Raw genomic sequence first — 144,179 nt, 5'->3', positions numbered from 1 at the left:
GCATTCCAAATCCTAACAATTCTCTGCATAAAGATGTTTCTCCTCATCTCAGTCCTCGCTCTCTTGCTGACAATCTTGAATATATGACTTCTAATTACTGACATACCAACTAGTGGAAACAGAATACCCTTCTTTGCCCTGTCAAAATTGTTCATAATTTTGAATACCTCAATAAGGCCGCCTCTTAATCTTCTCTAGTCCAGGGAGAATAAGTTAATCTCTCTAACCTTTCTGCGTATCTAAAATCCTTCATTCGTGGCTTCATTCTAATAGATCTCCATTGAATTCTCTCCAGGGCTTTAACCTCTTTACTTAGTAAGATGGCCAGAAATGAACACATTAGTCAAAATGTGATTTGACCAAAAATTTGTTGAGTAATAATTTGTGTACCCCTATTTTTAAACATAAGTATCCTCTCAACTTTCTTAATAACTATTTAAACTTGCCTGGTCCTAGATCATGCACATGAATTCTGAGATCCTTCTGCTCCTGTAATCCTCTCAAAGTTCTAGTACTGAGGCTGTATTGTCTCTCCATGTTTTTTCTACCAAAGTACATTACTTCACATTACCTTGCATTAAAATTTATTTGCCAGGTCTATGCCATTTGGCCAATTTGCCAATGTCTCTTTTACTCGCTCAGCATCAACCTCACAATTCACTGTTCTCGCTCACATAGTATCATTTGAAAATTTAGAGATTTTGTCCCCAACACCCATCTCAAAATCATTTATATACGTCAGAAAAAGCAAGTATCCCAACATTGCTCCTTGTGGAACGCCATTTTCAACGTGTCTCCAATTGAGAAATACCCATCAATACTGATTCTTTGTTTCCTATCTTTTAGCCAACTTCTAATCCATGCTGCCAAGAACTCTTCAAACCCAAACATATCTCATTTGCTGACCAACCTGCCTTGTGGTACCATATCAAATACGTTCTGAAATCCAAATTAACAACATCCACAGAACTACCTTCATCCACTGCATGTGTTACCTCATCAAAGAACTCAATTAAATTTGTCAGACACGACATACCCTTGAAAAAGCCATGTTGACTGTGGTATTAACTTATTTTTCTCTGAGTGTATATTTACCTTGATATTATGGCCTCCATCAATTTTCATACTATTGATGCCTTGCTGACAGATCCAAAAGTTTCCTGGCTTATTGTTTGCTCCTTTCTTAAAGAATGGTGTTCATTTGTGATCCTCCAGTCCCACTGGACTTAATCTTGCTTTCAGAGAGGCCTGGAGAGTTTCTGTCAATGACTCCACAATTTACTCCCTTAACCCTCTCAATGGTCTAGGATGAATCCCGTCCAGGCCTGGCAACTTCTTTCTCTGGAGCCCTGCCAGCCTTTTTAGCATCTCTTCTTTATATATAACTGTATTGTTCAGTTGTTTAACATCCATGTTTTCAACTAGGCAAACTTTTGTCTGTCTATGGGTCAGGCGCGACGACTGTGTCATTTCCAAACAGCAAGAGATGCGTTTAGAATAATTGTGAACCGACTATTTTCTCTGAACTTGTTTATCCATGGAAAAGGACTACAATGTTTAATTGATCATACTTGGCTAGATTTTGTATGAATTACACTAAGGAATATTGCTTTCAGTCAGGAAATTGTTTGATGTGGCTCTGATATGTTTGAAATGAATCACTATAATGGGGGTGGAAATGGAGCAACCTGGCTTCAATCAGAAAAATTGTCAGGGCACTTCAGACTGACTCAGACCTATAGTCAACACCAGATGGACCAACTATGTTAGGAATTGGAGCGGTTCCAGTCAAACTGTAATGACCTTTATCTGGAGGGTTTTGCATTTAGAAAGAAGATCATCAGCATGTGTTGTGGACCTACAGTTCTCACTCGAAGGTTCAACCACATAGAACATTATAAGTTACCAGCCAAATCCAATGTGTACAACAGTTGACAGTTTGAGGATCAGGATAACAACCATTTGCAGGGGGATTGGGTCTGAATTAATGAAGTTTTGACAAAAAGTTAAGGTTTTGCCAGTCATTTTTTTGGAGAAGGTTTTTATTTAATAAGTCATCATGAGTTTGTGTGTTTTGGATAGGGTTAAATTGTAAAGGTATTTACAATGGACAAGCCAATCAAAGTGTTATTCTTTTAAACAGGATTAGATGTTTTATATCAGGGCATTAGGAGGCTTTTTTTAAATAAACAAGTTTATGGTTGAACCAAGGCCTATGTCTATGTGATTTTACTCTTTATAAATCAGAAGAACAAGAAACACTATAAAGTGAGGGGGTGGGGGGTGGTGGAGTAGGGAAGGGGGAGGGGTTTGAGGGAATGTGAATCATTTACAAGCCCGCTGGCACTTGAAAGACTAGCAGAGACAAGGCGATTGCTCAACCCCAGGCAGGAGAGTGATGTTGGCAGTCAAGGACTTCATCCACATATACACGAAGGAACAGGAACAGCAAAGACATGTGGGACAATCCTCATTGCCCAGAAATGCACAGTGGTGAGGCACAGGTCACTGTCTGGCTGCCTTCATGGACAGATTGGCAGCCTCCCATGGAGATCTAGGTCCAATACAGCAGGGCTGAAAACAACAAATGCTGGAGATTACTGCGTTTCAAGCATTTGGTGGGGGGTGGTGGGGGGGGGGGGGGGGGGGGTGGTGACTCACCTATCCTGCCCATCTCCCAAAACCACATAAACAAGTGTGATGTTACCTATTTTGGTTTGAGAAAGGATAGGCCAGGGCACCTTCTAATATGGTATTAAGTTAAATATAGTGAATATCTAAAAACGATTCGGGGTTCAGGTGCATAAATCTTTAAAATATCGCAAACAGCTGCAGAAAATAATGAAGAAGGCCAGCAGAATACTAGCCTTTATATCTAGAACTATCCATCAGAGTCATTATGGTTTTATGAAGGGTATGAATGATTAATTTGCTAGAGTTCTTCAAAGATGTTACAAGCATAGTCAATAATGGAGATCCTATGGATGTAATATATCTGGACTTTCCGTAGGCATTTAATAAGGTGCTGCACAAAAAGTTAATTCACAAGGTTGGATCCTGTGGGATTAGGGTAGTTTATTAACTTGGGTAGGTAACTGGCTAATGGACAGAAGGCAGAGAGTTGGGGTAAATGAGTTTTTTTCTAGATGTTGGTGTCCTTGTTCATGAGTCACAGAAAACCAGCATGCAGGTACAGCAGATAACAAAGGAAGTGAATGGAATGTTGGCTTTTATAGCTAAAGGAATAGGACAGTTGGGCTTTTTAATTAGCAAATGATTTAGGAACTAGCCAGATTTGTGTGAATTAGCACCTAAGTGCAACTCAGAATAGAGTGGTGGAAATTGCTGTTAATTAGAAATTAGGGAAGTTGGGACAGAAAGGGAAAAATATGCTCCTTTGTTTTTTATCTTGCTTCATCTAACATCTTCAGCCTCTGGGAATTAGTGCTTACTCTGCTACTGGAAAAGAAGCTGATTATTTAATGAGGATCTGATAAGGTTTATTCTTCCTCTTAGGTTCAAAATTGTATCACAAATTGTGGTAAGGTTGTTAAAATGTATAAGAAGACATAAATATATAATAGAAAGTAAGTAAGCAGTTAATAAAAGCACAATTAGGGCAGGTGATGCATCTCAACTGTAGCATGTGGCAACTCATGGATGCAAGTATAAACCGGGACGTAAATATCTGTTCTAAGTGTTTGAGGCTCAAGCTCCTTCAGCCCAGAGCTTATGAGCTGAAGTTTGAATTCAAGACACTGTTATATACCAGGAGGGCAAAAAGCAGGATTATTTATACAACGAAGCAGTCACTTCTGTAAGGATTGGGTCTTCTTATTCAGTCAATGATCAGGGAACTTCAAACGTCATAATCTCTGGATTATTACCTGTGTCATGTACAGATTGGCATAGGGTAAATGAGAAGAGTGAGATGAATGCTTGATTCAGAGACTGATGTGGAAGGAATTGGTTCAGGTGTGTGGGGCAGTTGCACCAGTACTGAGGAAAGTGGAACCTGTACTGTTGGATCATCTCCACCTCAGCTGTGCTGGGGCTGGTGTTCCTGCTAATTGCTACAAAGTTCATAATGTCTGTTCTAATATAAAGTTAGTTATACATATAAGTGGTTACACCAAATATTAAAATCCTTTAGCCAATGAGTACTTCATTCTCACTTGACCTTATGTCAAACAAACACTACCCTCCATCTTGTAGCTGCAATTATAATTCCTTCTATTCACATGATGACTGTAAGTGTGTTTTAAACAGGATATTGCTTCTAAGATGGAATTTTCCGTCCTCTAAATATTTCTACAGTAACTATTTTACTTAAGACAATATTTACTCAAATTCCATTAATAAGACTGAAACTCAATTGCTTTCCTGGGTCAAGAATCTTGTCTGAATTCCAAAGGTTTTACAAAATATCTCTTACCTTCCCCTCCTTGATCCTTTGATGTAAGAATTCATTTGAGCTGTCTTAATCATTTACATAGGTTTGCTTATTTAAATTGTGAAGCTGCCATTGTTTATATTCTTGATTTCAAACTGGCACTCTTTCAGGGTCATCTGCTTGCCCATTTACCATTCAGTCCCCTCACCAGTGGGATAGGGGCTCCTGTCCACTATTAAAGTGCCTTGTCATAAAGGGATTCAATCAAGTCTCTTAACGTTAGTTGGAGATTGCATTTCTTAATTTCTTGATTTTCAATTATCTAATCTCCACTATTGTGGGATCATCCAATCTTACAATATTCTGATGTCTTTTCCTCAGTATCCTAATCCAATCCATGGTAACATCTGGGAACGCATCAAGATTGCAATTGAGAAGGATGCTCTAACAGAAGCTCCTCCACTCCTTCTGTTTTCTTCTTAATTTTTTTCCCTTTTTTATCTTTTTGTCTCCCATATTCTTGTGGCAGGTGTCAGCCTGGAATCTTGGTCGTTCATGGATGGTTCTGGGCTGGTCTCTCAACAGCTCGTGGTTGATCTAGACATGGTCGTCAGCGGCTTGTAGTGAATTCTGGCCTGGTCATTTAGCGTCTTGTAGTGGGCCCAGGCCTGGCCTCTTGGCAGCACATTTTGGCTCTCAGCCTGGTATGTTGGTGGCTCATGGTGGGTCTCAGACTTGTCTCTTGGAGGCTCATGGCGGTTCTCGGCCTGGTCTCTCGGCGGCTCATGGTGGTTCTTGGCCTGGTCTCTTGGCAGCTTGTGGTGAGTCCTGGCCTGGTCTCTCAGCGGCTTGTAGTGGATGCTGGCAGTGTAGTGGCTTTCGGACTGACCTCTTGACAGCTTGTAGCGGCTTCTGGCCTTGACTCTAAGCAACTCTCAGCCTAGTTTCTCAGCGTCTTGTGCCAGCTCCAGGCTTCATCTCTTCATGGCTGTGGCAGGTTCCAGCCTGGCCTCTTGGCAGCTCATAGCAGGTCCCAGCCCCATCTCTCAGCGGCTCTCAGCCTGGCCTCTCGACGATATATCAGCCGATCTCTTCGTGGCTCATGATGGTGTATCATCTCAGTATGCCAGTGGATCCTTCCCAGGCATGTTCCCAAGGCACAGAGGGAGAATGGATAGGTGGCAGTTTCAGCAACAGTGGCAGTATCTACAGTTGTGGCAGTGGTGTCAAGAACATACAGCAGAGCGAGATAAGGAGAGGAGTCATCAAATGCTGTTGAGCTTTTAACTTATTCTTTTATTTTCCTTGTTTAATCTACAAAAAAATTTAATGAAAACCATTACCTATTGCTTTGTTTTTATACTATTCTATGAATTAAAGCTAAACTTAACTATCATTTCTTTTACTACCTTGTACCTAAGCATTTTTGTACCTAGGTACCTTGGTACCTAAAATGAAGCCATGTGTGGCAACATTATACATTTTTCACTGTACTCCTGTACTTCTATACTTGAGTACATGACAATAAAATCTAAAAACTAAACATTTAAATGTAATATCTAATTCTTGCTAAACTGCAAACTTCGGGCTGTTCCCAAACATCTCTTATCCGACTGCATCTTACAGGTATGAGTTTATTCTGCAGTGAGTTTATTCAAAGCTTCCTGTATTTCAATTTGTAAGATTCTTTGTTCTATCTGTTACCTTGGGTTTATCTTATACTCAGTGTTACTATTATTCTAATTTGTGATCTTATGGTATTGCAACTAAAATCTTCTCCACCATTTTTATGCCAACTAAAGAAATCTACAGGCTGCCATCTTGTGTCACCTCTCGCCATGGGCTGTCCACAAAGCCTATTTATATATTATTTCCAAAAACTGCCCTGGACATACCTAAAACATTCCCTCCCTATCCAAGCTCCAGGCACTAAGCCAGCCCTAGTCAGTGTAAAGGAAGTTACAATCATCCAACATAACAACCTTGTTGTTTTAACATTTTTCCCATAATCTGTCCACATATCACTTTCTCTGTCACCTGCTGGTAGTTGGGAGGACTGTATTATAACCCCATCAAAGTAATTGCACCCTTCCAATTCCTGAGCTCTACCCATATGGCCTCACTGGATGCACACTCCAAGGTGTGCTCTCTCAGTACAGCTGTAATATTCTCCCTTTTCAGTGAGGCCACTTCACCACTTCTTTTACATCTTTGTCTCGACTTAAAATTTTGTAAAAATTCATTTGTGTGATGTGAATGTTGCTGGCTGGCCAGCATTTATTGGCCATCCCTAGTTGCCCTTGAGAAAGTGGTGGCGAGGCGAGCTGCTTTCTTGAACTGCAGTTGTCCACCTGCAGTGGATAGACCCATTACACCATTAGGGGGACAATTCCAGGACTCTGACTCAGTGACTGTGGAGGATTGGTGATCTGGCTGAAGGTTGATGCAAAAGCTTCAGCCTTATCTTTTGCACTGATGTGCTGGGCTCTTCCATCATTGAGGATGGGGATATTTGTGGAGCCGCCTCCTCCGGTGAGTTGTTTAATAGTCCACACATTCATGACTGGGCGTGGCAGGACTATGGAGTTTAGAATCAATCCATTGGTTGTGGGATTGCCTAGCTCTGTCTGTCACTTGCTGCTTATGCTGTTTGGCTTCCAAGTAGTTTTGTTTAGTGGCTTCACCAGGTTGACACTTCATCTTCATGCCCACCTGGTGCTGCGCTTGGCATGGCCTCCTGTATTCTCCATTGAACCAGGGTTGTTCCCTTGGTTTGAAGGTAACTATGGAGGGGGGGATATGCTGGGCCTTGAGGTTATAGATTGTGATGGAATACAATTCTGCTGCTGCTGATGGCCCCTAGTACTTCATCAATGCCTAGTCTTGAGTTGCCAGATCGGTTCCATTTAGCATGGTGATAGTGCCACGCAATATGATGGAGGTTATTTTCAATGTGAAGACGACACTCCTATTTTATTGAAGGAACTCCTGAGCACTCACATTCATCATAGTGAAGTGTCATGTCCTCACACAGTGTGACACTAAAGCTTTCCAAGGAGATTATTCTGAAGGAACAAAGAAAATTACAGCACAGGAACATGCCCTTCAGCTCTCCAAGCCTGCGCCGATCCAGATCCTCTATCTAAGCCTGTCTCCTATTTTCCAAGGATCTGTTTCCCTCTGCTCCCTGCCCATTCATGTATCTGTCTAGATACATCTTAAATGACGCTATCATGCCCGCCTCTCCCGCATCCACTGGCAACGCGTTCCAGGCAGCCACCACTCTCTGCGTAAAGAACTTTCCATGCATATCTCCCTTAAACATTTCCCCTCTCACCTTGAAATCGTGACCCCTACTCATTGAGTCCCCCACTCTGGGAAAAAGCTTATTGCTATCCACACTGTCTATACCTCTCATGATTTTGTAGACCTCAATCAGGTCCCCGCTCAACCTCCGTCTTTCTAATGTAAATAATCCTAATCTACTCAACCTCTCTTCATAGCTAGCACCCTCCATACCAGGCAACATCCTGGTGAACCTCCTCTGCACCCCCTCCAAAGCATCCACATCCTTTTGGTAAGGTGGCAGATAGAACTGTACGCAGTATTCCAAATGTGGTCGAACCAAAGTCCTATAAGGAGCTCTGAGACTTAACAGTAATCACTTTGGAACATTTTCGTGTCACACTGTTTGAGGACATGAGAACTCATTGTGCTGGATATAAAGGCTCAGGAGTTCCTTCAATAAAATAGAAGTCCCTCCTCAATATTGCCCAAATGTACATTGTGCAGCTGAAGTTTTCATGCTACATTGTGGAAAGTAGATTCTGCCAGTAAGTGACTGTGTGATTGTGCAAGGGAAATCGCGTCTCACAAAATTGATTGAGGTTTTTGAGGAAGTAACCAAAAAGATTGATGCAAGCAGAATGGGAGCCCTTGTTTACATGCACTTTAGTAAAGCCTTTGGCAAGGTTCCACATATTAATCTAATTAACAAAGTTCAATCATATGGGATTCAGGGAAAGCTTGCCAATTGGAATCAAACTTGAAAGTAGGAGTCAGAGGCTGGTGGTGGAGGGCTCTCTTTCAGTTTGGAGGCTTGTGACCAGCGGTTTACTATGGAGATGGGTACCAGGTCCAATTTTGTTTGTCATTTATAGAAGTGATTTAAATGAGAATATAGAAAATGCGGATATTAAATTTGCAGATTAAACTCAGTTTGGTGGTACGGTGGGCAATGAAGAAGGTTGTCTAAGATTACAAAGAGATCTTGACCTTAGCGGGTGGAGTTTAATTTGAATAAATGTGAGGTATTGCATTTTGGTAAATGTGGTTAATTCTTTGAAATTTCCGTCACAGGTAGACATGGTGGTGAAGAAGACATTTAGTATGCTTGACTTCATTGCTCAGACCTCATAGATCATAGAATTCCTTCAGTTTGGAAACAGGCCTTTTGACTCATCAAGTCCACACTGACCCTCAGACCATCCCAGACCCACCTAACCAACATATCCCTGAACACTATGGACAATTTAGCATGGCCAATCTATCTAGCCTGCACATCTTAGGACTGTGGGAGGAAACCAGAGGACCCAGACGAAACCCACGCAGAAACGGGGAGAATGTGCAAACTCCGCAAAGACTGTTGCCTGAGGGTGGAATTGAACCTGGGTTCCTACTGCTGTGAAGCAGCAGTGCTAACCACTGAGCCACCATGCTGCCCACCTTTGATTATATGAGTTGGAATGTCATGTTAAGGTTGCACAGGGTGTTGATGAGACCTCTTCTGGAGTACTATGTCCAGTTCTGGTCATGGGAAGGATATTATTAAAATGGAGAGGATTCAGAAAAGAATAACCAGGATGTTGGTGGGAATGGAGGGTTCGAGTTATAAAGATTGGCTGGATAAGGTGGGACTTCTATCACCTGAGAATTGGAGGTTGACGGGTGACATTATAGAGGTTTATAAAGTCATGAGGGACATAGGTACGGTGAATATCAAGTGTCTTTTCTGTAGAGTGGGGAGTTCAAAATTATGGGGCATTTTTTAAGGTAATTAGAGAAAGATTTAAAAAGGACATGAGGGTAAACCTTTTTACAGACAATGATTCATATATGAAATGAACTGCCAGAGGAAATGGTGGATGCAGGTACAGTGACAATATTTAAAGGGCATTTGGATAAGTACATGAATAGGAAAGGTTTGGAAAGATACGGGCCAAACGCAGGCAAGTGGGAGTAGTTTGGTTTGGGAATATGGTCGGTGCAGACTAGTTGGACCAAAGGGTCTGTTTCCATACTGTATGATTCTGTGACTGTAAGTGGAGGAGCAGCCGTAATGGCCTTTTTCTGCGTCTTGTTTGTATATTTGTATGCTGGTTCTAGAGAACTCATAATTCAGGAAGTTAGGGCTCCTATATGAAAGGGCACAATCAGCAGTGGAAAAAGATGGCAAGGATGGAGCTCAAAAATGAAAACACTTGAGAAAATACATCATCAATTAAAATTGTGTGGAAGTTCTTTTTGCCAAAAAATTAACAGGCTGATATATTTGATCCATTTGGTACTATGTCTGGTTTATCTGTGAATTGCAAAGTGTAACTTTTTTATAGATCAGTGGATTATGAAGCCTAGTTACCAAAAGGCGATGGGTCAAAGTGCCTTACTCTAACTGAAGAATATTATCAGCACAACATCGAGGGCCAAAGGGCCTGTACTGTGCTGTAATGTTCTATGTTCTTAGTAATATTAATAAGTTAAAACTGAAACAGCCTCATTCTAAGAACCTGCTAGACCATGATTACATGGCAGTTTATTGGAGAATCACTGAAGAGTAAACTATAAATCCATGAGATGTATTCACAAATTGGCAGTTCAGTTGTAAACTGTTGAAATGAATTTCATTTGATTGTCTTTCTTGTCCTAAGGTGAAAGTATGAAATGCAGTAAATAATAGATCTTTCTGTGGAGTAGTCTGGGTAGCTTTATGAACTGATTGTTTAGCGGGAAGATGTTTGATAATCATTGTTAAATGTGCAGCAAGTATTATTGGTTTAAAAATAACACGAAGAAATTTGCACCTGACTTTTTTTAAAGCAGGTAAAATGATACCTTCGAAAGTTACGATCTTTAAATTAGAAATCAGTGTTCCATTGTTGCCTTTTCATAAAGGTTTGTACTTAAATTCATCTTAAATGACCTCTGTAAGCTAAAAGAACCCCTGGTTTGATCTGTGCTACTAATTAGTCAGTATTAGCCAAATCTTGTGTTTGGTCTCAGAATCTCTAGGATGCAGGGTAGAAAACAGACAGGCTTTCCATTCTTTGTAATCTGCCAAAGCCACTAGTTGAGAGGTTAGACTTGGCTGTGATGAATCCATGGTTTAATAAACAGCCAGAATCACCAACTGTTCACATTTCAGAAAGAAGAATGAAGAATGGTTACTTGGAAGATATACTGGAGACAATGCAGAGCCAATCAAAGCATAACGTGCCAGCTTCAGGGTAAGTAAGGAGGAAATTGAAGAAGAAAAATGAACAAAAAGGATTTTTTGTTGACCACTGTTAAATAGTGAAAAATCATTCGGAAGATAAAATCATCCGAACATTTATTTCCATACTGTTATCCTCTTCAAATACATCAAGGAAATACCTATAGCCTAACTTTTTCTTATTTGTAGACCTGCGTAAGGTAATTGTTCCAGGTGAATTTGATTAGTTATACTACTTGGCTTTAAACAAAGGACACTTTATTCTTACTCTACAGCTAAAACACAAACAAAAAAAAAGAATTGGTCTAAGTTAACAGAAGAATAGATTATTTAACTATTAAACAATAACTGTTCCAATATAGTAACATCTCCTAAACACCCTTTCAGCAAAGGCAAATTCAATTAAAGTAGATTGATTCACATGTGGTATTTCTCCAGTCAAGGAAGAAATAACATCAAGAGAAAATACTGGCAGTGATAGAGAAATTTAACATTTTGTTGTAGAAGGGAGAGAAGTATAGCAGTGTCAAAACTCCAACTCTGAAAGCTGAATTAAAACCCTGATTCTGTAGCAGACTGACACCGCCACTGACACATGCTGTTTCTGGTGTGCCACACTTTATAAAAAACCCAAGGCCTCACAAGCTGTTTACTTTCTTAGCTTGGAACAGATTACTCACCACCTCTGTGTCAACCTCTCTTCATGAAAAATAGGACAAAGTACACCTTTTAAAGCCATAGTATCGTCACAATGCCTAATAATTATGTTATTTAAATTTTTGTTAAGCATGTGCTTAGATAATAACTTAGGTAATATTACATTATTTTACAAATAGATCACATCATAGAATCATAGTCATTCATAGGATGCCATTTAATCCACCATGCCTGTGCCAGGATTTTAAAAAATGCCTATAGTTTCCCATCACTTTCTCATGAAACTGCTTCAGGCAACAAGAATTGATTTGCCAAACAACCAGCACCCTTTATTCCTGCAGTTTAACGTTGCTGTGATCATTTGACACTTGGAAGTTGTGCACTTGTCATGATGAGTAGAAAAGAAAATGCCTTGGCAACATGTCTCACTAAAAAGGAAAAAGTATCCTAGTAGCCCCACTCCACTGGTAGATTCTTTTATTTGTATTTACTCTTTTACAAGTACCTAGTCAATTTGTGATTTATTTCAGCTCTTTCACACAATCCTAGCTCTATACTTGGCAAGCCTCAGCCTTTGTCCAAAGGAAGCCCAGTGCGTCTCCAAACATCTGGACATCCCTGAATGAAAGTCCAACCGGACAGCCGTCTTATGCCTTAATTTACTGCACTGATTAAAGCATGTTTCATTTAAAATTAGCTCACGTTGACAAGTTCATTTTCGGACTTGATGCAATAACAAGACACTGACCTGTTTAGAAAAACACAAATCCTTTTATTACCAAGCAAGTACAAGCTGTGGAGAATCATTGTACTTAGATGGGCTGTACAGAGATGGGCTGAGAGGTGGCAGATGGAGTTCAACCTGGATAAATGCGAGGTGATGCATTTTGGAAGGTCGAATTTGAAAGCTGAGTACAGGATTAAGGATAGGATTCTTGGCAGCGTGGAGGAACAGAGGGATCTTGGTGTGCAGATACATAGATCCCTTAAAATGGCCACCCAAGTGGACAGGGTTGTTAAGAAAGCATATGGTGTTTTGGCTTTCATTAACAGGGGGATTGAGTTTAAGCGTCGTGAGATCTTGTTGCAGCTCTATAAAACTTTGGTTAGACCGCACTTGGAATACTGCGTCCAGTTCTGGTCGCCGTATTATAGGAAAGATGTGGATGCTTTGGAGAGGGTTCAGAGGAGGTTTACCAGGATGCTGCCTGGACTGGAGGGCTTATCTTATGAAGAGAGGTTGACTGAGCTCGGTCTCTTTTCATTGGAGAAAAGGAGGAGGAGAGGGGACCTAATTGAGGTATACAAGATAATGAGAGGCATAGATAGAGTTGATAGCCAGAGACTATTTCCCAGGGCAGAAATGGCTAGCACGAGGGGTCATAGTTTTAAGCTGGTTGGTGGAAAGTATAGAGGGGATGTCAGAGGCATGTTCTTTACGCAGAGAGTTGTGAGAGCATGGAATGCGTTGCCAGCAGCAGTTGTGGAAGCAAGGTCATTGGGGTCATTTAAGAGACTGCTTGACATGTATATGGTCACAGAAATTTGAGGGTGCATACATGAGGATCAATGGTCGGCACAACATTGTGGGCTGAAGGGCCTGTTCTGTGCTGTACTGTTCTATGTTCTATGTTCTATGTTAACCCAGCACAGAGTGCAGAGCCTCGCAAGTAATTCTCCCCGAGCAGCGGACAGGCCCTGCTTTTTATACTTTACAAAAGTCATGGTACATAAAACAGCTTCACATTTTACAATGACATGATACATGAAACAATTACTACAACAGACAAAGATAGGATACCAAACAATTATTGCATCAAGAACAGAAAAGACCAGGATATAGTATCGATTTGTAGTGAAGTGGCTGCTAATGGCAGGAGGCGATTTCAAGTTGTTATCGGGACAGATTGTGATTTCAAGTTACCGGTGTGCCTGGCCCCATTGTCAGTGACAGAAGTCACATGCTTTAGAAGTCTCACCTTTACAAATGTTCCTCACTTAACCTTATTTGAAACAGTTTAATTCTAATTTTATTCAGTCAGGAAACTTAAGACAGTGTCTGCATACCGATGTGTGGGAAGATAAGGAGTTACAAAAGTTTTACACTGAATTTCTAGCTGGGCAGGAAGCTTCAAGGCAGTGCCTGCAAACCTATGTGTAGGCAGATAAAAGACTTTAATTTAAAGAAGTACAGAAATCAAAGGTAGATAAAATACTTTAATTTATAGGAGTATAGAAATCAATGGGATGTTATCCCATTAACACCTCAATGTGTTACTCAGGAAAAAAACGCCCAAAGAACGTTTACTTCTGAAACTTAAATATATTTATTTAATTCATCATGTTATTAGAAAAGAACATTGTCCAACCATTTCAAAATTTATACAACATCCCAGTTGGATCATCTTAACCAATAGCAACATGAGCATAAAAAGCATCATAGCTTTCTTATCTCCTTTCCTTTAAATTTATTTCACTGACAGCATTTTGTGATTTCTGGGATAAAGGGAGTGTCTGACTAAATATTCTGTCCTCCTGTTGAAAGGAGATGTTGATACTGCCTTTTGCACAACATGCACTACTCTTTCAATTTGATGTTGTGAAAACCTCAAAATAAAAGACTGTGGAAGGAAAAGAATCATATTTATAAATGTTCTCTAGTAGACAAGAGCTATAAGTTGAACATACCAGAAACCAAGACCATTGTGTGAACACAGAATGAGTTAGACCTATTTGAAATTAGCAATAGTAAACTAAAACCAATTAAATATTCTGGGCAATGGGTGCTCAGCAAACATAAATAGTACAGACAGGTGGAACATAGATATCAAAATATAATTAGATCAATGATGTTCAAATAAGCATTCGAACATGGAGATTCAAAACCAAAGGAATTGCCTAGTCTGCTGATGCAAGTTCACTTACCTGAAGTGCTGACCTTCTCATGCTCTCTCCACAGGTGCTGCTGATCTGAACTTTCTCAAACCTTTTCTGTTTTCATCTTAAAGTAAACAACACAGTAAGGGAGAATACATTTAACATTACAAATAATAAAATGGTATTTTTGGAACAGTTACGGGAAGGAAGCGGATTTAGAGTAGATTCCCTACAGTATGGAAACAGGCCCTTCGGCCGAACAAGTCCACACTGCCCCTTGGAGCATCCCACCCAGACCCATTCCCCTGTAAGCCACACACTCCTGAACACTATGGTCAATTTAGCATGGCCGATCCACCTAACCTGCACATCTTTTGACTGTGGGAGGAAACCCACACAGACATGGAGAGAATGTGCATACTCCGCACAGACAGTTGCCCAAGGCTGGAATCAAACCCAGGTACCTGGCGCTGTGAGGTTGCAGTGAACCACTGAGCCACTGTGCCACCCCAAGTCGTTATGGTTAAGGGAAATCAATACTCATAATGAAATGGATAAGTGGAATCTTTCAAATGTAATAATAACTAACTTGTGTGGAGTGTACAATGGGGCTTCAGTAGTTGTTGCAAAGTTGAATAGAGTATGTGATGTTTGTAAAATGATAAGGGGAGGAGTGTGTGGTCCCTTTAAAAGAAAATGTGTCATTTTCTCGGCTTGGAGAAAGGCATTTCTGACTGAAGATCAGCAGAAAGGGTACAGCGCTTCTTGGAAGACATATCCTGGCTGTAATTCTGAGAGATTAAGTTCTAATTTATTTTATTATTATTTTAGTTCATATAAGTGTGAGTTATATTTATTAGAACAGCATACCATTAGAATTTTGTTTTATTTGGGATAAGTTAGTAGTTAATGGAGAATTGTTTTGCTTGTTATTAGTTCTGTTAATTTGTTCGATGTTTGAGTTAGATGAGTAAATTGCTACTTGTAGAGTGAGTGAAAGGATTTCATTTTATTTAACTACTTCTCTATGACAGATTGGAAGATGAGAGGCAGGTTACACCACTTTTCATACTTCTTAACAGATTATGAGGTGAAGGGAGCCTCTCTAGATGTTTAGGTTTTAGTTATCATGGTGGGGGGGGGGGGGGGGTTGACCTCCGCTTCATTTACTTACTGTAATAGAACTATAATGTTCGCAGACAACGTGAAAAAAATATAAAAATGAAGTAGATAGATATTTGAGGAACTGAGGAGAAAGCGGTATCATTCTTAAACATCATTAGGAGATTTTCTAGTCATATGTTTCCAAGGGTTCATCACCTCTTACCTTGTATGATGTAAGGAAATGATAGAAGCACAGAAGATAATTATCAGAGTTAACAGTGATGATTCATAATGAATGCAATATTGTGAATATTGATGATTATGGACTAGCCAAATTCTGCCATATTGTTACATTAGTGGAACAGAAGCAACTTATACAGTGTATTTTAATTTTGCTAAGATTTTCTCAAAAATATGTCTGAAGGCAGCATTTTCTGAAGGTCACCACTTCCTTTAACTACCATTTTATGGAATTTTCTAGGTTTCCTGTGGAGTTTGTAAAATGATAAAGGGAGGAGTGTGTGGTCCCTTTAAAAGAAAATGTGTCATTTTCTCGGCTTGGAGAAAGGCATTTCTGACTGAAGATCAGCAGAAAGGGTACAGCGCTTCTCGGAAGACATATCCTGGCTGTAATTCTATAAAGAGAGGCTTCACCAGGCGAGTTAGAGGATAATTTATGTGCAGATTAGCAGCAACAAGAAATGTATGCCTTTTTATTACATTTAAGCACTTAGAAAGTCCAGCACAGAAATGGGTCATTCAGCTCAAAAGACACTTTAATTCTTCCTATGATCTCACTCCATAAGATATCATTCAATGTTTTCTAAATCATGTACTTAACCCACTTCCCCTTAAGCGCTATTCATCTCAAACATTCCAGATGAAGTTCCATATTTTCACTACATCTGAGCAACAAACTTACTTCTGAGTTTCTCAATGGATTTATTTTGTATCTATGATTCTTGGGGGGAGGTGAGATGTAGGGTGATAGGGTGCAGTTAGTTCTTGTGGAATGATGGCTGGTACAGATTGAATTGGTGTTTTCAGCATGAGGTTTGTTCCTCATTCTGGATGAGGTGGATTTTGGATCTTCATCTTTCCTTATCCCTAGTGGAAATGATGGTGAAGAACTGAAGAGGAAGAATTCTTAGATCCCTCAGAAGGCTATCTCTTGGGGATTTTGGTTTATTTTCCAATTAGTAGAGATTTCCTTATTCCTCCCGTGAAAATATACCTCCTGCCACATAACCATGTTAAAGTTAATTTGGCATTTCCACACCTTTTCTTTATGTTTGTTAACATGCTTTAGCACTTCCCCACAATAATCATTGAACTAAGCAGGCCATTAGACTTTTTGTATGTTTTTGAATCTGAAATAAAGTGAAATGTATTTGATTCACAAATATAATGTAAATTGATAAAGGCTTGATTTGCAAAATTTAGATAATTTCAAGGTTCGAATTTTATTTATCTAATGAATGGGAAATTTATCATTGTTGCATCTGCTCCAATAGTGTTGCTTCCCTGAATTGGAAACAACGTTTGCAAAATTGTTTTACACAGAGAACTTGCAAACATGAGAAATAGGAGCCTTCAGATCCTATTCAACACAATTACGACTGATTTTGTGTCTCTACCTTCCCCCAGTATTGTCATATCTTTTAATTCCCTTAGTACATAAACATTCTGTAGATCTCTATATTAAAGCCACAGCTCTCTGGGTTAGAGAATTCTCAATATTTTCAAGTTTTGAATGAATGACTTTTTTCCTTATCTCTGTCCTAAACAGGTGGCCGACACTGTGGTGGCACATTCTCAATTTTCTGGTCAAAAGAAATATTTTCTCATAATTTATCATGGCAGGTCGCTTAAGATATCTGTATTTTAGTAAGGTAACCTTTCATTCATCTAAAGACTAGAGATTAAGGACAATTCTATGCAGTCTCTCCACACAGAATAGTACCTTCATCCCAGGAATTGATCTATTGCACTCCCTGTATGATAAATATTTCATTCCTTACATAAAGAGACCCAAATGCATGTTGAACTTTGGTGGGGCCTTATATGAGCAAATGAGTTGGGAGCATGAGTTAAACTATTCAACTCCTTGAGTCTGCTCCACTATTAATTCTCAATTCTGCATTTATCCCTGCAATGATGTCCTTTCACCTCTTGCTTAACAAGAATCTATTTACCTCTGCTTTAAAAATATTCAACTACTTTCCTGCTAACACCAGGAAGGGAGTTCCAAAGATTCAACTCTGAGGAAAGAAAAGCTCATCTCTGCTGTAAATAGGCAAATCCTGACGTTTAAATAGCGAGCCTTAATTCTAGATTCTCACACATGCTCCAGATGTGAACTCACCAGTAACTTATAGACACGAAGCACAACCTCACTACTTTTGTTTTCAATTCCCTGTGATAAGGGATAACAATCTATATGCTTTCCAATGAATTGCTATACCTATGTACTAACATTTGAGATTCATATTCTATGACACCCAGATCTTGTGGCATCTGAGTTCTGCACTGTCACACTATTTAGATGAGAGGTATCTAGTTTATGTTCCTTGCCAAATGGACAATTCCACACTTTCCTACATTATACTCCATTTTCCAGAAACTTGCCCACTCATTTAACCTGTATATGTCCTTATGTCCTCTTTATAATTTACTTTCCCAGCTATCTTTTTGGCTTTAGCAAATTTGGCAATGATACATTTGGTTCTTTCAGGTTATTTTTATAAATTGTAAATAGTTCAGCTCCCACCACCAATCCTTGCAGCACACCACTCATTACATATTGACAATTTCAAAATGATCTGGACTGTTAATCCAGAAACATGGATAACATTCTGGGGACCTGAGTTCGAATCCTGCGATGGCAAATGGTGGGATTTGAATTCAATAAAAATACCTGGAATTAAGAATCTAATGATGACCATGAATCCGTTGCCAATTGTCAGGAAAAACACATCTGGTTCAATAATATCCTTTAGGGAAGAAAACTGCCATCCTCACCTGGTCTGTCCTATGTATGATTCCAGACCCACAGCAATGTGGATGACTCTTAAACAGCCCAATGGGCAATAAGGGATGAACAGTAAATGCTGCCTAGCCAGCAATACCCTCATCCCATTAATGAATATAGAATAAAAAATGTATTCATGCCTATCCTCTGCTTCCTGTTAGCCAGCTAATATTGTATCAATGTTCATATGCTAACCCCTACACAATGAACTGTTATTTTCAATAAAAGCCTTTGTGACGCCTTAGCAGATCCCTTCTGGAAATCTAACTACAGCACGTCCACTTTTATTCACAGCTCATGTTACCTCCGCAAACAACTCCAACAGGTTGTTCAAACATGATTTGCCAAATGATATTGACTCTCTTCAACTTATCCAAATGTCCTGATGCAACTTATTTAGTAATACCATCTAACATTTTCGCTATGGCAGATATTAAGCTAACTAACGTACAGTTTCTTGCTTTCTGTCTTCCTCCCTTTTTGAATACAGCAGTTACGTTTATCATCCTCTAATCTAATTTGACTGGTACAGGAAAAAAAGAGAGTTTTGAAAAACCAAAACCAATCCATCAACTGTCTATGTTGGCGCTGTTTTTAAGTCCTAAGATGAAATCCATCAGGATGTGAATATTGTCAGACTGCAGCTCAAACAATTTAGTCTGTGTCACTTTGCTGGTTATTATGATTTTCCTGTAATCCTCCCTTCCTTCCATTTCCTGATTTATTGATGCTTCTGGAAATACCTGTTGAGTCCACTTGCTTTTTCCTTATTTTCTACTTATAATTCTCCTGTCTTAATTTCTATAGGACCAACGTTAACAGTGCATTCTTTTCTAAATTTCTATAGAAACTCTTTTTTTAATATTTCTGAATGGCTTTCTCTTGTATTTAAATATTGCCCCCTTATTCTTTTTGTTCATTCTTTGCTATCTATTCTATTCTTTCCAATCTTGTTAATTCCCATTTATACTGTACCAATCTTTTTAAACTGCTACCTGTTGTCACACGATTCTTTTTTCTTTTAGTTCAATTCTACTTTTAATATCCACACACTGGCTCAGTGGTTAGCACTGCTGCCTCACAGTGCCAGGTACCCAGGTTCAATTCCACCCTTAGGTAACTGTCTGCGTGGAGTTTGCACATTCTCCCTTGTCTGTATGCGTTTCCTCCAGGTGCTCTGGTTTCGTCCGACAGTCCAAAGATGTGCAGGTCAGGTGGATTGGGCATACTAAATTGCCCATTGTGTCCAAGGATGTTTAGGTTGGTGGGTTCGATGTGGGAAATGCGGGTGAATGGGTCTGGGTGGGATGCTCTTCAGAGGGGCGATGTGGACTTGTTGAGCTGAATGGTCTGTTTCCACACTGTAGGGATTCTATGATGATGATTCTATGATCTCTAGTTAAACATGGATATTTCCCTGGTCACGTCTTAAGAAAATTCAGACAATGTGAATTAAATGTAATAAAATAGATTCACAAGATTCATATAGTCATACGACACAGGAAAGGCTCTTCAGCCTATCGAAAATGTGCAAATCCTAATTTCCTGTACTTGTCCCATATCCTTGAATGTTAAGATATTTGAAGTACTCATTCAAATATTTTTTAAAAGTGGTAAGGGTTCCAGCCTCCACTACTCTCCCGGGCAGTGCATTCCAGATTCCCACCATCTGCTGAGTGAAAATGTTTTTTCCCTAATCCCCTCCGAATCTTCTGCCCCTTACTCTAAAACTATGCACTTTCTTGATTGACCCCTCAACCACAGGGAACAGCTGTTCTCTATTCACCCTGTCCATACCACTCACAATCTTATATACCTCAATCATGTCACCCCTCAGTCTTCTCTTCTCTAAAGAGAACAAATCAAGCCTGTCTAATCTTGCTTATAGTTCAATTTCTTCGTCCCAGGCAACATCCTGGTGAACCTCCTCTGTACCTTCTGTAATGCTATCACACCTTTCTTGTAGTGAGGTTTCCTAAACTGCACGTAGTGTGCCAGCGTGGCCTCACCAGCCCTCTGTGCAACTCTAACATTACCTCCTTGTTCTTATACTCTCTGCCGTGACTGATGAAAGCAAGTGTCCCCCATGCCTTTTTAACTATCCTATTCACCTGTTCTGTTGACTTCAGTGATCTTTGAAGTATTCCAAGACCCCTCCGTTCCTCTGAGCTTCCCAGTGTCCTACCATTCATTAAATACTCCCTCATATTGTTTTTCATTCCATAGTGTATCACCATGCATTTATCAGGGTTAAATACCATTCCCCACTGGTCTTGCCATATGACCAATCCATTTACATTCCCCTGTAACCTACAACTATCTTCTTCGCTATTAACCACACTATCAATTTTGGTTTCATCTTCAAATTTGTTTAACATTCCCCCAATATTTTCCTCTATATCATTTATTTTTACAACAACCAATAAGGGTCTCAGTACTGATCCTTGTGGTTCAACACTGGACACTGGCCTCCAGTCACTCAAACAGCCTTTGTGTCCCATTACTAAACCAGTTTCTGATCCATCTCACCATGTTTCCCTCAATTTCATGTGCTTTAACCTTTTCTATCAGTCTCCCATGTGGGATCTTGTCTGTGTTTTTCATGTTTAGTGTGGCTTAACTGCTAAAACTGCAACCAAGGAATTTTAGATGTCAAAATGTTTACAACTCCAGCGTACATACTATCCTTCATAATCACGTCTTATATAAAACATAGGGTGGTGTCTATCACATGTATAAAATTTAGGACAGTCAAAAAATAACTATATTTGTTCACATTGCCTTTGTACTGACATACCAAGCCATTGGTGGGACATTGACAATTAATTCATAATTCATATCCAAATGATGAAAGGAAATTCTGCACTAACTTTGAAAGTAGGAATGTTATGGATAGCCGGCTATTCTTCAGATCTGTATTCATTGTTTTGGCTTCCATGTTTTATGTTTTCACAGTGCAGGGCACAGATTTAAAGTGATTGCTAATGTGATGTGAGAAAGCCTTTTTTCAGAATTAGTGGTTTGAGAAGGGAATGCACTGACAGGAAGAGTGGTGGAGGCAGGTTACTTTGACACATCAGAGAATGCGTTGGATTATTATTTGAATAGAAACAATATGCAAATATGTGGGGAAATGCCATGGGATGGTGCTAAGTCATTCTGGTCCTTTCGCCAGCTGATGGCTAAGCCTGCGTCAAATTTCCAGTAGTAAGAGCAAGAGTAGGGCATTTAACCCTTCAAGCCTGCTCTGCGTGGAATATAATCATTGCTGATCATCTAACTCAGTGTCCCGTTCCCGCTTTCACCCAATGCCTTTTTATCCCTTTAGCTCGAGGAATTATATCTTTTTCTTGAAAACACTTAATGTTTTGACCTCAACTGCTTTCTGTGGCACAGAATTCTATAAGCTCATCACTCTGTGGGTGAAAAAGAAATTCCTCTCTCATTCCTAAATGGTCTAAAAATCCATGGTTCTGAACTCCTTGGTCAGTACAAATCTTCTTCTTACATTTACCCTGTCTAGTTCTGTTAAAATTTTATAGGTTTTCAATAAATTCCTCTTCATTCTTCTCAAGTCCAGTGAACACAGTCATAACTGATGCTGTCTCTCCTCATACTTCACTCCTGCCATTGTGAAATCAGTCTGTTTGCACTCCCTCCATAACCAGAATATACTTCCTTAGAAAAGGAGGCCAAAACTGCACACAATACTCCAGGTGTGGACTCACCAATGCCCTGTACCATTGCAGTAAGACATTTCTGTTCCTACACTTCTATGAAGACTAACATACCATTTCAATTCTTCCCTCTTACCACACATCACTAACCCTTTCTAGCATAGAAAACAACTTTCCACCAATTTTGAGCTTTTGAGGACTCTCCATCATTCTGATTGACTGTCGACTACTGACGCCAACACATTTGCAACTTGGAGCTTCTTTGCTCTGATTCTAAATACATGATTGACCAGCATCCTGAAGGTGGCAACATCCTGGTTTGACTTCCTCTGACTAACATGGAGCCACCTTCTGTGACCCACTTTCTCACTGACTGAAATTGACAATTTCCCTTGAACTACTGTTTGCTGATCTTTGAATGGATCTGGCTGACTAATCAAAACTGTCCAAGCGGGTCCAGCCTTGACACTTGCATGTTGTCAAAAATTTAGCTCTTCTTCCAACGTAACATGTTTGTAGAAAATTATGTTCTTTTGTTCTCTACTAACATTGAGCCAACATTGAGGAAAGGAAAGCTATGAAGTAACAAAAGTGAAAGCTGTATGCAACTGTGAGGGAAATTATACTGGCATGTGGATAGAAGTTTCATAAAAAAATTCATTGCACATTTCAAGCGTAAAATACTAATGTGAGAAAGTGACATGGAGATTTCACATTAACCATGTGATAATTTCTGAATTTATCTGCCACTTTCATAAAATGTGTAAATTGACAAGTTTGCTAAATCAAAATGTGTTGATCAAACCAGCCTCAGAATAAATTTATCAGGCCAATTTCTGATGGAAATGTAAGCATTCCAATTGGCTGCCTAAAGTCACGTAGACCTTCAAAGATGACCTTGTTGTCAGCTAATATTTTGCATTTATTTGTTGATTTAATTATATGACATGTTGAGAATCTCAAATGTGATGCAGATCCACGAGCACTTAAGAAGGTACTAAAATAACTGTTGCAGACGACCTGCATTGTCTCTTAGCTAATGCTAATTCTCTATGATGATTGAATATAGCAAAAGGACATAAATAGAATGTTGAATGTTAGATCCCAATGAATGATCCTAGTCTAGATGGTGAGAAATGCGCATCACTGAATTCTCTCTGATCATATTTTTTGGCAACAAACATCAACCAAACTATTGCTGTAGACTCCAGGCATCTGCTTTCACAGGCAGATTTGAATATTTGCAACCTACAGAAGAGTTCAGCTGAAAACCAGAGATTCAAACCATTAAAACTAAGGACATAAAACTATGAACTGAGTATTTCATGACTGGAGATAAAGAAGAGAAAATAGAGATGAAGGGCTCAGTGGTTAGCATTGCTGCCTTACAGTAGTGTTTGAATCCAACCTCCACTGACTGTCTGTGTAGAGCTTACACACTCTTCTCCATGTCTGTGTTGTTTTCCACCAGGTGCTCCACCTTCCTCATACAATCCAAAGATGTGCAGGTAAGGTAGATTGGATGGGGTTGCAGGGATGGAGTGGGTCTTGGTGGGATGCTCTTTGGAGTGTCACTGTGGACTCATTGGGCTGAATGGCTTATTTCCACACTGTAGAGATTCTAAGAAGAGGAAAAATTTAGCTGGGCAGGAGTTCACCATGTAGGTCTGAGGGATAGAGTTTCCCCAACTGACACTGACACAACACAGGATGGCGCGGCAGCACAGTGGTTAGCACTGATGCCTCATAGCACCAGGGACCTGGGTTTGATCCCAACCTGGGGTGACTGTCTGTGTGGAGTTTGCACATTCTCCCCATGTCTGTGTGGGTTTCCTCTGGGTGCTCTGGTTTCCTCCCACAATCCAAAGATGTGCAGATTAGGTTAATTAGCCATGCTAAATTGCCAGTAGTGTTCTGGAAGCTGTAGGTTAGGTGGGTTATAAGGATATGAGTCTGAGTGGGATGCTCTGAGGTTCAGTGTGGACTTGTTGGGCCAAAAGGGCCTGTTTCCACACTGTAGGGATTCTATGGTAACAGATCATATGGCATCCTGCAGCACGGTAAATACTCTAACTTCCTATTTTTGTGGATCTGTATTATGCTGCATTTTCTTCAGATTGAAGCTGTTGCGGGAAAGAAGAAAGCATCTCCACATCATTTATGACTGCCACAAGCCCTAGCAGAATGGTAGCAAGTTTCAATGGTGCCAGTGAGAGAGGGGGAGAGAGAGAGAGAGAGAGAGAGAGAGAGAGAGAGAGAGAGAGAGACCTTTATAGAAGAATCCACTTCACTTACTAAATTAGGGCCTCCCCCTTCCCACAGAAAATGTGGTTAGGTTTGGTGAGATTATGTGAACAGGTGGAAGTCCCATTTCATTGAAAATCTAAGGAAAATATAGAGGTAGGTGTCTGACACCCATGACAGCTCATAATTGTTAAGGGGAAAATTAGGAATTGCCTGCTGGTTGCTATTGTATATGTGAGACCTGTGGAGCGCATAACAATAATGATGATGACAAAAAGTAAACCATTCAGCAAAAAGGGTTTTTCTTACCTCTTGTAAATAAAGTGCCTATGATTGTTGAGGTAGTTGTAAGAAATGTTAATCTGGACCCAAATTGGTGGCATGCAACCAGCCAAGCATGGCTGTTGAACTCCACCATGTGACACAGGTTGTTTTGCAGTACTAGACTGGCAGCAGGACTAAATATAAATAGCTAGGTATATGAATATAGTGCCTCTGCGGAGTGAAGCAGTTGAAGATGGTTGGGCCTAGGATGCTGCAGAGATGTCCTAGAGCTGAGATGACTGACTTCCCACAGCCACAATCACCTTCCTATGTGCCAGCTGTGACTCCAACCAGCAGACAGTGTGCTGCTGATACCCATTAATTCCAGTTTTGCTAGGGCTCCTTGTTGCCACTCTTGGTCGAATGCAGCTTTGATATCAAGGGATGTCGCTCTCACCTCACATCTGGAATTCTGGTCTTTTTTTTCCATTTTTGAACCATGGTTGTAATGCAGTCAGGAGCTGAGTGGCCCTAGAAGAACCTAAACAGGACATCGCTGACTTGGTCATTGTGAAGCAAATGCTGTTTGATAGCACTGTTGGTGACAACTTTCATCACTTCAGTGACGATCCAGAGTAGGCTGATGGAGCTGTAATTGGCCACATACGAATTGTCCTCCTTTTTGTGTACAGGACATACCTGGGCAATTTTCCAAATTGTCAGCTCGGTGCCAGTGTTGTACTGTTCTAGAAGAGCTTGTCTAGGGGAGTGGCAAGATCTGGAGCACAAGCCTTCAGCGCTATTGCCGAGTGCTGTTGGGGCCCAAACTATATGCAATACCCAATGTCTCCTATTGTTTCTTGATTTCACAGGAGTGAGTCAAATTGGCTGAAGTCTGGTATCTGTAATACTGGGGACCAATGGAGGAGGCTGAGATGAATCATCCACTCAGCATTTTTGACTGAAAATTGCTCCAAAAGCTTCAGCCATATCTTTTGTACTGATATGCTGGGCTCTTTCACATTGAGGATGGGAATATTAATGGATCCTCCTCCTTCACTGAGTTGTTTAATTGTTCACCACTATTCAAGAGTAGATATGAATGAATTGCAGAACTTAGATCCAATTCATTGGTTGTAGGATTGCTTAGCACTGCCCGTCACTTGCTGCTTATACTGTCTGGCACATGAGTTGTCCTGTTTGGTAGCTGCACCAGGTTGACACCTCAATTTCAGGAATGCCTGTTGCTGCTCCGGGCCAGCCACTTGCATTCTCCATGGAACCAGGGTTGATTCCTGGCTTGATGGTAATGGCTAAGTCAGCGGTATGCCAGGCCACAACGTTGCAGATTATGCTGGAGTATTGTTCTGCTGCTGTTAATGGCCCACAGCGCCTCATGAATGCCCAGTCTTGAGTTGCTAGGTCTGCTCAAAGTCTTTTCCATTTAGCATGGTGATAGTGCCACACAACACAATGGAAGTTATTCTCAATGTGAAGGCAGAACTTCATCTCCACAAGGACTGGTCACTCTTACTGATACTATCGTGGACAGATACATCTGTAACTGGCAAGTTAGTAAGGATGAGGTCAAGTATGTTGTTCCCTTTTGTTGGCTCCCTCACCACCTGCTGCAGACCCAGTCTAGCAGCTATGTCCTTTAGGACCCGAACAGCTTGATCAGTAGTATTGCTGCTGAGATGCTCTTGGTGGTAGACATTGAAATCCCCTACCCAGAGTACATTTTGTGCCCTTGACATCCTCAGTATTTCCTCATGTTCAACATGGAGAAGTGCTGATTCGTCAGTGAGGGAGGGCAGTATATGGTATTCAGCAGGAAAATTCACAGGATCCAGTTAAGAATTTTGAGGACAATTCCCTCCCTGTTGTATGCCACTTCTGCTGGGCCTATCCACAGATGGTAATGGCGGTGTCTGGGATATTATCCATGAGGTATGATTCTGTGAGTATGACTATGTCAACTATTAGACTAGCCTATGATACAGATCTCCTAATTTTGGCACTATTCCCCAGGTGTCATAAAGGAGGACTTTGCAGGGTCAAATGGGCAACCTATTCACACAGATATTGATTTGTATGTGGAATGAACTGCCAGAGGAAGTGGTAGATGCAGGAGCATTTACAATATTTAAAAGACATTTGGACAGATATATATGAATATGAATGGTTTGAAGAGGGATATGGATGTAATGCAAACAAATAGGACTAGTTTAGTTTTGGAAAACTTGGTCAGCATGCATGAGTTGAACCAAAGGCTCTGTTTTTATGCTATGTGACTCTACAACTCTATGACTAACTTAGTAGCCTTATTTTAGCTTAAGCAAATGTTTAATTATCTAGAAACAGAGGCATAAATTGAGGCAGAAAAGTCATCAATAAGTGAAAGCACTCACACTATTGTTTGGAAGTGAGGAAGAAATTTGTTTTTATTTAGTGCATGGAAAGGTTAGCATAAATTTCCTTCAGAACTGTTGTCCCTTCTGAATATGAGAATTCAACTTAGACTACTGTCTTTCACTATACCAGGTTTATTTCCAAATATTTAAGCCAAAAAACGAAAGAAAATTCCTATTGCTTGCTCTGTAAACCCTATTGCAGTATTTGATTTGAAAGAATAAATAACATTGCCAGCCAGGAGATGGCAAGACTGATGCAAAATTCAACATGACCCTGATTTAAATTTTTTTCGAACTTTAATGAGGGACGCATTGTCTGTTGGTACAGCCTCAAAAGTTCAATGGTTTGTCTTTGATATTGACAGCAGTGCCTTGCGAATAAAATGACTTAGTCTTAAAGAGACTCCAGCCACCAGGGAAACATTGAAGAACTGATTCATAGCTGTATAGCTGGGCACTTGCTTACAAGACATTTTTAAAATGAATTTATGACTCTATGTGACATGGGTGTCACTGTCTAGCCAGCATTCATTGCCTGTTCCTAGTTGCCTTGAAAAGGTGACGGTGAGCTACCTTCTTGAACTGTTTCAGTCCATGTGCTGTAAATTGTCCTTAGGGAGAGAATTACAGGATTTTGGCCCAGCAACAGAGAAGGAACAGTGATATATTTCCAAGCCAGGATAGTGAGTGGCTTGGAGAGTAACTTGTAGGTGGTGTTGTTCCCATGGGAATAATGACCTTTTATACATTTGAGTGGGGCATCAGAAAATGAGTAAAACAACAGATAAATAAAATGTCAATGCTTTTTTGAAGGAGGGAGTGGAAAGAGATGAGGAGATAAAATTGACACACTGATGATCCCCCAGTTCAGATTTGTCACTTTCATTAGAGATTGGATTCCAAGGAGAATAAGCAGTAAGATTGGAGTTATTAAGATTTGTTAACCACCTGAGCATACTCTGAGCAGTGGAAGCAATCATACTCTGAGCAGTGGAAGCAATTTGGGCTGAGATTTTCAGATATTTTATGTCATTATACTGCGACTACTAGTTACATGTGGGATATTATAAAATTATACCATTACTATGAGTTGAAAACAGCCAGTGAGTTGTTGGATTATTGTTTTCTGTGAGTAGAATATTAGCGCTAACACTTTGCAGTAATTGCCAGTACAAATTTAGAAAATTACTTTAAGTTATTAGTAGAATCAAACTTTGTTTACTTCTTTTTTCCACTTTGTAAATGATTTCCCTACCTCTGCATTGGCTGTTGTCTGGCCTTCTTTGTTCAATGATGGTTTTTCCATGATGCTGTTTTGGCTGTCTTTGCATGGCCCGGTTTTGGCCTTCTTTACCCTGTCCAGGCTTAGCCTTCAGCCTGGCACCAGTTTGGCCCTCTTTGCCCTGCTCTAGTTTGGTTTTCATTTGGCCCAATTTTGGCCCTTGTTACTTTCCCCTGCTTGGTCATCTACATCGGTCCCTGGTTTGGGACTTTTCGCCCTTCGCTTTGATTGAATTTCTTCACCCAATCTTAGTTTGACTGTCTTCTCCTGACCCCAAATTATTTCTAAATTCTTGGAACTTCTTAAGATTGAGTGGGTAATAGAAAAGTTAGTGGAATCTTGACCTTTATTTCAAAGGAAATGAAACATAAAAATAGGGAGGTTTTGCTAAAACTGTACAAGGCATGAGGCAGACTACAGCTGGAATACTGTGAACAGACTTTGTCCCCTTATTGAAGCAAATAGGCAAGAGAAGGTTGGCCACATTGATATCAACTATGGACAGACTGTCATTTGGGGAGAGTTTGAGTAGTTTAGGCCAGTAAGAGTTTGATAAGGCTTACCATGGTAGGCTGATGGAGAAAGTGAAGTCGCATGGGGTTCAGGGTATACAACCTAGATGGATAGAAAACTGGCTGGGTAACAGGAGACAGGGAGTTGTAGTGGAAGGGAGTTTCTCCAAATGGAGAACTGTGACCAGTGGTGCTCCACAGGGATCCGTGTTGGGATCACTGTTGGTTGTGATTATAATTAAATGGTCTGGAGGAAGGTATGGATGGTCTGATTAGCAAGTTTGCAGATGACACTAAGATTGGTGGAGTAGCAGATAGTGAAGGGGACTGTTGGAGAATGCAGCAGAATATAGGTAGATTGGAGAGTTGGGTAGCGAAATGGCAGATGGAGTTCAATCCAGGCAAAATGGAATCAAGGCTTATGGGGATAAGGCAGGAACAGGATACTGATTGTGGATGAGCAGCCATGATCATAATGAATGGTGGTGCTGGCTCGAAGGGCCGAATGGCCTACTCCAGCACCTATTGTCTATTGTCTATTGTCTAAAGGCGAGGTGATACATTTTGGAAGATCCAATTCAAGAGCGAACTATACGGTAGATGGAAATGCCCTGGGGAGAATTGATGCACAGAGAGACCTGGGTGTTCAGGTCCATTGAAGGTGGCAACGCAGGTCGATGGAGTGGTCAAAAAGGCATACAGCATGTTTTCATTCATCGGACAAGATATTGAGTACAAGAGTTGGCAGGTCATGTTATAGTTTTATAGGACTTAGGTTCGACCACATTTGGAATACTGCGTATAGTTCCGGTCGCCACATTTCCAAAAGGTTGTGGATGCTTTGGAGAGGGTACAAAGGAGGTTCACCAGGATGTTGCCTGGTATGGAGGGTGCTAGCTATGAAGAGAGGTTGAGTAGATTAGGATTATTTACATTAGAAAGACAGAGGTTGAGGGGGGCCTGATTGAGGTCTACAAAATCATGAGAGGTATAGACAGGATGGATAGCAATAAGCTGTTTCCCAGAGTGGGAGACTCAATGAGTAGGGGTCACGATTTCAAGGTGAGAGGGGAAAAGTTTAAGGGAGATATGCATGGAAAGTTCTTTACGCAGAGGGTGATGGCTGCCTGGAACGCGTTGCCAGCAGAGCGGGAAGAGGCTGGAGTGGTAACTTCATTTAAGATGTATCTAGACAGATACATGAATGGGCAGGGAGCAAAGGGATACAGAAACTTGGAAAATAGGTGACAGGTTTAGATAGAGGATCTTGATCGTCGCAGGCTCGGAGGGCTGAAGGGCCTGTTCCTGTGCTGTAATTTTCTTTGTTCTTTGTTCTTTGTTCTTCATACTTATTGGGATTTAGACACAATTGTATTTAAGTATACAAGTTTCTTAAGGAACTTGGCAAGGTAGATGTGGAAAGACTCTCCTTGTGGGAGAGTGTAGACCCACAGGGCATAATCTCAAAATAAAGGGGCGCTATTTAAGACAGAGATGGGGAGGAATTTCTTCTCATAGAGGGTAGTGAATCTGTGGAATTCTTTACCACAGAAAGCTGTAAAGACTGAGGTTTTAGGTATATTCAAGGCTGAGACAGACAGTTTTTTTCAGTAAGGGAGTCAAGTGTTTCAGGGAAAAGGCAGGAACGTGAAACATCAGATTTGCCATGATCTCATTAAATGGCAAAGAAGATTTGATGGGATGAATGGCCTACCCCTGTTCCTTTGTTTTGTGGTCTTAAAATTGCTGGCTTGAAAACATAAGTAGAAGTATATGGTTTTGAACTTTATCATGCAAATAGGATTACATTTATTCTGTTTGTATTAGTAAATCAGACCAACAATATTCAACTGCTAACATCTGATTAATATAACTTAGGTTTTCATAGTCTAAGGTTTTAAAATTGGCAGATACTGACCTAAAATGACATCTGTGATCACTCAATCACAGATTTCGACAAGTCCAGGAATCCATATGGAATAAATGAAACTGACTGCACTGAGCTTACTTGTCTTCTGAGAATGAAACCAACCTACTGAGAAAGTGTCAAGACATTTGCTTACTTCACAGTTGCATAATAAATTTATATACTAAGAAATAAAAAGTTATCTGTGGAGGATTTAGTTTCGAAGGACAATGGAGCAGACTCAGGATTGTGCTCTACAGCAAGAGTTGCTTGTGACCACAAAGCAGAGAAGGAGAAAAATATGAACTGTTAAACAGCAAAGTCACTGTGAGCTTCTCTGTATATGTTTCTCTCAATCTTGAAGTCATTCCCTCATGAGAAAAATGACTCGGGATCACAACTATTCATAAAGAACTGGTTTCAGCTTCAAAATCTATTACCTCAAAATTTTTAATGTCTTTTTCTTTAAAATAAAGGACTATGTGTTATATTCAGATATTTTCTCCCTTTAGCTTGTATGTCTGTTTAATATCATGTTTTTATTAGTTTTCGAAGGTTAGTAGATAATAAAATACCATTTTTTCAGTTTTAAAAACCTTTAAATTTGCCAATTTCATTTTAATCTATTCAATTACATTTTGATTCATGTTGGTATTTGTTGCGAATTGCCGAGAAGCCTTAAAAAAGAAGGAAGCATCCTCATCACCTGTGGTAAAAGGTTGATATATATAGTCAGAATGACACGTGAACAGGAAGCTTCAAAATGTCTCCAACCAGAGTACACAATAAGTAATAATTGAGAACTGCTGTTGCATTTTTAGTTTATGGTGCAAAATAAATACTGGAAAATGATCTATTTATATGATAACATATTGAACAGAGAACTACTGCTGCTGTGGCTTATGTTTACCTAACACAAATTTTTAGAAAATCTGAAAAGACTTTGCAATGAATCAAGAGTGATCAATCATTGCAGAGAATTTAAATAAACAGACCCACATTGCTGAATCTTTAGTAATATTTTATTTTGCACAGATAGCAAGCATACTGTGCCCTTTTGATAGAATATTATACTTTTGCTCCTTCACATATTCTAAAGATATGGAGTGAATACTTATCCAAAGACACTTGTATTATTTTGAGACAGGTAAACGGTTCTTAAATAGTTCTTAGCCATAAATGCATGAATTAAAAAAAGGGATTGCTGTTGCAATCTAAATCTGGGAAAACATTTTCATCTTCTAGAGCCTTGTAAGTTACATTGTTAGTGAGGCAAATAACTTGTAGCCAATAGTGCAGCCTTGATATATGCCAAACATGTGTAAAGACAATATTCATGGATGGTGTTGTCAGTGGCAAGGCCAGTATTCATTGCCTATCCTAACTGTGTTTGAGAATGCGCTGGTAGCAGTGTTTGGACCAAGATCAACCAGGTGGATCTCATACAATATGTGTTCCCTGATTTGACCTGTTAATCAGGTCAATCAGGGAGTTCTGGTTGACAGGTATAAACAGGAGTGTCAGGTGCTCTCTTGGAGACAGCTCTATGCTAGCTGAGTCAATGTTATGTATGATGCACATGTAAATAAAGGGTGACTTGGTGATGGGTTACCGGTCTTCATGGAGTTATTTCACTGGCAAGCCACCTTCTTGAATTGATATCATCTGTGGTGTGTAAATAGTCCTACACCACTAATAGGGAAGGAGTTCCAGCAATTTGATCTAGCAATGATGAAGGAATTACTGTTTATCTACAAATCAGAATATTGTCCAACTTATTTGGGAGCTTGCAAAGAGGTTGATTCTGTTTCCTGGTGCCTGTTAATCTTGTCCTTTTGTAGAATGAAAATTTGGGAGGTCCTGTTAAAGAAGTTTTGGCAACTTGCTCTATTGGATCTTATCAATGATCAATCTGTGCCAGAACACAGTCGCAGTATATAAGTGTTGGAAGGCATTGATATTTAAGATGGTTCCTGGGTAACAAACAGGCTTCCTTCTCCTGGATGTTTTGAACTTTGAGTGCTATTGAAGCTGCAATGTTACAGGCAAGTGGAGACTATTCGATCAAACTCCTGACTTGTTCCTGTAGACAATGGAAAGGAATTTGGGAATCAGGAAGTGAGTGAAGCAAATATTAACTAGTCCCTCCTGAGCTTGTTACACATCAAATATGTGCCTTAACAACCCACACTAAAAGCCATTGTGTTTGCTGAAATAATTACGGACCACAGAATAAGAAAGAAAAGCTTGCACTAAATAATGCCTTTCGTAAGCTCAGGGGGTTTCACAACACCTCACAGCTAACCAACTTGTGGGGAGTCTGTGGCGTAGTAGTAATGTCAATAATAAATGAGAACCTCAGATTCATGTTCTAGAAACATGGGTTCAAATTTCACCATAGCAGGTGGTGAAATTTGAATTCAATGAAAAATCTGGAACTAAAAGCTACTTGAGTGTTTATTTTAAAGATTTCTGCCATCCTTACTTGGTCTGACCTAAATGTGACTTCAGAAGTGATATGGTTGACTATTAACTGCCCATGGCCTAGCCTTGTCAACAACATTCCATGAGTGAATAATTATTATTTTTTATTTTAAATTGTTTTGAAGTACATTCATTGCCAGGATGTAGCAGTAGAGTTGACAATTTGCACACAGCAAGGCCTCACAAGAAACAAAGTAAAAATGGCCAGTAAAAATGCTTTAATGATGACAGTTGAGGAATAAATATTGGCAAGAACATCATTGGGAACTTCCATGCTCTTCTTCAAAATATTTTATCTTTTATACCCAATTGAGAGTGAGATGGAGTTTTGATTTAACTCCTCAATTTAATTCAGTACCTCTGTTCAGCACTTCTTCAGCACTGTATTGCAGTGTCTACATATATTATTTGCCTGGATGGCAGTTATGTGAACACAGAAAATGCTCTTTACTGAGTGCTGAATCTCAGTTTGTGCATAAAGTACTGGCTCATAAACAACAATTATACAAGTGGGTGAGTTATACAACCACTACTGCCTGCCAACTTTGTGTGTAGGAGGAGGTGAAGTGTGTCAAAGTGGTGTCTGAAATTAGGAGCAACTGCAAAAAAAACGATTAATTTTGGCAAGTTCCCAAGGTAAGTGTTTGCAATGGGGAGTTTACTCTGCACAGCATTGTATTTTGTTGAATAAATTTAGTGAGAAGGGTCTTATTGCCATAGGCACAGTTCAATTTGCTGATTTTGGCAGGGAAAATAGAAAAGCAGCATGTTTACGTGGAGAGAAAAATTTTAGAACTTTGTGCTGCAGAAAGATTTGCATGAATTGGTACATGAATCACCATAAGTTTATATACGAGCACAACAATGCATGGAAGGGAAGTTGAAATGTTGTCATTGAATGCAAAGGGAGTGGAGTAAATAACTAAGGAAGATTGCTACAGTTGTAAGCGAAATTAGTGATGTTACATCTGCAGTACAGTTTTGGAATTATCTACATAGTGATCTAATTGCATTAGAAACAGTGCTGAGAATGTTCTGAGGAAGGGTCACTGGACCTGAAATGTTAACTCAGTTTTTTCCTTCACAGGTGCTGCCAAACCTGCTGAGCTTTTCCAGCAACTTAGTTTTTGTTCCTGAGAATGTTTAGTCAGCTGGGGTAAAGAGGTTGTCAAATGTGGAAAGGTTGGATAAGTTTTGCAGGTATTAATTGGCATTTAGGAATATAGAGGCTGAGCGGCAAGAGTGGCCATTCAGCTCCTTGACCCTGCTTCACTATTCTAGATCTTGAATGATCATCAACTTCAACTCAATTTTTCTGAAATATCTCCATATTCCTTGATGTCACCTGTAACTAGAAATCAAGAATAACTTTAGAAAAACGAGAAATTATGTTATTGAAACAGATAAAATCTTGACAGGTGGATCCTGAAAGAATGGTTTCCCTTGTGGGAGAGAATAGAACTACGAAACACAGTTTGAAAGTAAGATGTTCCCACTTAATATGTGGATGAGGAGAATTTCTTTTTCTCATAGGGTTGTTAGTCTGTGGAAATCTATTGAGTAATGGAGATCTTTGACTATTTTTAAGGTGAAGTTAGATAGATTCTTGACTGACAAGGAGGTGAGTATCAATATGACTTGTGAAGAGATGATGGTATAGGGTTTTGTTGCTGCACCAGAAAACTAGGGACCTAGGTAAAAACTCAGGTACTCCAAGTTCAAATCCCTCAATGAAAGAAATGGAGTTTGAACTCAATATGTGGTGGGTAATTGTGGGAGTCGATAATCAAGGATGAGGTAACTGAACACTTTGAAAATTTTTAGTTAATCAGAGACAGCCAGCATGAACTAATACCAAACTGGTCATGCCTAACAAACCTCACTGAAATTTTTGAAGAAATGACAAAGGTAGTGGACAAGGGAATGCCTTTGGGTTTTGTTTATATGGACTTTAAGAAGGCATTTGATGAAGTCCCGCATAAGACAATGTTAACTAAGGTAGAAATCCATAGAATTGAGGGCAAATTACTAACATGCCTGGAATTTGGTTGGATGGTAGGTGAGAGAAAGTACGATGAGTGATGTCTTGCAAGGAACTGTGTCGTATATCCAAATTTGCTAATGACGCAAAATTAGGTGATATTGTATGTGGCGAAGTTGATAACATAAAATTAAAAATGGATATTGACAGACTAAGTGAATTGGTAAAACTGTGGCAGATGGAATTCAGTGAAAGCAAGTGAGAGGTTATCCATTTTGGATAGAACATGGATAGATTAGATCACTTGCAGGTTGATATAAAACTAAGTACATTGGATGTTCAAGAAACTTGCAGTTCAGGTGCACAGATCTTTAAAATGTCGCAAACAGATACTAAACAAGTATTTTGCATTGGTGTTTACTGTGCAGAAGGATGTGGTAGGTAGAGAACATGGGGAAATAAATAGTGACAGCTTGAAAAACGTCCATATAACAGAAGGAGGTGTTGAATGTCCCAAAACTTATGAAGGTGGATTAATCCCCAGGTCCTGATCAAGTGTACCTGAGAATTCTTGTGGGAAGTGAGGGAAGAGGTTGCTGCAATCCTTGCCAAGATATTTGTATCGTCAATAGCCACAGGTGAGGTGCCAGAAGACTGTAGGTTGGAGGGACAGGATTTACATGTATTTGGAAAGGCAAGGACTGATTAGGGACAGACAACTTGGCTTTGTGTGTGGGAAACTAAGTCTCTAACTTTTTCTGATGAAGGGTTTAGGCCCGAAACATCAGCTTTTGTACTCCTAAGATGCTGCTTGGCCTGTTGTGTTCATCCAGCTCCACACTTCGTTATCTAAGGTCCTGGGTAATGTTGTTGAACAAAGATACCTTGGAATGCAGGTTCATAGTGCCTTGAAAGCGGAGCCCCAGGTCAACAGGAGAATGAAGAAGACATCTGGTATGCTTGCCTTTATTGGTCAATGCATTGATATAGGAGATGGGAGGTCATGTTGCAGCTGTACAGGACATTAGTTCAGCCACTTTTGGAGTTGCATTCAATTCTGATTTCCCTCCTACAGGAAGGATGTTGCAAAACTTGAAAGGGTTCAGAAAAAATTTACATGGATGTTGCCAGGGTTGGAGGGTTTGAGCTATAAGGAGAGGCTAAAGAGACCTGGCTATTTTCCCTGGAGCATTGGAGGCTGCAAGGTGGCCATATGGAGGTTTATAAAATCATGAGGGGCATGCCTGGATAAATAGGCAAGGTCTTTTCCCCAGGGAGTGGGAGTCCAAAATTAGAGGGTATAGGTCTAAGGTGAGAGGGGAAAGATTTAAAACAGACTTAAGGGACAACGGTTTTGTGCAGACGGTGGTGTGTACATGGAATGAGTTGCCAGAAGAAGTGGTAGAGGCTGGTATGATTACAACATTTAAAAGGCATCTGGGTGGGCAAAAGAATAGGAAGGATTTAGAGAGATATGGGCCAAATTCTGGCAAATGGGACTAGATTTATATAGGATTCTAATCAGCATGGATGAGCTGGAACGACGCATCTTGCTGTATATCACTCTATGACCCTAGGTGCAATAATCAAGAAAGCTAATGGGATGCTGGCCTTTATTTCTAGAACCAACTGCACGCTATCCTCTTCGATCCAACCCTGCCTTTGTAATCGAGTCTGCCGACAAGGACAATACTGTTGTTGTCTGGCATTTTGATTTCTTCATTGCAGAGACAGACAACTGTTCTGAGGAAGGGTCACCGGACCCGAAATGTTAACTCTGTTTTCTTCTCCACTGATGCTGCCAGACCTGTTGAGCTTTTCCGGCAACTTTGTTTTTGTTCCTGGTTTACAGCAGCTCTTTTGGTTTTTATCTACATACTGTGTCAGGAATCCTTCCTTAACGCACTGGACAAAATCTGTTCCATCTAAGCTATTACAACTAAAAAGTTTCCAATCAATATTTTGGAAAAGTGAAGTCATTCATGACTTCAACCCTGTGACTTCTGCACCCTTCCAGTATCTGCCTCCCAATCCACTTCTCCACTTCTCTGCAACTATTACAGGGTCTGTAAAAAAACCCCAACAAAATGACTGCTTCTTTCTTGTTCCTGATCTCAACCCAAACTGACTCTGCAGACATATCATTCTCGAACTGCCTTTCATGTAGCTGTTATACTAGCCCTGACTAGCAATGCCACTCCGCTGCCTCTTTTTCCACCCTCCCTATTTCTTTTAAAACATCTAAATCCCGGAACTTCCCACAACCATTCCTGTCCCTGAGTTACCCAAGTTTCTGTAATGGCCACAACATCGTAGTTCCAAGTACTGAACCATGCTCTAAGTTCATCCGCCTTATTTCTGATACTTCTAACATTGAAATATACATGCTCCAAACCATCCCTGAGTCCGTAATTTCGCTCCATCGACCACATTTCTTTATTAACAACCTCACTCCCAGTTGCTTCTGTTGAAAGGCTGAATATCTCATCTTCTGAATTACAAATCTGGTTCCCCAACCCCTGACAATCTAGTTTAAACCATCCCGTATATCTTGAGCAAACCTCCCTCCCAGGATATCTGTGCCCTTCCAGTTCAGGTGCAACCTGAAGACCTCCCTCTGACACCAGCCCTGTAGCCACATGTTTAGCTATGCTCCCTCCCTATTTCTTAAGTTGTTATCACGTGGCACTGGTAGTAACCCAGAGATAACTACCCTGTTTGCCCTGGACTTCAGCTTCCAACCTAACTCCCTATGCTCATTTTCCACATTCTCAATCCTTTTTCTACCTATGTCATTGGTACTGATGTGTACCATGACTGCTGGTTGCTGATCCTCCCGCTTAAGGATCTTGAAGATATGATTCAAGACACCACAGACACTGGCACCCGATAGGTAACATACCATCTGTTCATCTCGTTCATGTCCACAGAACTGCCTGTCTGCACCTCTTACTATTGAATCCCCCACAGTAAATTGCTCTCCTAGTCTCCCCCTTGCCTTCTGTGCCACAGGCCAGAGACCAGTCCACTATGACCTTCCCCTGGTAGGTCATCCCCCACAACAGTATCCAAAATGGTACACTATCGAGGGGAAAGGCCACGGTCTGCCTGTTCCCTTTCCCTCTCCTGACAGTCACCCAGTTAACTTTTTCCTGTGCCTTGGGTGTGACCACCTCCTTATAACCCCTCTATATTACCCCCTCAGCCTCCTAAATGATCCAAAGTTCATCCAGCTCCAGTTCCCTAATGCAGTTTTTGAGGAGCTGGAGTTGGGTGCATTTCTCGCGGGTGAAGTCAGAGGGACACCAGCAGTGACCCTTACCTCCCATATCCTGCAAGAGGAGCATGCAACTGCCCTAGCTTCCATTCCCTCTACTCTAGGTTTCCACAAGATTAAAAAGAAAAGCCTTACCTTACCAACCCTGCACACAGTCTTATTTTGGTTAGAGGAGGAGGATGGGTGGGAGACACTACACATATAGTGTGAGTGATAATGGGAACTGCAGATGCTGGAGAATCCAAGATAATGAAACGTGAGGCTGGATGAACACAGCAGGCCCAGCAGCATCTCAGGAGCACAAAAGCTGACGTTTTGGGCCGAGACCCTTCAGCAGAGAGGGGGATGGGGTGAGAGTTCTGGAATAAATAGGGAGGGGGGGAGGCGGACTGAAGATGGAGAGAAAAGAAGATAGGTGGAGAGGAGAAGATAGGTGGGGAGGTAGGGGTGGGATAGGTCAGTCCAGGGAAGATGGACAGGTCAAGGATATGGGATGTTTCAGGTTTAGCCAATGCCTGAATATATTAGCTCACTTCTTGGCTTGCGTTCTCTCCATTCCCACTGCTGAAAGCAAGAAGACTGCTGCTGCATGAGGTAAGTTTTTATAAGGAAAAAGCTTTACCTTCCCAGTAGCATTCTGGCTCGCAGTACAGGGAACCATTCAAAAGGGGGGAAAAGCTGAAATGTAGTTGAAATTGGCAATAGTCAGGGGAATAAACCCTGTTCTCTGTGGCCAGGATCAGGAGTACTGAACGTTATGTTGCCTGCCTGGTGGCTGAGTTCAGGAATTTTCATCTGGGATGCAGAGGAAGTTGGTGTGGAAGGGACAAGATCCATTTGTCATCCAATAATGTAAGTAGGAAGAAGAAAGGGGTTCTGCTGAGGGAGTATGAGCATCTCCCAGACTAAATTTTTAAAAAAGAACCAAAAAGATAATAATTTCTGGACTACTAATTGGCACAGTGTCAACAAGATTTAAAAGACAAGCATGTGACTCAGAGATTGACGTGCCAGAAAATAGTTTAAAGTTAGGGAACATTGCTGCCACTGCTCGGGAAAAAGAGGGCTGTTCCAATGTGACAGACTCCCAACTGAATAATGCTGGGACCAATGTCATAGCGAATCACATAACGAGAGCTGTGGTCAGAGATTTAAGCTAAAAAGTAGATGGGTGGGTTTAGTTTCAAGGAAAATTATGGAAAATGTTAGAGGTGGGGGCGTTGGGCAGAGCAGAATTTATTAAAGGAGAGACTGGATAGGCTGGGACTTTTTCACTCGAGCGTAGGAGATTAAAAGGTGACCTTATGAAGGTTTATAAAATTATAAGGGGTTAGATAAGGTGAATGACAGGTGTCTTTTCCTTGTGGCGTGGAATTCAACACTAGCGGGGTATATATTTCAGTTGGAGGAGAACTTACAGATGAAGTGGTGAATGTGGGTACAGTAACAACATTTAAAAGACATTTAGGTCCGTACACAAATAAGAAATGTTTAAAGGGATATGGGTCAAATGCAGGCAGGTGGGACTAGTATAGTTTGGGATTACGGTCGACATGGACTGGTTGGACTAAAATGTCTGTTTTCCCTACTGTATGACTCTTTGACTATGATTGTAAAGAACATGTAATTGGACGAAGAGTGTAGAAATGCTCAGGAATCTAACTTCAGACTCAGCAGACTGGGGCAACTATGAGAAGAGAGGCAGCCATTGCAGGACTGAGGGCGCTGTCCTTAAATACACACAGTATGTGAAACATGGTAAATGAGTTGTAGGGATTGAATTGTTGGGTATGCTGTTATAGGTATTGCAAAGACTGCAAGGGGATCAGGACTAGGGATTAAATATCCAAAATACGAGTCTTATCGATGGGCAGAGTGTGTGGAGTTGTCTTGTTAGTTAAAAATGTAAATAATTCGATAGCAAGAAGTGATATAGAGTCAGAAAGCAAAGAATATGTGTGGGTATAATCGAGGAAATGTAAATGGAGAAAGAGCTTGATGGGAGTCATGTACAGTCCTCCAAGCAGAAACCAAAATTTGGGACAAATTAAATAAGGAGATAGAAATGGAATGTAAGAAAGGCACTATTACAATAATTATGGGGGATCTCAGTATGCAGGTAGACTGGGATAACAGGGTAGACAGGGTGATAACAGATCCCCAGAAATGGATTTTGTGAAATGTCTTGCAAAAGAAATCTTAGGATCAACTTGTGGTAGAGCCCATGAGGGAACAGGCAATTCTGGATTTGGTGTTTTATAATGAGGCAGACTTGATTAAAGAACTTAAGGTGAAGAAAGCCCCGGAGCAGCGAATGCAGTATGTAGAATTCACCTTGCAGTTTGTGAGGGAGAAGCTGGAATCAGATGTAATGGTGTTGATGTAAAGTAATGAGTAAAGAGGTGAGGGAGGAGCTAGCCAGAGTTGATTGGAAGAGGAGCCTAGTAGGGAAGATAATAGAACTGCAATGGCAGGAGTTCCACATGGATTCGCGCTGGGACGACATCATGACCTGGATGAAGGAACTGATGGTTTAATTTGCCAGTGACCTTGGAGCATGCAGCAAGATGACGGGGAATGCTGACTGAGATAAATGCCTAGGAAAGATGCTACAGATCTAAAGATAGTCATTCTGATTTTCATGTCAAGAATGCTTGCCATCTAGTTTCTCTCCACAGCCATGAAAAATAACTGATGTGTGATTAGGTAATAATGAGACTTCAATACACACAGGTGGATCTCTAGCTACTCACTAAAAAGATTCTTGTCTCACTGGCAAAACCTTGAGTTTTGGTAAAATCAGGCTTTTTGTTTCTTGACATTGAGAACATCACTTTCCTATTCTGACCATATTTTCCCTACCAACTCAACATTTCCATTATTATTCAAGGACTGAACAAAATCTGTCCACAAAATCTATAAACTGTGGAAACCTGGCAAATAAACATTGTGATTAAAAATAATGGTAAAACTAGGTAAGTGTTTATATTTCCGTTTGGCTTTTGTAAGATTCCAAAACTACAATTGTAACTTAGAGAGGGAATTGTACGTGTATGTGGGGAAGAGATGGCAGGACTTGCCACCCTCCTGACATTTTTGGCATGGACTTCAGGTGATTTTAACTGCTCATTTTAATTGATAGACAGACTGTGCATCAGCAAAGAGTTGTATCCACTCAACCACCCTTCTCAGCCCCATCTGGAGATGTTCTTAAACATGAACATGAATAATTCATTTTTAACTGAATGTTTTTAGAATATGTTTTGACTGACAAAGATGATAAAGCTTCTCTTTACAAGTAGAAACAGATAAGCATACAAATTAGGAGGAACAGTAACCTACAAGCAGGAGCTGTCTCCCCTTTAAATAAAATCATTGCTGCTCTGATCATTCCACTTCACACCTTCCCAAAAACATTCAGAATCCAAAATCTATTGACTGCTGCCTTAAGATTCAAAGTCTCTGTTTCCATTGCCCTTTGAAGGAGAAAAATCTAAAGAATTTCAAGTTTTCCTGATCCCTTATTTTTAAACAGTGACCTTAGTTCTAGTTTAACTGCATAGTTATTGTCACTTCACCTCTGAAATTCAATTATTTTGTCCGTGTTTGAATGAGGCTATATATACCCTCTGAAAAAGTTATATTAAATATCTCCCAGTCCAGTTACAAGGAGATTATAATGGATGAGCACAGGGACAGGAGGAGAATCTGTCCCTTAGAAGTGATAATGTTCTTTAGACAACATCTCTGAACCTATGACCTCCAACATCCAAAAAGACAAGAGCAGTATATACATAAGAACACCAATATCAGAAATTTCTCTCTAAGCCACTCACCATCCTGACTTGGAAATTGGTCAATGTTCCATCAATGTTGCTGGGTCAAAATCCTCAAACTCAATCTCTAACAGCATTGTGGATATCCCTAAACCAAAGCCACCCAGTTCCTGTACTGTGACAACATTGACAGCTCCCAACAATGTGGAAAGTTTTTCAAGTATGTCCTACACCCAAAAAGTAAAACAAATTTACCCTAGTCAATTACTGCTACAATGGTCTAGTCTCAATCATCGGTTAAGTGATAACGGGAAGTGTCAACAACAATGTTATCGAGCAATGCCTGTTCACTACTGCCCAGTTCAGATTCTGCCAGGGCCACTCAGCCTCTCATCTCAGTACAGCTGCCTTAGTTAAAACATGGATAAAAGTGCTGAATTCCAGAGGTGAGGTGAAAATGACAGCTCTTGACAACAAGGCTGCATTTAATCGAATATGGCATTGAGGAACCTTAGCAAAACTGAATTCAATGGGAATTGGGGAAAACTCTTGCTGGTAGGAGTCATACCTGACATAAAGGATGTTGATTATTGTTGTCTGTGGTTATGCATATTAGCTCCAGGATATTTCTGTAAGAGTGCTTCAGGGTAGTGTCCTTGGTCCAACCAACTTCAGTTGATTCATTCTCAGCTTTCCCTTCATCATAAGGTCAGAAGTGGAGGTGTTCACTGATGATTGCACAATGTTCAGCACCACTTACTTCTCCACAGATGCAAGTGAGAATCTAACCATTATCCCTTGACATTCAATGGCATTAACATCACTGAATACTCCAGTATCAACGTCCCAGGAGTTACCATTAAGTAGAAACTAAACTGGATAAATAGAATGGTTACAAGAGTAGGTCAAGGTCTAGGAATTCTAAGAATATTCATTTCTTGAGTCCCTGAAGTCTATCCACTAATGTGCATGCAGAAGCCAGGAGAGTGAAGGAATACTCCCTACTTGCTTGGATGATTGCAGCTCTGACAATACTCATAAAGCTTGACTAGCACCACATCCACAAATATTCACTCTCCCCAGCACAAATGCTCAGTGAGAACTGTTCACAATATCTACAAGATGCATTGTAAACATTCACCAAAGATCCTTAGACAGCACTTTCCAAGCCCACAATCACTTCCATGTGGAAGGACAAGTGAAATGGATACTTGGAAGCGCCACCACCTGCAGGTTTTCCTCCAATCACTCACCTTCCTGACTTGAAAGTATATCACCTTTGTTCACTGTTACAGGGTGAAAATCCCAGACCTCTCTCCTTAACTGCATAATGTGTGTACCTACAACACATGGACTGAAGAAGTTCAAGGAGGCTGCCTTTACAAGGTCAACTAGGGATGGGCAATAAATGATAGATAACAAAGTGTGGAGCTGGTTGAACACAGCAGGCCAAGCAGCATCTCAGGAGCACAAAAGCTGACGTTTCGGGCCTAGACCCTTCATCAGAGAGGGGGATGGGGAGAGGGAACTGGAATAAATAGGGAGAGAGGGGGAGGGGGGGTCAAGGCCCAAAACGTCAGCTTTTGTGCTCCTGAGATGCTGCTTGGCCTGCTGTGTTCATCCAGCTCCACACTTTGTTATCTTGGATTCACCAGTATCTGCAGTTCCCATTATCACATGGGCAATAAATGTTGGCTAAATCAGCGATGCCTACATCTGATGAATGAATAAAAAGAACTTATTGAAATATATAAGATTCTTAAGCTTTTTTTGGGTAGATATGGTGACATTGTTTCCCCTTTTAGGTCAGTAAGGAGTGACCAATTTAACATATAGGTACAGAGGCAGTTTATTTTTTCTCTTAGAAGAAAGTGAATGTCAGCCATGATCACGATGAATGACGAAGTGGACTTGATGGGCTGAATAGCCTACTTCTCCTTTTGTACCTTTCTGGTCTTATAGTACATTGACAACATTTTCTTTATCTATGATCACTGATTCTCAAAAAGATCAGTTATTAGTCAATTTTTTAAAAGAAATCCATCCTGACTTTTTGACTAGTTCATGTGTTTCTAAAATGTCCTATCAACTTAATCTGAATGAGGGAAAATATTCAATGCATTAGAGAGGGTGCAGAGGAGATTTACCTGATGAATGAGGAGCTGAGTAACCTTGGCAGGACAAGAATTGTGTGGAGACTACAGAACCTGTGATTGTTCTCAATAAAGAAGGAAATGAGATTTTTTTACATCGCAAGTAGTGATTTGCAATGCACTGCCTGAAAAAGCGGTGTAAACAGACATTCAAAAATATGTCAGGGGAATAAATAATAGGGCAATCAGGGCATGACATGCAGTGGGACTAGTTGAATTGCTCTGTCAGAGAAACAGCACTAGCATCATGAATGAGAAGCCTGTTTCTGTGTTGTAAGAGTCAATGATTTTGTGTTTTACGTACCCTGGGGTTTGTCATTATTTTTGGCTGATTGAAACTTTGGGATACTAATCTCCTTTACATCAGATCAATAAATTGGCAGCTATTGACTGGATTTCCAACTACAGGTCGTTGAATTAAAATCCACCAATATTTAGCTGCCCTAGTTACAGTCAAGTTAAGTGGTGAGTGTGGGTTATAAGTGTGATGCTGTGTTATCAAGTAGCACTTGTAAGCAAATAATCTGTTCACTGATGCCTAATTAGGGTTTTGCCAGGATTACTTACAGCTTTACTTCAAACATGGTCCAAAGAGCTGAATTCTGGAGGCTAGCTGAGAGTGACATCAAGATTGCATTTAATCAAATGTGGCATCAAAGAGCCTTAGCAAAACTGTAGTGAAAGGGAATCAGGGATAGGTTATGGTGCAGATTGTGGAGGTCACAATGTGGCAATAACCAAGTTTATTTCTATGGGGTCCATAAAACCATCTATATTTGTAATTCCAAACTACTTTGCCCAGTGCTCTTTAGCTCCATCACCACTGGCACTGTTCAGAATGTGCACAAATGACAATTTGAACTTTATTGGCAGTGGGGTATTATGATTCTAATCTCTGTATTAATTGGGCCTATTGTCTGAAATACAAAACACATAGAGACAAGCTCCTTTCAAAATGTCATTATCAGTCAATGGATTAGTCAGGATGCTATTGTAGCATTGGGCTGAATTTTGACAGAAACCAACTACCAAGTTTGGAGAGTTTCATGGAGGGTTTCTCTCTGTGGCCCGAGTAACATTTCCCATCCTATTCTCATAAATGCAGTTTATTACTTATGCCCATGCCTCAATGCATCCCACCCATCATAGCTTTGCACTTGCCAGAGGCAGAAGTACTCGCCATTGCTGGGATCCCCTGGGATACCTGGCATTGGTATCATTTTAAAAGTCCAGCCATGCATCTAGTCAAGTGCTGTCGGCCAAGAATTGCTCAGATGTTGTTTTAGCAGCCATGTGGCTAGGATGGCTACCTCCTCATCAGGTCGCTGGTCCCATTCCAAAAGTTGGTACAGTTTAGTGGCAGTGCCCTGTGGCATCCTCAGTCTACACTTGTACTGAACTTTACTCAATTGAATGAAATGGCATCAAGGACAAAAGACTCTGGGTCTCCTTTACTTCCTGTGCATCCTGAGAAGTCCTTCAGCTGTGAAGTCTCCATGTGGAAGGTATTTGGTAGACCCTGGAGACTGCTGGCTATCCTGGGCTTGCTGGTTCAAATTGTCCTCCACTATTTCTTCGCATGACAATAACTTCTGCTATAGCTGGATCCATTGGTCACGATTCTAATGAACCTGTGCGGGCAATAGAAGAAGCAGAACAGGTCCTTAGTAATGTGAGTGGTCAACGTTCATATCACACACAAATGACGGTTTAACATACCGTAAGACATGGAGGAGTTAACAATGAATTCTAATGAATTCAGCACTAGCCGTACCATCCAAATACAGTAGCAGATTGAAAGTGCTGTGTGATTCCTTAACCCTGTTGCTGTGCTCTCCCCTCCCAAATAAAAAAGACAGAATTGTATCTAAGACCATGTTCAAGGTGAAAGAAAATCAGTTTTGCATCTTTGTGGAGGCGATGAATTGCCTTGTGAACTAAGGCCCACTGTTGCAACCTTTAAGGTTGTTGTGATCAGTTTTGCTTTACAGAAATGGACTTCTTTGATCTTGTGATGATCCCAGCTGATATTAGTTGGACAAGTCAAATCCTAGATTGAAATCTGGCTTGACAGATAATATTTTATTTCACTTTTGGTTTTAACAAAATTGAATGTTTGTGTCTTAGTGAAAGACAATGTTACAAATGTACATAAAACAATCTAATTCTAAGGAAATCTCAATAAAGTAGAATAAACTAAACTGTTTATACATAACATAAATTTAATTATTTTGAAACTTCAAAGATATCTCATAGATTCCCTACAGTGTGGAAATAGGCCTTTTGGCCCGACAAATCCCCACCAACCTTCAGACATCCTACCCAGATCCACCCCTCAATAACCCGCCAAATCTACACATCCCTGAACATTATGGGCAATTTAGCATGGCCAATCTACCTAGCCTGCACATCTTCGGACTGTCGGAGGAAACCAGAACACCCAGAGAAAACCTACGCAGAGAGAATGGTAAGATAACAGTGCCATTAACCCCAACAACATTCCTTTACAATACTCACACCTGAGATAATTTTCTTCTCTTTCACACCTTTAGGGTTGAGTATAACTGTGGCTTCAATTGCTTATTTTGAGAATCTGATCACCTTTTCTGAAGCATCCATTCAACTGACTTTCTTAGCTTCAACTATCCTCTCCAGGGTTTTAATTAAAAAATTCTGATCTCGAAATTTTAAAATAAACTCTTTACGTTGACATAATGTCTTTCTTAATAGACCTAAAACACCTAGCATTTTCAAGCGCAATAGTATACACATGCAGCTTCAGCTAAAGCACCTGCTAAACAGCCCCAAACTGAAACTAAAAAGCTTTTCCAAACTATAGTTGTTTCCCCTAAGCACCTTGCAAACATTTCCAACATATTCTATAGTATAATCCATTACATTATTTACTTTGTACACTTATAACTTCTCCCAATGTAAAACTTCCCATACTCTCCAAGTCTCTCTCTAATGATATGTTTTAGGATAAATCACAATGGCTACAAAAATGCTTATGTATTAATTATTAAACTGTTCCAGACACAGAAAATTGCATGTAGCAGTAGTTCATATCTGAAGAATTATTGATCTGATAAAAATGAGACATCTTACATCACAAACTGTAATGACCAATGGCATGGCCAAAATTGCCTATGGCCAGGTTTTGTAACGCACAGGTAGACACTGCAAGAATTTCAAATGTAGTATACGATAATTACAAATGACTTTAAACTGTACTGTGAAACTACCTAACTAATTCAACCAACCCTTGAAATAACCTTCACATTGCTCTTAAATAGGACCCATGTGCCCAATCTGGGTGTGGTCACAACAATTTTCTGTTTCCACTGCACAATTATGACATGCATTTGCATGTAAGCTTATACAGGTGTACCCTTTAATCAAGCCTATAGTCAAGACCACAACTCCACCTAGAAAAAGAAACAGAGCTCCAAGTTCCTTTCTTCTTAGATCGCCTTACCAAGCCCATCAGAACTGAACTTCCACACATCCCCACATGTCTCTTTGAATTCTGGATTCATCTCCCAGCATTACCCTGAAATGCCCTTGTAAGGGGAAATAAACAAATCCATGAATTCACTGAGGTTAAGTAAAAGGATTTTATTCTTTCATGAGATTTGGGCATCATTGGCCAGGCCAATATTCATGGCCCCCTAATTGGCAATAAACTGTGGATCTGGAAGCACTTGCAGACTGGACCAGGTATAGATGGAAGATTTCATATCCGAATGAATGCTAGTGAACCAACATGTTTTCTATGACAATCAACGATAATTTTATGATCACCACTCTGGGACTAGCTTCCAATTTTAATTATTTTTTAAAGTTACTTGGCTCCCATATATCTCTTAACCAACATCACTGAAATTGAAAAAAAAGGGATGAGTGCTCTTACTGCTGTTGGGCATGTTGCCAAATGTAGATTTACTGCTGTGTTATTCCCACATTTTAGCATTGGCTCCGCTTTGTAATTGATACATTCGCTGTGAAGCACTTTGGCAGTCCTGAGATCATGATAGGTGCTATACCACAAGCAATTTTTTTTCTTTGAATGTTAGGTTCAGGGAGCCATTGAATTAAATTCTCTAACAGCAAACATTTTCTTCTTTTATTTATCAGCAAAAAGACACCTCCCTATTGATGCGGTCATGTAAATTGTAAATAAATTAATTAACATTTTACAAATCAGCAATGATCCAGCTCTAGGCACTGCATGGATGAATGGTGTGCAGTTTGTTAATTAACTAAGAATACATTAAGAATCAAGAGTCAGCACATCATTTTTAAAAAAGGACCAACATTGTTCTGGGGCTAAAGTCTTGGCCTGAGATTAATCTGACTGTATTTTTCCAGAATTCCTTTTTAGATATAATAAATTCGTGAAGTGATGATTTAACAATTCGTACAATTTCATGCAATTGCTTTTTGTAGCTGGTACACACTACTATCACTACATGTAACAGTGATAGTGGAAAGGATTGTTGAAGATGGTGGGTGTGGTGCCAGTGAAGAGTATTGCATTGTTCTGGGTGTTGTGGAGTTTCTTGACAGTTGATTTAAGCTGCACCCATTCAGGCAAGTGGAAGGTATTCCATCGCTGTTCAAATGTGTCAGTGATAGGTAGGCTTTGAGAGGTGAGAACTGAGTTACTCACTGCAGAACTCTTGTAATTTCTGGTCAATGGTATTGTCTTAAGATATTGATTGTAGGGAATTCAGGCATGGTAATTCCATTGAATGTCAAGGGGAGATGATTAAATTCTCTCTGATGGAGAAGATCATTCCCTGACACTGAATGATGTGAAAGTTGTTTGTACAAGCCTGAAAGTTGTTCTAGTCTTGCTACAGATAACCGTTAATGAAGGCTCCAACTGTCACAAGTTTATCAAATGCCTGATCCATATAAAAATTGTTTCAAATTGATAAATCACTCATGAACTGTTTATGTTACTGACCGTATATTGTTTCGTTGCCTGGTTTGTGAACAGACATTGGTTCAAAACTCAATCAGTAATAAGAATGCTGGGACAGCATTCAGTTGTGACTGAAGAGGGACTTGGCCTCACTCAGAATTGCTGGGCGCCTCTATCGCTTCCATCAAAGAGACCCAATGATGATTATTGACCCCGTTGATTAGGCAGGCACTGACTGTTTGATACCAGGAAACACTGCTCCCACCCCTTCAATCCAGGAGTCGAATGGTTACTCAGTGGACAACAAAGTGTGAAGCTGGATGAACACAGCAGGCCAAGCAGCATCTCAGGAGCACAAAAGCTGACATTTTGGGCCTACACTCTTCATCAGAGAGGGTTGCCATTCTCACGGTTACTCAGTGGAGTTTGGTTTGAGGCCTTCAGGAGGAAGCTTGGTAGGAAGGCCGGGTAGCTCCGATTTAACTCTTAAGTGACTACTGTATTATGCAACTATCAGGAATGGTAGGTGTCAATTGCCTCAGTAATCAGCCGACTTGTCAACTTGCCACTAGCAGCTAGGAATTCCATGTTAGCCCCTTCCTCCATCAGACTTGATTGGGGAAGGTTTTGCTCCGGCTCAGAGACTGCAGTGGAGCCTCGCCCATGATTATGTACATCCAGTCGCTTTCGTTCCCACAATGACAGGATGCTTTAACTCTTGAAAGAATTCCTCCCCAGGAAGCAAAACAACTGTAAAGGACAAGGTAGCAACAGTACGATGAGCATCGTGAAGCAGTGGCAGATATTCTATTGACAACACCACAAAACTCCACTTTCCCAGCCCCAGCCTCCACCTATGTCCCCAGCCCCCTCATCCCTATCCTCATAATGCCTGGGCAAACTGACCTGTCAATTATCTATTCTGAAGGCTAAAATAAAACACAATATCCAGCGTCACTTAATAATTCAGTTCTATATTTATAAGTTACACTTGCGTATTATTAATTCATAGATTCACAGATTCATACAGTGCAAAAAAGACCCTTCAGCCCATTGTGTCTGCAGTGATGTAACTACCACTAAATTGTGCTAATCCCAATTTCCTGCACTTCTCCCATATCCTTGAATGTCATGATAAGTTGAAGTCAATATAAGGCAGCACAGCGGCCCAGTGGTTAGCACTGCTGCCTCACAGTGCCAGGAACCTGGGTTCGATTCCACCCTTGGGCAACCATCTGTGTGGAGTTTGCACATTCTCCCTGTATTTGCGTAGGTTTCCTCCCACATTCCAAAGATGTGCAGGGTAGATGGATTGGCCATGTTAAATTGCCCAAAGTGTCTAGGGATATGTGGGTTAGACATGGGAAAATGCTGGTGCAGGATAGGAGAATGAGTCAGGGTGGGATGCTCTTCGGAGGGATGGTGTGTACTTTTTGGGCTGAATGGTGTGTTTCCACACAGTAGGAGTTCTTTCATGGGCGGCACGGTGGCTCAGTGGTTAGCACTGCAGTCTCATAGCACCAGGGACCCGGGTTCAATTCCACCCTCGGGTAACTGAAGGTGTGGAGTTTGCACATTCTCCCCGAGTCTGTGTGGGTTTCCTCCAGATGCTCCGGTTTCCTCCCACAGTCCAAAGATGTGCAGGCTAGGTGGATTGGCCATGCTAAGTTGCCTGTAGTGTTCAGGGGTATGTAGGCTATAGGGGGATGGGGTTGGATCTGGGTGGGATGCTCCAAGGGGCAGTGTGGACTTGTTGGGCCGAAGGGCCTGTTTCCACACTGTAGGGAATCTAATCTAGAATTTCAAATATTTTTTAAAGATTATAAGTTTTCTGGCCTTCACCTCATACCCAGGCAGTGCTTTCCAGATTCCCACTGCCTGCTGAGTGGAAAGGTTTGTTTTCCAAATCCCCACCGAGTGTTCTGCCCCTTATCCTAAAACTATGCCCTCTCGTGCTTGACCCTTAAACCAAAGGAAATCTCCTCTGTACCCCTCTAGTGCTATCACATCTTTCCTGTGGTGAGGTGACCAGAAGTGGCAGATATTCCATCAGCACCACCATAAAGAGGAAGACCTACTTCCCAGCCCCAGCCTCCACCTATGTCCCTGGCCCCCTCATACCTATCCTTGCTGCAGAATTTGCAATCTCTGACCTGCTTTTGTAACTGTGATATTGAATTAATGGGGCTAATTGAATTAAAAAGTTAATGTCATTAAATGATAAGGGACAATGGTTAAACTTTCTCTTGTTAGAAATAGTTATTGCCTGGCACAGGTGTGGCATGTATCTTTCTTTCACTTGTCAGGTCAGACCTGAATATTTTCCAAGCAGTAGGGGATAACCCACTGGTGATCCTTATTGTGAAGAGTTACTTGTCTTAACAATGTTGAGTTTATTGCATGATACCAACACTCCCAAGAAATGGTATATTAATTTTTATTTACAATTTTCTTTTGTAAGTTTCTTTAGACCTTTTGGTCGTGCTGATGTGTCATCCTGTGTCTCACACAAACTACCAAAGCAAGCAGATCCTGCTTTCAGCCCATTGGTGCAATCTCCAACATAAGTATAACACTTGTTTAGTGGCAAAAACAAAATTATCTTGTCATCTACTTCCAATTCTCACTCTTAGAACTGCAGTAGCTAAAAACTAAAGAATTTCTTGGAGGGCACTAATTTTCCACCGCATGTCATTCCAATAATGACCAACAATGAGGAAATTAATGTGAGCAAATTTGGATTGTAGACAGATGGAAACCTGATCAACATAGATATGTCTTGTTTCCATTCTGTATGACTCTATGAATTAAGTTGTTTAATCTTGCACAAAGTGTGCCACTTTCTATGAAATTAATGCTTCTGATGGGTATGCCCAAGTCACTGGTGCAACAGGATCTATTGGCAAAAATAATCCAGGTAGCAAATGTCTCTTTTCAGAAAATTAGCACGCATTTTAATTCAAATTGAGCAACTTGATTGCCAGATCAAGATAAGCTGACAGTTTGCGATGACCTAGTACTGTATTTATGGAAATTGCTGTTCAGCTATTCAGACACAATAAGTGTGGGTATTAAATTGCATTTGATGATTATATAGAGTGAACATCTCCGGCATGAGTTAAATTGAGAGATAGAGATGGAGGCAAGACTGATTTACAATCACTCCCTTCCATTGTTTTTCCATAAACTTTGTGTTTATTAAACGGATATTACATCAGCAAAAACCTCCATCATCTAAAATCCAGTACAAGACCCTGGACTTGTATAATATTTAAAACACTGGACAGACCCCTGGAATCATGCTGCAGTAAAATTCACCACACAGCCAGCAGAATAGGGATCTCTGTCTGGGACTACTTTTCAGCCTGGAATTCCAATTTACACCTCCAATCTAAAAGAACAATCAACCAAACTTAACAGCTCTAGCCCAAGACGGGTTTTACACATCAAGCTACCCAGCACAGATAGTATGGGGCCTACAGAGATACCAGCTACTCAATTACTCAATGCTTGGGAAACCAATTAACTTCAGGACAAACACCAGAAACACAATGGAAAGCACAGATTTGGTGCAAAGATAACTGCACCCAGAATCAATATAATTCTAAGCCAATTTCACCTGAGGGATCTATCTCCAGAAGGAAGCAACTCTAGGACAATTCCAACAGCTTATTCCAGCAGCTATTTCCAAGGGCAATCTGAAAGAACAATTCGAGTTCAATCACAGAATGAGAGTTTCCAAGCAAGGCCTACCAGACACAATCTTGTTCTGAACCAGGGAAACCAACGGCAACTGACCACAACCAGTAGACCCAAGATCTGACAAACTTTGAAAACCAAACAACCAACCAACAGCACAAGATCTCAGATACATCCAGAGGTGAAAGCCAGGCCTGCAGAACCAGCAGAAAGTAAAGAAAACCAAGTGCTTACCCAATAGGTCCAATATGCAACTTACCGCATCAGCGGACTCAACTCAAACTAAAAAACCCACTCATTCTGAAATTCAGGCTCTGGGTATGGCAATAGGAACAACCAGGCATATTGCAAAATTCGCATTTTCCTCAGTGGTGAGCTGGAATTCCTGAGACCCTAAAGTTCTAGATAGTAGGGAGGGGAAGGTGGGTGGTGACAGTGCATTGGGACCCCAAGGTTAAGAAGCATGATTAAAGATTTAGTGATTAAAATGATTGTCTTTAGGTTCTAATACTGCTTATTCTAGCTATAATGTTCTTTGTATAGCTGATTGTGTCAATTTCCCTGTTTATTGCATACCTATATTTCCTGTATTATATATACCTTTTGTATTTCAAATAAACATGGAAATTCTTTTGTCCTGAAACACCTGTCTACTGCCTTCTTCATTTCACATTCACTAACGAAGTCCAGTGCCTAGAACCAGAGATCTGGGGTTGATTTGAACCACTTAAAAGTCAGAAAATAATCGATTGCAAAACAGAATCCAACAATACCACAGTCTAACAGGAAGTGGTGGAATAATAGGGCTGTGTTTAATGGTAGTTAGCCAACTGCCAGCCCCCTTGTCCTTTATAATCTGATCTTCAAGCAGTGAACATTCTGCTTATCTTCTGACCATTTAGAATTGCTGTTGTGCAGAGTGGATATCAATTAATTCTTGATGCAAAAGCAGAGGGTTTGCTTTCAGAAAGTTCGCCACCTGTTCTGAATGCCAGGTTCTTCAATCAGACACTGAGTGCCTCTGATGCTGGACTCCCAACCTGCCCGTGCCAGGAGCCTGTAAGCAAACATTACACGGTCTGCTTGTCTCTTGCATGGCAAGTCCTCCTGCCTGTGCTGGGTTATTACCAGTGGTAGTGGAATGATGCCCTTCAGTGGGCATTTAATTGTCAACTTAATTACTTTACTTGGCAGTGGAGTGGGATGGACATCCATGGGTCTTCCCACCCTGGAGCTGATGTGAGTGAAGGAAGGAAGGTGGAGAAATCATCATTCACCACTTTTCTGCTGATTTAAGTGTCTCCCTCTAAAAGCTTGCCATGGTGTAGGGCATAAAATTCCACCCAACAAAATTACTTAGGAAATTATTTATGAATTTACTTAAGATTCTGCAATATGTTCATTAAATCAATGACACTATTGTATTACACTATTAAGGAATGTCATCCTCATAGTAAGTGGATTTTCATCCAAAGTCATTAATGGAAAAAAAATTCGTAAGCTAAACTTAATAGAATCTTTGTTTTTAAGATTAGATTACCTACGGTGTGGAAACAGGCCCTTGGGCCCAACAAGTCCCCACCACCCCTTGAAGCATGCCACCCAGAGCCATCCCCCTATAATCCACACACCCCTGAACACTACAGACAATTTAGCATGGCTGATCCACCTAGCCTGCACATCTTTGGACTGTGGGAGGAAACCAGAGCACCTGGAGGAAACCCATGCAGACACAGGGAGAATGTGCAAACTCCACACAGTCAGTTACCCGAGGGTGGAATCGAACCCAGGTCCCTGGTGCTATGAGGCTGCAGTGCTAACCACTGAGCCACTGAGCCACCATGCTGCCTGTAGAGCTGATTAAAATTTTCAAACAGAATCATGGAGAAGTTGTTAATAAGCCATGTTATGAAAGAGAAAGAGACTGCCAACATATAGACCATATAAATATTTTGGGCGAAGATTTCCACTCTTTGCTGTATTATTCTTGATTCTATTAATCTAATGCAGAATGTATGTAGATGATTAGGCAAAAGAAGAACTTTACTGAACACGTCTTACTCTGGCAAGATCTTGCCATGAAATTATACAAAAGGGAGGAATATCATTCCTGGGAAGACGTATACAATATCTGATTAGAGTACTACTCACTTCAAAATAGCTTCTTACACAGCATGTACTATTTGTTTATAATAACATGAAAAATATATTCCCTCTTTGATTTGTGTTTGCTTTTGAGAGAAAATTACTTGAAATGAGGATACAGTACTGGACATCTTTTACATCAGAGGAAAATTACACATATCTATGTAAGTTGGTGAAAAAAAGCTGCAGAGAATAGACATAGGTCTTCTTAAGCCTGCTCGCTTATTCAGTAAGATCCTGGCTGATCTTTACATTTCAAAAACCTATTGGTCTCAGTCTTGACCACACACTATATGAGCATCCTCAATTTGCTGCATGACAGAATTCAAAGATTCACAACGCTGAGTTGAGAAATTTCCGCTCAGTCAAAGATGCCTGATTTCTTACATAGAGACCATTCCTTGTAGCCCAGGATTCTCGTAGAATCGCTATGGTGCTGAAAGAGTCCATTGGAGGGAAACCAATTGTGAGAGGATTTGTGTTGCAACTGATGCAGAGAAGAACAGTATATACCAGGGAGTGGAATGAGAGTGGCAGTTGTGAGGAGACACGGGCTGCAAACATAGCTGAAGAAGGGAGTGCTCACCCAGGAGCGGATCGAATTTGTCACAGATAGCAGTCATGCAGGGACGTGGGGCTGCAGTTGATGGCAGGAAAGAGCAGTACGCAAACATAGTTGATGAGGGAGCAGCTGACGCAGAGAATATCGTCACTATTGGGACTCGGGTGAATAACTACTAGACTTGAGTGGCAGGAAAAATCCCCTTGGTGTGGAAGCAAAATGGAGGGCCAATTTAGAGTGATGGGACCATTTCAAAAGATAGAATTTTGGATGCTCTACACCGAATATTTTGATGCCTATTTAAAGGCGGGTAAATTAGCTGAGATATGATGATTCACGAAGGTCTTGCTCCCAGTGGCACCAAGAAAACTGGAATCCTTATGGCCTTATGGATTCCAGTTTTCTTGGTACCACTGGGAGCAAGACCTACATGATTCCAACCAGAGAAACTTGCGGAGAAGACATACCAAGAACTGTTCAAAGTGTTGCTAAGAAGGGCCCATTGCTCAATTTCTTGGGTTAAAGAAGTTAGCAGAACTTTGCAAATTCAGACAGCTCCTCCAGGATGCCTTGTGGGACCATTTGGTGTTTTGCCTTTGATATAAAGCCACCCAATGGAAGCTATAACAATAAGAGACCTGGATTTCAAGATAGCTTTCTAAATTGCTACATCAATGGAGTTGGCCACCAGAGAAGCAACACAGTTGAGTGACAACATCCCAAATGCATTGACTAGCGGAAATTCAGCAGAGGGTGGCAATAATCGTTGGTTGCCATCGATGTAGCAAGAATGGCCATGAGGAGACAAAGTGTTGGATTCCAGAAGCCCAGTGCCACAGGTGTAAGTGAATGGGCCATGATGCCCAAATTTGTTGGGTACAAGTGACAATTCAAAAGACAAGATGACATGCATGCCGCCAGCCAGGGAGTAGATTATTAATCAGCTGGGTCTGCACTGAAAGCGGTAGGCCAAGAGTCAGCAGAGTTTTGGATAAACAACCTATTGGTATTAGATGAGGCTAATTATTTCTGGGTTCTTCCCAAATTAGAGCTAAGGCAGTAAAAATGGAATTGGATATGGGTGCAGTGGTCTCTCTGATTCCTAAATCAATCTATGGGGGGAAATTAAGGCACTGGCATTAAAGCTTACCAAGATTACACCATAGACATGGAGCCCTTGAAGGGCTATGTACTGGTGAAAGTACAGTTGAAGGACCAGTGTGCCGAGCTGCCTCTGTACACAGTAGAAATGACTATGTTGCATTATTCACACAGAAATTAAAGTTAAAGTGGGGCGTGGTCAACAGGTTAGTGGACTCAAAATCGAGTTTGCAAGAGACTTTGGATTGGTGTAAGGGTGTCTTCAAAGGAATTCTGAGGTAAATTAAAGGAGCAGAAATTAATACAAAAACAGAAATTGCTGGAAAAACGCAATGTGTCTGGCAGCATCTTTGGAGAGAAACCAGAGTTAACATTTCAGGTCCTTGGCCCACTTCAAGCGTCCCTGTTTCAAAGACAGATGACACAGTGAAGATTTGTGATCACAGTCAACTCCAGCTCTGTGTGCAGATCTATGCCCATGTCCACTCGTTGAGGCTGTCTTCAATGAACTGGCTGGAGGAAAGAAATTCTCAAAAATGGATCTGTCACAGACCTACTTGCAGATGGGGTCCACAAAGGAATTGCAGCAACTTGTGGATTATGACACAAAGGGGACTGTTCTGATAAAAATTACTGTCTTTTGACATCAGCACCAGCTCTATTCCAGAGGACTATGGACCAAATTTTGAGTGAATTGCCAGGCGTTCACTTTTATTTCGACAATATTGTAGTTTCTGGATTCTCCAAAGAGTAACATTTGAAAAACCTAAGAGAAATCCTAAAAAGGTCACAAGAACATGGCCTACAAGTAAAAAGAGAGAAATATTAGTTTCTTAAAGAGTAATTCACAAAGTACCTGGGACATGCAAACACAGAATCCCTATAGTGTGGAAATGGCCCTTTGGCCCACAAGTCCACACTGACCCTCAGAGCACCCCACCCATCTAATCTATACATCCTTGTACACTATGGGCAATTTAGAATGACCAATTCACCTAGCCTGCACATCTTTGGACTGCAGTAGGAAACTGTAGCATCTGGATGAAACCCACACAGACACAGGGAGAAGTTGCAAACCTCACACAGTCACCCGCGAGTGGAATTGAACCCAGGTGGCGGCACTGTGAGGCAGCAGTGCTAACCACTGAGCCACCGTGCTGCTGGTGAAGGACTATTCAAGACACCCAAGAAGATGGAGGCTATCATGAAGGCCTCTAGACCAGAGAATATGTCTCAACTGAGATATTGTTGGGACTTGTAAGTAACTATTATAAGTTTGCGTCTAATCTGGCAACTGTGCTAAAACCCCTGCATCAGTTGCCAGGAAACGGGCCATTGTGGAAATGGACCCAGGATTATGAGGTGGCTTAACTGGACGTGAATTAAGCCCTAAAAAGGTTAGAAGTCAAAAGGTCAAATGCTCCAAAGGTCTGACTCATTTCTACCCAAAGTTACCACTGCAGTTGGTCTGCGACACCTTGACTTATGGGGTTGGTGCTGCACTGTCATGCATCTTATCAAATGGAAATGGAAAGTCCATTGCGTTTCAAGGTCACTAACGAAAATGGAGGAGAAGTATGCCCAATTCGAAAAGGAGGAATTGGGTATTGTGTTTGGTGGTAAGAGGTTCACCCATTTCCTTTACACCAAGCACTTTGTGCTGCTACCGCAGTCTGCTAACCTCAGTACCGTCAACGACGGCAGCGCGCCTGCAGAAATGGGCATTGGATTTATCAGCCTACTCATGTAAAGTCAGATACAAATAGTGGGAGAAGCATAGCAATGCAGTTGTTTTGTCAAGCTTACTGCTTCTAGGAAATAGGGAAGTTTGCAATTAGAAGCTGAAAATAATGTACTTTTCCCAGGAAGACAAGGTATCAATGAATGGTATCCAGAGTGACCTGGTCTTGAGCCTAGAGGTGGACTTAGTCCTAAGAGAAAAGACTTGAAATAGAAACTACCCAGAATTATGCACTTACCTATCTAGGAGGTGGGGTTGTCCATATCATTTGGATGATTTTGTGGGGAATGAGAGTTATTATTCCTCTCCTATTACGAGGAAAGGTGCTGGAACAAATGCAACAGGATCACCCTGGTGTGGTCCAAATGAAGGTAATAGCCAGGTGCTACTTTTGGCAGTTGAACGTCGACTCTCAGATTGAGGAGAAAGCAGAATCATGTGAATTCTATGCGTAAGTAACAAAAGTGCTGCTGTTGTCACCAGTTCGTCCATGGGAGTTGCCTCTGAAACTGTGGATTGAGAATTCATGCCAATTTAAGGAGCCAGTAAAGAACAGATGTTACTAGCGGTCATGGGTGCCCACTCAAAATGGCCCACGTTGGCAGTCATGAAGTCAGTATCAGCAGAAGCAATAATAAATTGACTGGATGAAATATTTGCCAGGTTTGGGAACTCCAAACAAGTAGTGAGTGACAATGGTCCGCAGTTGGTAGTGCAAGAGTTTTGAGGAGTTCCCAGAAAAATCATGAAATCAGATATGTGAGATCAGCTCTGTATCACCCTGCAACAAGTGGCCATTTGTACAAACCTTGAAGCAGGCCTTTAAGGCCTCTTATGGGGGAGGGGTTGCTAAGACAGTGACACAACAAGTCCCTCAGCAGGAAACAAACATGATTACCCAGTGTTTACTGGCATTCTTGATGGTCAACTGTCAGCTGAGGACCATATTTAACTTACTGAGGCCAGAAGAGACCAGAGAGGTGCTACAGCAAAATCAAGAAGGATTTATTGCCAAAAGGGTTGGAATCTCAAGATTCCAGGGAAAAATGGATCCAAGTGATGATGGCAGCTCAAATAGGACCATTGTCTTATGTGGCACAGACTAGGGATGAACAGGTCTGGACGTAACATGCCAACCAGCTGGCCACCTCACATCATGTCTGTCAGAATAACTGAGCTAGTCCAGACGTGGCCAGTGGGTGTCAACCGAGTCAGAGTTGAAGACACCCAGGATGGGGTCAAAAACCAGCATCACAGAATAACTGCCAATCAGAGAAGGACGTACATGCGGAGCTCCAACAGGAATCTTCATGTCACTGTGGGGTTGATGATGTCAATGTGAACCAGTGCTGGTTCATTTTGTTCTTCCTTTTCTGTAAATAGTCCTGACAAGTATATGTGCTATCTGCAATGCTTGTATAATAGTTCTAATTGTTAGATGTATATATATATTGATACGGGGAGTATGACAATACAGGGGATGGGTTGTTTTGTATGTGGTTAGGTTCAAGTGTTGTGTTCAATTTAAGCGAATAAGTCAGGTGACCAAGCACAGGAACTGGGGGAGGCAGGTGCAGACCAACTGTGGAGCTGAGAGAATGCACAATAAAGTATTCTCTGTTCTGGTTTACCCTCTGTCTACTTGGTGTTCTATTTATTATTCTGTGAACCAAAACCTTAACTTTCCAAATTAAGGCGTTTTTTCAACTTCTTTGTAAATCCCAGACATTCAATTTTTAGAGACAGCAGTGTAATTCCATTTTGAATGATTCAGTTGAACCTGCTTCCACCTCACTATCAAATAGTACATGCCTAATTTGTAATCAATTGCTCAATGAAAACATTTTTACTTGTATTGCTTTTGCTTATTTGCTAATTATATTAAATTTGTGCCTTTTTGTTTTCATTCCATTCATGAGTGGGAACGGTTTCTTTCTATTTATTCTGTAAAATCTCCTCTCAACTGTCTTATCTCCAAAAGAAAACAATCGTAACTAAAATAACTGCACAGAGGCGGTTCCCCTCAGCAAATCACCCTTTATTTACCTGTGTGCTGTTCACTGGCTGGCATCAGCCAGCCAGCCAGCTTGGCCAGGTTAACAAACTCAATCAAGAACCTTGTAGTTAATGAGGTCCATTTGATTCCAATCACCACATCCCTCCCCATTAAGTCCAGGGATGGAGATCTGGTCTTTCTCTTGGAGATTTTCCTGCAATGTTTTCGCTACAAATCTGGTTCCTCTAGCGCAGGTGGCATGTACCAGACTATAGCCCATCTCTCACATCCGGAGCATCCTGGGAGAATTTTGCCCTCTTCTGCCAGTGGTAGTGGTATTGAGGCTGCACCCATCTCTGACTCTGAGGTTTCCTTGTAACTAGACGGAGGGGGAGAAACCTAATGGCTCTGATGAGCATTGCCTGTTCTGAGGGGCCAGGTATTTTTAGCTATGATAACAAAGTGTGAAGCTGGATGAACACAGCAGGCCAAGCAGCATCTCAGGAGCGCAAAAGGGTCTAGGCCCGAAACGTCAGCTTTTGTGCTCCTGAGATGCTGCTTGGCCTGCTGTATTCATCCAGCTTCACACATTGTTATCTCGGATTCTCCAGCATTTGCAGTTCCCATTATCTCTGATCGCAGGCATTTTTAGTTTCTGCCGCGTTTGCAAGGTAACTGCTTTCAGGTGATCCATGTGTTTGGTCAAGATTTTATCACCTACCCAAACTCTGTAAGTCACAGGGTCTGACCTCGTGTCAACCTTGCCTCATATCTATACAGGGTGATTTCCATGGTTCCAGCACCAAACTTTTTCTGCTGCATTAAATTGTCTCCCTCGCTTAGAGAGGCAAGTGACCGGCATTGACGTTCCTGCCGCCAATTTGCCCTTAGCCTCCAGAAATGGAAATATCAAGTTTAACCTGGTGCAGAGTCTTCTTCCTATCAGCAACTCTGCTGGAGTTATCCTTGTTGTTGCATGTGGGCTAAAATATGTCTTGTTCAAGACAAGAGTTCCTTCTCATTAGCCTGTGAGGTGAAGTTTCATCAACCATATTAGAACAAGAAGTCCCTATAAATTTACACTAGAAGAAAGATAGTGACAGCAAATTTACCACAGGGGTCTTACACCATGATGAGCTATGGTGAGAGTCATTATTCACAGGCCCATTGCAAGTAGCAGCTTAGAGATTGGCTTTTTATGTGCCTTCAGGGTGAGGTAGCAACGTCGAGACAAGTGGTCATTTAAGGGGTGATTGAAATCTATAATGAATAGATAGTAGAAAATTATGTCCACTGGTGTAGAGATGGAGAAGTAAGAACAGGAAACAAGGATTTTCACTGTAAAAAACAACAAAGTGGGAGGATGAAAAGTTCTTGAACAAATTGTTACTATAGTTTGAAATATTTCACCACTTGCTGTTAATGTAAAGACTAAAACATCATTCAAAAGAATGGGAAACTAAGCAAAAAAATGCTCATCTATAGTCTACTCAATCTTTATGAGGTAAACATAAGTGTCACATATGCACCCATCATGCCATCAGAGTTTCATAAGGTTAAGCCTCTGGAAATGCTCAAACTGGAGTTGGTAGCCTCAGATCAACATGAACAATGTGAATTCACAGAAAGGACTGGGCCTGATATTGCTATCCTTGCTGATCTTACTCACTTTTTTTTACCTGAACTTTTCTCCACTACTGAAAACTTTTGGGAAATACAGTCTTGCTCTCACTGTGCTTTTATTGCAGAGAGTTTGAGAGATGTTACCTGCTTGATAACTGCTTGTTATTAAGTTTTATATTTCATCTCAGTATTTGGTAACACTAGAATTTTTTATAATCAGAAGTGTCATCACTTGGAATTACTAACTTCGTCCCTTCATTACATTTATATAGAATAAGCTTTATTGTTAATGAAATGCTTTAAATCAAAAGTTTTTCTTTGGACACGTGAATTTACATTAATTATAGACACAACTTTGATAAGAGATCACAAATCTATAGCTTCATGCATATTCACTGCAGAATTCCAAAGTAAAATTGCAGCTTTAAATTAAAGATAATCGAAGATAATGAGCAATTGAAGTTTAGACTGCCTAGTACTTACTTTGCACAGACTTCTTTAGAAATTATTTGATTTGTAGCTCCTTTAAAGTGAAAAAATAATCTGCATTTCAATCACAATCTTTCAGTTTCCTATACTAAATAAAGACTGAAAGCAATCACCTAATTAATTGTAAGCGTACTAGAACATTTGTATGAAGTGAAATCTGGGCATTCTTCAAAGTTCATTTTCTCTCGGGGTGTTTATTTTCATTTCTTTTATCAAAATTTGATCAGACTTCTTTGAAGTAGTTCATTGTTTCATAGATCGCAAAATGAAAGTGATACCTCTCTCAGTTCAATTGGCCCAGGTATACCTTTATATTGAAGGACCCATAACCACATTTTGTTCTCTCTTAAGTACTGTGGATTTGCTTTAGCACAGGCAAGTATGAATTTACATACATTTAGCAAAGCAGCGATTGTAGGAAAGTCAAAAAATCAGTTAGAAAAATGTTGTGTTGTTGAAAAGTGACTAATTTATCCATACAAATCTGTGTAACTGGGTAATTTGTTTACATCAGTGGGAATGGCATGAACTTGACACCGGAAATGATCCATGTGCTAGAATTGCAAAAGCGTGAGATGCACACAGTATTGGGCCTTGGCCTCATTTAAATGCAATTGTAGCGCTACAAGCACTTTGAGAATCCCCAGGCAGCTCACTAATGATAACGAAGTGTGAAGCTGGATGAACACAGAAGGCCAAGCAGCATCTCAGGAGCACAAAAGCTGACGTTTTGGGCCGAGACCCTTCATCAGAGAGGGGGATGGGGAGGGGGTTCTGGAATAAATAGGGAGAGAGGGGGAGGCGGACCGAAGATGGAGAGAAAAGAAGATAGGTGGAGAGGAGAGTATAGGTGGGGAGGTAGGGAGGGGATAGGTCAGTCCAGGGAAGAATGACAGGTCAAGGAGGTGGGATGAGGTTAGCAGGTAGGAAATGGAGGTGCGGCTTGAGGTAGGAGGAAGAGAGGTTGAGAGGAAGAACAGGTTAGGGAGGCAGAGACAGGCTGGGCTGGTTTGGGGATGCAGTGGGGGAGGGGATTAGCTGGGCTGGTTGTGTGATGCAGTGGGGGGAGGGGACGAACTGGGCTGGTTTTGAGTTGCAGTGGGGGAAGGAGAGATTTTGAAGCTGGTGAAGTCCACATTGATACCATTGGGCTGCAGGGTTCCCAAGCGGAATATGAGTTGCTGTTCCTGCAACCTTCGGGTGGCATCATTGTGGCACTGCCGGAGGCCCTTGATGGACATGTCATCTAAAGAATGGGAGGGGGAGTGGAAATGGTTTGCGACTGGGAGGTGCAGTTGTTTATTGCAAACCGAGCGGAGGTGTTCTGCAAAGTGGTCCCCAAGCCTCCACTTGGTTTCCCCAATGTAGAGGAAGCCACACCGTGTACAATGGTTACTGTATCCATTCTACCCGGTGTGGCTTCGTCTACACTGGGGAGACCAAGTGGAGGCTTGGGGGCCGCTTTGCAGAACACCTCCGCTTGGTTCGCAATAAACAACTGCACCTCCCAGTCGCGAGCCATTTCCACTCCCCCTCCCATTCTTTAGATGACATGTCCATCATGGGCCTCCTGCAGTGCCACCAATGATGCCACCCGAAGGTTGCAGGAACAGCAACTCATATTCCGCTTGGGAACCCTGCAGCCCAATGGTATCAATGTGGACTTCACCAGCTTCAAAATCTCCCCTTCCCCACCGCATCTCAAAACCAGCCCAGTTCGTCCCCTCCCCCCACTGCATCACACAACCAGCCCAGCTCATCCCCTCCCCCCACTGCATCCCCAAACCAGCCCAGCCTGTCTCTGCCTCCCTAACCTGTTCTCCCTCTCACCCATCCCTTCCTCCCACCTCAAGCTGCACCTCCATTTCCTACTGACTAACCTCATCCCACCTCCTTGACCTGTCTGACTTCCCTGGACTGACCTATCCCCTCCCCACCTCTAGTCTCGTCTCCACCTATCTTCTTTTCTCTCCATCTTCGGTCCGCCTCCCCCTCTCTCCCTATTTATTCCAGAACCCTCTCCCCATCCCCCCCTCTGATGAAGGGCCTAGGCCCGAAACGTCAGCTTTTGTGCTCCTGAGATGCTGCTTGGCCCGCTGTGTTCATCCAGCTTCACACTTTATTATCTTGGATTCTCCAGCATCTGTGGTTCCCATTATCCCAGCTCACTAATGAGTTGGCTTTCAGGCCTCTACATCACCAGCAGCATTCATAAAGTCATATTAAGAGAGCCATACAGCACAGAGACAGGCCCTTTGACCCAAATGGGTCCATACTGACCAAAATGTTCATCCATGCTGACCCCATTTCCCTGCACTTGGCCAATATCCTTCTAAACCTTTCCTCTCCATGTATGCATCCAAAAGCCTTTTAAATGTTGTTAATGTACCTGCCTCAACTACTTATGCTTTCAGGTCATTCCATATGCGTACCAGCCTCTGTGTTAAAAGTTGCCCCTCAGGTTCCCATGTATTCTTTCCCCTCTTATCCTAACCTAATGCCCCCGATCGTCAATTCTCCAACCCTGGGAAAAATACAGAGTGCATTCACCCTATCCATGCTTCTCATATTCTCATACACTTCTATGTGATCCTGTTGAGTTTCCTACGCTGTTACAAAGAAGTCCTAGCTTGCCGAACCTCGCCCTGGAACTCAGTACCTTGAGTCCTGGCAATATCCTTGTAAATTTCTTCTGAACTCTTTCCACTTTATTAACATCCTTCCTGTAACAAGTTGACCAAAACTGAACACAATATTCCAAGTGTGGCCTAACCAACATCCTGTACAACTGCAACATAACTTCCTTACTTCTATATTCAATGCCCTAATTGATGAAGGCCATTGTGCCAAAAGTCTGCTTCCATGTCCTGTCTACCTGTGGCTCCACTTTCAGAGAACCATACACCTGAACTCCAAGGTCTCTCTATTGCACTACGTTCCTTCAGGCCCTACCATTCATGATGAAACTCCTATCTTGATTTGACTTTCCAAAATGCAACACCTCACACTTGTCTATATCAAATTCCTCCAGTAATTCTTAGGGAGATAGGCAGAGCACCAGTTAAATAAAGAATCAAAATGGGACAGAGGTTAGAGTTAAAAATTGCTGAATCCAAAAAGTTGTAAAGTGTCCAGTAAATAGATGAAATGCTATTCCTTGAGCTTGCTTTGAAATCTATTGGGACGCTGCTGGAAATCAAGGACTGAAAGCTCAGAATAGGACCAAGATGGAGAACTACACACAGGCAGCCAGAAGCTCAGAAATTGCTTGTAGACCAAGTGGAGGTATTCTGCAAAGCTGCCATCCGTTCATGATTTAATCTCCACAGTGGGGAAAGGATGGTTTTACGAGCCATGAATATTGTATAGTAATTTGACAGAAATACAACGAAATAATTGCTTCACCTGCTATTTGTGTGTAGGGTCTTGCATGGATGTAAAAGGACAGGTGTTATATCTCCTGTGCTGCATGGAAATGCACTGTAGAAAGGGGAGGAGGTGTTGGGGATGTGTGAAGAATGGATTAAGGTATTGATGAAGGTTTGATTCATACACCAATCTCAAAGGGGGAGGGAGATGAAGATGTGTTCAGTGTTGGTATGATGCAGGAAGTGACAGGAAAAGCTGAGGATGATCTTTTGAATACAGAGGCTGGTGGTAGAATGATGAGGAGTTGTGAACCCTATTGTGGATCAGTGAGGGAAGAAAATGTTAGAACTAAGAAAGCCGAAATAGAATGAAAGCAGTTAAGTTATGGAGAATCTTTGGTTGTGAAAAAAGAAGTCATGTAGGGAACAAATACAGAAAAAGCTGGTAAAAGAGAGGTAGAGATGGAAAATGAATGTGAATTAATGCTTGGACATGTGAAAATAGATCCTATCAGCTAACATTTGCTGACTGGACTGGCCTATTTGATTAGATTCCCTACAGTGTGGAAACGGCACTTTTGCCCAACAAGTCCACACCACCTCTTGGAGCATCCCAACCAGACCCATCCTCCTATAACCCATACACCCCTGAACACTACGGACAATTTAGCATCCACCTAGCCTGCACATCTTTGGACTGTGGGAGGAAACTGGAGCACCCAGAGAAAAACCCCATACAAACACAGGGGGAACGTGCAAACACCACACGGACAGTTGACCAAGGCTGGAATCGAACTTGAGGTCCCTGGCTCTGTGAAGCTGCAGTGCTAACCACTGAGCCACCGTGCCTGAATCTTTTTTAGGGATACATAGTATTCTTGCTTTGGCAAGTAACTTGAAATTTGCCTTTTCTTATGGAATACAAAACACTTGGCATTGGTGGCTAGGCAGGGCTGATGCTAATGTGAAGCTTCTGAAACACCATGCAGTCATGAAGCAATATGGGAGCAGCCCTGTTCTCCCAGTTTGGCTGCTATCTTACTGATGTATTGGCAGTCCTCTCATTAAAACATTAGATTAAATCAGTAGATAACAAGGTGTAGAGCTGGCTGAACACAGCAGGCCAAGCACCATCAGAGGAGCAGGAAAGGTGATGTTTTGGGTCTGGACCCTTCTTCAGAAATGGTGGGGTGGGGAAGTGGATTCTGAAATAAGTAGAAAGAGGGTGGAGGCGGATTGAATATGGATAAAGGAGAAGATATGTGGAGAGGAGACAGACAGGTCAAGGAGGCGGAAATAGAGCCAGTAAACATGAGTGTAGGTGGGAAGTTAGGATGAGGGTTGGTCAGTCAAGGGAAGATGGACAGGTCAAGGAGGCGGGGATGAGGCTGGTAGGTAGGAGGTGGGTTGGAAGTTGAGGAGGGAGGAGTGGATAGGTGGGAGAAAGGATGGACAGGTTAGTGAGGCGGAGACGAGCTGGGCTGATTTTGGGATGTGTTTGGGGGCAGGGGGATTTTGAAGCTTGTGAAGTCCACATTGATACCATTGGGCTGCAGGGTTCCCAAGCGAAATATGAGGTGCTGTTCTTGCGACCTTCGGCCGGCATTGTTGTGGCACTGGAGGAAGCCCAGGATGGACATGTTGTCCACGGAGTGGGAGGTGAGTTGAAGTGGTTCATGGCTGGGAGGTGCAGTCTTTTGTCATGAACCGAGCATAGGTGTTCCCCAAAGCGGCTTCCACGCCTCCGTTTGGTTTCCCTGATGTAGAGGAGGACGCATCAGGAACAGCGGATAGAATATACCACATTAGCAGATGGGCAGGTGAACATCTGTTTGATGTGGAAGGTTTTCTTGAGGCCTGGCATGGGGGTGAGGTGTAGGGGCAGGTGCAACACTTTGTGTGGTTGCAGGGAAAAGTGCTGGGTGTGGTGGGGCTGGAGGGGAGTGGGGAGCAGACAAGAGAGTCATGGAGAGAGTGGTCACTCCAGAAGTTAGATAAGGGTGGAGAGGGAAAAATGTCCTTGGCAGTGGGATCAGATTGCAGGTGGCGGAAGTGGTGGCCGATGATGTATTGGATCCAGAGTTTGGTGGGGTGGCACGTGAGGACAAGGGAGATTCTGTTTTTGTTGTTATTGTGGGGAGGGGGTGTGAGGGATGAGTTGTGGGAAATGCGAGAGATGCGGTTGAGGGCATTTTTGACTACTGTGGAGGGGAAGTTGCGGTCCTTGAAAAACAAGGACATCTGGGACGTCCAGGAATGGAATGCCTCATCTTGAGAGCAGATGCAGCGGAGGTGAAGGAATTGGGAATGGGAAATGAAATTTTTGCAGGGAGGTGGGTGAAAGGAGGTATATTCTAGGCTGCTGTTGGAGTCGGTAGGCTTGAAATAGATATTGGTTTCCAGGTGGTTGCCCGAGATGGAAACAGAGAGGTCCAGGAAGGAGACAGAGATATTGGAGATGGTCCAGGTGAACTTAAGATTGGGGTGCAAGGTGTTAAGGAAGTGGATGAACTGTTTGAGCTCCTCGTGGGAGCGCAAAGCAGCGCCAATACAGTCATCGATATAATGGAGGAAGAGGTGGGAGATAGGGCCAGTGTAACTTCTGAAGCGGGATTCTTCCACATATCCTAGAAAGAGGCAGGCATAGCCTGGGACCATGCAGGAACCCATGGGCACTCCCTTTGTCAGTAAGAAGTGGGAGGAATTGAAGGAGAATTGTTAAAAGTGAGGACGATTTCAGCTAAGCGTGCAATGGTGTAGGTGGAGGGGGGCTGGTTGGGCCTGCGGGACAGGAAAAGGTGAAGGGCCTTTAGGCCATCTGCATGGGGAATGCAAGTATATAGGTACTGGATGGTAACTGTGGTTTGGCTGCAGGAAAATTCTCCATCCTGAGAATAATGAGTCTATTTTGTTTGCCAGTTCAAACTGTCTGGCTTTTTTCTGATAATGTAAGATCTTCTTTAATCTGTGAAGAGTTCTTTAGAGTTCCATTCCGCACCCCACTACAAGCTGTCCCAAATGAGCTTAGCTCTCAAATTTCCTTGCTGACGATTCTCAGTGAGGTGGTATAAATTGTTTATAAGCAATACGCTTCCTTTGTTCTTGGTTGTGCTGACTTAAACTTTGTCTTGTCTATAATGTGATTGAAACCTTCTCATATTTAGCAATGTCTTTTTTTATGCCTTGTCTGACAAGACTGGTTTTAGCACTGTTACCAGTCTGACACCAATGATACTGACCTCGTCTTTGACTGACATTTTAGCAAGACCTGAAGCACTGGTGTTCTGCTAAACTGCTTGTGCTAATTCATTCAATACACAGTCTAGTCAGGGCCCTTTTATGTGGTTCAGAGAGTTTGATAAAGTCAAGGTTTTATTTTAATCATTGGGTATATGTGCTATGAGGGCTACCACTTTGGAATTTTCTTGATCGTTTTTCAGTGCTGCACAAGTTTCCTCTTTTATGAGATTTTAAACTTGCTGAATTTTCTGCTGTGGGATTTTCTCAACGTTTGTCAACATTATGTGTACTTATTGCTCTATGCACTGGTGCCCAAGTGGGCCATGCTTCCTTTGCCTACAGCACCAAATTGCCAAAGCCTTACCCTTCAGGTTTTTCCCATACCTTATCCATTACCTGCAGGACTGCATTGCTGCTGGGCTTCTCTTCAGGTACACCATGAAGCTTGCCTCTGGTTCAATGGGTCCAGCAACAATTTCCACCATGTAGCAAAATCAGGTTTACTCACAGAGAAGTGAACAAAGCAATGAAATGGTGAAAAAAGACATCTCTGAAACCTTTCCAGAGATAGTAGGAACTGCAGATGCTGGAGAATCTGAGATAACAAGGTGTAGAGCTGGATGAACACAGCAGGCCAAGCAGCATCAGAGGAGCAGGAAAGCTGACATTTCGGGCCTAGACCCCTCTGGAGCTGAAACTCTGCAGCTTTGGGTCGCAGTTCTATGTGATCTGCTATCACAGTGACAAAGTGCTTTATGTATATGCACTGTAGCTGCTCTTAAAGCAAAGGCTTAGTTCATTCTTTAACTCCAAACTGCAGTCCCAAACATTTTTAGCTGCTTCCTCGATGATTTTCCCTGTATTATAAGATCAGAAGTGGAGATGTTTGCTGGTAATTGCAAATTGTACAGCACCTTGTCCCCAGATACTGAAGCAGTCTGTGTTCAAATGCAGCTAAAATGATAATACTCAGGCTTAGGATGGTAAGTGATTAGTAACATGCATGCAACACATCGGCCAAGCAGTAAACAGCTGCAAACAGAGGGAATTTAACCGTTTTCCTATAAAACGTAATCGTATTATTTTCATTGAAATCCCCTCTACCAATGCAAGTGGTTAAAACTGACCATAAAATGAACTGGAACAAACATCATGATTACAAGGTAAGGTCAGAGACTTTGAATTCTGGAGCAATTCTGAAGCCCCTCCTGTTCCTATAAAGTCTGTCCATTATCTACAGGGGGTGCAATAAATTCCTATTATCTTATCTGAATGTGTGCAGCTCTAGTGACACTTAAGAAGCTCAACACCATCCAAGACAAAACAGTTCACTTGATCGGCACTTCACCCATTCTTTAAATTTTCACTCCCTTGACTACAATCATACAGTAGCTGTAGTATGTACCATGTACAAGCTGCACTGCAAAAATGTACCAAAACACCTTTGTTGACACCTTCCAACTGCCTATCATTTAAAGGGAGCAGGCGCATGGGATCACCTCAACACGCAAATTTCCCTCCAAACTGCACACCATTTTGTTTTGGAGCTGGATAACCATTTGCTCACTTCCTTCGGGTGAAACTCCTACAATTCATTTCCTGACAGCAATGTGGATATTCCCACACCTTGTGAATTGCAGTGGTTCAAAAAGGCAGCTCATTGAGAACCTGCTCAAGGACAATATAGGATGAGCGATGTGTGCTGCCTGCCAATGATGCACAAATCCCATGACCAAAACCAGGGCAGCACAGTGACTCAGTGTTGAGCACAGCTGCCTCACAGCGCCAGGCGTCTGGGTTCAATTCCACCCTCAGGTGACTGTCTGTGTGGAGTTTGCACTGTTTGCCTGGCTTTCCTCTAGGTGTTCTGGCTTCCTCCCACAGCCCAAAGCTGTGCAGGTTTGGTGGATTGGCCATCTACGTTCGGTTCGCAATAAACAACTGCACCTCCCAGTTGCGAACCATTTCAACTCCCTCTCCCATTCCTTTGACAATGTATCCATCCTGGGCTCCTGCAGTGCCACAATGATGCCACCCGTAGGCTTCAGGAACAGCAACTCATATTCCGCTTGGGAACCCTGCAGCCCAATGATATCAATGTGGATTTCACCAGCTTCAAAATCTCTCCTCTCCCCACTGCATCCCAAAACCAGCCCAGCTCACCCCCCGCCTCCATAACCTGTTCTTCCTCTCACCTATCCCCTCCTCCCACCTCAAGCTGCAGCTCCATTTCCTACCTACTAACCTCATCCCACCCCCTGGTCCGTCCTCCCCAGACTGACCTATCCCCTCCCTACCTCCCCAAATATACTCTCCTCTCCGCCGATCTTCTCCTTTACCTGTCTTTGGTCCACCTTCCCCGCTCTCCATATTTATTTCGGATTTCCCTCCCCATCCCCCTCTTCTGATGAAGGGTCTAGGCCCAAAACGTCAGCTTTTGTGCTCCTCAGATGCTGCTTGGCCTGTTCTTTCCCCAGTGGTGTTTGGTGAAGTCCACATAGCAATAACCCACAGCAAATTCTTTAGGGTTAAAAACAAAATTGGGTTTATTAGTGCATTCAAAACTTGGAGGAACGGTTTGCAATGCACATTCACAAGCACACTTCTATCAAAGGATGAGAATGATAAAGGAAAGACATTCTAAATTAAGCAAAGTAATGATATTGGCATGAGCTTATGGAACTTAGAGACTCCAGCAAGTCAATGCCTAGTAGAAATTCTTTCAGGTGGCTGTGCACAGATGTTCCTTTTGTAGGATTTTAAATGTTGTTGGATTTCTGCATGTATAAATAAGCAGTTCAGTTTGTAGGTGACATATAAGATTCTTTCTAAAACCTCAGACTTTTGAGAAATTATAAACAGTGTACAATGTATTTTAGAATAGCAATTGCCCGTAAAAACATTGTTAAAAGCTTTTAAATGGCTCTGAGTCTGTGCTTATTGTTTCTAGGCCCTGTTCTGGCTCGCACTGTTTCTCTTTGATCTGCTTCACTGGGAACTGAGCATGCTTATGGCCACCACTCTCCTAACCTTTCTCACCTGCTTCCTCAGCCTCCGGTGGCTGCTCTTTTCGTATCTTACCCAACTCCCTGGACCTGCTGTGTTCCTGGGGCTCGTTTCCCCACTTTCGCCAGCCTCACCCACCAGCTTCCTTGCTGAACCTCTACCATCAGCTCACTACTTCCAAGTTGGTCCATTACACCACTAAGTCAGCCCATTGCTTCCCCAGGTCAGTCCACTGACACTGCTGAATCCACCTTCTCTCCCTTCTCTTGAGTCAGCCCATTTACATGAGGCCGAGTGAACAAGGGTGAGAGAATGTGAGTGACTGAGTACACAACTGGAGAGTGGCTGGGTCAGATTGAAGGTGCGCTATACAGTCAGTCCATATTTTTCAGATTTTCTGATACTGGAGATTCACAACTACCCACTGCAAAGTCTGTTGATACGTTCAGGTGCAAAATTATTTCTGGTTAGATTCACTGGTTCTTCTGGTTGCTCACAGTAAAAACCAATCTGTCCCAAAGAAGGTTCACTAGAACTGAAACATTAATTCTGATTTCTCTCCACAGAGAGAACAGGATTGACAGGCATCTCCACAGAGAGAACAGATTGACAGGCATCTTATGGTATTTTAGCTATATGCTGCTTAAATGCAATTATTTTAAGGGGAGCTATAGTAAAAACAGAAAGTGCTGAAGAAACTCAGCATGTCTGACAAGATCTTTGGTGAAAGAAAAGCCAAGCTAACCTTTTGAATCTGACATGAATTTTCTTCAGTGCTTCTGTCTGTAGAGATGCTGCCAGACCTGCTGAGTTTCTCCAACCCACTCTTGTTTTTATTTCAGATTCATGCAGTAATTTGCTTTTATTTAGGGTGAATTATCTCTGGCTACAGCCAACTGTGAAAATCTACAGTGTTAGAGAAAATAACTGGAATAGTCCTGATAGGGAACTATTTAACGATATGGTGGAGGCCTTGGTTCAGGAGGATGATCCAGTTTCCCTAAGTGAAGAGAAAACCCCTGGCAACACTTTTATTACATAGAGCAAGAGGTTGCAGAGGGAGTCACTAACAAGGGTTTAACTCTGATATTTGGCTGCAATATCAAAAAATATCTGAATGAACTTTTACCTCACTTATCAATGATTACTGCACCACGCTTCATTTAACCTCCTTTCCTTCATAGTCACACTCATTGCAAACTTCCCCTTCCCACATCTCACATTTTACATACTTTATGCCAATAATTCCATCAACTCAGGCACATTCTTTAAACATTTCTGAAATTGTCACTGGAGACCTAAGTTTCTTTCTCAGGAAAAGACGTTACGCAAGGAGATTGCCACTGAAGATCTAGTATGGGTTAGTCTTCACAGTTTCTGGGGATTTCTGTTTTATAATCCAGGTTAATAGTGGTTGCATATTGGCTGAGTGAGTCCATGAGAATGTACTGACTTCCATAATAGTGCCCTTTGATCCCATCAATATGGCTGAGACAAATGATTGAGATTCTAAAAACGCCAAATTAAAAAAAAATTACTGCATCAACTTCTATTAAAAAAAATGAGCTGTTATGAAGAACAAAGCTCAGCCTTGAAAAGATGTTAAGTCACAGAATGACATAAGGATGGAATTGTACAGAAAATTGCAAATCCAGCTCTGACATTAAACTTTCCTTTGGTCAAAATTTGAGCAGCTAAAGAATAGTATTCCAGTGGGTCAGTTGAGGTTAAAACAAAAATAACTTTCTGAAGCACAGAGACAATGGGAACTGCAGACGTTGGAGAATCCGAGATAACAAAGTGTGGAGCTGGATGAACACAGCAGGTCAAGCAACATCTCAGGAGCACAAAAGCTAACCTTTCGGGCTGAGACCCTTCATCAGAGCGGGGGATGGGGTGAGGGTTCTGGAATAAATAGGGAGAGAGGTGGAGGTGGACTGAAGATGGAGAGAAAAGAAGATAGGTGGAGAGGAGAATATAGATGGGGAGGTAGGGAGGGGATAGGTCAGTCTGGGGAGGATGGACAGGCCAAGGGGGCGGGATGAGGTTAGTAGGAAGGAAATGGGGGTGTGGCTTGAGGTGGGAGGAGGGGATAGGTGAGATGCTTTGGGATGCAGTGGGGTGATGGGAGATTTTGAAGCTTGTGAAATCCACATTGATAACATTGATCTTCAGAGTTCCCAAGCGGAATATGAGTTGCTGTTCCTGCAACATTTGGGTGGCATCATTGTGGCACTGCAGGAGGCCCAAGATGGACATGTCGTCTAAGAAATGTGAGGGGGAGTTGGGACGGTTCGCAACTGAGAGGTGCAGTTGGTTATTGCGAACCAAGTGTAGGATTCTGCAAAGCGGTCCCCAAGCCTTGGCTTGGTTTCCCCAATGTAGAGGAAGCCACAACAGGTACAGCGGATGCAGTATACCACTTTGGCAGATGTGCAGATGAACATCTGCTTGATGTGGAATGCCATCCTGGGGCCTGGGATATGGGTGAGGGAGGTGGTGTGGGGGCAAATGTAGCACTTCCTGCGGTTGCAGGGGAAAGTGCCGGGTGTGGTGGGGTTGGAGGGACGTATGGAGTGATCAAGGGAATCACGGAGAGAATGGTCTTTCCGGAAGGCAGACAAGGGTGGTGTTGGAAAAATGTCTTTGGTAGTGGGATTGGATTGTAGATGGTGGAAGTGTCGGAGGATGATGCGCTGTATGCGGAGGTTGATGGGGTGGTATGTGAGGACTAGGGGGATTCTCTTTTGGTGGTTATTGTGGGGATGGAGTGTGAGGGATGAGTTGTGGGAAATGCGGGAGACATGTTTGAGGGCGTTATCGACCACTGAGGGGGAGAAGTTGCGGTCCTTGAAGAACGAGGACATCTGGGATGTTTGGGAGTGGAATGCCTCATCCGTGGAGCTGATGCGGCAGAGGTAAAGGAATTGGGAACAGGGGATGGAATTTTTGCAGGAGGATGGATGGGAGGAGGTGTATTCTAGGTAGCTGTGAGAGTTGGTGCGCTTGAAATGGATATTGGTTGCTAAGTGGTTGCCTGAGATGGAGGCAGAGAGGTCCAGGAAGGTGATGGATGTGTTGGAGTTGGTCCAGGTGAACTTGAGGTTGGGGTGGAAGGTGTTGGTGCAGTGGCTGAACTGTTCGAGCTCCTCTTGGGAGCACGAAGCAGCGCTGATACATGCATCAATGTAATGGAGAAAGAGGCGGGGTTTAGGGCCAGTGTAGGCACGGAAGAGGGACTGTTCCACGTAACCTACAAAGAGGCAGGCATAGCTTGGGACCATGCGAGAACCCAGGGTCACCCCCTTTGTCCGTAGGAAGTGGGAGGAATCGAAAGAGAAGTTGTTGAGGGTGAAGACGAGTTCGGCCAGGTGGATGAGGGTGTCGGTGGAGGGGGACTGGTTGGGTCTGCAGGACAGGAAGAAGCAGAGGGCCTTGAGGTCATCTGCATGGGGAATGCAGGTGTATAGGGACTGGACGTCCATGGTGAAAATGTAATGTTGGGGACTGGGAAATTGGAAGTTCTGGAGGAGGTGGAGGGCGTTGGTGGTGTCAAAGATGTAGGTAGGGAGTTCCTGGACCAAGGGGGAGAAAATGGAGTCCAGATAGTGAAGATGAGTTCGGTGGGCTAGGAGCAGGCGAAGGCAATAGGTCGGCCAGGGCAGGCGGGTTTGTGGATTTTAGGAAAGAGATAGAAGCGGGCAGTGCGGGTTTGGAGAACAATGAGATTGGAGGCTGTGGGTGGGAGGTCACCTGAGGTGATGAGGTTGTGGATGGTTTGGGAAATGATGGTTTGGTGCTCGGGGGTGGGGTCATGATCCGGGGGCGGTAGGAGGAGGTGTTGGAGAGTTGGTGTCTGGCCTCAGCAATGTAGAGGTCAGTGCGCCATACCACAACTGAGCCTCCCTTGTCTGCGGGTTTTATGGTGAGTTTGGGATTGGAGTGGAGAGAGCGGACTGCTGCACGTTCTGCAGGAGAGAGGTTGGATTGGGTGAGAGGGGTGGAGATGTTGACACGATTGTTATCTCAACGGCAGTTGGAGATGAAGAGGTTGAGGGAGGGTAGGAGGCCTGGGGATGGTGTCCAGGAGGAGGACTTGTGTCGGAGGCGGGTGAAGGGGTCAGTGGAGGGAGGGTTAGGCTCCCGGTGAGCAAAGTAAGTGTGGAGGCGAAGGCGGCGGAAAAATTCCTCGATGTCCAAACATGACTGTATTCTTTGATGTGAGGGTGGAGAGGGATTGAGGTAAGCCCCTTGCTGAGGACTGACCGTTCATCCTCAGTCAGGGAATGGTCTGGAGGGATGGTGAAAATTCGGCAGGGCTCAGCATGGCTGTCTTCTCTGGGGTTGTTGTCCGTGGAAGCTATGGGCGGAGCAATGTCAGTGCTGGCTGTGGGTGTGGTTCTGTCAACGTCGGGTGTGGGCGGGGTACTGTCAGGGCTGGGTGGTGTTCTGTCGGCGTCGGCAGTGGGCGGATTTTTATTGGTAGTGGGTGGAGTTCTGTCGGTGTGAAGCTGTTTGGACATGCATGACATACCTTCTGGGCAGGTAGCACTAGGTAAATAGATCTAATTAGGAGACAATTGGATGTTATGTGGAGGGGTATAATAGTTTATTTTTGGATGAATGAACTAAGATCTGCTGAAGTACTTCTCCTTTCTTCTGAAATGAATATTCATACTGCTATTTCAGCTAATAGGCTGGGGGTGCTGTGATATTTATGTTCAGGGTGTAGTTACAGAGAACATTCTTTCTGACAACAACAACAAGACTCTTGAATGGTATGTTGCTTCCCTGGTGCCAAGGTCGGAGATGTCTCAGAGCAGTTGCAGGGCATTCTGAAGTGGATCACTTTAACATCTAGCAGTCAAAGCACATGGTGGAACAGAGTTATGGTCACCATTCCAAAAATGCTCGCCCACTGAAACTTCAACGACTTGACCGGTTGTATTACTAAGGATGAGGTCTAGCACTACCTCATCTCTAATAGGACAAACTACATATTAGCACAAAGCTTTTCTGGATGTACTTTAAAATTCTACCCCCACCCCCACCAATCCTTTCACACTACAGTGTTCCCTGCATGATTAACTTAATTTCCCTGTCTGGCTAATTTAATTGAATTTATTTTTTGAAAAGATGATCACATACATTGATGAGGGTAATGCTGATGTGATTTACATGGACCTCAGTAAGCCCCATGACAAGATTCCAAGTAGAAGGCTGATCCAGAAGGTGAGGTCCTCTGGGATCTAAGGCAAATTGACTAAATGGATCAAAGTTAGGCTATAGGAGGCAAAGAGTGATGGAGCATTGCTTTCGGAATTGGAAATCTGAGATCAGTGGAGTACCACAGGGTTCGGTGTTATGACCCTTGGTGTTTGTTATTTATATTAATGACTTGGATGTGAATATAAAAGTTATAATTAGTAAGTTTTCAGATAGAACATAGAACAAAGAACATAGAACATTACAGCACAGTACAGGACCTTCGGCCCTCGATGTTGTGCCGACCTGTCATACCGATATCAAGCCCATCTAACCTACACTATTCCATGTACGTCCATATGCTTATCAAATGACGACTTAAATGTACCTAAAGTTGGCAAATCTACTACCGTTGCAGGCAAAGCATTCCATTCCCTTACTACTCTCTGAGTAAAGAAACTACCTCTGACATCTGTCCAACATCTTTCGCCCCTCAATTTAAAGCTATGCCCCCTCATGTTCGCCGTCACCATCCTAGGAAAAAGGCTTTCCCCATCCACCCTATCTAACCCTCTGATTGTTTTATATGTTTCAATTAAGTCACCTCTCAACTTTCTTCTCTCCAATGAAAACAGCCTCAAGTCCCTCAGCCTTTCCTTGTAAGACCTTCCTTCCATACCAGGCAACATCCTAGTAAATCTCCTCTGTACCCTTTCCAAAGCTTCCACATCCTTCTTATAATGTGGTGACCAGAACTGTACACAATACTCCAAGTGCGGCCGCACCAGAGTTTTGTACAGCTTCACCATAACCTCTTGGTTCCAGAACTCGATCCCTCTATTAATAAAAGCTAAAACACTGTATGCCTTCTTAACAGCCCTGTCAACCTGGGTGGCAACTTTCAAGGATGTGTGTACATGGACACTGAGATCTCTCTGCTCATCTACACTACTAAGAATCTTACTATTAGCCCAGTGCTTTGCCTTCTGGTTACTCCTACCAAAGTGCATCACCTCACACTTGTCTGCATTAAACTCCATTTGCCACCTCTCAGCCCAGCTCTGCAGCTTATCTATGTCTCTCTGCAACCTACAGCATCTTTCGTCACAATCCACAACTCCACCGACCTTAGGGTCATCTGCAAATTTACTAGCCCAACCTTCTACGCCCTCATCCAGGTCATTTATAAAAATGACAAATAACAGTGGACCCAACACCGGACCTTGCGGTACACCACTAGTAACTGGTCTCCAGGATGAACATTTCCCATCAACTACCACCCTCTGTCTTCTTTCAGCAAGCCAATTTCCGATCCAAACTGCTATATCTCCACAATTCCATTCCTCCGCATTTTGTACAATAGCCTACTGTGGGGAACCTTATCGAATGCCTTGCTGAAATCCATATACACCACATCAACTGGTTTGCTCTCATCTACCTGTTTGGTCACCTTCTCAAAGAACTCGATAAGGTTTGTGAGGCACGATCTTCCCTTCACAAAACCGTGCTGACTACCCCTAATCAAATTATTAAATTCTGGATGATTATAAATCCTATCCCTTATAACCTTTTCCAACACTTTACCAACAACTGAGCTAAGGCTCACCGGTCTATAATTACCAGGGTTGTCTCTACTCCCCTTCTTGAACAGGGGAACTACATTTGCTATCCTCCAGTCATCTGGCACTATTCCTGTAGACAATGACGAGTTAAAGATCAACGCCAAAGGCTTGGCAATCTCCTCCCTGGCTTCCCAGAGGATCCGAGGATAAATCCCATCCGGCCCAGGGAACTTATTTACCTTCACCCTCTGAAGGATTTCTAATACCTCTTCCTTGTGAACTTCAATCCCACCTAGTCTAGTAGCCTGTATCTCAGTATTCTCCTCGACAACATTGTCGTTTTCTAGAGTGAATACTGTTGAAAAATATTCATTTAGCGCTTCCTCTATTTCATGTGACTCCACACACGACTTACCACTACTATCCTTGATTGGGCCTAATCTTACTTTCGTCATTCTTTTATTCCTTAAATACCTATAGATGTTGCTGACAGTGAGAAGAATGGTCTCAGGCTACAGTATGATACTGATCAACTAGTTAATTGGGCAGAAAAATGGCAGATGGAGTTGAATTCAGATAACTGTGAGGTTGATACGCATTGGAAAGCCTAATAACAGAAGGATATACACAATGAATGGTATGTCCTTAGGGAGTACTGAGGAACAAAGAGACTTTGGTGTACAAGTCTGCAGATCCCTTAATTTGTCAGCACAAGTAGACAGAGTGGTGGCAAAAGTATACAGGGGCAAAAGTATATAGGACGCTGGCCTTCTTTAGCTAGGGCTTGGAATTTAGGTGCAAGGAAATCTTGGTCCAACTTTAAAAACATTGGTCAGGCCACAGATGAAATACCGCATGCAGATCTGGTTGTCACACTTTCAGAAGGACGTGATTGTTGGGTGACACAGACATGGTGGGCTGAAGGGTTTGTTTTTATACTGAATGTTATGATTCTATAACAAAAGTCTGCAATGGGCAAACTAGTATGATTGAAGCTATGGTAAAGTCTGCCAATAAATGCATAGTAATTTTGAAGCAAAATACAGTGAGTCAAGGATATAAGTCATATATTCAAATCAAATGCAGTTACTTCCTGCTAAATGTCTCCAGGCATGATTGATGTGATTGTTACATAACTATCACCATTCTGGCTGGGGTTTATGGTGTCATTATCTGCAGCCATTTTATCCATGTGTACCTAGTTATCTTGTGTCTTATGATAACTGCTTGGGTGTGTAGTGATTGGAACAAGCTGGATCATGTTGACTATGAGATCCTTGATTGGCATGGTTAACCCAGGACAATGAGGAAAACCCTCGATTTAATCAGGAGATTTAGAATTTCCTCATTTCAGGGGATTGATTCCAAGTTGGCTGGCCATAGCCAGTGTATTGTGAACACATAAGTAAATGGTGATGGTATACTAGACTCTCTGCAGTTATTTTAGTGGCCTGAAGAATGTTTGCTTGCAACAGTCATCTTGGAGCTACAGTAAGCCTTTCTGGCATCATTTGTTTATTTGGGTAGCTTGGCTTGTTTGATCCTGCTGTCAAAGACTGGGTCCAGAGTGTGATTTTTTTTTCAGGCTAATAATATTTAGGCAGATGAAATGTAACGAGTAATCCTTCTGACTGCTTGCAGACATGTAGCATTTCCCAGAGGCACCAGACACAAAACTTCCTGAGCTGATGGAGCAGTTAAGAATATTATGACCCCAAACCTCCTTTAATTCTGAGACACTATCGGTTTTACTCTGCAGTTAGAGAAGCAGGGGAATCTGTATCAGGGTTTATTGATGAGGTTAAGATGACTGGCAGAGACATGTGATTTTGGATTAACCTTGAATGAGACGCTGAGAGGCTGTTTGGTATGTGAGCTTAATGACAATCATGCAGAAGCACTTAATAGCTGAAGTTCAACTGGACTTCAGACAGGTTCTACAACTAGTTTTGTCATTAGGAAAATGCGGCAAGTTGAGCATGAGAACTATAGGGCATCCCTCACCTCTTGGACTGAGCTTGGGGAACACCAAGCAGCTTAAAAAGTTCTTCAGGACCTGGGCTGGCAAGCCACTGTAGTTGCTAACTGTATGTGGACTCGAGACAGCAAAGCAGTCATACAAGGCCTGACTTGAGTTTAGAAAAAAAAACTGTAGGCTGGTACCCAGGAGAGTGCAAACCCTGTAAAGTCCCTGTACGTACGGGCTAGAACAACTAAATTGCTCAGTGGCATCCAAAGTGGAACCAATTAAAATTAATGCTTGGTTAAATAGTCACACAGTTCCATTGGAGGTCAATATCTGCGCAGCTGTATCTGTGGTTGTAGAATCTGTCTTTAGCTAGACTTGCTTGGACTCCAACCCTTAACTTTGCACAAGACCTCAGCCAGATTGAGAACATAAACTGGGGAACCATTGCAGATTAAGGGTACAATTTTGGTTCCAGTCTCCAGAGAAGCAGATGGTGAAGTTCTACTGATGACAGTAAGAGGCTCAAGCCCAAGCTTATTGGGCTGGAATTGATTTGAGAAAGATTCACCTAGGTTTGCTACACCTAGCTCAGTGAAGTCCTAATGAATGGAAGGGCTTGGGACTATTAAAGGAGCCAAAGCTACTTTACATTGACTAACAAGCTATTCTGTGATTTTTTTTTAAGCAATTCCTGCCCAATACCATTTGCTTTGTGGGCAAAAGTAGAGATGGCAATCAAGAGGTTGGAGAGAAAGGAGTCAGCAAACCACTGCAATTTGCAGAATGGCCAACAGCGGTCATACTGCTTGTGAAGTATGATGGCTCAGCTTGCCTTTATGGAGATTAAGCAAACAGTAAACCGCTTCCTGCAGCTGGATAAATACATAACTTCTCACGTACAGAACTTGTACATAAAGTTGGTGGGGGGTGTTGTGGTGCTGTCCTTTACGAAGCCAGACATGAGCCATACCTACCTGCAATTGCAAGTAAGTGAGGGGTCCCAGACATATGCTACAAGTAATACCCATATGGATTTATAATCAATATATAAGACTATTTGGGGTATCATCAGCATCCACCCTTTTCCAGCAGACCATGGAGAACATTTTATAAAGGGCTGGCACAGGCCACTATTTTTGTGGCTGGCATAGTAGTAACGGGAATGACTTGGAGAACTTCACCATAGTGCTTAAACGTTTCTCCTGGGCAGGCATACCCTTAGCAGGGAAAAAATGTATGTTCCAGGTGCTCCAAGTGACCTACTTCCATTAGAGTCAACAAAACCAGGTTACATTCGTTGGAAGGTAAAGTGAGAGCAATCAAATGAGCCCTGGCTCCCATGTCTGTACCAGAGCTAAGGTCTTTCCTTGTGTTAATTAATTATTGCAAAAAATTCATACATAATCTGTTGTCCATCTTGGCACCCTTAACCCCTGCTACTGCAAGGGTTAGCCTTCAAAATGGTCACATAGCCAAGAAGTAGCCTTTAGGGAAGTGAAAAAGCAGCTATTGTCATCTAAGATATTGACCCACTACAAACCAAAACAAGAGTTAGTGCTGATGTACAGTGCCTCCCCGTACAGCATTGGGGTAGTGTTGTCTCACCAGTGGTACAACGGAGAGAAACTCCCAATGGTATATGCTTACCACACTTTGCAAATATGCCTAGAGAGAAGGAAGGAAGGTTTGGTGGACATCCTTGGTATGAGGAAGTTCCACCAGTACCTTTATGGATGGGAATTTGTCATAAGAGATCACAAACTCTTGCTGTGGCTACTGAAGACATGTTTGTGCTTCCCTTGGCTTCCAGTAGAATTCAGAACTGGGTCCTTATCCTCAGCACATGCAAGTATAAGTTAGAACACTGCCCCAGAAAACAAGCAGCTAATCTGGATGCCTTGTGCTGCCTCCCACTGGCAGATAATCCACTGGTAATGCCAGCCCTGGAATAGTCTGTTTTGGTTTTAAATATCCTGGACACCCTTCCAGTCACCACTGACAATATAACTGTGGATACAAAATCCTTTCCTAGTGAAACTAACCCAACTGGTGGTAATGGGGAAAACAGAAGGGCCTTTACAAACAATAGCGAAACATTTCTGGACCTGGTGAGACCAGATCAGTCAGAGGCTGCATTCATCTTGGGCATATTTCTGTGGGGAGCAAAGGTGATTGTCCTGAGTAAAGGGCACCACCAGATACTGGCTGAACCTCACCAGGGTCATCCAAGGTGAAGAAGCTATGTCCAGTGCTTGGGGTTAAGTGCTGACAGTTATGTTGGTGGGGCAGTGCCTAGACTGCCAACAAGGACAAAAATTGCCACCAGCAGTAGCAAAACACTTGTGGGAATGGCTGAGAACCCTTGGATTATGCCAGTCGTTTCTGGGCTCAATGTTTCTGGTCAATGTGGATACCCATTCAAAGCAGTTGGATGTACATAAAAGTTCATTCAGCTAACTCAGGGAGGATGTTGAGAAGCTGCAAGTATTGCTCACGATACATGGTATCCCAGAAGTATTGGTCAGGGACAATGGGATGTTATTTACCAGCAAGGAATTTGATTATTTCATAAAGTCAAATGGCAATTGGCACATAAGGTCAGCTCCATACCAACCATCATCCAAGGGTTTGGCAGAATGAATGGTCCAAACCTTGAAGGAAGTCTTAACAGTTACCGTTTGGCTATAGAACCACACTGCATGCAACAACAGGGGTTATGCCAACAGAGTTACAGCCATTGGGGGCCAGGGTAAAATGGCAGGAATGCCAATGCCAGCCACATGCTTCCTCTAAGCTATAGAGACAATTTAATTCAGGGGACGAAGTTTTGTGCCAGAACTGTGGAAATGGCTCTCTATGGCTACAAAGTGATACTGATGTGAGGTCAGGTCCCGAGACTTATAAAGCTCAAGTGGGTGATACAGTCCTGAACAAACATGTGGATCACCAGAAAGCTGTTACTTCGCAGACAGGACCAAAACATGCCTGGCCCCTCAGAACAGCCAGAATGCCTGTCATAAACAGTAGTTTCTCTCCCTCCATCCCAAGTTTAGGAAACCTCTGAGCCCAAGATGGATGCAGCCTCAGCACTGTTACTGCTGACAGAAGGGGAGGAAAGTCCCCTTAGACGTTCTGGACGCAAAAGACAGTCTATGGTCCAGTACATGCTGCCCACGTCAGAGTGTGAGTCAGGTAGCAGACCTGGGCTGAAAACATCACAAACTTCAAGGGAAAGACCAGGCCTATATCTCTGAACTTAGAGGAGGAATGTAGTGATTGGAACCAGCTGCATCTTGTTGACAGCAAAATCCTCGATTGGCCCAGGTTAACAGCCCCCAATCAGAAAAGCCCTGTGACCAATTTAACAGGAGATTTGGGTACACTGCACCTCTGGGTGTCTTTGTGCTCAGAGTATGTTTTTGTGCATGTATGCCTGTTGGCTGTAGGAAGCTGACAGCTCTGGGGACTGTTTTTGTGTGACTGTTTGAATGAAACTGTTTCTGCTTAATCATCATGATTGATGCTATGTGTTTGTTGCTGGCAAGATTCTTGTACCACCTTTGAACTGAACAATATTTCTATATGGTATTTTATGTCAATGTCTCTGCTCTTTGGTGAATTGCGTGAGGTACAGTGGCCTTACCATGTGTTGTCTGGGACACCTCTTACGTGGACTTGAATCTGAGTGGTCTGGGATGATTTTCTGTAGGATGCTCCTTGTTAATGGTGGCTTGTGACACTCAAATTTTACAAGGTAGTTAGTATTAACAGGAGGCTCATGATTTGTCTCAGCTCAGGAGACTGACTCTGAGTTGGCAGGTCACAACCTGTGTGCAGGTAAACAAAGAGTGATTTGGTGATGGAATACTGGCCTCTGTGCAGTAATTTCAGAATGAAATTGGGGTGAATGTCTTTAGCTATTGCTTTGTACTAGCAGGAGTCTAGAGAAACTTTTTGCCATGAGACTGGATCCCACACTTGTCAGACTTGCATCTTCTTTTAGGATTTTGTATTATTTAGTTTCAGAAATGTTGCAAAGCCTGCAAGGATTCCTATGTTGGGAGTTCCAAGTTCCTCCTTTATCATAGGACACTGCAAGGAATAAAAGCCTTAAGTCTGAGGCATTCTAGCCAGAAGGTTCATGTGGTGTTGTCTAGGTCAGTAAATGGTATGTAAGTGCAATTAGGGCACATTTTGAGTTTAGATCTTTAGTTTCTGCATGCTTTTGGGTTCATTGTCTGATGAAGTTGTACTTTCTTCATTTCAGAATCCACACAAAAAAAAGAGAATGCTGCTGCGCAAATTACCATCCTTGAACAATGTGTACATAACTGCAAATTATGCCTGTTCACTAAATAACACCATTGTGCTAATTTAGTCAGTTAGAAAATCCCTTTTCATGTGAGCAGTGTAGAAACATGTAGTTGACTTTCATTTTTTTAAGCATAAATACTATAACTTTTGAAACTTCAGAACTGAGTAGCTATTTTGTTCATTATGCCTCAAATTGTCCTTTTGTAAATAACACTAAAGCAAGCAAGCAATTGCAGAAGCTGTGAGCTTGTTAGCTGGTTATATGGTATAATGTTATCCTTAGTTTGAATCTTGATGGGCTAAGGCCTTTGAATAACTAACTTAATTTGTTTTTGTTTGGGAATTTTTTTTAATTTCAGTGCAAATGGAGTTCACACAGCATTTTATGCCAAGGAAAGTTGAGTTAATGCCATCTATTGAGATACAAAATAAGCACAATGATACTGTTAATATCAGGTTGTCCACTGTTAATTTGACTAGCACTAAATTGGTGTTTTTGTTTTCAACTATGATTTGTAAATTGACATTGAATTTTCTTGTCTGCTTTCCTTTCCTGGTGAGGGGCAACATTCTCTCAGCATCTACCTCCCAAGATCTCCTAGAATAGCACGGGTAGCAATCTGGAGTCTGGTAAGGCCAGTCTTCATTCTTCTAAACTTGATTGAATAGAGATCTAACCTACTCAACTTTTCTTCAAAACAACTTCATTCTATAAATCAATCCAGTGAACTCTTTGCACTTCTTCTGATGCAAGTGTCTGATTTAGAATGAGAATGGGTGTTGTACATTATCCCTATGTGACTTGTGGAGAAGGGTGTGATAAAAGTATCTTAAGAAATAGGAGTAGAATGAGATCACTAGCCCCATAAGGCTACTCCACCATTCAACACGATCATGGCTTACCTGCTCAGGTCTCAGCTCTCTCTTGCTAGTAAGTGTTTGTGCTGCACAAATTTTCTAAGTTCTGAGAGCATAGTTTGGGGCAGACAGCTGATACAGAGGGGAAGGTTTGGTCCGATCTCTCCGTAATAGTATAGTGACCTGATTTCATCCCACCTTGCTGTTCAGGTCATGAGGTATTCACTTGCATCTGTGAATGTGTTACTACTACTACTTACTAACTCTGCCACTGCCTGTTAAAACCATGAAAAGCTCTTTCCATTAGATTGAAACAAAATATCCCTTTAATGTCTTCAGCGCTTCAAGAGCCACCCCAAATGAATCTAGGGGCTTATTTCTAACTCCTTTGCTTTACAGATGGTTACAGACAACCAGCTTATCAGGCTGAATGGCCAGCTTCATGTTTAAAACGTTTTATAAATGTCAGCAATGTGAACGTGGGCACTCTGTGTTTGCAAACAGAATTTTCTTATCAATCATCTGCTAATTTCACAAATCTCCAAGGATGGATTAAAATGACTCCTTATGTAATCTATGCTGCTTGCCTTTCTTAACCTGCACTTATTCATGCAGCTAGCAATTTTGTCCAAAATTATTGTTTCTAGAAGCTTTCCCACCAAAGTTAAAATGGCTGGCCCTCACTGGATCATCTTTAGGCAAAGATCAACAGTCATCTGTGTGGAACTACAAGAGATCAGTGAGATGTTCATAGCAAATATTAGTTTACTAAGGATTTGGCAGCTAGAGAACTTAAAGAAATAAACAGTGATATCTTGAAGTGCCTATATTAGAGCAGGGGGTGGTGGATGTCTTGATGCATAAAGGTGGAGAAGCCACCAGGACCAGATCAGGTGTATCTGAGAATATTTTGGTGAAGCCGGGAAGTGATTGCTGGGGCCACTTGCTGAAATTTGTCATGAGGTGCTGGAAGACTGGAGGATGGCTAATTTTGTGCCATTTAAGAAAAGCCAGAACTACAGACTAGTGAGCCTGTGATTAGTGATTAGTAGGTTGACAGATCTTCTGAAGAATAGGATCTACATGTATTTGGAAAGGCAAGAACTGATAAGGGATAGTCAACATGACTGTGTGTGGGAAATCATGTCTCACTAACTTGTTAGAGGTTTTTTTTGAAGTGACAAAGAAGATTGAAGATAGTGGTGGACTTTATTTATGTGGTTTTCAACAACCTGTTCAGTATAATAGACTGGTTTAACAAGGTTAGATTGTATGGAATCCAAGGAGAATTAAACATTTTGGATACAAAATTCCCTTGAAGGTAGGAGACTGGTGGAGGGTTGCTTTTCAGACTGGATGTCTGTGATGAGTAGTGTGCTGCAATGACTAGTACTAGATTGACTGACTGCCTTTCTTTTTCCACTTTCCCATTTGTGGGACACTCATCACCTAGCTTATCAGCATTTGTTGCCCTGAGAAAATGATGGGGAACTGCCTTGAACCACTGTAGTCCACGTGCTGTAGGTTGGCCCATATTGCCCTTTAGGGAGAGATTGCCATATTTTTGACTTGGTGACGATTTAAGGAACAGCAATATATTTCCAAGTTGGAGGGGATCTTGAAGGTAGTGATGTTCTTGTCTTTCTAACATGGAAGTGGTATGGGTTGGGGAAGATACTGTCTAAGGATCTTAGAATTTCTGCAGGGCATCTTGGAAATAGTACATATTGCTGCAACAGAGTCAGTGGTGGAGGGAGTATGTGCTTGTGGATGTAGTGTCAAATGGGCTGCTGTGTTCTAGATGGTGTCAATCTCTTTTTGTGTGCTGGGGTTGCAATCATCCAGGCAATTGGGGTATTCCATCACATTCCTGACTTCAACTTTGTAGATCAGTGGTAGGTTTTGGGGAGCAAGGTGACTTAATTGCTGCAACATTCCTAATCTCAGAACTGCTCTCGTAGCTACTGGGTTTATGGAGCAGCATCATAACAGTGGGTAGCACTGTCTCTCGGCACCAAGGACCAGGGTTCAATTCCAGCTTCGGGTGACTAGAATGTGCAAACTCCATGTGTGCCTGCAAGGGTTTCCTATGAACATTCCTGTTTTTTCCCCCTGGGGGGTGTTACGTAGACTGGCCATGCTAAGTTGGACATTGTGTCCAAGGATGTGCAGGCTAGGTGGATTAGCCATGGGAAATGTAGGGTTACAAGGATAGTGTTGGGGGCTGGGACCAGGTGGGATGCTCTTCAGAGTTGGTGTGGACTCAATGAGCTAAATGAATCCGTACAGCACAGAAGCAGGGCAATGTAGTGAGCCAGTTGAATTTCTGGTCACTGATAACTCCCAGGAAGTTGATGATTGGGGGATTCGGTGATAGTGACAATGAAGTGTGGTGGTTAGATTCCCTCTTGGAGATGGCCATTGCCTGGCATAAATTTTACTTTTTAGTCAAGATTTGGATATTGCCCAGATCTTGTTGCATTTGGACATAGACTGCTTTAGTATCTGAAGAATCACCGACAGTGCTGAATATCATACAATCATCAGTGAATATCCCTACTTCTTCTGACCTTGTGATGGAGGGAAGGTCATTGACCTAACTTAAGATGGTTGAGTCTAGAACACTACCCTGAGAAACTCCTGCAGAGATGCCCTGGAGGTAAGATGACTGACCTCCAAGAACCACAAATCGTTGTCCTATGTCAGTCTGGCTTCAACCTTTTGGAGGGTTTGCCCTACAATACCCATTGATTCCAGTTTTGCTCTGGGTCCTTGATGCCAAACATGGTCAAATTCAATCTTGATGTTAAGGGTTGTCACTCTTATCTCCTGGCATTCAACTCTTTGGTCCATGTTTGAGCTAAGCGTGTGCTGAAGTCAGGACTGGAATAGTTCTGGCAGAACCCAAACTGGGTGTTGCTGAGCAGGTGCTGCTTGATAGACCTGTTGATGATACCTTCCATCACTTTATTGATGATTTGAGAGGAGATTAATGGGGTGGTAATCTGTTGCATTGGATTTAATCTGCTCTTTACATTGTCAGGTACACGCCAGTCTTGTAACTGTGTACGGAAAAGGTTTAGCTAGGGGAGCAGCAAGTTCTGAAGCACAAGTCTTGTGTACTATTGCCAGGAGCCATAGACTTTGCAGTATGCAGAATCTGCAGCCATTTCTTGATTATCATGCAGAGTTAATTAACTGGCTGAAGACTAGCATCTCTAATGCTATGGACCACTAGAGGCAGCGGAGATGTATCATTCCACATGGCACTTCTGATTGAAGACTGCTATGAAAGCTTCAGCCTTTTCTTATGCACTGTGCTGGGCTCTTCCACTTGAGAATGGTGTTATTTATGGAAGCACCAGCTCCAGTGAATTGTTTCATTGTCAACCAACATTCACAACTGGATGTGGCATGACAGGAGTTCATAGATCTGATCTGTGGGATCACTTAGCTCTGTCTATCACTTGCTGCTTATGCATGCAAGTAGTCCTGTTTGGTTGCTTCACCAGGTTGACCCGTCATCTTCAGTTAGGCCTGGTGTTGCTCCTGGCATGCTCTCCTTCACTCTCCAATGAGCCGGGTTGATCCCCTGACTTAATAGTGATGTTTGGGGAATATGCCAAGCCATGAGATTACAGACTATGCTGGCGTGCTGTTCTGCTGTTTAATGGCCTCCAGAATGCCCAGCCTTGAGTTACTAAATCTGCTTGAAGTCTGTCCCATTTAAGTGATTGTGCTACACATGAAAATCTCCACATAAAGGTGGAAACTTCACCTCCAGAAGGACTGTGCAGTGGCCATGCAGATGCATTTGCAGCTGGTGGATTAGTAAGGATGAAGTCAAGTGTGTTTTCCCTTGCCACCTGCTGCATGTCCAGTCTAGCAGCTATGTCCTTTTACTTCCTTTATGACCTGACCAGCTTGGTTCATAATACTGTTGCTGAGCCACTCTTGGTGGTGGATGCTGAAATCCCCCACCGAGTATATTTGTACCTTTTTTGTCAACCTCCGTGCTTCTTCTAATATAGTTCAACGTGGCGAACTGATTCATCAGCTGAAGGAAGGCCAGCACATGGTAATCAGAAAGTTTCACTGCTATTGTTTAACCTGAAGCCATGAAATCTGGAATTAATGTTGAGGACATGTAGGCCAGACCAGAGGGGGATGGCAGATTTCCTTCCATGAAGAACATTAGTGAGCCAGATGGGTCTTCTGACAATCAGCAATGATTTCATTGACTCTAAGTTCCAGTCCTTTTTTAATTGAATTCGAATTCTACCATTGACCATTGCAGGGTTCAATTCTGGGTCTCTAGAACGTTAGCTGAGTTTCTGAATTTAATAGTCCAGCAATAATACCACTAGGTCGTCACTTCCCCTTGTCACTTACATAAATAATTTAGAAGTGAATGTAGGAAGAATGGCTTATAAGCTTGCAGATGACACCAAAAATTGGTAGTGTAGTGGACAGTGAAGAAGGTTCAGTCTAATGGGACCTTGATCAGATGGGCCAAAGTGCTGAGCAGTATCAAATGGTGTTTAAATTAAATAAGTGTGAGGTGTTGCATTTTGAAAAGAGAGGGCAGCACTTGTGTAATTAATATGGTGCTGAACAAAAATCTTGGACTCGGGTTCATAATTCCTTGAAATTTGAGTCTTAGGTAGACAGGGAATTAGTTTGGTGCATGTGCCTTTTATGGCCAGCACATTGAGTGTCAGAGTTGGGGTGCCATCTTGTCTGTACAAGACACTAGTTAGGCCACTTTTGGAGTACTACATTCAATTCTTGTCTCCCTGCTACTGGAAAAATTGTTTAACTTGAAAGGGTGGAATTACTATCTTCAAGGATATTGCATCTGTCTGGGGTTGGAAGGTTTGAACCATAAAGGCTGAATTGGCTGCAGCTATTTTCCCTAGAGCATGGAGGCTGAGGGGTGACTTTTTTAGAAGTTTGTAACAACATCATTAGGGGCATGTACAGGATAAACAGCCAAGGCCTTTTTCTCAGGGGAGTCCAAGAGGGTGTAGGTTTTAAGCTAACAAGTGAATGCTTTAAAAGGGACCCAACAGACAAATTTTTCACGCAAAGGGCAATGCATGTATAAAATAAGCTGCCAGATTAAGTGGTGGAGGTTAGTGCGAATACAACATTCAAAAGTCCTCTGAATGGGTACATGAATACGAAAGGTTTGGGGGTATATGAGCCAAATGCTGACAAATGGGTCTGGATTTATTCAGGATGTCTATTCATGATTCCTTCAGTATCCTTTTTGATATATCTGAGCCACTTCTAGAACTTGTGTGCAGGCAGTATCAATATTGCTTCCTTATCAGTTGCAAATCTTTCTAGTGACTGAATTAACTTCTCTTTTACCAAGGCTGCACAGCATCTTCTTGCTGCATAGTACAGACAGATGCCAAGTACTCATTTAATACCTCGGTAATGTTCCCTACTTGGATGAAACCTTGTTTTCATCCTTAATTAGTACTATTCCTCGTTGCACTTTTTGTTTCCTTTTTATGTTGACTGCCAGTTTTCAAATATCGTCGGATGATGAGGTGTAGAGCTGGATGATCACAGCAGGCCAAACAGCATCAGAGGAGCAGGAAAGCTGATGTTTTGGGTCTGGACCCTTCAAAAAAAGACAGCTTTCCTGCTCCTCTGATGTTGCTTGGCCTGCTGTGTTCATCCAGCTCTACACTATTGCAGATTCTCCAGCATCTGCAGTTCCTACTATTTCAAATGTAGTCACTTGTTTTTCTTGCTTATTTTATCACTATAAATCTCTTTGTACCTGGAATCTCACTAGTATTTTCTCCCTGATGTTGGTCATTTTTTTTTTTAATTTTAACTACTTTCTCTTTTGATATCCAGGAAATTTTTTTGAATTCGTTTGCCTTACATTTCTCTTTGAAAAAAATCTACTTCGACTCTACTCCACGCTCTCTTTACTTTGGTGGCCCATTGATCAGCTACTATTTGACCAGCTAGCTTTTTGACCTCAAATTATTCAGCACAGATCTATTCTTATTCCATTGAAATTGGCTTTCTCCTTTTTTTTTGTTCTTCTTACTTTAGATTATTCACTTCCTTTTCCAAAGCTCACCCTAGAGTCTATGATACAATAATCATTACCACCTAAATGTTTTCCTACTGACGCTGGATCTTACTTGGGCCACTTCATTCTTAAGATCTAGGTCTAGCAGTGCTTCCTTTCTTGTTGGACTGGAAACAGATTTTGTCAAAATTCTGCTTTCCACACCCCCACCCCTGCCCTCTTACTGATGCTATCCCAGGCCATACATTGATTCAATTTTCCCATTTAAAAACTATACTTCTCATTTATACCTCCAATCTTCTTTAAATTTAATTACCCAAAAAGCAACCCAATAGTTGGTAGCCAATTGGCTATACCAAGCAATCTACTTGCATCTTAGTTTCTTGGCAATTGAAAAATCAAGTGTCCTGGTAGTCAGATAGCAGTGTACATTCTTCCAGGGTTCACTTTAATGATATGAAGTGCAATGTTTTCTCCTCCTAAATGTCATTATAATTTTAATTCCTACTCACCTGAAAACATCACCTCTCTTCCAACAGCAGTTCCTTATCACTTTAAGATTTCAATAGTATAGCAGTACTGTTGTGGAAACTAAAAGATCATATAATAAAATTATAGGTTCCAATAATTTTTTCACTTGCCAATATGCCAGAAAGTTGAATGAAACAGCATTTTTCACAGTTCTCTACAACACTTCTTTCTCAGATTTCTTACAGTTGGTATTTCTTTTTTTAAAAAAAAGTTAGTGTGAACTAAAGTTTTCCACATTCTGTCAGTTTAATTGATCTAATGTAAACTTAAGTTGTATTAATTGACTCATCATCTCTACGTTGTAGACAAAGATGGATTTATAAGGAATTCCATCACTGGAGCCAGTCAAAGTTAAACTAATTTGTCAAATGGATCCTGGCAGTTTCCCTTTCAGAGTGTGGAGACACTTTCTTTTTTCCAAATTACAGCCAGTTGCAAGTAAAGGTCTGAAGAATTTAAAACTGCAGCAACCCGTGTCATTCTAACCTCATTAACAAGCTTGTGTTCTGTCACTTACCCACAGTATCTTTTATCTAGCATACCTTCAATCCTCTCAACCAAAGCAATGGCATGAGAAACTTAGTGCTTGCCAAAAAGTATGTATTCTTCATCCTCTTTTATTGATATTTTCATCCTGTTTCCTGTGAATGCTCCTAAACCTCCAATAATTCTCTTCAACTAAATACATATCTTTAGTGATAATAGTGTGAAGCTGGATGAACACAGCAGGCCAAGCAGCATCTCAGGAGCACAAAAGCTGATGTTTCGGGCCTAGACCCTTCATCAGAGAGGGGGATGGGGTGAGGGTTCTGGAATAAATAGGGAGAAAGGGGGCGGCGGACTGAAGATGGATAGAAGAGAAGATAGGTGGGGAGGGGATAGGTCAGTCCAGGGAAGATGGACAAGTCAAGGAGGTGGGATGAGGTTAGTAGGTAGGAAATGGAGGTGCGGCTTGAGGTGGGAGAAAGGGATGGGTGAGAGGAAGAACAAGTTAGGGAGGCAGAGACAGGCTGGGCTGGTTTTGGGATGCAGTGGGGGGGAAGGGATGAGCTGGGCTGGTTTTGGGATGTGATGGGGGAAGGGGAAGGGGAAATGTTGAAGCTGGTGAAGTCCACATTGATACCATTGGGCTGCAGGGTTCCCAAGCAGAATGAGTTGCTGTTCCTGCAACCTCTGGGTGGCATCATTCTGGCACTGCAGGAGGCTCTTGATGGACATCCCATCTAAAGAATGGGAGGGAGAGTTGAAATGGTTCGTGACTGGGAGGCGCAGTTGTTTATTGCGAACTGAGTGGAGGTGTTCTGCAAAGTGGTCCCCGAGTCTCTGCTTGGTTTCCCCAACATAGAGGAAGCCACACCAGGTACAATGGATGCATTTCTTAGTCAATATTTGAATGTTTACCCCATGTGTACCAAGATTGCTTTGACCTGAAATTACACAATCTTCCTTTTTTGGGATCCGCAAATGCACTTGGACCAAGTATAACATTTGTTGGATTATAGGGTAACCAACTATATATTTTGTAATCTGTAGAGTTTTACTGCAAAGCTGTACTGGAATTTTGGGCTGATAAGGATTAAAGTGGCTGAATAAGTACATTTGAGACCGTTTGCCTCCATAGAGACAGATTGCAAATTGAAATAGAGTAATCACTTCTCTACAGTGACATGAACAAATGAATTTCGGATCAGAATAGGTAAATCAGTCCTGCTATTAGATAACTGAGTTTGAAATTGACTGCACCTTTTTGGAAACTTTCCAAACACCATGACAATTCATAAAGATCAAATCTGGCAAAGACAGCAACACAAATTCTGAACCACCTTTTTCACTTCTTAGTTTGTTTAGAAACCATGAGATAAGAGGCTACTTTTCTGCATTTAGGGTTTTGAGATTCCAATCTCAAGTTTTGCTGCCTTTGATCATCTACAAGGGAAGGATCTACACAAGTTTATAGAAGGAAATACATCCATAATGTTGCCCAAGTGAAGGCTCGGATTCCTGGTGGAAAGGAAATTTTGCCAGATGTTGAAGTTGTTGTCAGGTACAACCCATTAGAATGAGAACTGCTGCCTGCTGGACCTGATCTCTATGCACTAGTCACAGCAAAGTGACCACAGATTTTACTGCTGGATGTGACCAGAGACCAGCCTCAGTCAGCTGCATACAAATACATAAGTCAAATCACTATGCATGTAAGGATTAGGAATATTTCAACTTTTTCCATATGATAGCAGTTATAGTAAGCAAGCAAATGCCCATCCATACTTGAAAGGCAGGGACTCCAGAACAACTGTGGCATCTATATAGTCCACCATATTTTTCCTTTAGAAAGGCACAAAGCACTGAGCACACCATTCCAGATAAATCTGAGGAGGAAATGGGCAATGGTAACCTTTTGTGCATAAGTAACAATTCACAATATAAAAACCAAAAGAACTGGATGCTGTAAATCAGGAACAAAAACAAAGTTGCTGGAAAAGCTTGACAGGCCTGGCAGCTGCTGTTGAAAGTCAGTTAACATTTCAAGTCCAGTGACCCTTCCTCAGAACAAGAATTCTGACTTTCTTCACAATTCATAAAGTAGCCTGGGATGCCAGGGCTGCTTTTTACTTAAGGTTTCAGTCCATGGTTCTTTAGAAATAATTCTGTCTTCTAAAAGAGTCACACTGGGATAAGAAGATCAATTCTGTTGCTCTTTCCACCGTCTACCAGATGTGAGGTTCTTCAGAATTTTCTGGGTTGCTTTCAATGGATACTGGCATTTTTGAGGTTCTGACACAAATCTAGGGACCCCTCCCCCCACCAAATGTTCTGCTTGTTCTTTGGTTGCAGTTGTTTCTTAACATTAACTAGTTTGACACATGGTCATATACAGGGGGGAGAATTCTTGGTAGTGGAATATGTATAAAGTCATTATTTTGGCATTGTTTTGTTACCTTTTACATCATGCCTTTAATCTTAACTAGTGTGCTTGATTAATCATGTGAGGTGCTGATAGGCTAATGTGATGCCACTATTTTTAGATATAGATATAAAACAGCACAGGCCCTTCGGCCCTCTCTGCCGATCTGTCATACTGACCTCGAGCCAATCTAACCTACACTATTCCATGTATGTCCACATGCTTATTTAAGAAAAGCGTAAGGAAAAGCCAGCGTTCCTTAAGTTGTTGAGCCTGATATCGGTGATGGGCAGGTTTTGGAGGGGATCCTGAGGGAAATGTATTTGGGAAGGTAAAGGATTGATTGGGATAGTCAACATAGCTCTATGCATGGGAAATTGTTTCATTAACTTGAGTTTTTTTTTCTTTTTGAAGAAGATTGAAGGCAGCGTGGTGGACATGATCTAAATGGCTTGAGTAGGGTGTTTGACAAGATTCTTCCTGATAGATGGCTATTTAGCAAGGTTAGATCATATGGAATACAGGGAGAACTGGCATTTGAATCTAGAACTGGCCTGAAGGTAGCCAGAGGGTGGTGAAGGGCTGCTTTTCAGACTGGAGGGTTGAGACTAGCAGTGTGCCACAAGGTTCAGTGCTACTTTTCACCACTTGTGTAAATGATTCAGATGTGAACATGAGGTATAGTTAGTTTGCAAATGACTCCAAAACTAGAGGTGCAGTGCATATGAGGAAGGTTACCTCAGAGTCCAATAAGATCTTGATCAGATTAGCCAATGGGTCGAGGATGGCAAATGGAGTTTAATTTACAGAAATGAGGTGGTGCATCTTGGGAAAGTAAATCAGGGCAGGACTTTTACATATTTCTTTAAGGCACGGAACAAAGACCTTGGAGTGCAAGTTCTTAGTCCTTTGAAAGTGGAGCCCCAGGTAGATTTAGATATGATGGAGGCATTTGGTATGTTTGCCTTTATTGACCAGCACATTGAGTTTTGGAGTTGGGTGTTCACATTGCAGTGGTACAGAACGTTGGTTAGGCCACTCTTGAGTTGGCTTCAGTTCTGGTCTCCCTGCTATAAGTAGATGTTGTGAAACTAGAAAAGGTTCAGAAATGTTTTGAGGATGTTGCCAGATTTGGAGGGTTTGAGGTATAAGGAGAGGTTTAACAGGCTGGGGTTATTTTTCTTAGATTTTCTAAGGGGACTAAGGGGCAACTTTTTCAGAGGGTATTGTGTGCATGGAAAGGGTTGAGAGAGGAAGTGAAGGAGTCTGGTACAATTACAACATTTTAAAGATATCTGGGTGGGTATATGATTAGGAAAGGTTTAGAGCAAAATGCTGGCAAATGGGATAAGATTAGTTTAGAATATCTGGTCAGTGTAGACAAGTTGGACCGAAGGGTCTGTTTCCATGCTATACAGCTGACTATAAATTTATGCAGCTCCACTTTTGTAGGCTGTAAACAGTGTTTCTTTAACCATGGCAGACTCACTGATAGTATAGCAACATTTACCTCTGTCCAAAGCGCGGATATCCTTGCCAATAGGTTTGATCTAGATCACTAATTTCTGCTGGGAATTTCTTTTTCTTAATCTATAGTACCAACTTTGTTTTTGTGCACTCTATTGTTCTGTGACAGTATCCTTCTTTAAATATGTTTTCTGAAATTTACCACTTTTACAGAAAACATTCTTTTTGCATTACTAGATATTGCCTGTGCTTGCAAGGTTTCCTTTTTCTGCAGCACTAATTATTAATAATTGCTTCTGTCCTCCTTGCTGCAAAGCTTCCTCACGTCTTTGAGCTTTATACTTTTAAGAGCAGAATTGATTTTTTTTCTTGCTGTCCTATGATAAGGTTGATCTTTAGGATTGATCTGGGATACTTCTGGACTGCTATTTCACTGAATATTTGAATAGCTTTCTGTGGCATTACATCTTTTTGACTGTAAATCTGACAAAGGTGCATCAATTCCAGCAACAAATCTGACTCATGACTATAGAGATTTAGTCATTATTCATTTTCCACTAATCTGTAGGGATGATTTGAAATCATCTACACATTCCCCTGGAGTCTAAATTCTTCTGTTAATGCTCACTCTTGCATCTTGCGTTTTTACTTTGCGGTTAAAGCAAAAGACAAAAGCTTTCAAAACCTAATCACTGTATCTGATTCTTCTACATGCAGGGTGAGCTATAACATCATAAACTGAGTCTCAAATATAGAGGCATATTAACTTCAGCTCCTGTTTTACCATTCAGATGCAAATCTGTAACTTAATCTAAGATGTCCAATCCCGAGATCCATTTGGCCATCTCTGAAATTAAATCTTCTGGCAGTATAATCACTACTGCCATGTTTTCCTAATACTATTATTTAGTTTATTTGCTTTAAAACCTTACCATCGTTCTAAAATTCAGCCATACTTACTGGGAGCTTTCTCATGGTTTTGTGATGAAAGTGGAGATTCTTGCCTTTTGGAAGTAAAATGAACAAGTCCTTTTTGTGGCTTCTTTGGATAAATCCTGCTAATTAAGGGTGCAATGTTCATTTCCTTAACCACTTTTTTCCTGAATGGATGACGCTGCCTGCACCATCAATGGCAATTCCCATTCTCTTAACAGAATTATGCTCTCTACAGCTCTAGTGTATAAATTTTGTCCTTTTTTTTAAAACAAGTTTCCTTGATGAATCCATTGTTTTCAATGTTAAACAATAATCCATAGGAAAGGATATACACTTCATGATTGGAAATATTCACCTCTGGTAGGTAACTGTCTTGTCTAGAGGCATGGTTAGTTTGAGAGCCTTTAGCACTACAGTCATGACACTAAGCAAATGGCCTTAAGTATCATATGTAACTGTCTTGATGTCACAAGGAGCAAATCAAAATGGCTGAAGATTGGATCCTGTGACATTAGATGTCAGGAAGAGACTGAGCCAGATCATCCACTTGTCACTTCTGGCTGATTGGGAAAAGTCTGAAGTATTTCCACCCTATTTACTTCAACATGGAAGAAACTGCAAGGGGATTAAAACTAGAATCTCTCTTGATACTGCCAAATTTCTGATAGGAGGATTTAGATTAAAGTTATTGACAAGTCTTGGTGTCCACTAGATATCTAACAGAAACCAAGGAAAAGTAGTAACATAGTAATCATAACATTTTTTACATGTTCATCTATTAAATTATAGAACAAAATTTAAGTAATTTTTTACTCAGCTGTCAAACAGATTTTTCATTGATTGACCTATATATTCAACCAGCATCTGTATGATTAATAGACCAACTGCAGAATAAATACTCCAGCTTCCCTAGTTTTAAATAGCAATTGCAAGATTTTAACTTGTGTGGGGAGCTGCCAATTGTAATATCTGACAAGATACTCCTTTCTCAATTTTGCTTCTAACTCTGTAGCTGTTAAGCACCATTGGAACCTTTTTAGAGCTTTGAGAACAGATGAACAGATGGATGCAGATTAGGTTAGTGGTTTGACAAGAGGGCTTTGATCTGCACTGTTCACAAGCAGCAGCTGAGGCTGAAACTCTTTAATAGAGAGATCAGATACTGTGCTTTTTTTTTCTTGCAACCAGAAGATTTGTAGTAATATTCCAATGAGTTTTGCAAAACACTGCATTTTATCTAGGTCAGTATTAAACAAACATGTTTTTCTACCTAGTACCTATGTTGTATGCAATAGGTTGGTAAGAGTGCTGGGAACATTCAACAAATTTGATAGCAGATGCTGCCTGACCTGCTTAATATTTCAGCATTTTTGTGTTCTTATTCCAAATTTTCAGCATCCACAGTATTCTGCTTATGTAAAATGATTCTGAAAACATAAACTTAGAATTTTCCACTAAGTCTATCTGATTTTCTTTTGAATTTGTTTTTTTTAATGTTATAAATATTGACATACTAATGTACTGCAATTCATTCTTGTGTTTGTAATTTCTTATGATCTCATGATTTGACTAGCAGTGACAGATGTTAGGCTATCTAGTCTGTAGTCCCCTGCTTTCGGTCTATTTTCTATGTCTATACCAGGTCTCTGACTTAAAAGGAGGGAGGAGCTCTATTACTGTTTCCTGCTTTATTACAGAATATCTGTTTAGTTCATCTGCCATCACTAGACTCAGTTCCCCAGCTTCACTTTCTATGTAGGTCAACCCTCACTATGTTAGCTCACTTATTGAAAATATCAATATAAACAGTAAAGTTTCTACACTTCAAGGGTGCTTTCTCTCACACACTATTTTTTTCCACACTAATCTTTTGGTCACTCTCTCGTTCCTTTTTCATATTCTGTCCAATCTATGGCCTGCCACACAGTCTCTCATTTTTTTTCCTTTAAAGTTTGAACACTTTTTAGGGGTTTTTTTTAGTTAAAGTTAGTGAGTCCTTTTTTCTTTAGAATTTTTCTTTCTTGGAATTTTTCTCATCTGTTCTGGAATATACCTTTTGTAAATGCCTGTAACTGAATCAGTATTGACCTACCCCTAAACCTAATTTGTCAGTTCACTTAAGCGATCTCCTTTCAAATTGTCATAATTGACCTTTAGTTTTAAATATTGGTCTTTATCCCACTTTTGTCTCCCTCAAGCTGAATCCAAAACTTGATCATGCTTGTCCTAAATGATATTTTTAAATTGTTACCAGCAGCATCCTCAATATGAGGTCATTCAATAATTCTAATTTTCCATTCCTTGAAGTAGTGGAGGAGAATGTGGCATATTGGAAATGACACTCATGTAGTAATCCAGGGATCTAGGTTTTGGGGCCATGCTTTTAAATCCTGTTGGGACCCTGGACAACACCAGCTCTAGTTATTGGCTTATACAGGGAGGACAGTCTATTCTCAACATCATAAATTACTTGATGCATCTTGTTTAATACATGTATGTTGCTTAAATGGTTTTATCACAAAATAGAGCTTCAATATTTTCCCACAAATGGAACCAGGATCTACTTATACACCCACCAGAGTCCTCTGACACTCCACAGGTAGTCACGGAATATAAAAACCTAGTCAGAATGGCTGATGCTGGCTGGGTGCTGCACTGAATGCTGTCAACATGTTCTTGACAATGGGTCTGCTTCTGCAATGGTTGATCTCTTGGAGTTTTCGCTGGTTGCATGTGCTGAGTGCTGTCGTTCTTTTTGCCCTCGCCACATGCCTTTACACTAATGGCCCAGTGATAAGGCTTTTGCGTTGTTTCATCTTTTTAGCAGAGCTGAATTAGAGCCATAGAGTAATATGGTATGGAAACAGGTCCTTCAGCTCAAACTGGTCCACGGCGCCTACTTTGCTAGTTCTAATTGCCTTCATTTGGTCTATATCCCTCTAAACCCTCTTTCATCCATAAGCCTATCCAAATTTATTTTAAAAATGTTGCTATTGCACCTGCCTCAACCACCACCTCCAGCAGCCCACTCCAAGTATGCACCACTATGTGAAAAGGTTGCCCCCTTGGGTCCTCCTTCAATCTGTCCCCTCTCGCTTTTAAACCTATGCCTGCTAGCTTAATTCCCCATTCCTGGGGGAAAAGACTGTATGCATTCAGCCCACCTATGCCCCTCATGATTCTATATATCTCAATAAAGGTCACTCCTCATTCTCCCATGTTCCAAGGAATAAAGCCCTATCCTGGCCAACCTTGCCCTATAACTCAGTTTAATTATACTAGTTCTGGCAACAAGCTGGTAAATCTTACTTGCATACTTTCCGGTTTGACTATGAATTTCCTATCCTAGGATGACCGAAACTATGTACAATACTCCAAATGCAGCCTCACCAATGATTTGCACAATTGTAACACAACATCCCAAATCCTATACTCAATGCCTCAGTTGAGGGAGGGCAGCATGCCCTCTTCACTATGCTGTCCACCTGTGACACCACTTTTTCAATGAACTAATTACTTGTACTGCTAGATCCCTCTGTTCCTCAGGGCCTTTCTACTTGAATGTAGAAGTCCAGCATTAGTTTGACATTCCAAAGTGTAACATTGCTCCCTTGTGTCGAATTGCATTTTCCAGTCCTCAGTCCACTTCCTCATCTGATCAAGATCCTGCTAATTTTTGATAATCTTCCTAGTTATCAACAGTGCCTCCTACTTTTTTAGGATCTGAAAACTCACTAATCATGCCTTGTTATTTACATGAGTGATCCCAATGTGAATGTATAAATAAAAGGTCCCAGCACCAATCCCTGTGGCACAACACTAGTTAAAGACCTCTTGTCCAAGAAACACCTTCAACTATCACCGTCTGGTAGGAAACAACATTGAACAAATTTGCTAGCTCTCCCTGGATCCCAAGCAACCTAACCTTCATGACTAGGCTGCTGTGTAGGACCTTTCAAAGGCCTTAAAGTCCATATAGACAACATCCATGGCCTTATCCTCTTAGTTACCTCTTCGAAACACTCAGATGTTTCAGACGTAACTTCCAATGCACAACTAGTCTAAATCAGACCTGGGAGTATCCAGATGTTGGTTAATCTGGCCACTAGTATCCCCTCCAATGGCATGCCTACCATTGTCAGGCTCACCAGCCTGTAGTTCCCTGGCTTGTCTTTGTCTTTGCTATCTTTCTTAAACAATTGCACATTGGCCACCCCACACCGCCCCCCTCTTTTTTAAAAAAAAAAAAAAAATCCCCCAAACCAGTCTTCCACAACTCCTCCAGTGGCTAAAGATAAACCAAGGGTCTCTGCAATTTCTCCCCTAGCATCCCACAACGTCCGTGGATGGGCTTGATTAGGCCCAGGAAATTTATTCACCTTTTTAATGCAGTTTAAGGTTACAAACACCTCCCTGGTAACATGTGCAGTCCAAAACGTCACTTGGTTCCCTTAGCATCCATGATTCTTTATTCAGTAAATACTGTCTGCTGATGAGAGGTACTGGGAACTGCAGATGCTGGAGAATCCAAGATAACAAAGTGTGAAGCTGGATGAACACAGCAGGCCAAGCAGCATCTCAGGAGCACAAAAGCTGATGTTTCGGGCCTAGACCCTTCATCAGAGAGGGGGATGGGGAGAGGGTTCTGGAATAAATAGGGGGAGGGGGAATCGAAGATGGAGAGAAAAGAAGATAAGTAGGGAGGGGATAGGTCAGTTCAGGGAAGACACAAGTCAAGGAGGTGGGATAAGTTTAGTAGGTAGGAAGTGGAGGTGCGGCTTGAGGTGGGAGGAAGGGATGGGTGAGAGGTAGAACAGGTTAGGGAGGCAGAGACAGGCTGGGCTGGTTTTGGCTTGCAGTGGGGTAAGGGGAGATTTTGAAGCTGGTGAAGTCCACATTGATACCATTGGTCTGCAGGGTTCCCAAGCAGAATAGGAGTTGCTGTTCCTACAACCTTTTGGGTGGCATCATTGTGGCACTGCAGGAGGCCCATGATGGACATGCCATCTAAAGAATGGGAGGGGGAGTTGAAATGGTTCGCAACTGGGAGGTGCAGTTGTTTATTGTGAACCAAGTGGAGGTGTTCTGCAAAGCGGCCCCCAAGCCTCTGCTTGGTTTCCCCAATGCAGAGGAAGCCACACTGGGTACAATAGATACAGTATATCACATTGGCAGATGTGCAGGTGAACCTCTGCTTAATATGGAAGGTCATCTTGGGGCCTGGAATAAGGGTGAGGGAGGTGGTGTGGGGGCAAATGTAGCACTTCCTGCAGTTGCAGGGGAAGGTGCTGGGTGTGGTCAGGTTGAAGGGGTGTGTGGAGCGAACAACGGAGTCGTGGAGAGAGTGGTCTCTCTGGAAGGCAGACAAGGGTGGGGATGGAAAAATGTCTTGGGTGGTGGGGTCGGATTGTAGATGGCGGAAGTATTGGAGGATGATGCGTTGTATCTGGAAGTTGGTGGGGTGGTGTGTGAGAATGAGGGGTATCCTCTTAGGGCAGTTGTGGCAGGGGTGGGGTATGAGCGATGTGTTGCGGGAGACATGGTCAACGGTGTTCTTGACCACTGCGGGGGGGAATGTTGCAGCCCTTGAAGAACATGGACATCTGGGATGTACGGGAATAGAATGCCTCATCCTGGGAGCAGATGAGGTGGAGGAATTGGGAATAGAGGGTGGAATTTTTGTAGGAGGAGGTGTATTCCAGGTTGCTGTGGGAGTTGGTGGGCTTGAAATGGACATCAGTTTCTAGCTGGTTACCTGAAGTGGAGACAGAGGTCCAGGAAGGTGAGGGATGTGCTGGAGATGGCCCAGGTGAACTTGAGATTGGGTTGGAAGGTGTTGAAGTGGATGAACTGTTCGAGCTCCTCTGGGGAGCAAGAGGTGGTGCCGATACAGTACAACACTGTCTGCTGTTTGTTTTTAAAACAAACTCCAATGCTATTAAATCTATTTGCTCATGCCTCTGTGATCTCTACTGGAATTCATGCATTGATGCTGTACGTTATGTTCCATAGGGCAATGTTTGACTTGAAGCTGCTGCGGCACGTGTTTAGACAATGTAAACATGGCCATTAGAAGCACCTCCAGCAACTGGCTCTAATTTCCCAAATGTAGGAACACTAGTCTGGTATTACTGGTTTCAGTTTGTGGTGTTCTTGCATGAAATGGTTGACAATGTTTGTTTGGGTCCAGATGGTACATAGCACACAGTAACAGAATGAAGGTTCGAGAGCCCATAAGTGTCTTAATCAGTGTATGGGTCAATGTGTAGCATCATCCTTTTCAAGTGCTTCATGTCACTCTTCTACAACCCCATATCTCAAGTCAGGGCACTTACTGTAACCAAGGTAATGAAATGTGAGGCTGGATGAACACAGCAGGCCCAACAGCATCTCCGGAGCACAAAAGCTGACATTTCAGGCCTAGACCCCTTCAGAGAGGGGGATGGGGTGAGGGTTCTGGAATAAATAGGGAGAGAGGGGGAGGCGGACCGAAGATGGAGAGAAAAGATGATAGGTGGGGAGGTAGGGAGGGGATAGGTCAGTCTAGGGAAGATGGACAGATCAAGGAGGTGGGATGAGGTTAGTAGGTAGATGGGGGTGCGGCTTGGTGGGAGAAAGGGATGGGAGAGAAGAAGAACAGGTTAGGGAGGCAGAGACAGGTTGGACTGGTTTTGGGATGCAGTGGGTGGAGGGGAAGAGCTGGGCTGGTTGTGTGGTGCGGGGGGGGGGGGGGGGGGGGGGGAGAGGACGAATTGGGCTGGTTTAGGGATGTGGTGGGGGAAGGGGAGATTTTGAAACTGGTGAAGTCCACATTGATACCATTGGGCTGCAGGGTTCCCAGGTGGAATGAGTTGCTGTTCCTGCAACCTTCGGGTGGCATCATTGTGGCACTGCAGGAGGCCCATGATGGGCATGTCATCTAAAGAATGGGAGGGGGAGTGGCAGTGGTTTGTGACTGGGAGGTGCAGTTGTCTGTTGCGGACTGAGCGGAGGTGTTCTGCAAAGCGGTCCCCAAGCCTCTTGGGGACCGCTTTGCAGAACACCTCCGCTCAGTCCACAACAGACAACTGCACCTCCCAGTCACAAACCACTGCCACTCCCCCTCCCATTCTTTAGATGACATGCCCATCATGGGTCTCCTGCAGTGCCACAATGATGCCACCCGAAGGTTGCAGGAACAGCAACTCATTCCACCTGGGAACCCTGCAGCCCAATGGTATCAATGTGGACTTCACCAATTTCAAAATCTCCCCTTCCCCCACCACATCCCTAAACCAGCCCAATTCGTCCTCTTCCCCCCCCCACCGCCCCCCCCCCCCCCCCCCCCGCACCACACAACCAGCCCAGCTCTTCCCCTCCACCCACTGCATCCCAAAACCAGTCCAACCTGTCTCTGCCTCCCTAACCTGTTCTTCTTCTCTCCCACCCCAAGCCGCACCCCCATCTACCTACTAACCTCATCCCACCTCCTTGATCTGTCCGTCTTCCCTAGACTGACCTATCCCTCCCCACCTATACTCTCTCCACCTATCATCTTTTCTCTCCATCTTCGGTCCGCCTCCCCCTCTCTCCCTATTTATTCCAGAACCCTCACCCCATCCCCCTCTCTGGTGAAGGGGTCTAGGCCTGAAATGTCAGCTTTTGTGCTCCTGAGATGCTGTTGGGCCTGCTGTGTTCATCCAGCCTCACATTTTATTATCTGTAGATGTAAGTGACTTGAATTTACAACTTGCCCTGATCTCTTCAGTTTAATAAGGGAAGAACTGTATGTTAGACAAATTTTAAACTGTTTGACTAAAATTTTCTGCATCCCACCCTAATTTTATTACTTGGTTCTCTCTGTAAAGTGGATACCGGGGTCCACAGTGATGTGACAGACAAGAGTGCCACTGGTCACACTGTAAAGTTGAAAGCCTGGCGATAGCTGGGGATGATGAATCTCTTTCCATTGAGAAAGACAGCAGATTTTTTAAAAAAATATTCTTTAAAGGGCTGAGTGTATCACTGGCAAGACTAACATTTGTAACCCACTGCTATTTGCTCTTGAATTGTTTGGCTCCCTAGTACATTTCTTATAAATGTGCAGTTATACACTTTGGTGGCAAGAACAGGGAAGCAGATTACTATCTCAATGGAGTCAAGTTGGGTAAAGTGGAAGCACAATGCGATCGAGGTGTTCTTGTACATCAGTTAATGAAAGCAAGCATGCAGGTACAGCAGGCAGTGAAGAAAGCTAATAGCATGCTGGCCTTAAATAACAAGAGGAATTGAGTATAGGAGCAAAGAGGTCCTTCTGCAGCTGTACAGGGCCCTGGTGAGACCACACCTGGAGTATTGTGTGCAGTTTTAGTCTCCAAGTTTGAGGAAGGGCATTCTTGCTATTGAGAGAGTGCAGCGTAGGTTCACGAGGTCAGTCCCACCATTCTGGGAATTATCATAAGCTGAAAGATTAGAGCAACTGGGCTTGTATACACTTGAGTTTAGAAGGATGAGAGGGGATCTGATTTGAGGCATATAAGATTCAGGGATTGGACACTCTGGAGGCAGGAAGCATGTTTCTGCTGATGGGTGAGTCCAGAACCAGAGGAGACAGATTAAAAATAAGGGGTAGGCCATTTAGAACAGAGTTGAGGGAAAAACTTCTTCACCCAGAGAGTGGTGGGTATATGGAATGCTCTGCCCCAGTAGGCGGTGGAGGCCAACTCTGGATACTTTCAAGAAAGAGATAGAGCTCTTAAAGATAGTGGAATCAAGGGTTATGGGGATAAGGCAGGAACAGGATACTGAATGTGGATGATCAGTCATGATCATAATGAACGGTGGTGCTGGCTTGAAGGGCTGAATGGCCTACTTCAGCAAGTATTGTCTATTTCAGAAAGCAGGTAAAATTCAACCATGTTGCGAAGATCTTGAGTCACATGCAATAATAGCAACAAACAGCATGCTGGAGAAACCCAGCAAGTCTAGCAGCACTAGTAGGAACAAAGTTAACATTTAATGACAAACAGGCCATCATACAAGCTAGAAACTTGAAATTTGTTTTCTCTCCACAATTGCTGTCAGACCTGTTTAGTTTCTCCACCACTTGCTATTCTTGTTTTAGATTTCCAGCATCCACTTGTCCTTTGCTTTTTATAACAGCTGACTCATTTCTTTTCCTATTGGAAATCAGTGAACCAGCTAGGTTTTCTTAAAATAAAAAGGTACCAACCACCAACATTGCCAACGGGAGGTACCGATTGCAAAAGGTCTTGACAAGAAAGAAGCAGCTAATGAACTAAAAATGACCTGCACCCAGATGCTAGTTTGAGCTGACTTAAACTGGTTTAAATTAATTACTACAAGTTTGAAAGCTACAGCGGGATCTTGATCAGATGGGAAAGTGGACTGAGGACTGGAAAATGCAATTCAATACAAGGGAGAGATGTTACACTTTGGAAAGTCAAACCAATGTTGGACTTCTACATTCAAGTAGTAAGGCCCTGAGGAATGGAGGGACCCACAGTACAAGTAATTAGTTCATTTGAAAGTGGTGTCACAAGTGGACAGCATGGTGAAGAGGGCATATAGCATGCTGCGCTCCCTGTATTGAGGCATTGAGTATAGGATTTGGGATGTTGTGTTACAACAGTGCACGTCATTGAGGCTGCATTTGGAGTATTGTATGTAGTTTCGATCACCCTAGGATAGGACATTCATAGTCAAACTGGAAAGTATGCAAGTAAGATTTACAAGCTTGTTGCCAGAACTAGGAAGCAGAGTCATTAGTGACATTTAAGCGACTGCTGGACATGCACATGGACAGCAGTGAATTGAGGGGAATGTAGGTTAGGTTATTTTATTTTTGGATTAGGATTATTCCATGGCACAACATCGTGGGCTGAAGGGCCTGTATTGTGCTATGTTCTAAACCTGAGTTATTGCGAGAGGTTGGCCAGGATAGGGCTTTATTCCTTGGAACATGGGAGAATGAGGAGTGACCTTTATTGAGGTGTATATAGAATCATGAGGGGCATAGGTGGGCTGAATGCATACAGTCTTTTCCCCCAGGAATGGGGAATTAAACTAGCAGGCATAGGTTAAAAAGCGAGAGGGGGCAGATTGAAGGAGGACCCAAGGGGGCAACCTTTTCACATAGTGGTGCATACTTGGAGTGGGCTGCTGGAGGTGGTGGTTGAGGCAGGTGCAATAGCAACATTTTTAAAATAAATTTGGATAGGCTTATGGATGAAAAGGGTTTAGAGGCTTAGAGGTATATAGACCAAATGAAGGCAATTAGAACTAGCAATGTGGGTGCCATGGACCAGTTTGAGCTGAAGGATTTGTTTCCATACCGTATTACTCTGACTTATTTGCACTGAAATATCACACAAATCCATCATGTCAATGTGCTGTTGAGTGCAGGCCCACGTTCAGCAGCCAAGGTGGATGGAGCCAATCCTACGTTGGAGTGCTGACTAGCTGGAGTGCCTTTCTTTTGCAGCCAGCTGTAGAGATGCAATGGAATGCTCACCTGAACATTGTCTGACTCCAATCTCTAGACACACAACCACTAAGGTATCTATCTGAACTAGTGGAGGGTACGGGGGGAAGTTGTTTTAGTGTTTTATCAACTATATTTGTCTGTCTAACTGCACTCTCTCTACTATCTGATTGTTTACTCTCTCTACCCCTACCCTGTACCCCTCCCCTATTTTCTGCATATGTACTGATGTTTTTCCCAGCCACCATTTCTTCTGAGGAAGGGTCAACAGACCCGAAACAACATTTTAACTTTTATTCCTTCATTGATGCTACAGACCTGCAACTTTTGTTTTTATACCTACTACTACTCCTCCTCCCACTCTTTATCATGTAGTCCTGAAGAAAGATAAGACCCGAAACGTTGACTGTTCCTTTCCTCCAGATGCTGTCTGGCTTGCTGTGTCCTTCCACATTCCTATTAGTCCATCCCAGAACTCAGTTCAATGTGTCGAAAGGGCAGGACGATCAACTGTACAATTTTAATCAAAACTGTTACGTCATGTCTTCCTCAGAATCAAAAAAAAATCCCAAAACCAATTGTAAAAAAAATTGGTCAAATTCCAGAGTACCGTACCATGATATAATAGGGCCATTACCTCCCAAATAGCTGTCTGGTGCTGCTTGTGCATAGGAATGATGTCCTTGACTGTCAACATAGTCTCCTCTACTGCCTGGGTTTGAGTAAGTGCCTTGTCCCCAGCAGACCTTTTGCCACATTGTAGGGATTCTGATTGTTCGTTCTTGTTTTATGGATGATTTTAGTTCAACTGAGCAGGTGAATGGGAAGGAAGCATCCTGTAACACTTGACAGAATCAATACTATCTCCTGTGTTAATTTTTAAGTGTCTAAAAGAACCAAAATGGAGCTTGTTCCTTCAAACTGAATTGTTTTGATTTCTCATCTGAGCTAAGATCACTACCAAGGTGAGAGTCTTGGCTGGTGGAGAGTTTGGTGAACTCTTGTGGGTGTGTCTTCTGAGGTTTCACAGATTTCCTCCACTGAGTTGGTGCTGGTTCACAGGGGTTCAGGCTGTTGTCCCTTCTTCATTTAAGGACTTCTGAATACCACCAGTGTCTATGGAAGAGAAGAAAATAAATAATTGTTGAAGATAGAAGCTTTATACAGAGTAATGCGTTAGCATAGGTCCACATCTGAGGAGAACAGAGCAAAAATGTTGCTGACTGGGTTGCTCTTTAGTTAAATACACTAAAACATTTCACACAGAAATTTTCTCAGAAGAACAATTTAGCTCACTGACTATCTGAAAGCTCTGGAACAGAAGTGTTTGGGTCCGAATCCTGAAGAGGTTACTCCAAGTTTTTAAAAAAAATCAATTGTGACAAATCGTGGAGGAGGCTATGAAATTCATAAAATCACAAATTAGAAGAAACAGTTAGGTTAAACCTTGATTGAGAAGTGAACTTTTTAAGTACTGTAAGCTGAAGGGATTTCAAATTCTGTCAGATTGCAACATCACTGACCCATGTCCCCAGCCAGTGGAAGAAATATCCAAAGTTTCTGTCACACAGCACCTTTTTTTAAAAAGTAAATACAATCTTAACTGACATGGCTATCTTGTAGAGGGTGGCACAGGAACATCAGGTAGGTGTCTCAGAGACCCTCAGTCGTCTGGAATGAGAAATGGAAGAATGCATTCACATTCACTCTTGAAGTGGCTCTGACATGAAAATGCTTATCTGTTTCCATGGAAAGGAGGATAGCCACCATGGAGACCTGGGTCTAGCTTAATGGCTGCTGGATATATGCTCAGACTTCCATTTCATCACTCTAGCATCAAGACACCTTAACAGGAAGACAAGACTTCTCAGTCTCTCTCCTGGTGCCTATTCTTGAAATGGTAGGGGGATACCAGAAGATACCCACAAGGAGAGACAGAATCATCCCAGTAACTACTTCTCAGGACTCTTCAAAATGCTCTGTCCTTGTCCCTCTAAGCACCCTCTGCCTCTAGCTGCTCAGGCCAAGGAAGGTGAACCAACAGGCTGGGTCTTACTAGGCCCAAGTCCCATAGTACAATCACTTGAATTGGCAAAGTCATGAATGTACCTAACAACAAGCTCCCTCTGTCCCAGCTGCAGGAGGTGGCCAACCTCTAGATGTAGTGTGAAGGAGAGGAAGAAATAAACATTGGGGGTATGAGGTATTATTGCCCAATTCTGGTACTATAGTATTATTTGGTAATTATATATTCACGCGCACAGTTATAATATTTACTCTACCTTTTTATTAGGTCATTGTTCCTAGTGGGACAGGTAAAATGTGAAAGTTGTGGAACATCTTCCACCAGCAAAAACATGTACTGTTTAGCAATTGCCACATCTTGGCGCATCTCTCATACTCACTAAAATGGGTGACTGCTGATTGTTCGCTTGAAAAAAAAACTGATGCTGAGATTGTGGATTTGTAGCCAAGGTGAGTCCCAGGCTCTGCTGGTATCAGTCAGGCCCAGGGGAGAGGATTTGGACCCCTCACACAGACCTTATTGAGGAGCTGGTAGAACCTTTCATGTTTTCACATTGGACAAATCTTACCCCACTGAAATGTCTAGTGTTCTCGAAGCCATTCTCTAACATTTAAGTCTGATGTGGCCAAATGGCAACTCAAATGTTTAGTTTTTCTCATCATAACATGGCACAGTGAAGAAAATAGTTTCACAAGGAATAAGAAATACAGCCCCTTGAGATTGCTCTGCCTTCAATAGCCTATGGCTGATCTGACATTCCTGTATTTTGCCCCCAGCCCTAGTTTCCCTGACAGATCAATTCTTGATCAATCTCCACCTTGAATAAACACTGACTTTGCCACATGGCTCTGTATGACTAGGAATTCCAAAGAACCTCAATGCTCAGAAGAAAATTCTCCTCACCTTTAGTCTTAAATGGCACACCCTCACTCTGAAACTATATCCTCTGGTCCTAGACTCTCCCATGAGGAGAAACATCTTCTCAACATTCATGCTGTAAAGCCTCTTAAGAATCTTTATATGTTTCAATTAAATTACCTTGTTTTTCTAAGTTCCATTGAGTCGAATCCTGACCTCTTATTAGCCTTTGGTCATAAGACAATCCCTCCACACTGAGATAAAAGTGTGGAGCTGGATGAACACAGCAGGCCAAATGGCATCTTAGGAGCACAAAAGCTGATGTCAAGATTCTCCATCATCTGCAGTTTCCATTATATCTCCCTCCACACTAAATCATTCTCATGATCCCTCTCTCAACTGTCCTTTCATGTTGCAGCTTTCTGCATTATGTAATATTCTTTTGTTCTCCCTCCAAATGAGCAACTTCACATTTTATATTACACTGCTTTTCGACTAACTTAACCAATTGAAATCTCTCTAACTATTTACATCCTCCTCTCAAACTGCCTTTCCACAGTAATGAGTACAATCTCCACACTTCACTGAAGAGCCCCACTGGTTACAAGTCACCAACTTGAAAGAGAACCCTTTATCCCCGTTTCCTGCCCATTAGTCAAGTCTCTATCCATGACAATATACTACTTCCAACACAGTGAGCTCTTATCTTATGGCTTGACCTTTTGTAAGGTACCTCTTTTTGAATGATTTCTTGAAGTCCAAATACAACACCTACTGGTCCCCTTCTATCTGCTCTGGTTGAGAATTTGTTGAAAACTTCTAATTAATTGGACAGTATTTTTCTGCACAAAACCAATCTCCATGCTCAGAAGAATCAACACTCTGCTTGATTTAAATTGACTTTTTCCAAATCATGCTTCTATTACTTCCTCCATTTGAGTTCAGTACTTTTCCAACAACAGATGTTTTGGCTAATCAGCCAATAGCTACCAACTATTTTCTTGGTCTGCCTTTGAATAGGAGTGCCACATCAACAGTTTTTCCAATCTTCTGGCGCTTCTTTAAAATACAAAGATTTTTTGCAAAATTACAACTAATGTGTCCACTATCTGTGAAGTGATCTCTTTTCAGTATCCTTGATGCAAGCCATCAGGTCAGGGGTCTTAGCTGTTTTTAGCCCCACTAGTTTGTCAAATACCACTTCTCTAATGATGAGTAATGGTCACTTTTGATCACTCGCTCTCTGCCTTTTTATATATTTAAAGAAGCTCTTATTGTCAGACTTTATCACTTGAGTTTTCCCTAATAATTTGTTTTCTGTCTTTAGTCTTTGCTAGCTTCTGAATTTCACATCTTAAGACCAACTTTTTTGCCTCCTTATGCTTTTCTTTTAACTTAATACTTAGCTTCCTTGGTTAGCCATGATTAATTTATTCATCTCTTTATTGCCTTTCTGCTTTACTGGGAAATGTTTGTGCTGACAGTCATGGATTACCTCCTGAAATATCAGGCAGATTTCTTTTGGAGAAGTTGGCTACATGGATAGCAGGCAGGTTCTTGGTCAGGTTCTCTCCTAAACGTTCAAACTGGAGCAATATAAGCCTTCAGCTGCATTTTGGCCTCCATGGACAGAAACATGTCAGCAATGTCTCAAAGAAGATAAGAAGTAGTGGCCACTGTTTACTGTGCCATTCTCTCTTTTCCTATTGGTGCTAGTCAGCCCTGCATACGTTGGCAAGGGATGGAAAGGTTGGGAGATGGAGCAGGCTATAATAGACAATGGATGTCAGTGCTCCCTTTTTTCTGATTCTAGCAAGCTAACTGCACAAGAACTTCTAACAAGTTTAGACCATGCTGTTCCAGTTGCAGCAGATAGCATGAAATTAGCTCCTATAGCTCAAGCTTTTGGCCCTAAAATGTACCTCAGTTGCCATCCTCATGCCTTGCTCCTGCTTCTGAACAATGGCTTGAATGCCTTCCCAGTGTGGACAAATGTCTATTAGTATGGGGAAGCACTATAAAAAGAAAATAGCCATCAATTCTGTTTTGCATTATATAATGCACTGTATAGTGAGTAAGAAGTGTGATGACACTGGCACTGCAAAGAGGCTTTGGTTTTTTTTGAGATAGAATTCTGTGTTCAGAGAGAGAGTGTATTTGTTATGCTAAGGGACATGTTTGAAACACTTATCAGGATTAGATTTCCTGCATGGTTTAGTCAATAACAGGTCAATATTTCTGCAACCCCTCAAGATCTTGCTTTTCCCCTCTAACAAATCCTCCTTCTCCTTCCATCATACAGGTTGGATACTCTGTCAGTAGTTATATTGTAGAGCATACAGATGTTACAATGACTCTGGATCTCACTTCCACATTTACCTGCAGGATCTCTCAAAAATATCTGGGTGTTGATCTCTGCTTCAATCTGTTGACAGTGTACTCCAGCTCTCTCACTTTCAGAAATCAGGGATTCATAATATCTCTTCTCTGCCAAGTGAAACAGAATAATCACATTGATAACCATAAGTGTCAATTTAAGAAGTATCTAGACAGATACACGAATGGGCAGGGAACAGAGGGATATAAACTTTGGAAAATAGGCGACAGGTTTAGATAGAGGATCTGGATTGGCACAGGCTGGGAGGGCTGAATGGCCTGTTCCTGTGCTGTAATTTTCTTGTTCGAGCATCCGAGTAATACAATATGGTGTGCACCTTGAGAAAATCAATGTTGGTGGGGGGAAACACACGTGTCCACTACTCGCCCCATTTTTCTGAGGATCTTAGTCTTACAGGGGCCTGAATAAAATGGCCAGTAGTGAGAATGTCACATGGGAAAATCAACAAGGTCTGTCTATGTCAGCAATGCTCACTTTTTTTAGGCATTGAGGCAGTGGCAAATTGCCCAATAGAGGGCTTTTGTTAATAATCTTAAGTGCACATCTTGCCTCAAAAAAATCAGCTTTCTATCCTACCACCCACCACAAAACTAGAAGTTAAGAATTCTCAACATCTAAATTAGACCTGGTAGCTGGTGATTTCAGTTTGTTGCTTGCTTCAAAAGACCTCCATGTTGGACAGTAGGTATCAATGTCTTGGGGTATGCTTTATGGACACTGTCCATACATACTCCATGGATGTTGGCATCCACATACACCAAGGCATGATTAGTTTGCAGATGTCACTAAAATAGGTGGTATCACAGACAGTGAGCAATATAATTAAAAATTGCAGCAGGATCTTGATCAGCTGGGCAAGTCGGCTGAGAAATGGTGAATGGAGTTTAATGTAGATAAGTGTGAGGTGTTGCATTTTGGAAAGTCAAATCAAGGTAGGTCATGGTGAATGGTAGGGCCTTAAAAATTGTAATGGGACAGAGGGACCTCTGAGTTCAGGTGCACTGGTCTCTGAAAGTGTAGACAGGGCAGTGAAGAAGGCTTTTCGCACACTGGTCTTTTATCAGTTAGGGTATTGAGTATAGAAGTTGGGAAGTTATGATGCAGTGTACATGATATTGGTGAGGCTGCACTTGGAGTATTGTATTCAGTTTTGGCCACCCTGCAAATAGGAAGGGTGTTATTAAACTGGAAAGAATTAATAAGAAACTTGATGTTGACAGGACTCAAGGAACTGAGTTCTAGGGAGAGGTTGGACAAACTAGGATTTGTTTCTTGGGGTGTAGAAGGCTGAGGAGGGATCTTAACGAAGTGTATGAGATAGGGTGAATACACTCAATCTTTTTTTCCCCAGGGTTGGGGCATTGAGGACCAGAGGACATCCCTCTTGGGATAAGAGGGGAAAGAATACATAGGAACCTGTGGGACAACTTTTTTTACACAGGCTGGTATGCATATTGAATGAGCTGCCAGTGTATGTGGTTGAAGTGGGTGCATTTAACAACATTTTAAAGGCAATTGGATGAATACATACTTGGGAAAGGTTGAGAACGATATGAGCAAAAAAACTGAAAGTACTGCAGATGCCATAAATCAGGAACAAAAACAGAAGGATCTGAGGAAGGGTCACCAGACCACAACATTTTTTTTTTCCTTTTACAGATGCTGTCAGATGTGCTGGACTCTTCCAGCAACTTCTGCTTTTTGTTTGAAAGGATATGGGCCAAGTGGGGGGAAATGGCTTATCCTGGACCAGTTCGGGCTGAAGGGCCTGCTTTTGAGCTATATGACTCGACTCAATTCAATATTGCACCTTGGGATGCAGCAGCAACAACAACTAACATAGTAATGCTGCTGCAAGGGCACTTTCCACTTAAGGGCACCTATGTAGGTCATGAACAGGGCCAGACTGCATCTCAAGACTATTTTGCTTGCTCTGATGTTTACTCCCTTTTGAGCCTACTTGGATGCACCCAGAATTTCTGCCTTGCCTTGTCTTGGCTGCACTTTGCCCTCAGACAGCAATACCAGGCTCACTGTATTGTTGTTGCTTTGCTATTTCTTACAGATTTTAAAACAGGTAACTTGTCATGATTGTCAGCAGACCTTGGTCAAGTTGAAAGAGTTAATCTTCAGTAGAGGAGCACCGCACAGTAAATCAAAGGTGGATTCCAAAAACAATCCAGGGGCTTGGATTTGGTAAGTTAAGTTCTTGGGACAGTAGGAGTCAGGATCCTCTACTCATAAGCAGTGAGGAGCGAAATGATGGCCAGCTCACCACCTGCTTTGATTCTTTCTGCCCACTGTGGGTTGTTTACGTCTGTAGTGGAAGTGGCTGGTAGAGCTGTTATTGTTGGTACAGGTGGGGAGGTGTCCCATGTGAGTGCATAAGAATTTCAGAGGGCATGCAGGGATAGTGGTGTTAGGGTCAGTGACAGTGAGTGAGGGAGGAGTGATAGTGAGGTAATAGTAAAAGTGGTACAGAGTGAGGCTTGGTGGGAAGTGGGTAGAGTAGCAGACAGCAACAGGAGTGTCAAATATCTGAAATAATGGTGACACTTATGCTGGTGGTATGGAGACAGCTTTTGATCTCCTTCCTACAATTTTGGTTTATTTTTCCAGACAGCTGAGGCCACATTGATCCAAATGGCAACTGAGGGCCAGGCTGGCATGCTATAGTTTGGTGACTTTCTGTGCTCTTCTATGCAGGAAGATGACATCTAGCTCTGCACCATCCAATCCAACCAGGATTTTGGGCTGCTGACTGCAAGGCAAGGCACCAATTTTTCCTTGTCTTTCAATTGCAAGTCAAATTTCGGGAAGTATAAAGTGGGTCTAGACTGATATTGCTTGTCTAGGTGTACAACAGCCTTTTAATCTGTCAAATTACCCATTACAATAGAGTGAAAGAAAATCATTTTGTTAAATTAGGATTCATAATCCCTTTGACTCATGATTCCCAAAAGCACAATTGGGGATATCCTGGGAGCGGAAAGTTGTTCCTGTTACAGCAAGTTGTAGAATTGAGTGAATGAGCACCATAATGTCTTGTATTTAAGATACTGTGAGAGATCTTGCAAGGTCTTGTGGAGAAAATGAAAGATTCTACCCAGTGTCCTGGGAAGCAAAGTGTTTAAGTCACACTGACTCATGGCTATCTGTAAAAATTCAATGTTTCAGGTGGACAATTGAAAACCTTTTTAATGGCCTAGAAATTGAGTGCTGTGATGATAATTACAAGCACAGAAATTACAGTGGATGCTCATAAAGGATGTTGAAACTATATTGCCCAACTTGCCCATTGCCCCCTTAATAAATGATAGCTTCCAGTGTGCTTGCTCTTCACTTAGGAATATCTGTGGGGTTGTGTATCTACTCGTTTGGGTATTTCCAGATGAGCGGTCTCTTCCTCTGTAGAAGAATATGAAAAAAATTTGATTTGTTTTTCTGGCTCCAATCCCTTCTCTCGTTTTCTCATTCCTCTTGCTTAATATAGTAAGAGTTAATCAGGCTATTAAATGTCTTTTATGTAACCTATAACACAGCAGAGCCCAGAAATTGTCACCAAGTCAACATGATTTTAGAAAAAGTTACAAACCAGAAAGTGAGACTTTTCAGCCCCTTTTGAGCCTGTTTCACCATGTTCTCAGATCACAATTGATTTGTATGTCAACTCGATTTACTTGACTTTTCTCTATTCCTTGATGTCTTAATCAACAAATCTTTATTTTTATTTACTCATGGGGCATGGGCATCACTGGCTAGCTAGCATTTATTGCCCCTTCCCAGTTGCCCTTTTAAGGTATTGAACAGCCTTCAACCACTGCAGTCTGTGTACTGTTGGTTGACCACAGTGTCATAAGGAGGGAATTTCAGGATGTTGACCTAGCAACAATGAAGACACTGTTATACCCATGTATCTGCTGCCCTTATCATTCTAGATGGAAGTGATCATAAGTTTGAAGAGTGCTATCTGTGGATCTTGAGTGAATTTTTGCAAGGCATCTTGTAGATCATACATACTGCTGCTACTGAACACTGGCTGTAGAGGGAGTGAATGCCTGTGGATGTGGTACTGATCAAATGGCCTGTCTAGGTGGTGTCAAGCTTCTTGAGTGCATGGAGTGAGGTGAGGAATATTCCGTTACACTTCTGCTTTTTAGAGCATGGAAGGTGAGTTACTTGCTGCAGTATTCTTCAGCACTCACTTGCTTTTGTAGGCACTCTATTTTGTGGCAAGTCCATTTGAGGTTCTGGTCAATGATAACTCCTGGATATTAATAGCAGTGGCTTCAGTGATGTAACATCATTGAATGTCAAGCTGCGGCAATTAGTTTGTCTACATCTTTATTGGAGATGCACATTGCCTTGTATTGTGTGGTGTGAATGTTACTTGTTACTTGCCCCTTGTCAGCCCAAGCCTGGATGTTGTCCAGATCTTGATGCATTTGAACATGGGCCACTGCAGTATCTGAGGAAATCTTGAAACGTTAATCGACTGAAATTACATAACTGTTTGGAGATCATGTTTTGAGAATTCCATGACTTTGTGTGAAAAGATGCTTGCCAAGTTCTCTCCTGAAGCCCTCACTGTGATTTTTAACAATGCCACCTTGTTCCAGGTTTTTCTATTAGGAAAGTCAGTGTTTTTGGATTATCCTGGCTATCCATTATAATATAGAAAACTTTTTACATCACTTCTCAAAAACCTAAACTCAAGGGAATACAAGACAAGAGATAATGGGAACTGCAGATGCTGGAGAATTCCAAGATAATAAAATGTGAGGCTGGATGAACACAGCAGGCCAAGCAGCATCTCAGGAGCACAAAAGCTGATGTTTCGGGCCTAGACCCTTCATCAGAGAACCTCTCTGAAGGGTCTAGGCCCAAAATGTCAGCTTTTGTGCTCCTGAGATGTTGCTTGGCCTGCTGTGTTCATCCAGCCTCACATTTTATTATCTTGGAATACAAGACAAGTTTATTTTAGTGTCATTGCTCCACCCTTTTGAAGCCTGGTATCTTGGTTGAATCTGCTTGGTATCCTTTTACAAGAGTAATCACATAGAACTCGCAGCATAGAGCTTGTTCCTGGGCAGTACAGTTCTTTGGTCCATGTTGGGTTAAACATGAGCTAAAATAAACTAATCCTTTCTGCCTGCCTTTTTGGTTCATATCCTTCCATTCCTTGCATATTCATGTGCTTATCTAAAAGTGACTGAAACACCCCTAACATATGTCTCCACCACCATCCCTGCCAATGTGTTCCAGACTCCTTCTTTTTTCTGTTTCAACAACTTGCCCCCCTCATTCTTACCATCCAATCCTATCTATGCATGTCCTAATTATATAGTATAGACATCTATCAAGTCACCCCTCAGCCTCTGCCACTCCAGAGAAAACAGTCTGAGTTTATCTAGCCTCTTCTTTGAAGGTCATACCTCCCCCCCCCCCCCCCCCCCCCCCCCAAAATCCAGGCAGCATTATGCTGCACCCTCTCAAGCCTCCACACCCTTCCTCTACTGCAGTGACCAGAACTGAACGCAATACTTTAAGTGTGGCCTGACAAAAGTGGTATAAAGCTGCAACATGACTTCCTGACTCTTGTATTCCATTCCCTGACTAATGAAAGCTAGCATGCTATATAAATTCTTTACCATCTTATCTACATGAGTAGCCTCTTTCAGGGAGCTATGGACTAGCACCTGAAGATCCCTTTGTATATTGTTGTTCAGGGTCCTGCCATTAACTGTGTATACTTAATGTTTGATCTCCCAAAGTGCAGCACCCCTCACTTAACTGGATTAAGTTAAGAGATTAAAACTCCACCTGCCACTTGTCTTCCCATAACTGCAACTGATTTATATCCTGTATCCTTTGACTTTCAATACTATCTAGACTGCCTCCAATCTTTGCATTGTCTGCAAACTTACTCACCCAGTCATCTACATGTTCATCTAAGTCACTTATATATATCTTGCTAACAGCAGAGGTTGCAGTACAGATCCCTGTAGAACACCACTAATCATGCACCTCTAGCCAAAAAAAAGTGTTCCATCTCTACCCTCTGCCTTCTATGGGCAAGTCAATTCTGAATCCATGCAGCCAAGTCACCATGGATTCCAATCTTCTGGATGACGCTACTGTGTGAGAAACCATGTTGAAAGCCTTGCTAAAATCCATGTAGATGACATCCAGTATTCTCTCATCAGTCACCTTTTTGTCACCACCTCAAAATTTGTAAGACATGACCAGACCCCACAAAAGCCTTGTTGACTGTCCTTTAATTAAGCCATGCTTTTTCAAATGGGTGTAAATTCTATGCCAAGAATTCTCTCCAATAGCTTCTCACTCACTACTGTGAGACTCACCAGTCTGTAGTTTTTTAGATTGTTGAAGGAGGAAAATTGGGACAGAGGAACAACATTAGTTGTGCATATTGAATTTTCTCAAACAGCAGACTATCATTTTACTAAACCTTGCAAATTCAATGACTGCACTGTAGAAAATACTGGGCTGATTTGTTTTTTTAAATGTATGAATCCTGATGTGGTCCAAGTTTCCTGTGCTTATTAAATATTATATAATGTGACTTATGATGTGCAAAACAAGTTTGTCCACTGCTCTTGGCAGTCTTGAGTACAGCAAGCATCAATTATCAATATAAAAATATATATTCTGATTTGTTCCTGAGGAATTTGGGTGCATTAAAAGGCACATGAGCACCACCTGCCCCATAGTCTCTCTCCACATCCCACTATATTCTATGTCTCTCAATAGCAACATCAGATGGAATCCATTGAGGGGGATTTATAAGCATAGTTTCTAAAGGTATCTAAAAATACCTAAAGTTGCCAAAAGAAAATGCAGATATCCCTCAGCAAACTGACTAAGTTTGCACTAAGGGAGGGGGAGGGGTAAAAAAACCATTCTTTGGATAACATTTGAGCATGTCTAAGCACCAACTTCATTTCACTGCATCAGACAAAGGGTGCTGGAGGTAAATTAAATTATGATTGCCTTTCCCGCTAAATCTCAAGACAGTGAGGTATTTACTGATTTTACTCATTTTCTGTTTTACTCCTGACCCTTAATGAAGTAACGTGGAGGGTGTTCTTTGGATTCCAATTTCTGGAACATCCAACAGCTAAAACTTTTCAGGACAACAATAAGGTTAATTTAAAAGAAAAACCTCCAATGAGGGGCAATTGTTTTGCCACTCCATCTATGCACAGAAGAACTCAAGAAATTTAAAGCAGGCAGGAAAGATAAGAAATGCCAAATTTAAAAATTTGGTAAAGCTGCTGGAGGTCAGTGTCCAATAGTGTGTTTTTGGTTAGTGAGCTGGGCCAAGTAATTTTCCTTCTAGGCAAAAATTGGAGATGGATGTAGACACAAGGTTTATGTAGAGTTTGCACATTCTCCCTGTATCTGTGTGGGTTTCCTCTGGGAGCTCCAAAGATGTGCAGGTTAGGTGAATTGGCCATTCTAAATTGCTTGTAGTGTCCATGGAAGTGCGGGTTAGGTGGATTAACCATGGCTAATCCATGGTTACAGGAATAGGGTGGGGGTGTGTGTGTTTGGGTGTGATTCTCTTTGGAGGGTTGGTGTGAGCTTGATGGGCCAAATGGCCTGATTCCACATTTTAGGGATTTTGATTCTTTGGAGAATCTGAGGGAGGCTGCCAAAACAATAGTTCTTTGGATTCCAATTTTTGAAAAGTTTTTGCTGTTTGGATGTCCAGATCACTAAGGTTGGTTTTTTTTTAAAAAGGCCTTTTTTCCAGAAGGGTCCTGACCCAAAGTGCCAGCTTTCCTGCTCCTCTGCTGCTGGTCCTGCTGTGTTTATCCAGTTCTCCACCTTGTTATCTCCGGCCTAAAGTTCTGCTCTCCTGCTGGAGTTTAGCCAGCAACTGACTTAGAATCCAGAATTATACATTTATGCAGTTTATTGAGCAAAGATTTAATTAATGTAACAAAGACAGGACCATCTCAGATGCTTTGAGATGTCGTTAAGCTAATAGTGTAGGTTTACTACCTCCATCAGAGTTTCCATTGTAAGGTCAATAAGTAACTGTTAAAAACATTAACTCCTGATTTTTAACGAATGGGCTTTAATGCTTTCCTTGTCTAGAGCTGGCTGGAGGCAGACAAGTTGTCCAAGCCTTCTGTATTAGTTTTAGCTGGAATATCTACATAATGCAAGAGTCCTGGAAGCTTCTGGAATTGGTCATGTGATCAGCCTCAGTTGCTTTGTCTAGCAGCTTTGTTCCTTTTTTAAAAAGAGCAGATGTTAACCACCAAAATATTGAAAATAGTTTGTTTTGGGATTTCTCTTTTACTGCCCTCTGTTCATGACATTTTGACTGTTACAATGAGCCCAATTTAACCTTATTCCAGGTGTTTTGTTTGGGTTAAGTCTAGAATAAACTTTAATCCCACCTACTTTCCTTTTAAAATCCACTTTTTAAAATAATGTAAAATCTATATATCATACTTGCCAAAAAACAATATGTAGAAAGGATGATGATCAACAATGATCTTTAACAGCAGAGAAGCATAGCCCTTGGAATAGTGTAGGTCCTTTTTTTTTTAAATGCCTGCCATAAATATGAAGGCCTCTGTATCTGGAATATTAACCCTGCTTTCTCTTCACCAGATGCCATCAGACTTGCTAAGTTAATAAAGTGTGAGGCTGGATGAACACAGCAGGCCCAGCAGCATCTCAGGAGCACAAAAGCTGATGTTTCGGGCCTAGACCCTTCATCAGAGAGGGGGATGGGGTGAGGGTTCTGCAATAAATAGGGAGAGGGGGAGGCGGACCGAAGATGGAGAGGAAAAGAAGATAGGTAGGGAGGGGATAGGTCAGTCCAGGGAAGACGGACAGGTCAAGGAGGTGGGATGAGGTAAGTAGGTAGGAGATGGAGGTGTGGCTTGGGGTGGGAGGAAGGGATGGGTGAGAGGAAGAACAAGTTCGTCTCCCCCATTTCCCGCAACACATCCCTCACACCCTGCCCCCGCCACAACCGCCCAAAGAAGATCCCCCTCGTTCTCACACCACCCCACCAACCTCCGGATACAATGCATCATCCTCCGACACTTCCGCCATCTACAATCCGACCCCACCATCCAAGACGATTTCCCATCCCCACCCCTGTCTGCTTTCCGGAGAGACCACTCTCTCTGTGACTCCCTTGTTCGCTCCACACTGCCCTCCAACCCCACCACACCCGGCACCTTCCCCTGCAACAGCAGGAAATGCTACACTTGCCCCCACACCACCTCCCTCACCCCTATCCCAGGCCCCAAGATGGCTTTCCACATTAAGCAGAGGTTCACCTGCACATCTGCCAATGTGGTATACTGCATCCACTGTACCCAGTGTGGCTCCCTCTAATTGGGGAAACCAAGCGGAGGCTTGGGGACTGCTTTACAGAACACCTCCGCTCGGTTCGCAATAAACAACTGCACCTCCCAGTCGCAAACCACTTCCACTCCCCCTCCCATTCTTTAGATGACTTGTCCATCATGGGCCTCCTGCAGTGCCACAATGATGCCACCCAAAGGTTGCAGGAACAGCAACTCATATCCCGCTTGGGAACCCTGCAGCCCAATGGTATCAATGTGGACTTCACCAGCTTCAAAATCTCCCCTTCCCCCACTGCATCCCAAAACCAGCCCAGTTCGTCCCCTCCCCCCACTGCACCACACAAGCAGCCCAGCTCTTCCCCCTCCACCCACTGCATCCCAAAACCAGTCCAACCAGTCTCTGCCTCCCTAACCTGTTCTTCCTCTCACCCATCCCTTCCTCCCACCCCAAGCCGCACCTCCATCTCCTACCTACTAACCTCATCCCATCTCCTTGACCTGTCCATCTTCCCTGGACTGACCTATCCCCTCCCTACTCCCCACCTATCTTCTTTTTCTCTCCATCTTCGGTCCGCCTCCCCCCCTCTCTCCCTATTTATTGCAGAACCCTCACCCCATCCCCCTATCTGATGAAGGGTCTAGGCCTGAAACATCAGCTTTTGTGGTCCTGAGATGCTGCTGGGCCAGCTGTGTTCATCCAGCCTCACATTTTATTATCTTGGATTCTCTAGCATCTGCAGTTCCCATTATCATAGACTTGCTAAGTTTCTGTTTTTGCTTCAAATTTCCAGCATCCACAGTTCTGTTTTATTGCTTATATTGTTTATTCTTTGTTAGAGAATTCCCCCAAAGTGACTGTTCTGAACATGCTAAAAATGTAAGTGTTTTGATTTTTAATTTTGTCTTTAAATATTTTTAGACTTTTGTAGTGCACAACTTGGCATCAAGTTATACAGATTTAAGAGGCGTCCAAAATCGTGAGCAGACTGTACACAATAGATTGAGAAACCATTCCATTCTTGGAAGAATTAAAAATCAGGACTCTATTAAAATGATTGACTTGAGCACCAATGGCAAAATGAGGAATAATCTGTATACACAATGAGCAGTTAGTATCTGAAATGCTGTGCCTGACAGTGTGCTGGCAACAAATTTCAATTCTAGTCTTCTAGAGAACTGGATACCTGAAAGAGATGATGCTTGAATTCTAGGGGGATGTGTGGGCAGTAGGTCTAGTTCACGTAGTGTCTTTCTATTCTGCAATCCATACTATGATTCCAAAGTCATGAAGAGGTCATGCAGTACATTTTAGCAAATTTTGGCTCTAAATCACTTGGGTTTCCTAATTTATTTTGAGCTGAAAGTAATTTTCCAGTGAGATAAATATGTCATTCTTAGAACTGAATTGCTTTTACAGAGAACTGGCACTGGCAGGAACAGCCAAAAGACCACCTTTACTGCTGCCACCATTCAATGGTTTTATTTTTCTATATTATCTATTTCTCCAGTTGGGTCACTGAGGGAGTCTGATTGTATTTTGATGCTAAAACACTTACCAAGTGTCAGTTTTATTGAAATGAAATTTTTTTTGCCTATTGCTGTAAATTGTATATCCTTTTGATTGGAGGATCTGATATACTGATTGTTTACTGGGTCTGTTCAGGCAAGATTAAAAGACAAAATTTTTGAGCAAATATGGTAAATTCAGATACTCTTCAATGCTGATGCAAATTATTGCAACAAGAGTATTTCAGTTGATTACCATTAGCAAGTGAATAGTAGCAGCTTCCTTCCTAGCTGCAGGTGATTACTGCTTGTGAATAGTCTCGAATCAATGCTGCATAATAATGCACTGGTAGGCATCTTATCTGTTACCAAACTGCTCTTGTATTGATTTGCTATGTCCTCAGCAAATGGATGAAACTAATGCAAAATTGAAACAGCATAACCTAATTTCCAGAGGTCAGATAGGTTTGTTATGACTTCTGTCGAAACAGCAGAATTCTGCTAATGCTGGAATTATGAAATAAAAACAGAAAATGCTGAGCAGCTCTACCAGCAACTGTGGAGACAGCAATAATTAATTGTTTGAAGTTGAATATGATGCTTCTCTGAAATAACATCAGAATTCATCTATATTATCTACAACAAATGGATCCCACGATCTGGGTAGGAACAGGTGATGCAATCTGTGATACAATATTTATTTACATAATGCCTTTAAATGTAGTAAATGCTGTTGATGTGATCCTACAATACCCTACCTGTTGCCATCTCACCACACCTCCAATCAGGTGAGGGGGGGAAAACAAGGCCTTTCAACAAAGTCGAAACAGCAGAGTACAGTCTTGCATAAGTCTGCAATGTGATTTTCCTCATCTGGTCAGAAGATAGCATGCTGGGTGATGTCAGGCATAATTATTGAGACCACTTTACTTTACTTTCCTCCCATGGGAAAGGTCATCTCAGAAATCCTCCTCAACCTCAACCACCTCTTCCTTGTGGATAAAGAGGGGAGTGTGCAGTCGGACCTGAGTGTTCACTGAACATAACATGCAGGTGCAGCAGGTGGTTTAAAAAGGCAAATGGTATGTTGGCCTTCATTGTGAGGAGGTTTTGTATACAGTAATATAGGGATCAAATGTGAGGGGGAGAAAGCAGGGTTGGACTATTCATTTGGATAATCAACTGTATTGTGAAAAAATGGTGGAGCAGGGTCGAAGGGCCAAATGGCTGCCTCCTGCTGTTTATGAATCTGTTTGGCTTCCACCCATTCAGGGGCACAGTAGACATGATCTTTTTTCAGTGCATAACAAATCCAAAAAGGTGCAGGGGACAGTAACAACCTGAGAACATGACCTTCAATCTCTCAAAGGCCCTTTAACTCTGTCAGATGTGTGGCTTAGAGAATATTCTCCTCAAATTCAAACCTCAGCAAAGATTTGCCACCTACATCATGCTGGCTTCCAAGTCTAGATCCTTATCAATGGATCCACCGTAGAGACAATACAAATCATACTGGGGTCAAACAGAACTGTGTCATTCCATCATGCATTTCCCCTTCTTCTTTGCCATCACACTCTATCCCATTTCTATGAATCTCTCCACTGTTGAGAAGTTAACCCACAGAATGAATGGGAAACTGTTCAACCTCCAAAGCGTGCCGATTAGAACTGCCCTAACTTCTGTCATTTAAGCTGGAACACAAAGATGATGCTTCCATGGACACATACGTAGAGGCCAAGATACAAACTATTGTTGATCCATTCACAAAAGCGAATGGGACAATGAGCCTCAGACTAAACTCCAATTAATCAAAGGTTCTCTACTAGCCTGTTCCAGCCATACAACAGTGAACATGACCATCAAAATCTACGACAAGTACTTGATTAGCACAAATCTTATCCTATACCTGTGGACCCTTCTCTCACTGTAATCAGATATTGACAATAAAATCCAACATTGACTCTAATATGCCATCAGATGCCTGAGGAACAAAGTGTTTGAAGTCAGAGACCTCAAAACCAGCAGAAAGCCCATGGTCAGCTATAATCCTCACCCTTCTGCATACATCAGAGCATACACCCCAAATCATTGGATAGTTATCACCAATGCTGCTTTGCAAAATCCTGCAAGTCTGCTAATAGGTTAGGTGTAGCGATGTGAGTGCCCTTTCTGAGATCAGTAATCCCAGTTTCAAGGCACTGGTCACATGCAGCCAGTTGTGATGGCTGGGCAATATCGTCTGCATGCCCAACGTGAGACCCCCTAAATAAATACTCTCCTTTTAACTTTAATGTTAAGCAATCACTAGGAGAATGGAAGAAATACTACAAGAGCACCTTGAAAGCCCCCTTAATCAAATTCAGTATCCTTACTCTCACATGAGAATCGATTGCCCTAAAATGCACAAACTGAAGAAGGAGCATCTGTGAAGGTGCTGACCACATTGAGCATCACTGAGTGAAGACCAAGCAAAAGCAACGGAAAGAGCCTCATCAAACATCACCACCTCCATGTATGGCTGTCTGACACCCCAGGATTAGACAATTCAGCTATCACAGTTGAAGCAAGTCATCCTTAATTCTGTGAGGCATTCCAAAGGAGAAGAGGGATGTAGTAAAACTTCCCAAGGTAATCTGTGAAATTACAATTGGACAAAACTGATATTGAGCCCAAAAAGAGGCAATTAGGGTATAAATGGATGGAGTCATATCTCTGGTAGACAAGTAGATAAATTCTGTTTCTCAAGAGATTGCTTCACACACCGTGATAATGAATGAGTATCGTTTGGACACTTGGGAGACCCAGCTCTATTGGCAGCAACAAATGGCCATATCCACAAGCTTTGAAGTCCAGTTGTTGTCCCTGCTTTGACAGAACTCCTGGACATGGCATACCACCTACCGCGCCTTCATAAGATCCTCTTAAATCCAGCGGCAAGAAAGGCAGTCCATGAATAATAACTCTTCAAAGCAAAATTGTCACAACATTGAAGCTTTTTGTTGATGCAGTACCATAAATATGGGTAGGACACCAGAGAAGATTTTAAGGTGCTAGAGTTAATCTTTCAATATATGATGAAATAAGAAGCAATTTTGGCAGAAGAGATAGAGTTCTTGATAAGGTGCATCTAAATTTGGGAAAAAAAGTCTGCATATTTGTAGTTGAGGGATTTTAAGTATTGCCAATCCCATTTGAGGAATGATAAATAGGGAAGAGAGTATAATAATGATTGGAAACAAGGACATCAAGACCGAGGTGAGATTATGATTGTGCAGATCAATAATTGCTGAAGTACTGTGGCAAATGAAAAGACAAATGAACTTTGAAACTGCAATTTTAAATGACTTGCAGGACAGTTTTCTTCTGTGACAACTGCATAGGAAGTGAATAGAGCTAAATTAGGAGCTAAGGGATCAAAGAAAGTGATGAATATCAATGAGAGATCATGTAAATTGGCAAAAGAAATACTGGTCATGCACATAAGTAGTAAAAGTTAGGGTAGGTCAGAAGGACAGTGGTATCAGGAGGGAAGTGATATAAATTTAGGAGATGAAAAGTCATTGAGGGTAAGAAGTTGCTTTGTACAGAGGCCAAGAAGGACATTCTTCTTCAGAGAGGAAGAATGTGCTAAGATGCAACATATTGAAGAAAGAAATCTTACGTATAGTTCCTTTTAGAATATCAGGACATCTGAATCTCCACGCAACCATTGAAGTACTTTTGTAAACCATGGTTGCAGTGAAGGGGAAGCAGGGAAACATGTTATCAATAACTTGCTTACTGACAGGTGCCAAAAATCATGATCGGGTAAATTTATTATCACTGATGTACCGCTCTTTCAAGCTCCTCATCACAATTATGACCATTGCCAAGATCATTTTCTATACCTTGGAAGCCTTCCCTTAGTGATGGCAGATATAGGTAATGCAATTCATTTGAGCTGGCACATTGGAGATGACAGGCTTTGGCCAAATGAAGAACGGTATATGAAGACCAAGAGATCCTGATTTATTGGGTAACAGTGAATCTTGAACTCCAACGTGCCTCTGAGACTTTGACAACCTACAGCAGGTACCACAAACCAATGGAGAAGTGCCACCAGTAATGCCTTCATAAGATCCTTTAATTATGGCAAGAAAGCCAGTCCACAAACAGCAACTCTTTCAAGCCAACTTGTCCCAGCATTTTGGTAACTCAACCAAAATCGGCTCCATGGGACAGGATACATCATTTTGTGTGCTTGATGCTAAACTCTCAAAGCACCTGTTATACTCAGAACTTAGGAGGCCAAAAGTGCTTTAGAAATATTTTCAAAGCAGGCTTGAAAAGAAATAACATCCTTTCTGACTCAAAGGAATCCCTAATTTAGAAGCAAACAAAATGGAGAAGATATATTTTGAGAAGATATTAAATACACTGACAGGCTTATTGAGGAACGCAGAGGTAAATTTGAGGGGTAAAAGGGAACAAATAAACCTTCAAATAACTCATGTACCTAACCTTCTTGGTATTAGGTGACCCATATTTGGCAGAGTCTGTTAATGGGACATGAGAATGAACAAACTCTTTTGAGCTGGATTGGAAGCAAGTTGTCGTCAATTCCTAATGACTGCTCAAGAAAATTAGTTAGCCATAAAGACTTTAAAGAGGAGCAGAAGAATTCGAATATGGTTTTCAGTTTGAAAGAAAAGAAGATGTCAAAGGTAACAGATCACAAAATATGACTTGATGAAAAGATCATGCCCCTACTGTGACTTAAGTCAGGGCAGGCAACAGAAATTGTTGTTAGGATTTGGTAAGAGGCGGGAACCATGAAATTTTGTCTGGTCTGGAAATGGGAATCCAGGTCATAATGCAAGGATTGACCGTACATTGGTTCCAATGCAGTCAGTACACAAATTTCGTGCTACTTGATCATTTAAATAATTTCAGCATGCGGATAGCTCCTAGTTATTTTGGTAGGTCAAGTACCGGTGAAAATTATACTGAATGGCACAACCCTTAGGCGTATTGATAAACAGAGGAATCTGGGTATGCATGTCCACAGTTCACTGAATGTGGCAGTGCAAGTAAGCAAGGTAGTTTTTTAAAAAAAAAGCCTATGGCATGTTTGCCTTCTTTGGAAGGGCCAATAAAAATAAGGAAAGGCAAGTTATGCTGCAATTTTATAAACTTTAGTTAGGCCATACTTGGAATATTGCATACAGTCCTGGTCACCACACTACCAGAAGGATGTGTACAAAACAGAAGTTGCTGGAAAAACTCAGCAGGTCTGGCAGCATCTGTAAAGAGAAAAATCAGAGTTAACATTTCAGGTCCGGTGACCCTTCCTCATCATTTAGGGTTGTGGAAATGAGTTTTAGCAAATACTTGGTCAAAAACCAGTACTGAGAGTAAAATTTAATGTCAGTGAAGGATGCTTTGGAGAGGGTACAGTTTAGGTTACCTGAATGTTGTCTGGTATGGGGGATTTTAACTATGAGGAAAGATTGAAAATACCGTGTTTGTTTTCACTGGGACATGGGAGATTGAGGGGTAACCTGGGAGAAATTTATAAGATTGTGAATGGTATTATTGGGTGGAGAGTATGACGCTTTTTCCTAGGGTGGAGGGGTCCGTTACTAGGGGACAACTTCAAGGTGGTGGTGGGGGGTACTTGAAAAGAAACGTGCAAGGCACATTTTTCACACAAAGGGTGGTGAATGCCTGAAATGCACTGCCAGAGGAGGTGATGAAAGCAGATACAGTAGCAGCATCCAAGAAGCATTTGGTTGAACATGTGAATGGGAAGGGAATAAAGAGATACAGATCCTGCAATTGAAGGCAGTTTTAGTGTGGAAGGGGAAAATGTATCAATGCAGACTTGGAGGACCAAAGGACCTGCTCCTGTGCTGTGTTACCCTTTGTTCCTTGTAATGTTACATTGAGTACTCATTGTCCAGAAAAGGTTGTTGTAGATGATGCTAATCACCAGGATCCATGCCTTCAGGGGTGTCTCTCTCAAGAGATTGCTTCACATGCTGTAGTAATGAGTGAGTACCCTCAGGATGCTTGGGGGCTTCCAAATTTATCGACAGCAACACCCGTCTACAGTCAGCAGATGTCCATAACCACAACCATGAACCCAACAGTTGTTCCGGTTCTGACAGAGTTCTTAGACACAGCAACCTACTTGACCATCATCAAGGAGATCTACCTGACAGATTAACTAGTGCAGCCTGTCTCCTGGGCTTTGGCCAGTCATCCTGCCACATTCAGAACCCACAGGAAGCTTCAGGTGAACATGATGTATTACTGCAACTGTCTGTAACTATCACTATAATAAAGTAAATGAAATAGGGTGAGCATGCAATATTCATAGACTATCTCAATTTGCTTGTACATCAGTAAGTCACAAATAGGATAGCATGGGTTTGATTCCAGCCTTGAATAACTGTATGGTGTTTGCACATTTTCCTTGTGTCTGCATGGTATGATCTATTGGAGGAGCTACATTTAAAGCAATTGCTCAACCTGAATCTCCTGAAAGAGAGAAAAAGCTTTAATTTCCATAAAAAACTGCCATGCTTGCAAGAAATTGAAAGGAAAGAATTCCTTCATCATTTGAGAGTTATTTATAAAGACATAACAGTTCTTAAAGTAAATTTTTATTGTGATGTATTCTAATAATATATAAGACTGTTGGTATTAACAAATTACTGGAAAATATAAGAAAGGAGATATTTTGAAACTAGGAACTTAAAAAAAACTTAGAGATAGTAGGAGCTGCAAATGCTGGAGAATCTGAGATAACAAGGTGTACAGCTGGTTGAACACAGCAGGCCAAGCAGCATCAGAGGAGCAGGAAGGCTGGCATTTCGGGCATAGTCTGAAGATCTGAAGAAGGGTCTAGGCCTGAAATGTCAGCCTTCCTGCTCCTCTGATGCTACTTGGCCTGCTATGTTCATCCAACTCTACACCTCAGTATTGCTATAAAAATTAAATAGGTTCATGCAAAATCCACAAAAAAGGTGAAAAGATCAACCATATTCTTCTCACCTTGTTGCTTTTTAAAGGTTATTTTGATTAATTAAATGTTTTAATGATGAACTTATTTGCTTTGAAATTGACATATTTTGCTCAGCAAGTTGTGATCTACACACCTTTTTTAATGTTTTTTTGAAATTCATGCTGAATGTTGCAGTTGAAACTCTCAGACCACAGTGCCAGCAGCTGCTGAGTAGCTTCAGACTTTTTTCTGTTTATATTTCAGACTTCCAAAATTTTCAGTACATTGCTGTCCTTTTCTATACTCGAAGCTAGAGATTTATAAGTGTGGATCATTTTAATTTTAAATAAGAAAACATCACTCAATGCAAAGTGTAGTTTTGCTGTTAAAAGCCCACTTGTGTGGATAGACATAAAAAGTAAATTCACCTGCAATAATGTATTAAAATAAAAAGTGAGGACATGCACTGATTAAATTTGTCCCTGTAAATTTAAAATATTCCTATTTGTACCTTGGGTTATTGTTTTTATCACTTTTGTGTGCATCAAGTGTGTTGGGCATTGCTGCCTGGATATTGCATATTGCATAGTGCATGACTGAAAGAAGCTGAACTGGTTGTCCAAAATTAATGACTAAATTGTGTGCAATTGCCTGACAAAGCTGTAGTTGTAAAGTGCACTATACTGAATTCTGAACTTTTTAGTGGGTTTTATAACTAAGAGCATAGAATGCAAAGACAAATAAATTTTCTAATATTGTGTAAAAGAGTTTGATTTTATTGGGGCTTTGACCTCCAATTCTGCACAGCAACAGAGTGTGAAGGCTTTGTAGAAAGGTCAGAAGAGATTTACGAAATGCCCCCATGGGTAATTGATCATGAGAAGCTGGGAATTGGGTCTCCTTTAGAGTAAAAAAAACTGAGAGGATTTGACCGATGTGTATGAATTGTGAAGTTTTAGATAGAAACAGATGAATCACATTTAAGATGGTCAAAATAAAGAGGCAATACAAGGAAAATCTTTTACAGAAAGACATTTTGGGATTTGGACTGTGCTCCTTGCCTGATGTATTGATTTCAGATTCAATTTAGTGTTGAAAAGAAAATTAGATAAATGCTTGGGGAAAATATACAGGCGAAGATCAGGTAAAGAGCAATCAGCACAGACTTCATAGGCTTAATGGCCATTTTCTTCAGGCTGTAAGGCACATTGCAATAGCGCTTACAGGAACTTTCAAGGGTTAAAAGTTGTAAGGGTGGGATGGATTTGGGAAGGGTGTGGCAAATGCAGAGTGGAATGTAAACCATGGACTAGCCCTGTGAGTATCTTCATTTCTGACAGCTGTGCAAACTGGAGAGATGAACATAAAGTAAGTGTTTTTATTACAGCTAGGCTGTATCTCAAGAGGAGGTACACTATGGCTGAAGCTGGTGTTGGAAGTCATTATAAAAGTAATTTTGATGCAAGGCACACTCACTAATGGCAAAACATGGCAGACATGATAGACTCCATGATTTTATGTCAAGAGGCCTTGGTGCAGGAGATGAGAACAGGGAGAGAGATTTTCAGACAAACTGGACAAAGTGGAAAATTGTGGAGCAAAAAACCATGTGATCAATGGCATGAATCCAGGAATCATGACGCTGATTCAATGCAATAAGAAATTCTGTCAACACTCATGAGAAGTCAAATTTAATGACTGTATCTCTTAATGGAATATCCTTCCAAATGGACCATTAATCTCACACATACTTAAGGCACCTTATTCTCATCATTCATTTACCAACACTCATGTGGGTAAATTTCACTCACGCCTCATTTAGAGCATTACCTAAATTCCACACACACACTGAGGACTGCTACAACCTTCATAACTACTTTTCATACCTTGCACAAATATTGAGATGTTTCAAGCCAGTGTTGCTTGAAACATTTTCCAAGGCTACCTGCTTTCTCCCCGAGTGGAAAGCAGCACTGATCCACCAGTTTACAGCAGTACAACCATTGGGTTAACCGTTTAAGAAACATTCAGCCAGTCAAAAACACCTGCACACAACGAAAGCCGACCAGTGATTAGTTGAGAGTTAAAGAGAATACTGTTTGTTTTTCCCAGATAAGATGTTATGGACTTTGTGTGGGTTTTTTTGTCATAAACAGAAGCTGTGTAGAAAAAGAAGGAAGATAAAATGTAGAACAATGCCACAATGGGAATTTGGTGTTTGTCCATGGGAACTGGAGTTGAATGAAGTACTCGTCAGTCTGCCGAACAATGAATTTGCTCTCTGCCTCATCCTTTTCCTTTCTCTGCTTCCTCTTTTTCCTTTTATTCCTTCTTCATAGGTTGCAGTAAGTGAATAAAGAAGTATGATTAGTCAATCTTAGTATGAGCTAGAAATTGTGCAAGCCTAGAGAGTTGGACTCCAGGCACATAATTTATTAGATGATTCAAAAAACAATGGAAAAATAGTTGAATGCTGAGATTTAAATCCGAGAGTGTACTGCAATTGTCATGCTACCATGAAAGAAAGCTCTCATTGGACTGCACCTGGAATACCATGTGTAGTTCTGCAATTCACACTTCAGGAAAGACATATTTGCCCTTGAGGGAGTGATGCACTGGATTATTAGAATGAGCAAAGTCTGATGAAAGACTGTCAACCTAAAACACTAAACTGAATTTTCCCTGAAGGGATACAATCCCAATGTTGACCTAAATTGTGCGACAGAACCATGAAGGTGACCCAAGTAAGACACTGGGCATTATCATTTTGGAGGTGGCCAATTAAGAAGCCACTTCCCCACTTAATAAGGAATGGTGGCTGAGTCTGAACATTTCGAACACAGAGAACACAGAACTGTACAGCACAGTACAGGCTCTTCGGCCCATGATGTTGTGCCGAACTTTTACCCTAACCCTAAGGTCTATCTAACCTCCACCCCTACCTTGTACTATCATCCATATGCCTATCTAATAGCTGCTTAAATGCCACTAATAAGGCCAACTCCACTACCCTCTCCGGCAATGGCCTCTCCATGTCCCTACCTCTCTCTGAGTAAAGAACCTAACTCTGACATCTCCCCTATATCTACCTCCACTTACTTTAAAACTATGACACCTCGTAATAGCTACCTCCACCCTAGGAAAAAGCCTCTGGCTGTTCACTTTATCTATATGTCTGATCATTTTGTACACCTCTATCAAGTCACCTCTCATCCTTCGTTGTTCTCAAAAGAAAAGTCCTAGCTCTCTCAACCTTTCCTCGTAAGACCTTCCCTCCATTTCAGGCAACATCCTGGTAAATCTCCTCTGCACCTTTTCCAATGCTTCCACATCTTTCCTGTAATGAGGCGACCAGAAATGGACACTATACTCCAGATGTGGCCGAAACAGACTTTCGTACAGCTGGAGCATAACTTCACGGCTCTTGAACTCAAACCCTCTATTAATGAATGCTAACACACCGTACGCCACCTTAACAACTCTATCCAACTGGGTGGCAGCTTTCAGGGAAATGTGAACATGAACCCCAAGATCCCACTGCTCCTCTACACTGACAAGAATCTTTCTGTTAACCCTGTATTCTACTTTCAAATTTGGAGTTCGGTTCAGCAAGGGTTAGAAGGGCCAGCTGCTTTTATTGAGCAGGTGCTGCTGGGGAGCAAGGAGCAGGAGTGACAGTCCTTTGGCAGTTGTTTTGAGGAGGAGTGCAACGGTGGGATAGAAAGCATCTGAAGAGCAGGACTGTGAACGTTTTGGGCCGAAACACTTCGTCAGGACGGGGAGGAGGCGGGGAGTCCAGAAATAGATAGAGGAAGGGAGTGGGGGAGGGTAGATGAGATGGAGATAGGTGGATGCAAATAAGGGGTTATTGTGGTTGGTCAATGGGCAGCATGGAGCAGATAGGTGAATAGAAAGATGGACAGGTTGGGGGAAGAGAGATTTTGAAGGTGGTGAAGTCAATATTCAGATCATTGAGCTGCAAGTTCTCATATGAGTTGTTGTTCCTTGAGTTTACATATGGCCTCAGTCTGAGAGCGGAGGAGGCCAAGGAGCACAACGACCTGAATATTGACTATTTAGATAGAGCTTATTATTTCAGCCATTCAGTTTTAAAATTATGTATGTGGTAGGACAAAGGAATGTAATTGCCAATTTGTTGTCATGAAAGAAATGAAGAAATGGACTGCAGTATTGAATATTTGCATGCTTGGATATAATATATATGTATGGTAGTATAAAGTCATCTGTGTACATTCGTTCTTCATTCTAAGTGGGATGGTATGATTATACTATGGCTTTAAGAGGTCTATTTTGTCTTTTTTCATGAAGAAATGTTGAGACAAAGGCATTGAGTGATTATATCCAGGCAAATAAAGTAACCAGCTTTTGAGGCCTTCGGTTTTTCTTTAAAGCTGGAACAATACAAAAAGCATGAAGGCATGGGATAACAAGGTGGAGAGCTGGATGAACACAGCAGGCCAAGCAGCACCAGAGGAGAAGGAAAGCTGATGTTTTGGGCTGAGATCATTCTTCAGAAATGGGGAAGGGGAAGAGGGCTCTGAAATAAATAGGGAGAGGGAGGAGGCAGATAGAAGATGGATTGAGGAGAAGATAGGTGGAGAGGAGACAGACAGGTCAAAGAGGTGAGTATGGAGCCAGTAATGGTGAGTGTGGGTGGGGAGTCAGGGAAGGGATAGGTCAGTCCAGGGAGGACAGGCAGGTCAAAGTGGGGTGATGAGGCTAGTCAGTAGGAAATGGGGGTGTGGCCTGAGGTGAGAGGAATGGATAGCAGGGAGGAAGAACAGGTTAGGGGGGCAAGGACAAGCTGGGCTGGTTTTGGGATGCGGTAGGGGGAGGGGAGATCTTGAAGTTTGTGAAGTCCACATTGATACCATTGGGTTGCAGGGTTCCCGAGCGGAATGTGAGGTGTTTTCCTGCACCCTTTGCTTGGCATCATTGTGGCACTGCAGGAGGCCCAAGATGGACACATCATTTGAGGAATGTTAGGGGGAGTTGAAATGGTTTGTGACCAGGAGGTGCAGGTGTTTAGTTTGAACCGAGAGTAGGTGTTCCGCAAAGTGGTCCCCAAGCCTCTGCTTAGTTTCCCTGACATAGAGGAGGCCACAACGGGAACAGTGGATACAGTAGACCACATTAGCAGATGTGCAGGTGAACATCTGCTTGATGTGGAAAGTCTTCTTGGGGTGCCAGGGATGGGGGTGTGGGGTGAGGTGTAGGGGCAGGCGTAGCACTTCCTGCTGTTGCAGGGAAAAGTGCCAGGTGTGGTTGGGATGGACGGGAGTGTGGAGAGGACAAGGGAGTCACAGAGAGTGGTCCCTCCAGAAAGCATTTAAAGGTGGGGAGGGAAAAACGTCTTTGGTGCTGGGGTCGGTTTGCAGATGGCGGAAGTGTTGGAGGATGATGTGTTGAATCCGGAGGTTGGTGGGGTGGTATGTGAGGACGAAGGGGGTTTCTATTTTTGTTGTTATTGCTGGGACGGGGTGTGAGGGATGAGTTGCGGGAGACATGGTTGAGGGTGTTCTTGACCACTGTGGAGGGGAAGCTGCGGGTCCTTGAAAAGCGAGGACATCTGAGATGTTCTGGTGTGGAATGCCTTATTCTGGGAGATGATGTGGCAGATTTTGAAGGAATTAGGAATAGGGGATGGCATTTTTGCAGGAAGGTGGGTGGAAGGAGATGTATTCTAGGTAGCTGTGGGAGTCAATGGGCTTGAAATGGCTATCGGTTTCCAGGTGGTTGTTTCCAACTCTGGCAAAGAAGTCCAGGAAGGAGAGAGAGGTATCAGAGATGATTCAGGTTAACTTAACGTTGGGGTGGAACGTGTTGGTGAAGTGGATGAACTGTTCGAGATCTTCATGGGGGCACAAGGTGGCGCCAATACAGTCATCAATGTAAAGGAGGAAGGTGTAGAATTTAGGGCCAGTGTAAGTACGGAAGAGGGATTGTTCCACGTAACCTACAAAGAGGCAGGCATAGCTTGGGCCCATGTGGGTACTCATGGCCACCCCCTTTGTCTGTAGGAAGTGGGAGGAATTAAAAGAGAAGTTGTTGAGGGTGAGGTTGAGTTTGGCTAAGTGGATGAGGCTGTCAGTGGAGGGTGACTGGTCAGGTCCAGCAGGACAGGAAGAGGTGGGGGTCCTTCAGGCCATCTGCATGGGGAATGCAGATGTATAGGGACTGGACGTTCATGGTAGGAAATGGAAGCGGGGCAGTGCAGGTTGGGGAACGATAAGGTTGGAGGCTGTGGGTGGGAGGTCACCTGAGGTGATGAGATTGTGGATGGTTTGGGAGGTGGTGGTCTGGGGGTCAAGAGTGTGGTCATGTTCAAGGGGGCAGTAGGATGATGTGTCGGAGAGTTGGCGGCTGGCATCGGTGATGTAGAGGTCAGTGCGCCATACTACAACTGCGCCTCCCTTGTCCACGGACTTCATGGTGAGCTTGGGATTGGAGTGGAATGTGCAGTCCTCCACTCCAATCCCAACCTCAAAATGCACAAACTTGACTGCACTGGTTGACCCATTGTCTCCACCTGCTCCTGCTCCTGTCCCACCGAAATTATTTCCACCTATCTCAGCTCCATTTTCTCCCCCTTGGTCCCGGAACTCCCTACCTACTTCTATGGCACCACCCACACCCTCCACCTCCTCCACAACTTCCAATTCCCTGGTCCCGAACACCTCAAGTTTACCGTGGATGTCCAGTCCCTATACACCTGCATTCCCCAAGCAGATGGCCGAAAGGCCCTCTGCTTCTTCCTGTGCCACAGGCCCAACCTGGACCATCTCTGATACCTCTTTCTCCTTCCTGGACCACTCTGTTTCCATCTCTGGCAACCAGCTGGAAACTGATATCCATTTCAAGCCCACTGGCTCCCACAGCTACCTAGAATACACCTCCTCCCACCTACCTTCTGCAATCTGAACCCACCACCAAAGACATTTTTCCCTCCCCACCGTTATCTGCTTTCCCACATTCTCTGGGCCTCCATTGTCCGCTCCACACTCCCCTCCAACCCCACCACACCTGGCATTTTTCCCTGCAACCACAGGAAGTGCTACACCTGCCACTACACATCCCCCCTCACCCCCATCCAAGGCCCCAAGAAGACTTCACACATCAAGCAGATGTTCACTGCTCATCTGCTAATGTGGTATACAGCATACGCTGTTCCTGCTGTGGCCTCCTCTACATTGGGGAGAGCAAGTGGAGGCTTGGGGTTCCTGGACCAAGGGGGAGAACATAGAGTCGAGATAGGTGGAGATAATTTCAGTGGGACAGGAGGCTTTGCAGAACACCTACACTCAGTTCACACTGACAAGCTACCACTCCCAATTGCAAACTTTTTCAATTCCCCCTCCCATTCCTCAGATGACATATCCAACCTGGCCCTCTTGCAGTGCCACAATGATGCCACCCAAAGGTTTCAGGAACAGCATCTCATATTTCGCTTGGGATCCTTACAGCCCAATGGTATCAATGTGGACTTCACAAGCTTCAGAATCTTCCCTCCGCCTACCGCATCCCAAAACCAACACAGCTCGTCCCCACCTCCTTAACCTGTCCTTCCTCCCACCTATCCCCTTCTCCTACCCCACCGCCCACCCCCATCTCCTACCTACTAACCTCATCCCGCCCCCTTGACCTGTCCGTCCTCACTGGACTGCCCTATCCCTTTGCTAACTCCCCACGTACACCCACCTTTTACTGGCTCCATCCCCACCTCTTTGACCTGTCTGTCTCCTCTCCACCTATCTTCTCCTCTATCCATCTTTGGTCTGCCTCCCCCTCTCTCTCCCTATTTATTTCAGAACCCCCTTTCTCTCCCCATTTCTGAAGAAGGGTCTAGGCCCAAACATCAGCTTTCCTGTTCCTCTGCTGCTGCTTGCCTGCTGTGCTCTCCAGCTCTACACCTTGTTATCTCAAATTCTCCACCATCTGCAGTTCCTATTATCTCTGAAGACATTGGATCAAGCTCCCACTGAACCAGGACAATCGCTGGCATTTTCCTTTTAAAATAAACAAAAGTTGGGGTTTAGGCTAACATCTTCAACTGTTTTGAGGGTGTTTGGCTTGGTCCATAACACTTTGCTGATTAAAAATGTGTCTAAGCCTTTAATTACCGAGCGACCCAGGCTCAATAGTGCTCTTTGACAATGAATTCCACAGATTCATTACCCTATGAGAGAAGAAATTCCTCCTTGTCTCCAATTGTGAAGTTATTTCACAATTGGAAATTCATCATTTTAAAGCTGAACTTGGCAGGTTCACTCTAGTGTCAAAATCATCAAACTGGTTATCAAATTTTCTTTATTTATTCACAGGATGAGGGTGTCATTGGTTAGGCAGAATTTATTGCCCATTCCTAATTACCCAGAGGGCAGTTAAGAGTCAACCACATTGCTGTGGGTCTGGAGTCACTTGTAGGCCAGACCGGGTAGGGATGGCAGTTTCCTTCCCAAAGGGGGTTAGTGAACCAGATGGGTTTTTCCCGACAACCATCATTAGATTCTTAATTCCATATATTTATTGAATACAAATTCCACCATTTGCTGTGGTGGGAATCAAACCCAGGTGCTCCAGAATGTTATCTGGGCCTCTGGGTCAACAGCCCAGCAATAATGCCACTAGGCATTCCCCCCCGCGCCCCCCCACCCCCATATAAATGGCTCAATACAGGGCTCCTCCAAAAAAGGAAGTCATGCCTCAGATAACAAAGTGTGAAGCTGGATGAACGCAGCAGGCCAAGCAGCATCTCAGGAGCACAGTGGCAGCCAATAGATGCCAGCGGATCACCAGCACTGGCATTACCAATAGGAGTGGTGGCCTCTGCCAATACTGCAGTGAAGTTGGTGGGGACTGTGCAGCATTAGAGCCTGGAAGAGATATGTTGGAAAGTTGTCGTGGTGAGGCTGGTAAGTGGGATCAAGAAGGTTGGGGGGATGGGGTAGATAAGCCAAGTGAGAGTGTGGAGGTGGAGGTGGAGGAGAGGAGATTTTGAAGGGGCTCCAAACAAGCTCAGGAAGCCTGCTAAAGAGACGCATGACATCCAGTACAGTGAAAGGTGCTGGGTTGGCTGCTTATCATACAAGTTTCACATTGCTGGGTTAAATGCAAGTCATCAGTTTGTCCACGAGCAGACAACACACCTGTTAACTCCCCACTGCTGGTAAAATGACAGTGAGATAGGGATTACCTTGTAAGCAGTGGGCACAATGCATGTCATTTTACAGCCACCATTTTTCCTTTGCCAACTTGCTGCTCAGATGCCATAAAATTGATCCCATAAACTTTGTTTCTTAGGTTCTTGGAATCCGAAATGCTGCTCAGTATTTCCAGAATATTTGACTTATAGCTCAAAACTCCACCATCCACAGAATTTCACTCTTTTGTGCTGGATTTTTGCCTCATAATGCTGCCATATTAACATAGTGCTACGAAAGGCCAACTGTGTTGTGCTCCACAAAAGGATTCAATTTTATCAGAATGTGAAAACAGGTCAATGAGTGCACAAATTCAATTTATGGCATAAAACTACCACATAATATACTTGTATGCTTTCTGGACAAATATTTTTGTCCTGCTTACGCTAACCTATCCATTCTGTTTCTTGTATTATCGTTGAAATTTCATTTCATATTTCTAATCACAAGAATAGAAACAAAGTTCTTAAAATACAGTATCAAAGCTCAGTGGAGGTTAGCTTTGAAAGTCCCCAGACATGTGTTTAGGATCATAGCTTATGATTAACTGATGCCTTTTCATTGTAATGCGGGCAGCATGCCAAATTTCTGTTGCCTTCTCATCACAGTGATTTCTTTGTGTAACTCACTGCTCATTGGCTGCATGCATCAGCTGAGGGCTCAGTGTGATTATCTTCGTGCACTCTTTAAAGCCAGCCTACACTAATTGAATTTCACCTCTTAGAAATATAGGTGTTTTTTGACATCTAAAAGTCCTGAGATCACGAGGTAGAGTGCTTACGTAACTGTCAGTGTTAGAAGACAACAGCACCATGGATTTTTGAAGCTATTGAAACTTTAATGTGATTATAACGAACTTCTAAAGTTTATATTTCTTCAAGTTGTTGCTGAAAATCTACATCAGCAAGTGATTGATGATCCTTTTTATATGATGCTAATGCTGCGATTTTTATTTATGTTGGAAGTGTATTTAGCTGTTCAGAGGTTGGAGGAGAAGAGGAACCTGGGCATTTACAAACATAATTTTGTGGATTTGGTAGGACAGTTTGACACAGTAGTTACAAAGGTATAAGTTTATTAGAACAAAATTATAGAACAAAATAAGTTAGCTAGTTACAAGATAATGTATGGTTTAGAAGGGGTGGACGCTAGGAAGTTGTTTCCGTTAGGCGGGGAGACTAGGACCCGTGGGCACAGCCTTAAAATTAGAGGGGGTAAATTTAAAACTGAAATGAGATGACATTTCTTCAGCCAGAGAGTGGTGGGCTTGTGGAATTCATTGCCGTAGAGTGCAGTGGAGGCCGGGACATTGGATGCCTTCAAGGCAGAGATCGACAAATTCTTGATTTCCAAAGAAAATCAAGGGCTACGGGGAGAGTGCAGGGAAGTGGTGTTGAAATACCCATCAGCCATGATATAAATGGCAGAGTGGACTTGATGGGCCGAATGGCCTTACTTCCACTCCTATGTCTTATGGTCTAACTCTCAGGAATCTTTTTAAAACTCTAGATTGGCCTCTAAAGGAATAATAGAAATAGGATATTTGCAGAGTAATAGAGATTCTGCATGTCCCAAATTCAGAAGTCCCACTTCTGATTGGCCTCATTTTCACTTTTAGGGAAAGGTGGTTGTGAATCACACAACAGGGAAACCTGGACTCAGCAGAATAATTTGAATTTTTTTTAAGCTGGGCCAAGATTTATTGTCCATCCCTAATTGCCCAGAGGGCAGTTAAGAGTCAACCATGGGTCTGGAGTCACATGAAGGCCAAACCATGTAAAGACGGCAGTTTCACTCCCTAAAGGACATTACTGAACCAAGTGGGTGTTTCTGACAATTGACAATGGATTCATGTCATCATTAGAGTCTTAATTCTAGAATTTTATCAAATCCAACTTGCACTATGTGCTTTGGCAAGATTCAAACTCAGATTACTACCACGGTCTCTGGATTATCAGTTATGGTCCACATACCCCATGAAGGGACTGGCATAACCGGAACCCATGTTCAAACCAATGGCCACCTGACAAAAATGAGAGGAGTTAAAAGAGAAGATGTTCAGGGTGAAGATGAGCTCTGTGAGGCAGAGGAGGGTGGTGGTGGTTGGGTACAATTCAGACCTTTGCTCCAGGAGGAAGTGGAGACCCCCGATAACATCCTGGTGGGGGATGGGCATGTAAAGGGTTTGCACATCTGTGGTAAAGTGGAGGTGGCTGGAGCCTGCAAACTGGAAATTCTGGAACGTCAGAGGAATTGTGGCTGTAAGTGGATAGGGACTGAACCAGGGAGAAAAGACTGAGTCAAGGCAGGAAGAGATGAGTTCTGTGAGGCAGGAGTACACAGAAACATTGGGTCTGTCCGGGAAGTCCTGTGTGTGGATTTCCAGAAGGAGATAGAAGCGAGCAGTGCAGGGCTTCGGGACAACAGCTTGGAGGCAGTGGGGGAGTGCACTTGGGGTAGGTGGGGGTATCACCAGATGAAATGAGGTCAGTGACCATAGTTGATACAAACAAAAAGAACAAAAGAGGAATACAGAACAGGAATAGGCCCTTTAGCCCTCCAAGCCTATGCTGATCATCATGCCCTAACTGATCTAAAAAAAACCTCTGCCCTTATTCGGTCCGTATTCCCTCCCTATTCATGTGGCCATCCAGATGCCTCTTAAATGACGCCAACATGCCTGTTTTCACCACCTTTTCTGACAATGCATTCCAGGCTCTTGCCACTTTCTGCATGAAAAGATTCTCTCACACATCTCCCTTAAATGATACTCCTTCACCTTGAACCTGCACCCCCTCATAATTGAAACTTCAACCCTGGGAAAAAGCCTCTGACTATTCACCCTATCTATGCCTCTCATAATATTGTAGACGTCCAATCAGGTCTCCTCTCAGCTGCCGTGCTTCCAGTGAAAACAATTCTAGCCTTTTTAACTTTTCCTCATAGCCAAAGCTATGTGATTGAGCAACATCCTGGTGAACCTTCTCTGTACTCTCTCCAAAACTTCTACTTCCTGCTGGTAGTGTGGTGATTAGAACTGCACACAATACTCCAAATGTGGCCTAACACCTGCAACATGGTTTGCCAACTCTTATGCTCCATGCTAT

This window comes from Stegostoma tigrinum, chromosome 3 (assembly GCF_030684315.1).
Source record: "Stegostoma tigrinum isolate sSteTig4 chromosome 3, sSteTig4.hap1, whole genome shotgun sequence".
NCBI lineage: Eukaryota > Metazoa > Chordata > Chondrichthyes > Orectolobiformes > Stegostomatidae > Stegostoma > Stegostoma tigrinum.
Note: the sequence above shows the minus strand (reverse complement) of the source record.